Source organism: Strongylocentrotus purpuratus, unplaced genomic scaffold (genome assembly GCF_000002235.5).
Source record: "Strongylocentrotus purpuratus isolate Spur 01 unplaced genomic scaffold, Spur_5.0 spur5_scaffold_13, whole genome shotgun sequence".
NCBI lineage: Eukaryota > Metazoa > Echinodermata > Echinoidea > Camarodonta > Strongylocentrotidae > Strongylocentrotus > Strongylocentrotus purpuratus.
In genome coordinates, this window is record NW_022145598.1 from 30,408,640 (window position 1) to 30,521,242 (window position 112,603).

At 37.4% G+C, this 112,603-nt stretch overlaps 3 protein-coding genes across 4 annotated transcripts; 1 reads left to right on the forward strand and 2 right to left on the reverse strand.

Moving 5' to 3' along the window:
- Window positions 1–18,310: 18,310 nt before the first annotated feature.
- On the reverse strand, window positions 18,311–22,134 carry LOC105446879. The gene is made up of 3 exons (XM_030983323.1): window positions 21,989–22,134; window positions 20,584–20,761; window positions 18,311–19,299 (listed from the first exon to the last, which is right to left on the reverse strand). Exons 1-3 carry the CDS (start codon window positions 22,041–22,043, stop codon window positions 19,122–19,124), a joined length of 411 nt encoding a protein of 136 aa, XP_030839183.1. The 5' UTR covers window positions 22,044–22,134; the 3' UTR covers window positions 18,311–19,121.
- Window positions 22,135–25,357: 3,223 nt separating this feature from the next.
- Window positions 25,358–49,450, forward strand: LOC100889483. The gene is made up of 2 exons (XM_003724165.3): window positions 25,358–26,683; window positions 47,094–49,450. Exons 1-2 carry the CDS (start codon window positions 26,216–26,218, stop codon window positions 47,742–47,744), a joined length of 1,119 nt encoding a protein of 372 aa, XP_003724213.1. The 5' UTR covers window positions 25,358–26,215; the 3' UTR covers window positions 47,745–49,450.
- Window positions 49,451–69,336: 19,886 nt separating this feature from the next.
- LOC584760 (geminin) lies at window positions 69,337–79,595 on the reverse strand. Of its 2 annotated transcripts, none has more exons than XM_011684248.2 (7): window positions 79,447–79,585; window positions 78,073–78,200; window positions 76,222–76,323; window positions 75,379–75,516; window positions 74,291–74,413; window positions 73,522–73,611; window positions 69,337–71,739 (listed from the first exon to the last, which is right to left on the reverse strand). In XM_011684248.2, exons 2-7 carry the CDS (start codon window positions 78,166–78,168, stop codon window positions 71,497–71,499), a joined length of 792 nt encoding a protein of 263 aa, XP_011682550.1. In that variant the 5' UTR covers window positions 78,169–78,200; window positions 79,447–79,585; the 3' UTR covers window positions 69,337–71,496. The 2 variants fall into 2 exon arrangements, with proteins under 2 accessions (XP_011682550.1, XP_011682551.1); XM_011684249.2 differs by having other exon boundaries at window positions 71,497–71,739; window positions 79,465–79,595.
- Window positions 79,596–112,603: the final 33,008 nt, after the last annotated feature.

Genomic DNA, 112,603 nt, shown 5'->3' on the forward strand with positions numbered 1-112,603 from the left:
CTAGCCCGCAAGGTATGAATCGACTTTCAAAAATGGGAGCTAATTTTGATACTTCCTGGGTGTTCAGTCTACATTGTCAACTTGAATTGGTTCCTTTGAACCTTACAGGGTGACGTCCCCTGCTAAGGTTTTGTTCTGTGTGCCTGCGAGTCATTCCTGATTTAATCTGTTGACCTTCCATTTAGAATCAACTTACAAGTACTTAGCAGATTCAAGCGGTTCCTAACTGACAAAAGACTGCACGAGCTTTTTATTGGTGATATAGCACCTACATCCAAAATCAGAAATCATTTGTCGGTACAATAATTTGTTAGTCCTGCAATTTGTAAGTATTTGCAAATTGAGTACATGAGCCAGGGTTGGAGCACTCAGGGAACAAATGTTGGTTTGCGCATACCAGAGACTTTTACATTCATAAAATGTTCATGGTGGTTCCGATTCGCACAGCTTCTTCCTGCAAAAACAATTTATTTGTAATTGATACCACACTAAATTTTGTTTCGTTATTCACAAAAGTGCCTTGCCATACAAATGGTCATGCTTAATGATTCATAAAAGTCCATTGTTCTACTGTACACCTGTGACCTGTTACTGATAGAAAAAGTTGGAAGCCAAAGAAATGCTAGTGATTTTATAGAGATATAGTTTAGAATTAATATGCATTTCTATGGGATGTTGTCGAACTTAGACATTTGGACGGTTTTCAAGAAACTGGCCCCAGACTGACAATAGGCCAAACAGATAATATGTTACCCCAAAAGCCCAAGATATACTCTCATTTCAGAGATGTTTTGGGGTTTGACTATAAGAGTAGAGGGTAGTGATGGATAAATCTCTAGGCAATTATGTTACCTACATTGTAGATATTCTAACTATAAGCTCTTCTTTAAAGGTAATACAAAGTTTTGGTATGGGGTCTTTAATTTGGTTCAAATGAACATATTGGAAGCATATGCGATCCTACAATATTCACTGATCGTTGTCGTGGTCGAAATTGACTCTAAAGTTATGAAATTGTAAATAATAAACACTTTATGTTGTATAGCTCCCTCTCAAGGTCAAGATATTAATTAAGTTATAAAACAATGTTTCTTGACTAAAATCGACCGATTAGCTATTCCCGTTCGAAAATTATATACCACAACTACATATTCTGAGATTTCCATGGTCGCACTGAGCTACCATTGTACGGCCGTAGGAGCTATTTGAAATTTATCAAAATTTACCGGGAGCACCGGTAAATCTTTATATTCACTTTTTCTCGAAAGTAGAAGTGTTTTAGGGGCTAAAATTTCTAGTGCTTTTAATACATCCACAGGGGCATCCAAATATATCAAAATTGTAAAGATTCACTATCCACCCATTTTTCAAAATTTCCCAAAACTTTGTAATACCTTTAAGGCTGATTGATAATGCAAAGACATATTAGGAAGGCACATGGTGGTGATGCAGCTTTTTCCATCTATTGCTCCCAAAGTCTGAATAAGCTCGCTCGATCCTCACCTGAAGTCATCACCAACAGAAGAAAACATTCAAACAGACTTTAAAGACATTTCTACTCTGAAACCAAACTGTGTATGTATTCATTGAACTCCAACTGACATTGCTTTGTAATTTGCATACAATTTCAACTCAATTGCTGTCCAAGGGATGGCATCTCATAGCTCTTTGTATTCAGTGGAAAAGGTGCTAGCTATTAAATTGCACATATCACTAAAGGTTTCAGATCTGATAGAAAAAATATTACCAGACCCAATTCCTGCATTCCTCAATTTCTGGGACTGCTTTAGGAGCTTGATCTCACTCTGACCGGGAAAATAATAAGTACTATTAGATTCAAATTCACGCCTATGTCAGGTACAATTTGATTTCATATCACTTATAATCAGAAAAACACACACAGCCTCACAACCTCCACAAGAAAAAAAAATTGATGGGGAAATAGAAGGTGATGAAGATGAAAGGGATGGAAGAGGGAGACGGCTAACAAGCCAGGATCACACACGTTCACGTTCACACCTCTCATTCATCTTGTTTTTCCGCCTCACTCGTTCTATCATCGCCCGACAACACGCATTCTCAGTGGCATGGATCTGAGGCTTACAGCCTGAAGCCTCTCTGAATCCCGAAGCAACAAAACACCTTCTCAATTGGCTTCGGTAGTCCGTGACTGCCGTTCGCTATTAATTCTATATGGAAGGCGTGATGTTTTCAGTTTTCATGTCGGCCGTACCTGGAAATAGGCATGCGCACCAGCACATGGAGCTTTTAAGGGCCTGTTTTAAAATATCTGGGAAGAGGATGAGGATATAATGTTTCTTGTTTTACCTATTCAATCAACATATGAATTAACACTTTGATCTTTTGTAAAGCCCAAATACACAATCCTATATGCCCCCTGTGTCTGTCTGCCTTTCTGTCCATATGTCTCTTTGTCTCTCAGTTTCTTTTCTTTTTTTGATTATAAATTGGTTCAGGAAAAGGAAATAATTTAGGTTATAAATGATCAATTAAAGATGCACTGTACATGTATGTATTGGAATTTATTTTTCTCACCTGAAAGCAAAACAGGAAGATGTATAAGATTATACATTTGATATAATCACATCTGATGATACCACTATCACACAATTCAGTTTGCTTTCCCCTCTCTATGAAACTTCTTTTTTCGTTAATCACAATACTAGGTTTTAGAATGACATTTTCTCTATTTTCTACAATTTTTTTCCACCTCTTATTTACTTCTCAGAAATAAAACAAAAAACACAAGGGTTATGAATAAACCTGCATCAGTAATAACATTTGAAAAAGATTTATTTATCCCAACATAATTCATTTAGCAGTCTTGTTCTATACTGAAAAATGAGGGGAAATATACAGTAATCGGTTTGTCTGCAACTAAGATCTTGGGGGGGGGGGCGGCAGCACCTTGGCAAAAATCCTCTGACCCTCAGAAATGCCCAGTAATTTCAAGATAAAAGCTCGATGTATTTCAATCCACTTTGCTTGCAATAATCCATTTCGCTTTTATTGTACACGGCCTCTCTGGACATAAAGAGCTTGTAAGGTCTCTCCATCATCCATACTACCATGAGGACCTTTTATCTTTCCGTTCAGTTGGCGGCCAACTTGATTTATTTCTTACTCTAGAGAATATGCGATACGCAATGCATTCCACACTTATGAATATTGATTTGAATCACTAGTAAAGACCTCTGTACTATAATGCCTTGCAAGATATGTTTTGTACATGTACATGTATACACGTCTAAGCATTATATTTATGATGAAAATAAAGATGTTCCGCTAACAAACAAAATCAAGACAAATGAAACCTTACAAAGAAAAAATATATACCTAACTGAAGACAAATATGATTTTGAATTCAATCTATTTCATATTACCTGATGATAAAGACATGGCGAGGAAAAGAATGTCAAGGGCAGATAAAGTAATCATCATGATTTGGAAAATGCTTTTAGGGGCGTGTCTAAGATTAGCACATACATGTATAGGTGAGACTAGAGAATTCCATTTACAAATCGCAGAAAAATTATAATTATGCCTCAAAGGTGTATTCATCCATGGTGAAAAAAATGATTATGAAATCTGACGTTTTGTCATAATTAACATCACAAAGTGACTCACAAAATAATGTGATGTGAAGGCTTTTTTCTATTGGTGTGGTTTGATTTGAAGTTGATGGAATTAAAGAGAAGAATGAGTTCGGGGAAAAGTAGATACAATTTGTGAGCTCTTTCATTATTTTTATGTCAGAGTTATTATTTTTCCCCTTGCCCAGAACTCTCCAATTTGTGCCAAGGTTAAAGAAGGAGTTATCAAAGAGATCACTGTAACATCTTGATTAACTCCATTCAGTTTGATTCAATCTCTTGAGAGTTCAAGAGAGCATCTATTGTACCTGTGTTATTGTTACCCAATCTTGCTTTCTGGGGCAAAGGATTGGAATCGTTTGATATGGGCCAATCTCGACAATACATTGGCATCCTATATATGCAGCTCCGAGATCATATTGTCTGCTTATAGGCAAAAGGGTATTATCTCATATAGTTCATGTAGTTTCACAAAGAGTGAATGCCCTTATGGCTTTAAGGAGAATGTATTACATTACATTAATGCTCTTTTATAGCTGGAGGTGTTTTGTGCTTGCTTTTGTGGGTTAAATGAAGTTTGCTTTATGATAATATTTATTCATTATTACACGTTTTCTCTATCCTAGCCAAACCAAAGTATGGGTTTTTAGGAAGCACTTGTTACGATGTGTGTTGAGTCTGATGACCTACATTTATCGGGTTTTATTATGTGGATCTCTTCTCCTTCTTATTTTACTAAATACTTCCTCTCCTCCTTATTCACTATTCAAGTAATATATTTATTCAAAAGTATTTTCTTCATTTCTGTCATGATTAAAATACAGGTCAAAGCACAACAACATATAAATAGAGCGTTAATAAAATATTTGAATTGTACTCAAAACTGCACTGTACCCTTTGAAATAAAACATATGTCTCTATGTATCTATCTAAAAATATACGTCTCTACACTGTATGTCTTGAATTTTCTACAAATCATCTATGACATCTATCATTTTCAAATAACATTTCCTTGGAATTAAATCATAATAAATCATATCTAGTTCAAATTACAGAAGTATTCACTATTATAAGTCATGTATACACTATACAGACTGAAAAAACTTCAATCTGAAGTTCCGAACCCCCCCCCCCCCCTCCCTAAAAAAAAAGGTCAGTGTACATGTAGATCGAGCCCTGATTAATCTCAGCTTTTATACAAATATGAAAAATATTTAAAAAAGATATGTAAATGCCTGTCCATGCAATTGTGCATAACAATAAATGAATCAATGCAACAAGAAATTATTTTTTTAATTGTATGACTCTTGTGTGTTCTTCAACTTGGCCAATAAACTGGGTTACACGTTTTTCAACATCACTTCATCCCTTTTTTCTCTGCACTTCACTTGTCATCATTCAGTTGACAAAAAGCCTTCCTATAAACCACAGAGATCTAGGATGGAGAAAAACATCTCAGCACGCTCCCAGCATGAACCCAACACCAAGCTGGCTGGAGGGGTTGCCATAGCAACTCTGACCATTGACCATCACACACCTCAGTGGATGCTAGCTTCACAGCATGCTTTTACACCATCGTAGAGCTTAATTGATTGTATCTCCTTGGTATGACAAAAAGTGTGTTAAGACTACACTGTACATGAATCCATCTTTTAGCTAGTTATGATTCTTGCATCTATAAACGATAAGCACCTTTTCCTAGTCTGCATGTTGCATTTATGAAGAAACATCGTATTAATGCCTATTTGAGCATTGTTTTGAAAGAAAACTTGATCAATCCTGTGTTCAGAGTACCACAATGCTTTATAATCATAGCTACAATGTACATATAAGATAAGTAATGAATTTTCCCTATTCTGAACGTAGTATAGAGAAAGAGCGTTTTTATGAAAGGTCATATCGCGACACTCCTGTTGAGAATCATTTTCAACAGAATCTCAAGAAAGAATCAGGGTCCAGCTGTAATTTTTTCATAAAATTACTGGAAAAAACAAATCCTTTTAACATTTACCTAAAGCTATTTCAAAGTTTTACAGTTTGCCTAGAAGCAAAACCACAAAAAAACAATAACACAAATAAAAGAGAAAATGGCAGTCTAAGGTGAATATGACACTGAGTTGTTGCCTCATAAACACATGTTGCAATATCTATACAGAAAGTAGAAATCTGAGTAGTCAGGTTGTTTAATCATTAATTATATTTATGAAATTTGAAGGTTATTTGAAAGTATACACATTATCAGCTTTCACTTTTGATAGAGCTCAATCAAAGAAGATTTATCAGTTTCTATACACTTGATGAAAATAATCATCGAAACTTGTCTGTTAGGAAATAAAAGGTGCGGTTTTGCTCACATCCTTTTACATTATTGGACTTAATTCCCTTCCGTCTCTCTGCAAATGAACTGTTGATTTGATTAGGTTAAATCTGCATGAAAGACTGAACAAATAAACTCCTCCTTCTTTACAATAGCAATTATTTGAATAAGAGCTCCTTTTACATGTATTTGATGTTCTAATTAGGAAAATGACACAGACTTGAGACATAAGTTTATCTCTAACTTGATTAATGAGCTTCATCCAGAGTGTAAGGATTGAGCAAGGTTGATTACAACTTACTGAAAGCCAAGTGAGACAAATTAGATTAAAAGGCTAATATAACAAACATTTCTTCTCACTGAAAAGGAGACACACAGATTTAATTAGCATCTACTCCATCACATTCAGTAGTGGGAATTTTTCAAGTAGATCTAATTTCTGTCAGACCTTTTGTCTTGTATATTCATGGTCAAATCATAAAATGTTAAAGCTACATATGCACATTGTCTAAAGGCTCTTCTGTGATAAAATAGATAAGATTATGTAGCCAATATTATATACCAAATGGTAAACGTACTTCAGAAAATATCATGATGGTCATGAAATATGAAAATAATCAGCTACATTTTAAATGTACAGAGTATGTACAGTATTTGTGATTTCAAATACAGTGTAAAATCAAATTTCTAAATGAAAATCTGCATGTGCAGGTAAGATTTTATATTTACATGTATCTGGAGATACAGGTAAATCAAAATTTAAAGATTTGTTTTATTTAATGAGTGCACTGCAAATGTGACTGTGGTGTTCATCAAGTGACAAACAGTAAAGGAACTTGTTATTTGACAAGAAAATCTGCTATTTGATGAGAACATAAATTGCAAGTGAGTCCGCAAAAAGGCGCAAGCCGATTGGATCTACAACACCCAATGATTAGATTGCACACAGGGTGGTGAGAGCTGGGGTCGACAGAGAGGATTTCTAAAGTCAATCTAAAGCCATCATCCACACCTCTAGAATCTATACCATTGGAGTTGGCTTGTTTGCGTTAGGCCTGATCACAGTAAGATGTGAACTCTACTGGAAAAAATTGCTCTCATGAGGCCCGTCGTCATCAGCCTCAAGTTGCAATTAGCGGGATAATTGGTTGAGATAATCATCCCAAGATATCTTGGGCTAGCTTGCAAAATATCCCGCTATTTGTCCGATATATCTTCACTAGCCCGAAGACTCGCACTATGCGCGAACGCTGAGCAAAACATCTCAAGCTAATTTCTCGAGCTTGAGTTTCAGGTTTCGAGGTCAAGTCTCGAGCTGATGAAGACGTGATTTGTAACTTCATGATTATTTCCCAAATCAAAAGTAGCGGCTATTTGACAATCTCGAGCTGATGGAAACAGGCCTAAATATTACCCTCTCCGGCCAATAGAACAGCAGGACTGACTTTCTAAAGAGAAAATGGAGTACTGGCTCTGAATTTGGATTATGAACGAAACTACCAGGGAGTGATAGGGAAACGTTGGCTATGTAATTAATACAAATAATAGTGTGATATGAGGTTTTGGTTTTGGAATTATCATAAGAAGATACGGCAATTACATTGTTTGCATTAGTAAGATGTGGACTGAACTGGAACAAAATTGCTCACAAACATCCCCCTGCCCTTGAACTGCATCAGTTTAAAGGAAAAATTGAGTATTGGTTATGATGTAATTGTATGGTGAAAGAAACTAGATGCATTTACCTGAGAGTAAATAGGAAATGTTTGTTATGTAGCACACAAGACTTGTTAATGGGGAAATCATCGAAATGATCAGATCTTCCAATTGCATTTCAAAAAAGCTATACGTTCAGAGCCAGAAGGATGTTAACTTTATTAAGTGAAAAGGTGTTGAATTAATGCCATTTTAATTTAAAGAGGTAATTTGATGATATCAAGATATCAATTGTGTATCATGAGGTTTGCAATAGGACTTAACAATCATCAAAGGGGTAAGAAATTAACTCAAAGTCGCATACAGTGATAAACACTGCATAAATGAAGACAACTTGGACAGTTGGACTACACAACATATTTGTCATATAAAACATGGTGCGAATTATCAAGGGTTCCTCAGTCATATTTTTAATAAAAGGGCATTTCAAGAACATATTTGTCTTCATGAGACAATCCCATTGCACAAGATATTCTTCCACATGAGAAGAAAATATAATTAAAGACCTCACAAATTAATTTTCAGCTATTCCGAGCTCAACCTTCTCTTTAAGGTCTAATTTGGTCAGTGCGCTGAAGCAGCATGTCTCCCATTAGAGCCATTATCGAAGCTCAGTGTACTTAATGCGTTCAAAAGAATGCTTACTAATTTATGATGTATGGATGTTATATGCGTGTGATGATGAAGTATGTGTACGAGAGAAACGCAGTGATAGGCAGACTAATGGTCACTCTTGTACTGGTAATTCTATGCATATTTTTTGTTTGTTTTGTTGATTAACTTGAATTTTATTTTTTTTAAACTATAGAATGAAATAATTTATCTGAAAATTGTTTGAAGACACATTTCTGTAAAAGGAGTTTAGAATTACATAATAATAGATGCTACATGTATGTCTGTTTGTTTTTTAAATCTGTTCTTATTTGCTGTTTTTGTTGTTGCATTAGAGTGACTGAGGTTTACATACATGTAGACAGGTCATTCATACCATATATACTGAAAGATATTACCCCTTTTATTATAATTTTGATAGTATCATTCTTTAATCTGTTATTTACTTTAAATTAAAAAATTACCTGAAAAGAAAAAAAAAATATGACAGAAACAGAAACAGAAACTACAACTTGAAAAAAATATGACAAAAAAAAGAAACTTTGAAGTAATTCGAGATTTACATTGTATGTGGTAACTCAAAGGAAGTCACACCACTTGTATTCTATCACATTTCATATATCACATGTTGACATCCTGTATACTTGAAAGACAAAAATGATAATAAGTAATATAAATGGGAGGAGCAGGATACACAACACAAAGGAAATCACACGCCTTGTATTTTATTACATTTTATATATCACATTATTATGGGAGGGGCAGAATACATACCGGTAGTAAGGGTGAAATTTGTTTCACAAGTTTTTTTGTCAGAATTTTATTCAGTTTCAGGTTAAATTACTAGTGTGTAGGTTCACAGCTAATACTTCAAATAAAAGCCAGGTCACTGAAAATTGAAGTACTTCCTCGTATAATGAGAAAAAGGAGTGCTGTGTTCACTAAAAAAGGTGATTGGTTGCTCAATGGGCCATTATATAGGTTTGGGTTTTCTGCAAAAGCTTTGGAATTTCCCAAATTTCAAAGTACACTTTTGCAATTAAAATGGGTACAATGTACGTGTACTTTGTACTTTAGATGCACGTATTAAAGATATTATCATCCTGTTCCCCTTGCTTTTTTAAAAACATTTGTTTGCACTCAAATATAGTTTCCCTATCCCAATGTACACTTTATATAGTCTGTTGTTCTCATTTGCTTTTCTCTAATTTCTTCTTTGTATGAAGTATTCAAATACATAATTACAGTAGAAATAAGCACAATGTAATGTATCTCTAGAACTATATAGCAAGCGTTATGAAAGAGACTGTTTTCATCATTTTGTACACCATCATGTAACTCGAACATCGACCTACATAACACATGTATGTACAATGTATATGCAACTTGGCTTTAATATCATTGAGCTTTTAGCAAAGAAGATATTATTTGCAAGCAAACATCTTTTCTTGCCTATTCTAAGAAAAATTAGACCACAGTCTACATACTCTGCCTATTAATTGTCATGAATCAATGCATTTGATTTCATAGACAAGTCCACTCATAAGCAATCACAGATTTCGCCGCAAGGTACAAAGTAGTAAAATTCCAGATCAATGATAAATGACGTCTCTTCCCTTTATAAGCTACCGTTGGTTGGAACCACAGTCGGGTATTGTTCGCTTACATGATACCAGATTGAAAGGATCTACTGAACACTATTAAAAAAGCATAGTTGAGAATCAGTGCAAAAGTTCAAGCCTTCACACTCACAGGACCCTCTTTATTATTTGCTAAACAGATATTTATTTGAAGGAAATCTCGAGCATAACAATCTTCATGTACATGTATACTGACGCCTACATTATATCTTTCTTAGCTCTGCCAAACTTTCTGGGTCCAAATCACTCACATCACTCATCTAGTATTTCTTGTTCATTTGTTTTTCCTACTCAAAAACATGAAACTTGTGGCTTATATAATTGAGCAGGAGATAGATCTCAACCGTATGCATTTAAAATGTACCTGCAAGTCATGGTAGGTAAACTCGATTTCACTGTCCTGTGACTCCTGTCATAGACAATCTTTGATTTCAAAGTAAGGCAATTGTCTGAATGACAACCCTCTATATACAAAGCACCGTTTGTTATAACCAATATGTAGGGTATTGTCCACTGAAAGCGTTACATGATTGAATAGGATCCATACCATGGCTGAATGAATCTTGGTGAACTGTTCAAGCTACCTGTATATCTTCAAAGGCTTCAGCAACTCCCATTGAGCTTCCAAAATTTAGCATATATATACTGTACAAATGTGCAGAATGGCACTTGGAAACGGTAGCTACATGTATGCAAGACAATCCCTATCCTCATGAATTGGAAAAATATATCTGCAGGTCTTATTTTTGTAGTTAATCTATGTCATTCCCTGGCATCCAAGTGACTCACTGAGACTTTTCTGTCGTTTAAATTCATTGATTTCTTGATTTGTTGAAGAGAAAGATAATAATATCACAAAGTTCTTGTTTTTTTTCAGTATGAATGTTGTATAGAAAAAGCCCTGTTTGAGCATCAATAATTTTGAACAAAATCTCAATAAAGATTTGGGGTCCAGCTCTAGTCTACACTGTACATTGTAGATGTCATATCATCTGAAAACTGTATAACTGGGCAGGTCTCGCTGGGAGCCTAGTCAGTCTACACTGATGTTTGGAGAGCTGTCATGGCAACATGGCCCTTTCAAATATAGTTTCTTAATACAACATTTCTTCACACAATGTTGGCATCCATTCTGTATAATGATGTACACTATACAGTGTAAACACCGTTTCTTTATACAAGATTCATCAACATTTTTTGTCCAGTCTGAATGGCCCATCAGTCTGGCTTCTGTGCATGGGCCATCTGTCTGTTTGCATTTATAGATGGACTCCCGTGGAATATCATGTATTATGAATTATGATATGCACTGATGCTCTATTGTCATTCCATTCTGATTTTCTCAACCCCAAGGCTTTAATCTGTGAAGTTCTACTACAGATTGTTATGTTGATGCATAATATGTTCATTATTATTTATACAGTTTATGAATAATTCTTTTAAATGTATCACTTCTGTTTCTTGTAAATTTCTATTATTGTGAATTGTACAAAATTCAATTTACAGCATGTACTGTATGTTGTGACACATGTATGACTGTTTTGAATAAAAACCATTTTGAACTGAATAAAATAGAAAAATGAAATGTGAATGGATCTACAATTTTATTTTGCAATGTCTTAATTCAATGGGATGACAATGTAAAATGAAATATCCTACCTAAAGGGAATCAAATATATTCATTATATTAAGAATACAACTCATCCAAGTAAGTAGTAACAAAATGGTATATGGTCAACTCAATACTCATAAACCCTCAACCCACATTTTTATACCGGTAATTAAAAATGGCACCGCAATCTAAAGAGTGCTTGAGGGTGACTGAGAATCAAATTAATTTTGGCGTGGACAGCAAACTGACCTTTATCACAAAACTGTATCTTCGCATCGTCCCACCTTATTATAGAATAATTCAACCATTACACGGCCACTCAATCAAGCTTATTAATATCAGCTGAACAGTTTTACAGTCTTGATAAATTGGCTGGATATAATTGTTGAATCTGACTTTTACTATCGCTGATCTTTGGAATTTTGGAAGGAAGATATTGTAAAAGGTTCAATAGTACTCAACTCTTCTTTTATGCAGTGCTTTTGTATACAGCCACAAGAAGTTAATTTCAGGTTATATATATTTTACATACTGGTACTACTAAAAAAATATGCACATATTATAATCAGTCTGTAATTCTGGTATACAAAAATAACAAAATTAGGACTCAATATCACATATATTTCTACAAAGTAATGGTTTCTAGGTTTCTGTCAGACAAATATGAAAGAAAATATAATGGTTTAGTAGCCAAAGAATTATAATGAAAGTTGTTAATAAAAAATTTCCAAAAGACAATTTCTTGCGAAACCATAAACTGTTGGTTTTTTTAGAAGGAAATGATACACCTACAAGTATCTGTATGTCTTTAAAGGTTACGTTATTGGCACATATAGCATAATATATCTCCCCTGTTTATATTGGAAACGGATATTTCATTATTTGTGTAAGCTACCAAAATAAATCAATAAAAATGCCAAAGCCCATATTTTGATAATCGGTTCAAGGCAAAAAGCCAGAAACATTTCCTCCTTCCTCCCTGATCCATCAACAACGAGATAACATCATTCGCCCACTTCAGACCACTTTTAATTGTTGTATAGCTACCGGTATACCAAAAATATTACAGCTAGGGATATTTTTTTCTTCAAGTCTAAACATACATGTAAAAATGTTATAGCAAATGCAGATAGAAAGATGCATGCTTGACCAGCATTTCAAATCAATCCTTGATAACGAATGACGGTCTCGTTCTTGCCTGAACATCAAAGCGTTCAAAAAACGTATAACTAGGCAAGGTTTATCGTGGGCGGCCTTGATGATTTTTCAGCTAACTTTCATCTGATCTCTTGATGTTTCTTATAAACTAATGTTGCTATTCAGCGTGTACATGTATGTACATGGATAACTCCATTTGCTATACAATGACTCTTAATACGTTTCTTCATACCAGTTGTGTATAACTTTCCTCGTTTGTGTGAACAGGTTGTTAGTTACCATGGCGACCACATCACAGCGGTGAGGGGGACAACATGTCATGTGAATCACGAGACATGCACTAAAATGTCCCCCTACAAATTAGCACCACTTTCAACAGACACTGACAGTTGACTGCAAATGTCATTCGGTAAAAAATTAAGACTGGGCTGGCTAGGAAACCGCAAGTTTGCTTTGCATCAAAAATGCACTTTCTTGAATTTTAAAAAGTTGAAGCTTTTTGCATCTACATTTTATACCTTTCTAATGGGATTTGTATGTCTTTAATATTTTGATATTTCATTTCTTCTCTTTTTCTTACTGGTAGGTGATTTTCTGAACCTCTACTGTTAATTTTTTGTATCTGAGATATTTGATGACTTTTTTGTTGTTGAAAACTGTATAAAAAAGTTGTATGAGGTCCCCCCCCCCCCCAAAGACCAATATCAGACTCTCAAAATGTTCTGAGGCCACCCCCACAATGCCCAAACAACAGTCTGTTATCCTAATCTATAGGTCTAGATACTTGACAGATACCTATTTCCAGGCCGAAGTTCCACTCTATATATATTTTTTAAATATTTTTTGTAATATATTCATTTTAAATAATTGTTGAGGTATGGGCATGTACATGTACATGCACCTTCATTTCCACCAACAGTAAAACAAAATGACCCATGGATGTCCATATCTGATAGTCCCTTTAAACCAGATCACATGTCCTAGTGGTTACCCTATCTTGATCGTGATAGTCTTTTGCAGGAAGTTTGTGACTCCAACAAGACAACAAGCAACCTTCAACCGAACACTGTACTCTCACTATCCTGCTTGCGAGATGACATCATACACTGTCTCCATGGCAACAAAGTCAAACAGTTCAGGAGTCACGGCCGGTCGTCCCCTGGAAATTCTGTGAGTGCTTGGGCTGAAATATGATTTCAACCTGGAATACTCATTTTGGCAAACAATAGAATTTTCTAAAACATTGACACAGGTACACCATACATAGAACATATTGTGCATTTAACATGTATTGTATGCACATTGCTTGTACATAAATGTTGTATTACACTGTATGCATACAATGATTGATATGCATGAATGCAATAAATCGAAAGAGAGTACACAAAAGTATTACACATTTTAATAAGATTGTACACATAATGTGCCTGTATGTTTGGATTATAAAGTTGGAACACTGTAATGCATGATGTAGATATATGTCTTCAAAAATACAACTAAATGTCACCAAGGCCAGGCTAAGGAATTCCTGATCCCACAATGAGCCCAACTGAGTAGTGTATTGATATGGGCATAAAATTGTACATTTGCTATAAAACCATTTATAACTAATTCACAAATCTATACCCAGAAAAAACAGCTTCACCAGAATCTGTTTTTACTTAACCTCACCATGGACTCTAGTACCACATGAACTCACAAAAACACTTTCATTATCAAGTTCTACATTCATAGGCAATGGTTCCAAACTTTAATCTCTTCAGACATGTTTTTTCATCAAGAGCCGGTGTCTATCCTTGGTTGTATTTCATTCTTCTTTTAACTGGAAAGGAAAACCACTAATTAGTTTACAGCTTTAACCTTGAGTTGTCATATCTCTCCCACAAAAACCTCCCACAAAAACCTGACTGGTCTACACTACAGCTTAAGCCATGGCATGCCACAATACTACATTTACTATTTATTTATTTGGAATGTACATGAACATGTACTGTACTGCTGCATTTATGACATTTTCATGTGATTTGTATGTTACACATCAAATTTTGTTCATATTTCTGTTTATATCCTTGTACTCATCATTCTTTGACTATTATGTGGTAGATCAAAGTAAATAGTAATTATATCTTGCAAATGAAAATATGTTTACATTGTTATTTTATTCATTGTTCTAATGAATATTCTTTCTCCTTTTCGTTCTTTCTTTCTTTCTCCCCCCCCCCCCCACCCCCCCCTCCCTTTCCCTCTCCTCTCCCTCTCTCTTTCTCTCTTTCTCTCATATTTCTTCTCTTCAATCTCTTCAATCCCTTCCCTTTCCTTTCTCCATGTCTTCTTATACTGTTTTCACACTGGCAATATTTTGCTTAACCCCGTACTATAGGTGGGGTTAAGGGGGGGTCTTAGCCCCACCTATAGTACGGGGTTAAGCCTATTCCACTTTCTGTTCAGACTGGTTTTTACCAAAGTGGGCTCAAGTTGGCTAACCCCACCTATAGTACGGGGTTAACTAACCCTGCAAAATAGCAGGGCTAACTCCGCAATTGTGGTGCTAACTCCTGCTAACCCCGCAATTGCGGTGCTTAGCAAATGAATGAGAACAGAAACGAAAAATAGTCCGGTACTACGCAATGGAGCGTATCGCAGCTGGCCAGATGCGAAGTATGTCCAATCATAACATACACGATATCCGGGGTTAACGAAATGCAGTGAGAACAGCGGGAATTTTCTTATTCCGGAATAGGCGCTAGTACGGGACTAAAAACAGCGAGTGTGAAAAGCCAAAAAAATAGTCCGGGTTAAGGATAGTACGGGGCTAAGCAAAGTACGGGGTTAAGCAAAACCAGTGTGAAAAGAGTATAATTCACTCCCACCCTCTCTCTCTCTCTCTCTATCTCTAGACTCCTTTCCTTCCATTTCTCCTCCTGCCCTTCCTTTCTTTTTACAAATTCCTTCTTTCATCTTTTTTTCTTTCTTTCTTTCTCCACAGTTTATTTATGTTCAAGAATTCAGGAATCATGTTCTTCTCCTACATGCATGTAATCAGATTAATCCGTCACTCAGGAACTAAATTCAACAACATCAGATTTCATCTAATAAATGAAATCTAATCCTCCTTGGGAGGCCTTGGTAGATGTAAAAGGGCAAATCATAAGTATTTTAATGTTGCATGTACTTGTACATGTATGTTTAAATGCTGCAGAACATATCCCATGCCAACAATCTTTTCTTTTCAGGCTGAATATATGGGCTAATAACGTTGATACATCAGGTATAATTATTTTGTCTTTCAATTGATTTGCCAGGAGTGCTCAACAAACAGAAACCTTTAAATTTCCAGGTTAAACGTGAGTCCTGTAAAAAGCACATGCCTTCACCAAAGGAAATGCTGTATAAGCTGTTATTTCCCTTTTGTCCAATATGATTACATAACCTGTCTATGTGCATAAACATGTACCTGTACCCTCTAAGAACGCAAACAGAGATAGGTGTATAGGAAAGCGTTCAGTAGAATCTCACAAAGGCTTCCTCTTCTTCGAGTAGCGGCAGGGGCCTATTCTATTCAGAACATCATCAGTATTTTACTTAGCAATTTTATACTTGGTACTATGTTTTCAATCGTATTCACATGACATGTAAACATTTTACTTTGGCAAGCAGATTTGAATTGAAATACTTTTCATAAGCATTGCACGTGACATTGTTATTCCAAAATAATGCATAACTAACTAATAAAATGCGCTATAACAAAATTGGGCACAGCTTATGATGACTGCTTTTGAAGAAAAAAAACATAAGTCTGCCAATTGAGACCTCCAAAATAGCAGGTTAAAAGCCTGCTAGTGCCAGAGCTGTCTTAATCTTAGGGTAAAATACTTGGCCAAAAGCTTCAACTGAATACCACAGTTGGCTAAGTATTTTATCTAGAAGCCAAACCAGAATAAAAAACTAAACTTTCTGACATATTCAAGTATTGAATTGAACAACAGCCCTGGTTCACCGTTTTAAAGTGTTGTACAGTATGTAGTACATGTTTATTCATAATAGTCACTAAATTGTATCTTTGATAAGATCAATACGAGATCCACCTCTTTGACATGATGTTGCTGCTACTATTTTCTTGTTTTATCTTCTTGGTCACTCCCATATTTTCTTAGAACTCTTTCACTATTTCCACCTTTCAAACATCATTTTTCTTTCAGACCTGCTGAAAATTTATTCTCTTGGCTGAATCTAAGTTTTATCACAAAATATAAATTCACTTCACTTAAATTCAATTCATTCTCTTTTAGTTATATATTCAGTCTTATCAAATTAAGAAATACAATATAATTAATAGAACATTACTTCAGTTTTCAAATTTTCTAGGTTTTATCATATTTAGGGTTGTCATCTCATGACCCCAAATGGGTCAAAGTAATTGACAGCTAAAAAGACTTTTTAGGCCTAATTATGTTTGTGTAAGGTTTAATTCCATTATTTCTGTACTTTACAATGTTTCCATTCTTGTCACTCCTGGGCATAAGCGCAATGTAAACATAAAGCGCAATGTCGATTCCATCATAAGTTGTAATTATTTTTGTTCTCTCTCTATTCTCCTCCCTCCCCTCCTCCCCTTTCTCCTCTCTATCTCTCCCCCTCTTTCTTATCCTCCTACATCTTTCTCTCTCTCTCTCTCTCTCTCTCTCTCTCTCTCTCTCTCTCTCTCTCTATCTTTCTCTCTCTATATGTATCTCCATCTCTCTTTCTATCTCTCTCTTTCTCTCTCTCTCTATCTTTCTCTCTCTGTACGTATCTCCATCTCTTTATCTATCTCCCTCTTTTTTTCTCTCTCTCTTTCTCTATTATGTATCTCCATCTCTCCATCTATCTCCCTCTCTTTCTCCTGTCCTCTGTGCCTCCCTCTCCTTTATCTCCTCCTTACTTTTCCCCCTATCTTTCTTCTCCCCCACCTTATTCAAATAAATGCACAAAGAAATACATATGTACTATTATTCAAATATTATTTCAGTTGCAGAAGTTCAAGGTAAATATTTAAGCCCCTGTCCCAGTTTACAGTCATACAAGTACAGTACATGCACAAAGAACAGGGAATAATTTTCCTCAAATTTTTTGATTAGCAATTTCAGCCGATGGATGAATATTTAAAATGAAATTCTGTACATTTCTATGGAAGAAAACTGCTACACAAAAGATATTTTTATAGCAGTCATGCAAAAATGCATAGCAAATTGCGATGCGATACCAGGAAAATTATTCCCTGAAGAATATTAATATGGCTCATAGAAAAAAATTATAATGATATTATAAGACAGGAAGTAACTTAAAATCATGAAGAAAACACTATATGAAGTGACAGAAGTTTCCAGCATACATTTTCCTCTTCTCTTGATAAATAAATAATCACTAGAGAAAAGGAAAACCTGCATAAACTACAAAACATCAACCTGTTGGATTTCATTTTAATTTCTGTCTATAACATGCATTTCAAATGGGTTTAATATTATTAAGCTGTCTCTTGTTTAACATTTAATGTGTCAAAAATGGTACAGTGTACATTCATCATAATTGTCAATATTATCATTGTTAATTTTTCAAAAAGTTGGCTTAAAGAGTCACTGAGTGTTGAAAGAAATAAAATGAATCAGTAGCTTGAAAAAAGATAACGATGCATTTACGAGAACTGAAAAAAGAACAGATCAGATGTTGATAAAGTTGGTTTCAATCTCTGAATAATAGCGATAGAAACTGGTTGCTCTTATAATAAGTAATATTCGTAAGCCATCACAAGCGTTAACTCTTTGTTAAAGTATATACACACCTGTATGAGTAAACGCCTTTCCGGCTCCGTAAAGAAAAAGTGTTCAGTAAACTGCAAAAGCTACATGTATACTGTAGATGTATTAAAGTTAGAAAGCTCATAATCTAGCCTTTGAAAAAAAACCTTGATGCCAACATTTACCATACGATGACTTTATACTGGTGGTGATTTTGAGCCAACATGTTACTATTTCTGATCTGACATACACTTCATGGACAAGTACTCTGGGCTTTATTTCCTCAAAGATAGGGATATGGGCAGGGTTGTGATTGGGTTTTAGGTTGTTAGGGGTTAGGGATATTGTTCAGTGTAGTGTTTAATCCAGGGTCAAAATTAGGAATTTGGTTAGTGTAAGACCGTGACTGCAGAGCTATGAATAGCATAACCCCTGAATTACACAATTTTTTTTACTCTCGTAACGCCAATACTTCCAGTTATAGTTCCTAGTGGACCTTTTGGAAGAGATGAACACAAGGTACAAGGATTGCCAGCGCATGTGTCGTACAATACATTTTTCACTGTGTTTCGCCTTACAGCCTGGCACACAAGGCTAGGAGTGGGTGAATACTCTGCAGGACGTTCCAGTTCACGAAGTGATGAATATTTGTTGACCACCAGTATCTAAAGCTTTGAACTAAATATAAACCAATTTCTTCTTACCTGGTGATACTGTGAGGTTTGTGGATGACTCAAAGACGCCTTGCAATGTCACCTGACACCAGTAAACTCCACTGTCTGCTTGTGTGGTTTCATTAATAGTCAAAGAATAATTTCTTGTCATGTCAACCCTAAGATCATCGCCACGAATTGTGCTGTTAGACAAAAGAAAGTGAAGGAAATTTTGTTCATTTGATGATTTGATTTTATTTTATTTTATTTTATTGGTTTCTGCATCTTTTTTCTTTTTTTCATCATACATTTTCATGAACATAATATGGTTAGATACAATATTTTAAGTGTATATAATTTCATACAGATAATATTGAATACAATATTAACATACATTAGATGCAGGAGGGCCATTTCTTGAAACCGTTACAATTCCAACTTCTTGGACATCCATTTGAAACATGTTGTGTACATGTAATAGCATTATTAAAACAAGTTTCTATGGGATGTCAACTACATGTAGCTTTAATAGAAACTAGCCCTTATCTACATGTACATGTGTACAACATACAGTACAAGCAATTTTCCTGAATTCAGCACTCTAAAATAAAAATGTATTTATTACCATTTCTCTTTATCTGCCTTAGACTTTCATTCAAATTTGATTTATTCACAATCCACAAACATATCATTTCTTTAAACTTGTATACTTAAGCATAGAGTTTGTTTGTTTGTTTGTTTTATTTATTCACCATGTAAAATAACTGTTTACAGATAATAACGTTTGGTTACAATAAACAATAATAATACATAGTAGGAACAATGCATAAACATAAAATGTTTGAAGCGCAACATCCCTAAGATAATAGCTGGAAATTATTAGGTTTAAATAAAACATGGCTTAAAATAAGACATTCTGTAATTACAAAATAAAAACAAAATATAAAAGCATGCCCCTTAATGTACCTCGTCTTGACAAAAAAGAAAAAAAAAAAAAATTGCACTAACATATATTGTACCTCAAAAGTTAACAAGCATATTTGGAGAGATATAATTCCTTTAGTTTTTTTTTTTTTTTTTTTTTTTTTTTTTTGAGTTGACACCCTTCTGGCACTGAAAAGATGATATTAAGGGTTTGAACAAAAAACATGACATTGTTTAGTGCAACAATGCATGCATGGCAAACCAGTGACTGTGCAGAGAGACAAAGAAGGCAACCTTCATGTACACGTGTTAATTCTTTGAATCTAATGCACTCTGCCAGGGTATGTGGCTTTGTGTACAAATGTCTCAATACTAAAATAAATCCATACACAACCTAAATGGATAAAAATACATGGAAACAAAAACTTTCCAGATACTATTTTCTTCTTTTGAATACCGGTAGTAGCTTCATTGAATTTGATGTCTCCTCTGAAAATGTATGACACTTTTGTTGCGTCAGGGTTCACTTGTTAAGCCTGAAGTGATAAGAAATGATAACTTACCGTGTCTTAAATAATCTGATAAGAGAAACAGCGGTATTCACATCCTCTCCCTTCTTCCAATCCAACGCGACAAGATTTGAGGGATCAAATCGGCAATAAAAGGTAGCTATTTCACCTTCTGTGACAAAGACCGTGCCTGGAGTTGTGACTTGATCCTGGCACATAATCAACTTAAACACTGCAAGAAATATTGTAAAATGTAAATATGTAAGAAAAAAAAGAGTTAGGGAAATTAAATTAATATATTTTACTTTCTGCTGGTCAATGGAAAATGAGTTAACTTGACAATTTCATATTTTTGAAGAATAACAACGAATACAGACATAATGAAACCTTTAGGCTTTTGTCTTGTACTCGTCACAGTAAATCGCAAGAATGAACTGACATTGTAAAGCCGGAAGCGAAAAAATGTAGTTGTAAACAAAATTTAAACAAAGCGAGTGAACGCTAAAATGGGCTGCCAGAAATCACAGGAAAGTCTTAATTATAGGCCTACGCATTGACCAAGACCGAGTCTCGATCTGACCATATTAAAAAAAAGGAGAAAACAAACAAACAAAACAACACAAAAACTTTAAACAAACAAAATCACAAGAAAACATAACAACCAAATTAAATTTAAGTTTGATCCAGATTCCAAAAAGAGACAATAAATTTTGAGACATTAATTGAGCAAGATTAAAGACACAAAACTCAAAAGTCACAACAATCACTAGAATTAAGTAATTGATAACTAATGAAATACATCTTAAGGAGGCGAGTTGGCTCAGTCGGTAAAGCGTCCGTCTGTCGAACCAAAGATCCCGGGTTCGACTCCCACCCAGGCGGATGACTGAAGCCTGCGTTGTGTGTTAACGTGCCCCTTCCCTTGTTCATAGACGCAGGTTATGTCAAGTGGAAAACACTCCATCCCTCGGATAGGACGTTAAATGGAGGCCCCGTGTAGAGAAGAGTCACTACCTTTGCACGTTAAGAACCCACTGCACTATTCATATAAGAGTAGGGGGAAACCCCGGTGTAGTGGTCCACCTGCACCCCCCAGTACAAGTTAGCGACATGCGGAATACCGCCCTGCTGACTCCAAATTCAGAAGGTTCAGAAGGTATAAAATTTGCTATCTAGCCTCAATGTAGAATTGTAGATCCAATTGCCAATGTATGCATGAAAACAATGTCCACACTATCCGTCACCCGATCACTCTGGATGCCGTGCCGTCTCCGAGTCCAAGTCTAACACGGCCACGGCACGGGGATTCACCTATATATTTACCAACACAATAAGCCACATATCGGACCGAGCTCGAGATTCTCGCATCAATTCAGAGATTACAGGCATCAAAATACACATAGGATATCCACAATTGATCACTGAAAACACAATAAACACTAATGTACTTGGTTCTTACCTGAAAATAATAATGACGTGATAAATGCAACGTGTACCGTTGCAAAAAGCTCCATTATATCCAATTACAGTTGTCCAAGCAGAGAGAAAAAGTTGTTTACGTCTGCAACAAGTAAACGCGCGAGAAATAATGAAAGGTATGAAAAAGAAAATCCAGGTGCGCTGCTCGCGCGCGCGCCGCGAGTATGAGTTCGTTGATCGAATCACTGACCAGCTAGGCTCTAGCTACATCGTCTCAGCTGGCGCTGTTTTAAAGCGATGTATTGCTCTCATAAACTACTTTCTCTATGCTGTGTAGCCTTGAAGGAAAAATAAATTTCCCTTAGTAAAAATAGAAAACAACTAAGAGGTGGAGCTCCCGAGGGGTCACGAGCAGAGGGGGCCAACTCTGGGACAATATTATTATGGCCCCTGTCAACACTTTCTCAAAACGGGCGGGAGAAGTGGGATAATAATAATAATTATTATTATATTTATAGGGCGCTTTATACAGATGTTTCTAAGCGCACAGGTGGTACTGTCTAACTTATAATTATTCAACATGTTCAATACCTTTAAAGCAACAAAATATAATAAAATATTACTAATACAATACAATACAATATCAAGGCGTAGATTATTCTCACTGCAATACTTCCCAGACTAACACAAGAGTAATAGAGGATGTGTGTGTGGGGGGGGGGGGGGGGGGCATTGTTTTCAATAGTGAATGACCTTTCATTGTTATCCGTTGTAGGAGTACATGAAGGTGTTCTACATTATGATTGCATATCGGTTTTCTAAGTTTGCTCATGTTATCGCCATTTCCCCCTCCCCCTTTTCCCACATTATCTTAAAGAGTGTGGGGTGGGGGTGCCCGTGCTTTAATAGTGCGAATCTGATGAGTGCCCCTTTCACCTTTGATAAGTGCCCCCTTTTCACATCTGATAAGTGCCTTTTTTATACTTATGACAAATGCCTTTTGTCCTTTCTAAAAGATGTTCATCTCCTCTTTATAAAAATAAAAAAAACTTTTTCACCTCTAATAAGTGCCACAAACTAACTTTTCCAAAGTATGAACGTGCTCTATCTTAATGCTATCACATCTGCCTTTTTTCTTATTCTAGCTCTTTATACCAAGGAGTTCTTGAGCCGTATAGGTCCTTGATAGCACTCACTATCACTAAAGTCTGTATTTTTTCATTTCATTTCATTTATGTATTTAAACACGGTAACTCTCTCAGCCTAAACGGTTGTTTTTCAGTAAGTCCGTGTTGACTGAATAAAAAATATACAAATTATATCACAAACAAAACCCAGTAACAAAAGATCACAAAATATAAAAAAATATGCAAAATAATCAAATCAAATCAACAACAACAAAAAAACCACAAAAAAAAACATGAATCATTATGCACAATACAAATTAACAATAATGAATAAAAAGTAAATAATTAACAGAGAGGTGTATTGTAAACCGAGAGTCTGATTGACTCTCCTCCCAAGGGTCAGCCCCCCCCCCCCCCCCCCGTATAAGTTCATGTGTCTACACTAAAAGTTACGATTAAACATTTAATAATGGTCAGAATGGAAGGAATGCGTGGCTTTCATAAGATAAATTTCGGAATTATAATGATATAAAAATGTTATAACACATAATCATTATGCAGTTTACTTGGCTCTTTTACTCGCCCTATGAGTGAACTTCTCATTCTGTCAAAGCCATTATCATCATTTGTGGAAACCCACCATACTCTGCTGGGTTAACAAGAATAGAGGTGAAAATATTTTGTAAAAAGGAAAACGTGGGCTTTACTCGTTGTTCCTGATTTTGATGATGTACACAATGTCATCCCTGACCATGAGGAAACGTGTGCGGGCGTATGACTCGTCAATGAAATGCATGAATCATCACTAATCTGTATCGGACTATGCAAGGGCTTCCACTGTCAAGGAAATTTCTTTATTTTAAGTAAAAAATAAGGAATTTTGAAAGTGTCAAGAAAATTGGAAAGTTCAAGGAAAAATGAAAAGGTGTAAATTAAAGTCAAATATGGAAAAGAAAGCACAACATTGCAGAATGAATTAAGAAATAAATAAAAGTTTTTGACAAAATCAAGAGAGTTACGTTCTACATAAATTGCCCTTTTAAAGCAGTCAGTCAGTAAGTCTGATCCATAGAGTTGGGCTAAAAGCATGGCGGGTGAGTGCAAACCTGTGGGCTATGGTTTATAGCCCACATTTGTGTCATACAATTAGCTTCTGGGGCTAGCCTGATCTCATCTTATACCTCCCTTTCCCCTCCCTCCCCTTCTTTTGACACTCCTCTTCATCATCCACTTTCTCCGCACTCATTCCATCCCTTCCCCCTACCCCCTTCCCTTCCATTTTCCTTCCCCTTCACCTCCCCTGTACTATAAGTAATAATAATATTCAGATTTCATAATTATAGCGCTTAATACATCAATAAAGTGTCTAAGCGCTTTACAAAATGTAGCTACGCCCCTACACGATAACAATATCTAACAGTAATTCAAGGGCAATCTTACCCTTGTAATAATTTAATTTATAGTTTTATGAAAGCATAAAAATAAAATTAACTTTTTTTTTTAATTGGCTTTTATATAGAGCTTAATACATCAACGATGTGTCTAAGCGCTTTACAGGTGTAGCGACGCACCTACATGATAACAATATCTAACAGTAATCTAAGGGCAATCTAACCCTTTTGATAACTTTATTTATAATGTCATGAAAGCAGAAAAATAAGATTATCAGAATGGCGAAAGTTTGAAATAAATCGGACCTATTATGAATGTTTTAAATTTGAGACTATACTAAGTTTATGTGAATTTCAAATTGATATTGGTCAGGGGGTCGTGACGTAATTACGGATAACTCTCCCGTTTGTCATGTACAAAAGTATCTGTACATGTCTGTTTCATCCGTATTGCCTTCTCCCTTCGGGCACTACTCGAAAAATATCATGGATATCATATTGTCATAGGTTATTTAAATGCTCACAAAAGAATTGCATTCTTTTATACCATACCTCCACATTACCTTTAGTATTCTGGTGATGCTACATCATATCTGGCATACCAACTCCTATGTCGGTATTATGGTCTATTGTATGATACAAGTTGAATGAGATCTGGAGCTTTGTTTTAGGGTGGAGCTATTAGCAGGTCTGATAAAATTATTTAAAACAATATTTAAAGATTAATGAAATATATTTAGATGTTTGAAAAACAAAATATGAGTTGTATGGAGCCCTGCTCATCGACAGGAATCAACTTATAATTGGATCTCCGACTGGGCAAGCGAGCGCGCGCGAGAGCAGACGACACAACACACGGTCCGTAAACGATATCCCTCTTCGACGTATACTGTCGTCTGCTGCTGTTAGTTGTCGCACACACGTTCTATCAGTGACGGATGGTCGTGGTGCATTCTCGAATGAGACTGACGTAGATTCTTGCAAACAACGTTTTGACTTTCTAATCAGGTACTTGCGTGGGTGAGACAAGGATTTCAAGACGGCGAGAAAGTGTTAGTTCTCCTCCCGCGCTTTTTGGAAAAAACACTCGTCTAAGTTATTTTTGTTGGAGTCGGGTTTATTTGCAAGCACGTCATTGAAATGAAAAGGTGTTATTTAAAATCTTCCTCAAGATTGGAAACCTCTTCATTAAAAGTGGATAACACTGAGTCGCCGTGTTTAACAGATTTAATACTTGGAGAAAAGTTCAGTCTCTTTTCATGCCAATGGAAATTATAATCACTTCATCGCCTGTAGCAGAAATTCGCCGGCCATCTGAAAATGAGAAATGCTGACGATCATCGATTAAACAGACGAGTTTATAAGGCATTCGGAGAATAGGACACACGCAATCATCAGCTATTTGACTGTAGTGTTAAGTCGATTCATCAATCTTGTTAAACGAAGGACACATCGAGTTTTGCTTAAGAAAGCATGTTTTGAAAATTCGCCCTTTCTAGCCTTCAGTAATATAATTAAATTCGATATTTGTGGTTGTAATGGTTGTTGTCTTTACGGATGTGTCTTCAACTCTTCACTTCTGAAAGCTGCCATTCATAGGAGATAGTACGGATTTAAACGAACTTCCGGGAAATAGACTACTTCATTTCACGATTTTTGCCTGGATAATCTACACGCTTCTTTCCCTACACTTGAATTTGTCCTTATCAAGATTTTAAGTGGTGACTTTTGTACTTTTTTTTTCTTCAAATGGCGGCTGTAGCGTGCAATAGCCTCGGCGGGCAACTAGCCCTAAGTTACTCCCAACCTGTCCTAAAATCAACCTTCTATCACGATATCTACACCGTTAAAGAAGAAATAGATACAAACTCCAACCATATAGCAAAGAAAAATGACATTTCAAAGCAGAAAAGTGCATCGCTGCACCGCGGTACCGTCCGATTTGTGCAGCTAGCCACCGCGAATTTATCGACGACCAGCGATCTGTCGAACTCGAAAGACTCGGGAATCGGATCTAGCGACGACAACAATAGCCAAGGCGAGAATACGATCACCAGGGACGATGAGGCGCCCGGAGACGAGGCGGAGGATGATGAGGAACATGTCAAATTCACGGAGACAGCGCGAAAATACACGAATGCGAACGTTGAGAAGATGACATGGAAGGAGAGAGGGGAGAGGATGGATAACTGCTTAGGTTGGCTACGGGAAGAAATCGTAAGTAATCTTTTGTTTTCTCTTATTTATTTATTCAATTTCCCTCCTACTGTATAAATACAAAGAAGGCACTCTTCGCCTTTATTTCAATAATTAATTCATCTCACTCGTAATTCGTAATCAATTATATACACATTAAGGGACGAGAAAATAGTGAATAACAAGGATGACTCAAGTGCTCAATGTCAAATAGCTTAATACTATTGCATGGACCTCATAAGGTTTCAGTTATTATACGTCCAGGTCGCATATACCTTCTATCCAACATTTATAGACAAAAAATATTATATTTCATAATGTACATCTTAAGAAACGAAAGTTAATACACGATTTCGTTTACACTTATAAACCTCTACCGCAAGCTTTATAGAAGGCTCATTTTGTACTTTCAAAAGTTCAATTTCGTACTCGTTGCACTACAGCTTTGACAAATCCGAATATAAAGGGTGCGAAAAGTGAGTGCAATTGCCCACTTGTTATGGTGCAACATCTTACTTGAACCCTTAATAGTTCAAGTTTGAACCCTAGGGGTGCACCTATTGTATGGCTTAGCAATTATTGGGTCCAAATTGGAAACTCTGTTTCTTAACACAAGATGCGAGGAGTGTGTGGGTCAATCTCCAGTCACATCAACAAAACCGACAAATGCAGACCTGACAAAAAAGTAATCCCTGGCAGGGGAAAAAACGGCCCATTTGGGGTTGGTGTGTAGTCACTTTGGTCTCAAACATCCATATTTTGCCGACACGTTTGAAAATAAATATTAGAATCAGGAATTTAAATCTGCCGATGGGAGGAGAAACCGTTAAAGAAAAAGAATCGCTCAGTTTGGAGTCGGTGGGTGTGGAGTCACTGTGGTCTCAAAATTTAAAGTTGCTGACAAATTTGTAAAAAATGATTAAAATCATGTTGGAAGTAAGCATCATGTTCTTAGGAATGAAAATTTGCCGATAGGAATTGACTAACAAAGTGTCGAAAAAGAAGAAAATGAGCAAAAATAAGAATAGGTTCCTAATTGATAATGGAGGCCTTGCAGTAATACATTTGGAATGTGTTTCGCCCCCATCCCCTTCCTCTTAGCCACGCCCCTGCACACACCTGCCTTAACATGATTAAGAAGACTTTAATAATTAGAAGACTTTAATTCTTAACCCCAAGGTTGCTGATCAGAGAGGCCTTTCACGTCTTAAATGGATTCATTTCCACCCCGGTCTTTCCCTAAGGTTCCTTGGTCCCGTTCCAAAAGAACTCTTACTAATTCCCATTTCTCCTATGTTCTTTATTGGAAAGCTTGCCAAAGTTCAAGCAGAACATCGAATGTCGAGGGGGATATGATCATTCGAGGGTAATGAATCATACAGTGACATTGTCATCATATTAAGGGGCGTATGAGGAGAGAAAATGATTGTAAAAACATGCCTTAAATTCGTAACACTGTATTTAAAGAGAAGGCTAAGCTCTAGGGATGGTGAAACATAATTGTGAGCTTTTTCCATTATTCTATTATGAGTGTGGAAGAGTATCAGAACAAAATGTCCAATGAAAAAGATGGCCCTTCAAATGCATCAAGGTGACGGTTGTGGACCATATCTTTCATGGCAAGTGTGTGGAGTCCCCATGTCTTTGGACTGTGCATGCTTCTCGATCCTAGCAATTAAGACTGAGCCAATTTCTTATCATTTTGATGATTCCAAAACCTCTCAGTATACCACCAAAACTTGAGTGCTACATGGTTTACCTTTCCAATCGCTTCCACACGATTCCTTTCACATTGCAATTGCATTATCAGAACTCAACTTTAGGCTATTTTTAACATGAAAGAAAACGATAGGACCCTCTTTTGCTGAGTAGACCTTTGCTTGTTTTGTTTGAGAACAAAGGAAAACATTTCCCCCGTAATTAAGTTGTGACTAATGTGTCATGTGTGTTCCCAAAGGGAGAACAGACATTAAACAGTCGTTGTGGAACTTGTTGGCAACAGTATTTGCTCACGCAATGTTCATGTGCAGATACATTGCTTTTGTTCCTCACAAGGTGCGGGTTGTATGCACATTGTTTACTTTTTTAATAATCTTTTTGTAATGCCTATGTATTAATAAGGATCACAACAGTAAGATATAGATTATCTCATATACTTTCACCAGGTTCGTAGTCTTCGAGGAAACAACAACAAAGCAAAAACAATAACACGAAAACAACAACAGCAAAAACAAAAACAAATACTAAAAAAACAAAATAATTAGTTCTTGATGTGTCATAAGAAAAGATTAGAAGCCTTTGTTGGAAAAGGAAGCAGTGAAACTCCTTTTCTTCTTGATGTTCTGTACGCCAGTGTTTTTGAAGGAGGGGCAGAGGGCATTGTGCCCCTCTTGAAATATTTCCATCCAAGAAAAAAGGAAATGCAGCCTCAGAAGTAGTAGGGAGGTTAGGAATCATTGTAAGTCAGGAACGCGTGAAGCGTATAAGATATATGACGAACTAACACTTAAACAAGCTCTGCTTCTAGTTAGTTCCTCTTTTCTCGTGCTTTTTTTTCTATTATATTTGTCTTTTCATGGCATAATTTTGTGTAATATAATTATTCATTGTATTATGTTTTGCACGAGAAATAAAGTCATTTGAATCATATTCACTAATTAGTTACATTCTTCTTCAAATAAGTCACCCCCCCCCCCCCCCTCTCGTAACGCAGGTCCGTCCTTACTGAAAGTATATGGAACACAGTAACTTGAAATATTATGCCCGTCCTGAGGGCAACGTCTGGACACATCACTGCTTATCTTTGCAAGCTTTATCTCGTCTGTCCTTTTCGTTTCACTGTCTTTTCCTATTTCCTTGTTGATTTGCTTGGTGCTATATTCCTACATGTATCTTTTATATTATCGTGCATATTTAGTGCATTTTCAATGTCTTGTATTTGAATGTATTTTCAAAATCCCGTGTAAATTCAATTTGATTTAGCCTTTGGCCCGGCTATTTCGTATGTGTTCTTAATCAATACACCAGTTCAATAAATGCCAGTGCCCTCGAACCACCCCTTTGCGAGATTTAGCCTTTACCCTCCAAATTGGTTATCCATGCAGTATGCTTGGCCTCAGGATGGGCAAAACATTTCAACTCAATACGATAGCATGATCATTCTCGTAATTTGGGGATAGAATTGAACAGATGATGTCCAGATATTCATATTCTCAGTCATCAGCTGGTCATAGGTTCGCAACAAATCCCAACCCCTCCCCTCCCCTGAATCTGTCTGTCTGTCTCTCAATCGTACATCCATTATACCGTGTTTCTATCCACCTCTCTGTCTGTTTCTGTAGATCCCTCTTATTTCATGGTTGAACATTTTCCTTTCTCCCTTCTCTGCTCCCATTTCATTTTCATCAAAGAAATACATGGTAATTACGCCTTTCTAGACGCCAGGGAATAGCTCACCAACACAGTGAGACTGTGTGCCAATCAACATTGTTTACGGCCTTCCCTCAGTCTCTAATTCACTGAATATCTGATAATCCCTTTTAATCTACAAAACATCATCGCATCCTTCGAGTCAATTTCTATTTTGGTCAGCTGATCGATGTTTTCTACAATGCTGAAGGTCATTGACGAAACATCAGATGAATAAATGCAGATGACCGCCGATTTATGACATCACCATGTAATTGAATCATTTCAGCATCTTCATCACGCACCAAGTGAGCCTTCGATTGTATTTTGACGCCCAGTATCTAAACAACTTTGCAGAATCTAAAGAATTTCATGAAATAAAAGGCGAAACGATGTTCTTTTTCCAACCAGGTTAGCCCGATGTACGGAATTCGTGAATTCTGACACCGTCTTATAAAGAGTTTATATTAATCGCAACTATGTACATACGAAATGGGAAACTGCAAACTTGACTGATTGAAGGACTTGCGATTGATTTGGATCTATCGTTACTCTTTATAATACGAGGCCCAGGTGTAACACATTCTGAGTGATTGTTGTATAATAAGCAGAGATTTATAATAGTATTGGCATTTTATGCAGCATTGATTAAGAACTTTATTTCCACTTTCATTTGGGAGTTTGGGTGCGTCGTACATGTATGTATAGTACATAGGATATTCTAAATGTTCGTAGTTCAGGCACGCCCTTGTCAGTTTTGTTTTTGCTCTAACACCCGAATAGACGGTCAGACACATTAATATTGTGAGGAAAGATGACTTTAGTGTGAGAGCGGTTGATGAATCGTATAAGGGGAGCCTTCCAAAGTTGCGACTGTGCCGCGACGCGTCGGGGCGCAGAGCAGGATATGAGAACAAAGGAGGCGCCTTTATGCGCCCATTAGCGCCTTTTTGCGTCGGATAGGAGAGGACTTCAGTTGGTTGCCAGCTCATTAAAATCTGGCTATTGTTTGGAGTCTCATTGTTACGAAATTACCCCGCCGGGGCGCGCCCCGGTGAAGCACTTGACATTTGTGAATGGGAGCTTAAACTTTGAATAGCTTTCGCGCCCTTTCGCGCCCGGTCCGGCGCATTAGTTATTCATGTAGTGCCCGCTTGTGTGTCGCTCTCGTCTTGCGAGATTTGACTCTGAAAAGCATTACTTTGGCTACTGATTTGTTTTAATATTATTTTACATACATGACATTGGTTACAATGTTTGTTCTGATTGTTCATTTTCCTCTCAAAATCGGAGTTCTGTAGGCGTTAACGTTGGCATGATTGTTCATTTCTTTCATCTCCTCCTGTTCTGTTCATGATTGTGTTCAATATACTGTATCAATTTTAATACAAATTGATTTGTTCACGAAAAAAACAAATTTATTTTATACTTACCCCACTCTCTCTGACATTGTTTTCCTCGTGCATGTTTTGACACTTTAATTGTAATTTTATATTTCCTTATAGCGATGTTATCGCATGTTTCGATTTTCTTGTTTTTTTTTAAACAATTTTTGTTGCATCTTGTAAACAGTTCTGTCGTATGATCATTATAAATCATATAATTATATCATCAGTCTGTTATTTCATAGATCCTTTGAATCTTCTTAAAATTAGAGAACGTATTTTTAAATCCGTGATGTTGAAAATGATACTTAATCCAGAATGTCGTAGTTTCTCCATGAATTGGATTTAAAAAGCGTTTTATCTGTATTACGATGTTTTTTTAATGCAAATGATATCCGTATTGTCGGGAACATCATCAATATGTTTCGTTAGAAGGAAGACGCTCATTTTCAGAATGTTCTTTCTTTGCAAAACACTAATGTTACGAACAAAATTAAATACACTGTGCCCGTATCAAAGAATTTTATCGAATATTTCTTTGCGACGAAGGGGGGGGGGGGGGGGGTTACATCCGCGGCCAGTTTTAGATCTAGGTCATTGTTAAGAATAACTAAAATACGTATATATTGTGCTGAATAGGGGCCACGTGTTATCGAAAGAGCGTAGTGCGTTCTAGAACAAATACAAGCCATGGCAATTCGTTGAATTGCTTCTCGTAACAGAACTGTCTCACCGTCTAAATAAGGATCCATCCGGGGGATCCATCATGCACGTGTTGGTATCAAGTAGTAAACGGAATTAATAATGATTGCGTTGTTTTGGGACATTTTTTTCGGGGGGGGGGGGCAGGGAGCCCTTATTCTTCTTCTACTGGGTCATCAAGAAACACAAATAGTGTTGAAATTTTCCGCAATCCCTTTAGCGCCGAGGGTAGAAAAGCCTTTAGAAAAGTCAGCTGGACAATAGCAATTTAATGTTGGTCAAACAATCAGCGAGAAATACTGGGCAAACAGATATTAGCCCACGTCTTCAATATAACCAGGGAATCCCGATATAACTAAGCACATGCTCACAATATGAATATCAAATCTGGCTATTGTTTGGAGACTCATTGTTACTGTCTGGTAAAGGGGTACTTTTCACGCACCAAAGTCCGGCTCGTCTAGTACACACAAATCCGGCCCGTATTGACTTTACACACCGGACTTAGGGGACTGTTTTCAAAAGGAGGGAAAATGCATATGCGTACCCTACATAACACTCATTCGGGGGTGGGGGGGGGGGGGGTGCGCTTAAAGGCGAAGCGCTTTTTGTGAATTGTGAATTTGAAAAGCTTTCGCGCCCATTCCTACGCATTAGTTATTCATGTAATCCTCGCGTTTGTGTCCGCTCTCGTCTTGAAAGATTTGACTCTAAAATTTTCACGTTGGCTACTGATATGTTTTATTATTATTTTACATACAAGACATTGATTTAGATTGTTGTTCTGATTGTTATATTCCTCCCAAACATCGAAGTTGTGTAGGCGTTGACGTTGTTATGATTGTTCATTTCTGTTCATTAATGTGTTCAATACTTGTATTATATTAATTTCTTCACGAACAAAACAAAAACGATATGTATAATTGTATTCCTTCTGTATGTTTTGACACATTATTTGGTTCATATTACATTTATTTTGTTCTGTCATCCGATCAAAATAGGTCATATATCTATATCATCACTCTGTTCTTTCTCATGCAAGATCGATTTAAAGAATAGAAACGTAGGTTCTCTAAATCTTCGCAAAATCAGCTATTGTATTTAAATACCCGTGATTTAAAAAATGATACTTATAATCAAAGAGATTGAAAGATTCTGCTTGAAATAAGATTATAGGGCGTTTATAAATATGTCATACAAAACAAACAAACATCTGCAAATTAAAGATATTACAAAAATGATAGTCGTATTGTCGGGAGCCTGCATCATCAAAACGTTTCGGTAGATGGAACAATTCGAAATCGCCTTTCTGTTCCAAACATGAAATTCGATCGAATATTTCTTCGCGAAGAAACTTTATTGGTGGTGTCATTTGTCTTAAAGTAGATATTCATTGATTTTAAATCTAGCTTTATTTTCTTTATTGCAAAGTTGAAACTTTGATTCGACAAGGTTATCAAAATTCAATGCTTGGAAACATTCGAAGTAATGATTATTATAAATTACAAAACGCTTAAATACAGCCCCGGCATAGCACCTGAATAGCTCTCCGAAGGCTGCTGAGATGTGTGAGATCACAGCAGGGACATGATTTGCACAAGCAGACGATGTCCCATGACATCTCACACATTTTCAGTGCCTGTGTTTTCATCTTCTCTTGAGTTCTTTCTCTTACTTCACTACCGTCAGGCTAAATGTGTAATCTATTGCCTCACTCTAAACCCCGCGCATGGTTTTATTTTGATCACAAATGCAGCGATACAAAAATAAAGGAATCTGTCGCTTGTAAACAAAATAAGACGCCATTGTATATTCAGCTGCAGACACCGCGGTATGTTCGGCGTTTTAAGAGGGAACAAATGCCGCCCTTAATATCAATCCGGGGGCTTTTCAATTTGAACGTCTGGTTTCTTTGATTGTTAATTAACCCCTATCCTGTGTATTTACAAGCAAAAGATTTTAGTTATCAGAATCGGGTCATGTCCCCTTTTGATCGGTTTGACGTGCCAGTACATTTATATACACTAAACTCATTATAATTTGACAAATAATAGCTTTGCAATTATGTTCATTCTTTATGGGATGTCGTCTGCTTGGGCAGTATTGGTCCCTGTTGTGACGTCATTAAAACATCGTTATTTTTCTGGCGAATCTCTCGTATATCCCAGCTGCTATGGAGGTGGTTGTATTTTTATTTTTATAAATCACCCGATATGTAGCTGACCTCAAACTTGTACGATGGCCATCTGTTAGCTTACCAGTTTCTAGTGATACATTAGTTGACATATTTGTGATTTTCTTTGAATTTCACCTTTAACAATTTGTTATCTTCAATGTTCGTGACGTTTTGACGTTGCATATTTGTTAGCTAGCGCTAGTAAAGTCTTTTGTTTTAACGTGCACTGTATATAGTTATAAGGCCTGAACACGTCATGTTCACATTGGGTGTTATATAACATACGGATATTATAGTACATGTAACTTTTAAAAGCACTTTGTTTTTGCAACGCAATGACAAAAGACAGCTCTTTGAGCAGCTAATAGTTGTTGCGCTCATAGGCGGCTATTCCCAATTACCGGGTATTATTTGTTATTGTATCATTAGTTAAGTTTATTAATCTATTCATGTTTTCTATTTATTTATTTAGTTTTGGGGAGGGGGATGTCGTATTACGAATTCATGACCCTTATACATAATGACCATGTTCTCAAATTACGAATAGCGGTCTTCATGAATAGTTGTCCAATGAATAGCGGTCCTTATAACTAGCGAGCAACCTTAATGTGTAGCTAAACAAGAATCTATAGCAAGTCGGACAATTATAGCGATCAAACAATAGTCTTGCTCGGCCGCGTGAAATCCTGCCACGGCATTCTATGTTTTTACCTTTAGAGCGAACTTTTCTTTTGTATTCGCTCCATAGAACTCTACTTTATCTTACAGCGAGGTGAAATGAAAAGAACGTCTTCATGAGTAGATCTTTTGTTTGATGTTATCAGGGCATGTGAGTTAGTCTCACCTCCCTGATGTTATCCTTCTTCTCCCTAGTTAAGCCAAACCTTCAATTTAGGCCTATCCATAAAAGGTAGCTTCCTGTACCGTTCGCTTTTTTTTTCCCGACTGCTATATGAAGCATGTGTATGCTCTGAATTAGGCAAACAGGGGACCGGCGGGTTTAAGATCCTCTCCGAACGAAATGTAATGTTGAGTTATGCCTTACAATAGCATATCGACTTGGTTTCTAACCAGGGAGCTCCCGGTTACGAGCTGCTGTGCTCTACCACTGGGCTATAGCGCCTGCCTCCTTTTAAAAAGATCTTTTAAAATTTGCCGGTTTTTTTTTTTAGAATAAGAATCAAAACATGTTTGGTATGTTTTTTGTATCTGTGCATTAAGATTTCAAAATTTCACTTTCACCACTTAATTATACAAATCTACGAATAAATGATTCTAATGTTAGAGCAGAAATCAATGTTTGCATTTGTGTCGAATGATTAATTATCATCATGAACTGATTAATGTTTTGTATTGCATTTCCAATTGCTGCTCAACTTTATCACCATCAGGCTACGCTTTTTTGTTTACATCTTCATGACACACGTGTTTTATAATCTCGATATAGTTCCCGGACTCTTTTTTCTATTTATTGCACTTTTAAAAAGAGCTATGGAATTATTATGATTTAAAACGCCTTTTGGACGGGCAATTTTCGAAGGCAAATCTCGGGCGTGAAATCCTGCCATGGCATTTTATGTTTTTTTTCCCTGAGGCCACTTAACAAAATATACATGTTTAGCGTCCCCGCCTGCTTCCTTTTTGGGGGCCGCCTCCTATTTTTTATTTTTGGGGAAATTTGTTTTAATTTTTTTTTTTTTTTAATTTAAAAAAATTTAAAAAAAATAGAAAAAAAAAACACATGAAAAACAATACTAAAATGGATCTATTACTGATTTTTTTAAAAAGTTAAAAGATTTCGGCGGCCATCTTGAAAAATAGCCCGACTGTCAGGGAAAATGTACCGAGCGGCCATTTTGAGCGGCCATTTTGAAAGAAAAAAAAAAGAAAAGAGAGGGCCTCCTCCTTCCTAGTTTTCGAAAAAACAGGACACTAATAAATCATTTTTTTATTTGGCCTTAGAGCGAACTTTTCTTTTGTATTCGCTCCGTAAAACTCTACTTTATCAAACAGCGAGGTGAAATGAAAAGAGCGTCATCTTGAGTAAATCGTTTGTTTGATGTTATCCTTCTTATCCCTAATAAGCAAACCTTTAATTTATTAGAACCAAGTCATGGGAGGAGAAAAAAAAGGATTTGACTGACAACATATAAATTCTTCCAAGCTCAGGCTGTGGCGATGTGCAACGCGTAGCGTGAATATTAATGACGGGAGAGAAAGATAATTCCTTTGTCCATTATACGACGCTAGAATCATATCGCGATGTGGGAATTATACAAATATGTTGATAATCATTCAAATTACAAACATACACAAGCGACCCAAACAGTAATCAATTTGCCGACTATAACCGCATACATGTGGTCATTCGCATCATTCGTCTTTTATTTTTGTTGTTGGGGACAATTAAGCTCGCAATTAAACAACCATTAATCGTACATAGTCATCTTTATTTCACATTTCATACAGTCGTCACAAAAATTAAAAGGAGGCGTATTAAACCCAACAAAAATAAATCATAATGTATTCTGATCAAGATGAACGAGTGTGTTGATTGCCCCCCAAAAACAAAGACGATCCCACCAGAGAAGTTCATGCTGTGCTGTAGTAATGTACATCGCAAAGCTTCGCCACAATGATTGGAAAGGTAATACCCCGCCCGTTACGACGCAAAACGGCGCGAGAAGAATAGATCGCGACGCGAGAAGAATACATCATTTTTGTACAAACAATGGAAAGTTTATCAGAACGAAAACCGGAGGAGGGGAAGTCAGGCTTTGGCCGACAAATACTTTCTGTATATCAAGTTTAAGCTGTACCGCGCATCACGAGCGAGAACAATGACGGGAGAGATAATCTTCCATCGCCTGGTGGGGCGCAAAAGGGCGCAAGAAGAATAGAGCGGGTTTATACTAACAATAGACGGTTTCTTTTCATATGCAAGAATCAGGTGAGGGTGACTATTGCGCCCCTTCGCGCCCCTTTGCGCCTCAATGCGTCTCTTGAGACGCGACTGTTCTATTCATCGCGCCCCGACGCGTCCGGACACAGTCGCAACTTTGGAAGGCTCCCCTAAGTATACTGTATTCGTAATCATTATGATTTTAAGGCAATCGTCTTCTCCTTTATAAGTACAATATCAGGTAAAAAAAATCGTCTCAAATCTACATTTCCTAGATTTCATTATACATGCACTTTAATTAGAGTTTCAAAGGTTCGGCATAATTATGTTGACTAGTAACGTTATCGTAATGAACATTATGTATGTGATTGTTATTTTAGATAGCTATTACGAGTCTCCCAGGTATTATTATTCCCTTGACCTTATCCAAAGTGCGCTTTTGAAATAGTATCTTATCCAGTATAAAGTCTATCCCTTATCTAACTATTTACTCTCTAATTCACTGTAGTTTGTCTACTGTTTATGTAAATAATACTAGTTAATGCCATTGTCATTGGATCGTAAGCCTCTTTATGCAGCGTGCCTCTTTGTTAAAGGCACGAAAGGTGTCACCTTTTCTGGTGATAGTCGTGTGATTTAAATTTATCATTTCCTTTCTCTCTTGGCATGATCACACGTACATGCATGCTTCTCTGCGAAATTCCCCTTTTAGTAAAACCACCAACCCCACCCCTACCCCAACATTTTGATAACACTGATTCCATCGCAACTGAAGTCTATTCAAAAGGTTACGAAGATTCTGTGATCTCGGAGCTACGCAGAAGTTTGAGCATCTTTCTCCCTCTTTCCTTTCTTTTCTAACTCTCGCTTACCTTCCTCTAATTCACCTCCTTCTCTCCTTCTCTCTCCTTTTCTTTCTGTTACTCTCCTTTCTTTTCCCCCTTCTTTCTTTTCACTTTCTCTATCTCTTTCTCTATCTCTTCCTTATGTCTTCTTCCATTTATCCTTATGTTTTATGTAATTCGTATTTTATGTATACATGTTATTCATTTCATACTTTTGTACTCTGTATGCATTTGAATATTTCGGTATGATAGTACTTATATTGTAAATTTGTTATAAGTTATGTAATGTTTATGCAAATGTTTGATTATGTATATGTATCACCTGGAAGGCAAGTTTCTTCATTCTTCGGAAGAAGACAATAAAATTCTATATACTATACTATACTATCTTGTCACTAATGACTTCATAAAATGCTGATTTACGGGCGCTGATTGGCTCTCAAAAGTTTTTATTATAAACTAAGAGGGAATCATCTGTTCTTCTGATTGATATTGGCAATAGGGCGATATTTCGTTTTCATATCATGTACATATAAATTCTTAACACACACCCACATACTCGCACATACTCACCCACATAAACAAAAACGCACTCACGCCCGCGCACACACACTATACGTATTCTGGATACATGGATGATCGGAGATGCACTCTAGTTTAAAAGTCGGAGTCTAAATCATTTATGGAGAAACAGAAGAGAGACAGACAGAGACACACACACACACACACACAAACACACACACCCACACACACACGCACACAGAAAGAGGTAGAGAAAGAAAGTGCAGAGCGACTCTATATTTGATTTATGATAGATTTTCTATGTAATTACTGTTAATGTTTAACAACATAGCAGGCTATTTCTATTTTTAGCCTATTCTTAGAGTGGACGTGTACAGAGGAAGTCACCATGACTCATCAGTTAATGTTATGGCTAATTAACTGGTATATAATTAGACTTAACGATTCCGAAACGTAAATCAGTGACGAGAGAAAAGACCTAATATACAGATGTCTGGTAAACTGCCTCCTTAAGATTTCACTATCATTCGTTTTGGAGAAAAAACGTTAGTAATGTATAGTTTTGTTATAAGGATATACATTTTTTGGAAATTGTGACTATTTCTTTGTCTTTTTACTGAGGTAATAGACAGACGCTATCATTGCCCTTTTATACCTCACATTAAAATCCATTTATGGCCTCATAAAGAGATCAGACTTCAAATCCTTAAGGGAAGGAATTAATTAAATAATTGCGTACAAGGTTAATTCTAATGTGTTCTGAGTTCATTGTAGGACGTATTACTCTCACTCATCAGGACCTGTCATTTTTCCTACGCATATTTTGATAAGAAATTGACGTTAATGGATTAAATTCCCTCTCTACCTATGGCCTCTTTTTTGCAGCGTGGATTTGGCATTAAATCTTCTTTATCCTGTACGTTTTGTCAAATACTTGTTTCCTCCTTTTTTTGAAATTTAGAACCCCTTTATTTTCCTTTCTTCGTTACTTTGAATTAAAAGTCGTACTCTCTTCTTTATATTTGTTTGTTTTAGGAAGGATTTTTTTCCCTTTCTAATTCATGTATTTCTTACTACCTCACACGGCCTGTCGTTTTGGCACATCAGTTCCATTCTAACTTATCTTAGTTCCACGTTCGCTTGGTTTGTATTCTTGTAGGGAAACATTATGCTTATATATTTCTTTCTTCTTTTCTGTCTTCTATTTTGGGATCATCGTCTAAATCAAATTAGCCTTTGGGCGTTATGATAACGATCTTGACAATGTTAGCTGGCAACACCTGCTGTTAATGGAATACTCGCAACAGTCTATCGTTGTGAGCACTTTCGGTCTGATGGTTACTTCAATAATCTCAAAGAACATATTCTCCACATATTCCCTTTGGATATTCAACTTCTATTTCTGGTGGATATCTTCCAGAATAAACAAATCTTCATGTTTTTGTATGTACATTACAAAATGAGGGATGTAACCGAGCCAAAGGGTAATTTTGTGTTAACACCTTTAAGCGGGTGATAGGAAAACAGACCTTCTTTATGAAGTGAAATAAACTACCTTCATTCTCAACCTAAATATTACATCGCATAGACTTTCGCAACTCTTATCTTGGTGCAATTTGTATTATCTAATATCTATAATCATGATAATTTTACATTCTACATATGCTATCCATATGCCGAAGAAAAAAATGGAGAGCCGATATGTCAGATTCATTTAATAATAATTTAATAATATGGATGTTTTTTTATGAATAATATGGATGTTGTAAGGTGTAAAGATATATAGAGCCAGAGCTTAAAATCCCTTTAACTGACGTCATGTATGCAGTACATGTAGTTTCGCCTTGGCCTTTATCTATGAGTTGAATTGTGAGATTACCTAGAAGCCCTTCCTACAGCTAACATCATCGGCCTTGTCGTTGGGTGTCATGAAGTTCTCTTGGGAAAAACTACAGGGGTCGTTCAAGAACCCGTCTCCTCAAAAATTGATTTGTATTGACACTTCTTCGCTACACATGGTAAATTCAAATGTGCTAGAAAAATACCTAAGAATAACCAGGGACTTGGGACTTACTCATAGCTCTGACTGCTTAACAAGACATGACGTAAGACAGGGAGGGTAAAAGTGTCAAAACGTAAAAGTTGATAGACTTAGTTTTGGATCTGGAATCCTGTTCCTGGTTCTATATATCACCAGATTTCGAAAAAAAGGGCATCATTGCATACTTTCTCTTTAAACATGTAATTTCGTTTCAAATTTTACCCAAAAGTTGTATTATTATTATGTTAGTGGATTAATAATCTTGGATTTAGTGACACATATTTTCAAGGAGGCGCGATGGCTCAGTATAGTAAAGCAGTGGTTTTGTAACCGGGAGGTCCCGGGTTCGAAACCTAGTCGATGCGTTAGGGCCCTTTGGTAAGGCAGTAACCTCCATTACCTAGTCCCTCGAAGAGGACTTAAAGCAGTCGGTCTCCAGGTTGCTCACTTACATGCACACACATGCTTTCTAAGCCGGTAAACAAACAACCTACCAGCCCTTTGTATCCATATATATAGACATTAATATGTCACTTACAATACCTCGTATTATGTTTCGTGGTTGAGGTAACGAAAGGGTTACGATCAAAGAGAAAGGAAGTAAATTTGAAGAGGTACAGATATCCGGGTAGGAAGGATCCAATTATTAGTCTAAGGATTTGGTTTCCGACGGTTGGTTTATACATATTGTACAAGCAAGTCTCTATACAAATAAATATATTATAGGCATATTATAGGCCTTAAACAATCGAGAAAGTCACGGGACCTTTCTTAACTTGACTGAAAAATAGACCGACAAGCACGCAGCAAAGTTTCGAAAAGGAACCACGATTTAAAATGTTGTTTAGGTCATTATGTTTACCCAAATTAAATGGTTCACAAACAATAATAATGTATTTCTAACACCAACACCACCAACAACAACAACAACAACAAAGACAGCAGCACCTTCGCCGCCAACACCAAGAATTAATATGCAACATTATTTTGATAGTGCCCCTTTCTTTCTTTTGTGCCCCTTATTCACGATATATTTTGTCAGTTTCCACAACTCGATCCTCACTACATCAATCTCCTGTCTACATCAAAGCACATAGTTTATGCCATTGTCCTTAGAACATACAACAAATGGAAAATAGGGCAAAGACGTCATTCCGGCTCTTTTTATTGGTAAGTTTTATTGTTTCAGACATGGATTGAGCGACCTCATTCCTGCTCGGCATTAAAGCCACGTGCCAATGCAAACGTTTTGTTTCCGTTTAGATAATTTCGATTTCGAAGGTATCGACAAAATGTCCCTTAAAAAAAAAGTTATTTAAAGCATCTCTCCTCCTTCCCCCCCCCCCCCCCCCCCCATCCCACCTCTCTTTTTCCTTTCTATCTATCTCTGTGTTTACCCTTTTTGGTAATATCTTCTGTAAAGTTTTTGTATAAGAGAATATTCAAGGCTACTTTTCGTAGATTTTTTGAAGGTCTTTGTATCCGGTGGTTATTAATAAATTAATCTTTGTTTACAAAGAAACATTCAGCGTAATCAGTGAACGAATCAACATGTTTTTCTGAACAAATCTCTCGAATTTCTTTTTTTTAATGTGTAAATATCCAGATATATTTATTTGAAATTACGGACAATACGCTTGAAATAACGAAAATTGGTAACATCAAGCCCCCATCCCAAGTCAATGTATTGTACAATATTACCATAGTAAGTTTACATCAAAATAGGTTATCATACTTGTCTTTGAGTCTTCCATATTATGAAGGTCGCCTGTCTACTGTGTTCATTTTTCGTTTCGCTTGGTTGATCTTAGTCTTGACGGTAAATGTAGTTATTATTCATATAAACCAAACAACATTTACGAATAATTTTCATTTTCCATTTCTATTTGCGGCAATACCACTGAATGGCAAATGCTACCTTGCATAGGGGACGTACAAGGTGTTTGTTCAATCGTGCCCCTCCCCTCTCTTGCACCCCTTTCCGTCCACCTAGATGACGTTCCCTTTACATTCCCTGTCAAGACTGATCATCTAACGTTTATCATCGGGTCTTTGCCTGCCAGGTCTGGTCAGTTGAGATGAGATTCGATCAGATCCTTTTTATAGCTCGGCCCTTCCGTATAACTTGACAACAACTTCCTTGATGCCTTTAGTGCCTGAGACGTGACTGCCTGGTACAGCCAAGTCACACCAAGGGGTCCGACACTAGACCGACACCAGGGCCCCGTCTTACAAAGACTTGCGATTGATCCAAATCACTCGCAAGTCGTCCAATTAATCGCAAGTTTGCAGTCTCCTTTCCCCCTATGTACATTATTTGCGATTGATATCAATCGCAAATAAGTTGCGATTGATATCAAATCTTTGTAAGACGGGGCCCAGACCGAACAAAACGTTACATTATTACCCCTGATGACCAATCGAAGAATCGATCGGGTTGGACTTGGATTGGAATCGCATTGCCGATGTATCTGACGTTTAAACCAGTTCGTATAGATACAATTTGCGCATGGCCAGATAGGGGGCATTTTTACACAAATTGTAAAAACACATCGAGATTATGAGTAGATTCGTGCTCATGAAAGTTATTTAATCCTTATTCGCCGGCGGTACATTCTATGATACTCAGGTGGAAGTATTCTTCTCAAGAGGGCAGATAAATTGTATTCGTGAAGCACCTCCATCACTTAGGCAGTGATTTAGAAATAAAATAATCCACAAAGTAATACGTCGCTATATATGTGTTAAGAATCTGTGGACATTTTGGGGGTCGTTTGTGCCAAAGCTAACTAAGAACTGGTTAATTCTGCAGGCCGTATCCTAGAGCATTACTAGAAATGGCTTTAATTTATCCCCGTCACACCAACGAGACTGATTTGCAAAATGCATTATAGTAATGTGCACTGATTTCTGTGATTGATTTCTTGTCATATTTGTATATATTGATCGCTCTGTTGGAAATAATGATAAAGTTGAACTGAAACTGAGACTGACATTGATATAGACCGACAAATGACCAATCAAACGATTACTTTACCTCCATTAGCCAAGAATCGGTCGGGTGCATGTAGAGTCGGTTTCCATTCCAATGGTGACAGAGGAGATGCGAAGTAGGTCAAAGGTGTGATCCAGGCGGAGCTTATGCAAGGCATGTTGTATCATTGTGTTGCCTTTCCATACCCAGGTGTGTAATGGGGAGCCTGGTATAGGATGTGAGCGTCACCGTGATTGGATAATAATGTGCACGTCCATTAAAAAAAAATAGTGGAATACTCAATAGGGAGTGGAGATGGTGCACACTATGTCCATAAAAGCAATTGAACCAAATGACCACGTTGTTACGAAGAATAGCGCTATCAACATTATCCCAAAGACTTACGAGAAAAAAGGGCACTTTTCATAAAATGATGTTCGGTTTTTGAAATACGTCATTGTAATGTTCGTACATTTCATTGGGTGATGACGTAGATATTGATATTGCCTGTGGTTGATTTTTTACGAGAGTCTTTGACCGTTTGGTTAAGGTGAATTAGGTGACAAATATTGCATGGGCGGACAGCTTGTCCATCAGTGTAGTTGCACAGGTGCACAGCCAGTGCACTTCCCATACTTCCGTACACATGTCAGGCGCACTCTCCTTATTGGATTTATAAAAGGTGTATTTGAGATTATGTAGGCAGCATAAACCTATTACTCTGGTTTAGTTTGACACCACTTATAGGGATTAATCCAATATTTTATATAATAATAAAGACAACTTAGATGCACATTGAAACTTTATTTATATCACAAAGCTTCAAGTGGGGGGGGGGGGGCAAAGGGGGCATTTTTTCTTCTCCTACTCCCTCCCCAAGTATGAGATAACTGAGTTAGAAACAAAAAAAACGGACATTCTTTTAAAGAAGATGTCTCCGTGGAAATGGATCCTCATTGTGATAAAAACCAACACTGCACATTATCAAATTGCTGTGATGAATCACGACCATGCAGTTGATGACATTTCGAGATATTGTTACGATATATTTCTCACTAACAATGGCTTTACATTGAAAATAACGCAATGTTTGCCTTTTTAATCATCTTTATCATCATCATAAATGGATTACGTTGTTTTTGCACGTAGCCACGTACACCAGGTTCTGAGTAAACAAATATTCCAAAGGTTAATTCATCATATTCCAAAGGTTGATTTGAATTGTTATTCATATTCGATTACCGTTCGCGTGCAAGACAGCATGAGATTTAAAAGTGTTTAAGCTTTCAACTGAGTATCAAGTAATCTGTATTTAATAGAATCATCTATACAGGGAAAATGTCACACATTTAAAGGTAAAGACCAGTTATGGTCATGCGATTGCATTGTGAAAGAAACTTGTGGAATCGATCAGAAAAGGTTGATCATCTAGCATCTAGCATCTGCAAGGTTCTGGAATCATCAAAATGATAAGAAATTTGGCCCATTCTTCGTAAAGTTACAAGCACTATACACAGAAAGATGTATATGGGACTACCCTATATCTCTCACAGACCATGAGAGAAACAAATTTACCAAATATATGAATTAGTAGGAGGTTCCCCGGCAAATTTGTTATCATCATGTATTAGTCAAAACATATTCTTTTACATGATTGGTAATGAGAGCTTCCATTTCATTTTTTGAAATTGGGGCGTTTCCAATACTGGTCTTTACCTTTAAACAGTTTTATTATGTTTTACTAGGGACCAAGTAAATCTGTAACTTATAGGCGATATTGCGTCAACGACTCTCAGTCTTCCAGGCGTCGTTTTATGAGAGATATGTGGTACAACTTAAATGCAAAATGAACAATGCAAATATTACTTCAATTGACTGGCGCTGCACTAATTCTTTCTTCTTCTTCTATATACAGGCATGATGCGCTTAGGTATTAAAGGAATATAAACGATGCCTTGTGTTCAACGGGTATAGAACTGACTTTAGAAAATCGAGTCCAAGTATATTTCGTTATGGCATTGAACCCTCTGAAGTGACACACACGGAAATGTCATTCCGCGGTTAGGAAAGTAGATCTCACAATTTTTCCCCTTAAGAAAATATGACCTTTTCTTAGTAGAGAAAGCATCATTGTGTTTCCGTGTCAGTGGCAAGGGGAAACTACACTGGAGCTAAACAAACATATTCACTTCAAGGGGAAAAGAAGATTCAGGAATAAAAACATTTTTTCTGAGGTTCGGTATCCCGCATTCCACAACTAGTTTGTAATACTTTAGTTGTGAGTTTAAACGAAACAACTAACTATAGATTAACTATATTTGCCTTGGCAGGTGCGTTGATAAAATCTGAACCTTAAACCCGGAAGACATTGCTCTCTCCACTACAATGTAAAAAATAAAATATCAATTATGTCAAATAACAAGTAGGGCCAAACAATGGATCTAAATTTAAAAAGAATTATACACTGCAAGGGAAAAAGTGATTAGGAAAGGAAAATATTTTTTCTGAGGTTCGGCATCCCGCATCCCACAACGAATTTGTAATACTTTAGTTGTGGATTTACTTTAGTTGTATATTGACTATATTTGCCTTAGCGTGTGTGTAAACAAAAACGTTACATTGATCCGGAAGACATTGCTCTCTCCACCACGATGTAAAATATATAAGATATCACTTATGCCAAATAACAAGCGAGGCTAAACACTGGATCTAAATAAACATGTTCACTGCAAGGGGAAAAGAAGATTCAGAAAGGAAAACATTTTCTTTGAGGTTTGGCATCCCGCATTCCAGAGCTAATTTAAAAAAAATTTAGTTGTGAATTTTATAAACGCAACAACTAAGTTGAGATTGACTATATTTGCCTTTAGCAAGTGTGTAAATAAAATCTTAACATCAATCCGGAAGACATTGCACTCTCGACTACGATGTAATCAATATTAGATATTTGTTATGTCAAATAACAAGCAGGGCCAAAAATAAACTCTGATAGAAATCGTTATCTAGTTTCCAATGAAAAGGAAGAAATGTATTCCAACATGTTAAAAGTTATTTCGCTGACAAAATTAGTTTATTTTAGCGTTTATCATACGATAATATGGTTCAATGCTATTATAATAAAAGACGTAATTGTTAACATTATTTGTAAACTTATATTCATGATAGATTGGTATACGCAGACCCACGATTTGGGAAGAAACTGCAAAATGCACTCTTTGTCATGAAATGAAAGATTTAGAATATTGAATCTTAGATTCATCAAATATTTACGGCAAGTTGTTTCAAAATATTTTCAACAACAAAAATCTCTGGTATTGCCACAAGCAATCGGGAAACATCTCAGCTTTCCGGTCATCTTTTGCATGATTTGCATAATTGGATAGTTTTGCTGAAGCAAGGATTTTGGTTTGATAAATGATTTCTGAAATACGAGTAAAATATTTTTTATATTTATTTCTTCATCTTGTATCTTGCAGACAAAAATGAAGAAGCAGGACCAGAGTCTGATGCGTCAATTCATGGAACTGCGTTCGACCATCCATCAGCTCAAGCAATCAAGTACGCAACAGAGTTTGAGAGCAACCTATCTACGCAACCAATCATCATGCGCCAATCTCGGAGCATCCGACCTATCAGCGCGCAGCAACACGCCACACCGCCAATCACATTCGCAATCGCGGAGTAGTCTCCGCCCACTCGGCGCAACCAGCCAATCATCGACGAGCAGTAACTTGTCATCCATGCAGTTTCATTCACGCGGGAACCTCAACCACGCGCACTCAAATCTAAGCGGGAATGTCAAAATGGGGCAGAGCCTGGCGCATCTGGAGGACACAAGTTTCGACATGGACAGTTATTTCGGTGAAGTCGATTTCGAAAACGATTCTTTCTATGACGACGACGACTCCGATGCTTTTGTCGATCTGCCCGATGGTATGGGTGGTACTCCCGTCTCTGCGCTATCGGAACAGCCTTACATGCCTCAGTATCGTACCCGGACTGTTTCTTTGGTGACACCGCATTACATCGGTCGACCAACCGCGTCGGGCTACCTTGCAAGGTCGAGATACATGTCATTTTCAAACGCGAAAGGGAGAGTGGAAAGCGAAAGAGCAATTTTAGAATGAAAGTGGTATTGGTTTCCATGGTATCCATGAAACTTTATATAGACAGTCAGAGATTGATTTATTTTAGGTATTTTTTTTATATTTCAGATTTGTATATACTTGCTTTTCAAACACTGATAGTTTGTGTTTAATAAAGTGCAAAACGTATCCTTTAATAAATTAGTCATTAAAATACATAAGATAGTATTAGCTTGCATACACTTTGGGTTTATTGGGTAACAATACAAATGAAAATATGGGTATTTATATGATAATTCTAATTATAATACGTGTGAATATTACCTTAAATTGTCACACTCAGTCACCACATTAGAGCGTATTGTGGTAAATGTACTCATATACGACATGGTGCCGGACTTTATGAACAGTTCATGTTCCATTGATTTCATGAATGGAAATTTCAGAAATGTACTTTTTCTTAAACAAGCCATTCGGTTGAAAGGTCATTTCGTTCAAAATTATAAGCAATTCAAAGGTGAATAACACGTTTTTATGCTCGCAGGAAATAATTTTAAGATTACCTTCATACTATGGGGATATACGAAGCAATCACGTTTTGTTGTTAAAGGTGTGTTTCAATAGTTGCATACCTATCCTCTTGATTTTCACATTAATCCAGCGGGATACGATATAACCAACTAAATACCCAACACCAGTATGATTCAGAAGTTTAGAACTGCATGCATGGAGAGTGTACTATTCCAACATCTTCCTGATAATAATGTCGTGATGATAACAGCTGATAGTGGGGCCTCCATTAATTCCGATCTACTTTTGATAACTTAAATGTACACAAAACACACATTTCTCACGCAACATCCGCCATTTCCGTCTAATTGAGTTATTTTTAACACGATTCCGATTACATGGTATTGTCTATGCACTTCGGATACGTCTTTTGACCTAATTACCGCATAAGAAAGCGCTGAATATCAGTGGAATTCAATATGCATGAGATTGTTTTGAATAGCCGTGGGTCTAAATAATTCTGGAAGCAAATGATGATTATCTTTATGGATAAAGCTAATTGTTTCGTTTATTGGTTTTTATTACATACTGATATAAAGAAGATGTAAACACATCTTTTGAATGCACACTGCCTCATCCTTCATGTTCATGGATATAATTAAGAACTGTATGGAAATATGTTATATTATAGAGAAGGAGGAAGATTATATAATGCAGTAATATGTAGTTGTATTACAATCATCAACATTTGCCCCCATTTGCCATCGTCGTCTCACAAATTGGTAAAAAATATCAAACATGGGGGTAGCAATCCTTCCCGGAGGGAACAAACGCAGATTGACTTTGTGGTTGTCAGCGCTTTGCACCTCCGACCCGTGGAGGAACCCCCTTTTGTGTCACGTGATGCTAGGTACATGTACGCCACAGCTCGCAACGCGGCAGAATCAATAATCAATTGATAAATCGTGTGCTGAGAAGAAGTAGGGCATTCTATATACGTACGGTGCTATTAGTTATAAACGTTATCCTTGCTCTGAGCAAGGGAAATTCAACAAGGGGTTCAATATAAATATATGTGAGACGACACTGTTGTTATAAGTCGATTATATACATCGATTTGATTTATCTGATCGCTGGTGATGTTTCTTATTAACGAGATACTAGAATTTGTTATATATATTTTGACAGACGTTTGAATAAAGTATTGCTCATTTAAAAGCAGAGAAATGCCAAATATATATCAATGTGTTTGATTGTTTTTTGTGTAGGCTATATAATTATGTAGGTCAGATATAGAATGATACACTTTGCGTCAATCCTGGCAACATTGAACAACATCTGCGTTGGATAAATAATGACATTTCAAATATGAATGGGCAATGGTGTTGGGGTGGGGTTAGGGGGGGGGGGGTAATATCCCAATCACTGTTTGTATGAACTGTTCATTCGTAGACAACAATGTCAATAATTTATATACAATTCATAGAATTAGATCATCATGATTCAAATGACCTTTATTTGTGAGGAAAAGAAACGAAATCTCGTCGTTTTGAATGATGTACAATCGAATTTTTCATTTGAATGAAGAAAGCTGAATACAGATCAGGACAGGGGACCTAGTACTTGAAACATATGGATGTTTATTTGTTGGCTTGGCCTTCGTGTCTTAATATGCAAAGAAAACGGATTGCCAATTATTTGAATAGAAATTGAGAAGAAAAGATACAATACAGATGAGAGCCTGATAAAGAGATATTTCATTCACCCGGGTATTCATGCATAGGACAGACACTGGAAACACGTGATTTCCAAAACATTGTATAATACTCTGTAGTTGTTGTTGTTGGGTAATTGTTTATTGGCGTTCATTCAATGTTGAATATATACGCCATAATTATTTTTAATTTTATAAGGAAAATCAGTTATAAATAAGAAAACTGAGGATAAAGATTTGTAATGATATAATTAAAAAGTAACGCAATTTTTTAGGAGTCTCTGGATGGTTTGCAACTTCGTGTTTCTGCTTTTTTTTAAAGTTTAATCTGGTCAGCCCGGTTTCGATGGCATGGAAAACTAGCTTTGCCCGATGTGAAACAGGCTTCTCGGCTACTCGGCGTGCGTGCGCAGTGATCTTTTAATTTTATAACGCACGGTGCCTAGACCACTCAGAAACACAGAAACACTATAAATTGAGACACATCGTACAGGGGCGCTCCTGAAACCGAATTTCCAATCCATTCAAGTAAATTGATATACAAATCTTATCACATTATCACTATTTGTAAGCAAACATTTAAGTGGGCTCTTTGTTAGTATCAATGCATAAAAATAGAACAATTGAAAAATTAACGTCTTTATTTAATATTATATATGGCCTATATAGGCCTATATATTACATACCTACATACATTATATTTCTTTATTTATTCCTCCTTTTATTCTCTTTATGAGAATCTCCTAAAGAAGCGATAGGGGAAAGAAGTACTTTTGGCTTATTTTACTTTACTTGTAAGTAAACTTATTAGGTCTCTTGTTTTATTTGAAGCGACCTGTTCTATGGATATATAGTAGGATGGCTCTGTAGGCCTAGAGAAAAGTTCGGCTTAGAAGTCATTAAACGGAATCTATAGGAAATGTTAATAATAATGATGATACTCATAATACAAATACAAATAATAATAATAATAATAGTTATAATAATAATATCAATGATAATAACAATGATAATATTCTGGGTTTTGATAGCAATTAACACATCTACGTTGTCTCTAATCGCTTTATTGAATAGACGATGCATTATATTGCTATTCAACATATACATCCTTCTGTGAATATTCACTTTTTTGTTTAGGTTATTAATAAGGAATATAAATATTGATCAACCTAAACCCTAAACCCTAACCCAAATCTTCTCACGTTTAGTTGCATCAAGAGATGTACATCCAAACCATGACAAAGGAAGAAGTAAGAGTCGTATTGGTCGGTTTTCTAGAGAAACACACGGAAACAATCCTTATAGTTCCCTTTTGACAAACTTGCATGTGGTAGACATTCACTTCCTGTGTGAGCCAGTGCCCAGGGGGTGTTTCACAAAGATCCTAAGTTGGACTTAACAATTATGGAAAGCCGTTAGCATCTATGAAAATATTTTGTAAAAGTAATTTTAACAGGCATCAAAATGTTGATTTAAATCTTTCGTATTTTCTATTATCAAAGACATTTCATGTTCTTGATGTGGAATTTATAAATAGTCTAAAATACTTGAATTTTCACTTTTGAATATATTTTAGTTTAATGCTTCAAATAGCTCTCCATAGTTTTAAGTCCAACTTAGAGTTAAGTTCGACTTAGGATCTTTGTGATAAATCCCCTGGTGTTTTAGAATATGGACCTACGACCTTTCTCCTATTACCATGTGTAGAAAATCGAGGCTTCACAATTGGTTATCTTGTCCATAGTAGGACCATGAAACATGATTGATACGTTTGTATTGTATTGTTAATCGTCTTAATGACATAATGAGGCCAGTGTCACAGAGCCTTCATTCTCCACATAGTTTGGCATACAATTAACACGATCAGGGAAGGCCGGACCATCTTACTTGAGATGTAAACAGTTTATGACAAATATGTCCCGATGACAATCCAACTCTGGACTACACCGTATTTATAACCCTAAACCTAAGCTTAAACCCATGTTCAACACTAATCCTATATCTAAGTACAGGATAGTGGGGGCAAACTAGTTCTCAACAAAATGTCGTGGTGGATATTTTACCATTAGCCATATACTATACTCCTGATCCTAACGCTAAATCTAACGTTAAATTCCAATTGCAACCTTAATCCTATATATTTGACGATATAAACATGATGAAGCCCGGCAGAGTTGTCACAGGAATCACGTCAGAGCACCAAGACAAATACAGTAATCTGTCTATTCTTGTGTCAAGTGATTGATATATATTTTCATTGGGAATTCACAGAAATGGTTATAGACTAATTGATATTGCTGTTGTTGTCGAGAGATAGAGAGAAGGAGAGAGAGAGAGAGAGAGAGAGAGAGAGGGGGGGGGGGTAAATAGAAGGCGTGGAAGCTAGGGCGCGCAAGAAAGATCAATTTAGCACAGACTAATTGTCTTAACTTAAGCAGAGGAAATACTTACAAGCTTTCGTTTCCCTTCCACAACAATATCAAAACAATATCCGTAACTTGACGAGACAACCCATTAACAACTGCATCTAACTATTTATAAAACATCGAAGGATGATATCATTAATATGACGTGATGTCAACGCTAGACCTGAATTGGTCATCAGCCAACAACAGCGAGTCAACTCTGATCTATTTAAGGACAGAATTTATGCCAAACTCATTAAATTGCTCCAATGTGTATTTAATGAGGGAAAGAAGGTAGTGCGTATTTTTCTTAGAGGGAAAAGTCATTAGCGAGTTACTGGTCACGATATTAGAACGGTATAAATTGTGTAACAGTGTCACCGTTCTGTAGATCATATTTCTTTAACATGTAAATTTTACCTGATATAAATTGTCCAAAGAGATCTATTTGAACTGTCCAACTCACTCTCAATTAACTATCAGTCTAGCTTAACCCCCACTCCCCCCCCCCCAACACACAAATACGAACTGTCTATCTCTTTTGATCTCTTTTCCCACACGTATTCTCAACTAAGGAAAACTTGTAATTGATTAAAAACCCATTCAACAGGTAAACAGAGAATGATAACAGTTGCCCCTTTCTTACCCACCTCTTCCTCTCATCTCAATCTCAAAACATTCATGAACTTGAATAAACTGTACTGTGAGAAGCAACGGCCAAAGTACTGGAAACTTGCTTTTACATAAGGAAGGGTGTAGGGAGCCGGTGTCGACAGTAACTCATGGGAAAGAAAATATGCACACTCTATCTGTACACATTGAACATAACGCAACTTAATTTATATAAAAAAGTAAACTATGAAAGGGGCTTCACCCCTCCCCTCCCCCCCTCCCGACATCTCTCTGCACAAATCTGCAGAATTTTGTGATATCCTCTATTTCGTATTGATAAGCGTACAACGTAAACGAGATTATATTTCTGACACCCGAAAGGTAAATGAGATTAGCCATCGCAACTGTCTCTGTCAAGAAACGTACCTCGATTGTCATCATTTATCAACGTAACGCTGTCTTATGTATTCTCACCAGTAATACACAATAGCACGCACACGGTCACGCACATTCACACGCACACGCACATACACACGCACATATAGACAAGCACACATCACGTAAATGCATTGCATGGATTCCAAGGGAATTATGATGGCATCGTACAACCACGCATATCCGCTTTCTTAAACTTAATATTTGATTCCCAATCAAGTATAGTATTCGAGCAGACACTCTGATGGACAAATATTTTGATAGATAATCCATTGCTGGCATATTTTGTTAAAGTGCCTGACGAAGGTTTGAAATGAATGAAGGTGAAATAAAAATGTAAGCAAACATTAAACTGACTATACTCATTATACCACCGAAGAGTCATTAAAGCTACTTGCCTACCACGGTAAATCGAAAAAGGGGGCCTTCTTAGATATAGCAGGGCGATTTCCACCGGATAATATGTTGTACAACTGTCAAATTAGTCTAGGCTTTATTGTTTTATACATTGGTCTTTATGTAAGTCGGCAAAATTATGATAAGGAAAAATATTAAGGTAAGGTCTATTAGCATTATTAGAAGCAGGAGAAAATATGTGAAAATCATAGCAGATGTATAGTTCTATTTAGAACTTGTGGTCGGAATTCTGAATTCATGTCAGGAAAACGAAACAAGATATAAATATATATGTTTATGTATATATGCATACAATTTATGTATAGTTGTATTTAGATGTTGTTGTCGGAATCCTGAAAACATGTCAGGAAAACGAAACAAGACTTAACTATTGCACTTTCATTTTCAACATGTTCTTGAAGTTTTAAAAATATTGATAAGCTGAATGATAATTAAATAAATAATTCATACACATTTCCCCTATACACTTTCACAATCAAACAAGACACTTGAACGAAATCACAACGGCAACCCCTCGAGATTGATATTTATTTCGAAAGGAAAAAGTGTCTAAAAATAAATTACTAGGCCTATATTTATGCCTTTTGTTTGGCTCATAGTATCGTTTATAAAAAGATTTTGTTATCAGTTAGGAATATAGGCCGAAGAAAAGCTCTCTCTCTCTCTCTCTCTCTCTCTCTCTCCCCCCCCCCTCTCTCTCTCTCTCTCTCCCTCTCTCTCCCTCTCTCCTTCTCTCTCCCCTCTTTTTCTCATGCTAGTAAATACGTTGAGGAACTTTTGCTAATCTTACACTATTTGGTTGGCTCATAATAGCACTGAAAAAGAATAATATGGCAAAAGAGTTGCGGGAAAGGAATGTAGGCCCACTTATAAGTAGGGGCGGATCCAGGATTCTTTAAAAATGGCGTCAATATTTCTCTAAACTGCTCACCAGGAATAACACTAACAGCAGCAACCACATCAACAATGATAAGAACGACAACAAAAAGCAAGACAAAAAAAAAGTAAACAAAACAAAAAAACGATAGGGCTCGCAATTTTTCACGATTATTTACGACCGAGAGAAAAGGAATGAAACATTGCATGCTAGTCTGACTGGTGGCTTCATTCCTAAATCTCTAATCCTTTATAATAGAATTACTATGATAAAGAGCAATGACTCACCAATGCCATATGGGGTCATGATATATATATATATATTTTTTTTTTTTTAAAGAAGGCCTCAATCATTTAAAAACAATTTTGAAAATCATTTTAACCTTTGAAAAATAATTGTGAATGTCATATCCCTGAATCGACTACGACTCGGTGATATTGAACCCGAGAATTTAATAAACCGGGTATTGAAAATGGTATTATACGAAAAGAAGTCATGTTGTCTGAGGTTTAACGTTATCTTTTTCTGATATACCTCGCCATCTACTTGAAACCCGTTGCAGGGTGCAATTTACCATAACCAGTAGGCTAATTAGTGGGGCACTGCCTTTGGATGGTGTCCCTAAACGAAACAAAAACAAAGCAAAGTACACTCAATGAAGACGATAAGAACAGATTATAGTCTGATAATTATTTATATGAAATGTTTGTAACCCGAATGGAATTTAATCTTCTTTGGATGAGATTGAAGTGTTTACTCTCGTGGATGAAATGGAATGTCGAGTGTTTCAACATCCGCGGCATCAACAAGAGAATAATTTTATGAATTTCCCATCATAATTTCGATACGGTTTTTCCTCGAAATGTTCCTCAGCTAAAGAATAATAATCCGCGAAGAGAAAAAATATCTTGTATTGTGCAAGGAGAAACAATTAGAAAGAGTAACAAATTTGAAATCATGCAAAGAGGTTCAGCCTTGATTTTATCTTTCAGTTTTCTTATTGACAAGATTCCTCCGCTTTTGGTGATTGAAAATTGGGACTTTTTGTTTGAAAGTGCCAATTTACCAAATGATTAGATCATCATTAGGTCATAGTTGGAAAAGAAAATTTCGTACAAAATATGCCAAGGATTTCATTTTTATTTTCCTATTGATATCACATACACATGTAGGCCTATAATGTATTTTCTTTTAAAGCTTATCTGCCGTAGTTTACAGGAGGGATTAAACCGCTCTACAAGGTCACTGGACAGGTGGTTATCTCATCAACTCAGCTCTCAGTTAACATAAGAAAAAGAGGATCATGGGGGACCAATGGTCACCGATTAGGCATTGTTTGTTATATAGAGGGCGCAATTAGCTACCAGTAGTGCAGTGGGCCTTTATACGATCGCAACTTTCGGTCGGATTACGTAATACTTCTAGTCGTGTTCGCACAATCCCATAGGTAACGCACAAGGCTGTTGATTTTTTTTTTTTGGGGGGGGGGGGGGGGGGGGGAGGGGGAGAATTTTCGAAAGCAGTTGCGATCATGGTCAACTTTTTTTCCAAGGTCATTATAATATCAATATCAAATAATTATATAAACAGAGAGGAGATTAAGAGAGAAGGCATTAAGGACGAAAGTATACATTTGTCACATGCTTGAATGAGTGCTTACACATTGAGAATTCATGGGTACCCCTCACGAAATTGTGTATTTTACTTAAAAACGTAAACTCGCAGATTGTTAGAATCAGCAAACGCCAATTAAAGTCAAAACATGTTAAAGGAAATAAGTGATACTCGAGTCTATTTTTGTTGATAATTAACTAGGTTTCCTCGAGAGTTATGAGTGTTATGAGTGTTCCAATTACAGATACTTGTTTCTTTTACAAGTTCGTGTAAGCTTTCGCATGCATTTTATGAAATCGTGCATAAGGAGTTGTGTTTTGTCATTTTTGAAAACAAGGCATCTATTTTAAGATGTCTGAAAACAAGGCATTTTAATGAGCTTTCATCATGTTGTTCTGAGTTTGTTATTTTTTTTCTTCAGCTATATGTCATTGTTACTAAAAATTAATGAGGACAAATACTCGTGTATACTTGTAAATTCTAGGTACCATTACAATCCCAGTTCTAACAATACATCCAACAGATAGAAAGGTCGATAAACATGTAGAAAGAAACATGCCCTCGCGGAAAGAAACGACGAAGAGTGTGTTGAGGTTACAAGGGGGTGGGTAGATAGAAAAACATCTGAGTATGGTTATGATGTATTATGATTACATGTATACGCTTGCATTATGTAGAGGTTGTAGATCGAGACGATAGAAGAGATGGCTAATTGTTTTTTGCAACACTTCAGGTATGCTTTATTCGTACGTTAGAATCACCCGAGTTTGTGTGAGAATCATGTACGTGATGCCTTTAATAGATTATTTAAACCCCTGACAAACTTGAATATTATATTAAGAAGTATCCATCCAAAATATATATTCCATCGCCATACTGTTGAAATATTTCACGTCTTTTAAAATTGACTACTCTCATTGAGTTGACCATATAAGTGGCTCTTAGGCCTTAATGAAACTGAAATCATTTGATGCGATCTCTACGGGGTATTAACTGGAATCCTATATACAAACTAATGGCAAAGGTTTAGGCCATTATCACCGTTATATGACACATCCTTTGTCGGACGAATCACTTTCACTAGACTCATCCTTTCATCTTTCGACGCGCCACAAATTATCGGAAATTGTTTTTGATTGGCCGAACTGATCTAGCTCGTTAAATCATTCAATAAATAATTATCCGGGTGTGCTGAAAATTGGCTTGGATGAGTAATTTTTAAAGGAAAACAAAGAGTATTCTAGTAATCATGATCAGTCTAGGCATTTAGGGGTTATTATATTTTAAGTGATTAAATTAACTATAGCTTTTCCGAAGAAATGTTTAACCATATCTGGCTGAAAGGTTTAGCACAACCGACTGGCATAGATTTTATGTAAATATTCGATTTAGAACAAACAAAACATGGATTAGATGTATTGTTTTACCTTTAGATCGAAAAGCAGTCATGCATGTATATAGCGAAAGAGAAAGAGAGAGGTTTGCACACGTAGCATAGTGTTAACCATCGTGTTATGATGGTGATGGTGATATTTGATATATAAAGTAAGTTCGCTGCAGTTTACTTTCGAAAGTGGCAGAGTACATATAAATTGATCAAAAAACAACAACACCAGAGTTAAGTCAGACATTTAAAGAATTGTATCGTCCATTACCTCAAACTTACATTGATAAAGAATACGTTGGAAATATTGAAAAATAACACGCAAGTGTCATTCAATTTTGTTTTCCCCACACCTAGATAATTATAAACATGGCTCAATTTTTAATCCGCAAACGGATCAAAAGGCTTAATGTTGACTTTCCTTCGTTTCCGCCTTGCGCATGGTGATGAGAACATGAGAGCAATGTACTTTTATTAGTTGAAAACAGAATCATTACAGAATCACGTTTCTCTCAATAAAGGGATTAATGGGTAAGCAAATATGTTTGTTTAACTCAGTTACCATAGTAGTGGGATTAAGGAAAGTAAACAAAACCATTTCCTGGAAAAATAGAAATATTTAAATAAGAGTAATTTATGAAAGTAAATGAATTGGTATTCACGTAACTATTATGGCCATAGATCATAAATATTATGTACCTCATTTGCACAATATTTTTCTACCTTCAATGTGGAATAACTTAAGTGTGTAATTATATCCTTCAACCTTCTATAATGTCAACTGCAAAGCAAATGAAAATGCTATACACCTTAATGAACCCAAATATAAATTCTTTACATAGGTTGACACCTGAAAGTTTTGATAGACGTTCAAATTGTTGAACTACTTTTGATCTTGCTGTAAATAATGATTGCATGTTAAGGACGATTCTTTATAAAGTTCAGTGCCTATTATTTCATGTTATTCGAAACATTAAAGGTATACGGATAATTTGAATCGCACCATTCCTTTCTTTGTTTGATTGTTTTATTTTTGCATTTTTCAACCTAATAAAAAATTGTAAAATAAACTAGGCACATAATTATATAGGCCTATCATCATTTTTTTTAAAGTCAGTATACATATATAATTGTGTCATAGTACAGTTGACAAGTCATTTCAAAATTGAAGAAAAAAAAACAGGAGACCGCCATTTTAAACTAGAGCTTGAACGCGATACCGTCCTCAATGTTTTATTATGGGCGACAGAAAAAAATGCTTCTAGATTTTGTTCTCTGAACTTTCTGATACAAAAAATGTTGCAAATCAATGATGAACATGGATTAAAGAGAAGGTTGAGTTCTGGGAAGAGGTGAAAAATAATTTGTGAGCGTTATCATTATTATTATGCAAGTATGGAAGAACATCAGATAAGACATGTTCCCTGAAAAGCATGGCTCTTCAATTAATGTCTTCATATTCTAAATATGCATGTAAAATCGTAAAAATCGGGGGGCCGGCTTTTACGCCACGTGTTCGTGTAGTCCCATATACATCTTACTGTGTATAGTGTTTGTAACTTGTCCAAATTTCTTATCATTTTGATGATTCCAGAACCTTGCAATACACACAAATTCTTATATGCTAGATGATCAACCTTTTCTGGTCGGTTCCACACCGTTTCTTTCACAATGCAATCGCATGACCAGAACTCAACTTCATCTTAATGCCCAACTCGTACTTATAGATATTTTTAATTGTTGTATGAATGTATGAACACATGATGTGGAGACTTAACAAAATAATCAACACTTTCGTAAACATATATGCACAATTAATCAAGATCTATACTGTTCCAATTTATTGAATTCGATTGGCATCGGAAAAAACAGAGACATAAAAGACCTGTGTCTGCTAATGACTTTTTATGGGCGCCCATGTCTACTCATACATGTAGCTCTATGGTGCAATAGTTTATTTTACTCGGGGCGTTCAAAGCAATATGTTGAATCATGAATAGCATAGGGTGTCGCCTTTAATACATACAGGCCGGATATGAATGGACAGAATGAATTTAGACAACTGGGAGACAGTCACAGACAGGGTGGGATGCTAAACTATACAAGGAATCAGAGATGATAGAGGTTTTACACTGATGAATGGTATAGGAGCTAGATTTTTTTTGGTTAAAGGATAGAAAAGGCAAATGAGAGATACTGGAGACAAAATAGAAAGAAAATATGAGTGATTGAGTGAGTGAGTTAGAGTAAGAGAGAGAGAGAGAGAGAGAGAGAAAGAGAGAGAGCGAGAGAGAGAGAGAGAGAGAGAGGGAGAGAGAGGGAGAGAGAGGGAGAGAGAGAGATACCCTCACTGCTGTCCTGTTCGGTCCATTCTCCGAAAGAGAAATGACTCACACGCAGAGCAGATGTAGAATAGACTGAAGTGAATGCGTTTATTCACTTAATATGCGCATATACCTACCGAAACTGAAAAGTAGGGATATTATAACATCATTGAGCATCAGTTTTGATTTTCGAGATGAATTGTCCAAACTATGGATAATTTAATGCAAGATAGATTGATGAATACTGAGAAAAAGTACATGGATACATAATGTGCAGTACCATTGATTAGGAGAGTTTGGCCAACCTGGTTTGAGTTGGTCACAATGTGGAGACTGCTGCTTTGTTGGGCAAGCACAAAACAAAAGAATATACGCCATGTTGTGACCCAGTGAAACCAAGTTGGCCAAACTCTGTGTATAGTTGGCTCTGATAATGTGCAGTTCATGACGCCCTCCACAAAGAATATCGGAACGCAGAAATGCATTAAAGTAGATGGAATAGATATGCAAATAATATAATGTAACACGAATTGATTACATTATATTTTTTGGTAACCATGATTGTATTGTACAGAAGATATAAATTGACAAATGAAAAAAAGTTGTATAGACTAGAAAGACTGTAAGAGAGATGCAAAGGAGTTCAAAATGAATGTAGAAGAAATATGCATAAAGATACAATGTTCCGCTAAATTGAGATAAAGAAGTGGTTCTAGAGGAAGGCTTGAAGGGCGGGGGGGGGGGGGGGGCAAGCCACCCCCGTTTTTAAAGCACCCCACCCCGGCCACATACAAAAACCCGTTTTAGCACAAAGTCATGTAGAAAATGAACGGAAGAACTCCTCAGAGTCTTTCATTAGCGCTCCTTAGAAAAACATGAATTTTACATTTAAATTGTTTAAATAAAAGAGGACGGAGAGAGAGGGTAGAAAAGGTTTTTTAGATTGGTATAGCAAAGAAATAAATGGTAGATTATAAGAGACGTACCCTAAACCACTGACATAATATCCATTGGGGTATTACGTGTCAGACAGTGAGTGACGTTGTCTTGGCAGCATATCAAAATAAAATCTAATACAGAATAACAAAAGCACAGTCGATGGATGTGATGAGGCAACTCCAGAATGTTTCGACAATGAGACATACAGCATCAACTAACGACTTTATATCAGTTCAGGAGAGTGTTTCACAAATACTAAGATCGACTTTAAGTTGGACTTAACTATGGCAAGTCGTTCCTGCCACTAGTTCCTCTAACCATACCTGGCATTGGTTTCTCAAGTGACATATCCATTGTGGTCACAAATCTATACAGAATTTACATCTTTTTAATAGTTGATTAGTGAAGGGGATAAAGTATCTAAAAATCATAATTGAAAGACCAATAGTGAGAACAACCGGTGGCATGAACGGCCTGCCATAGATAAGTCCAACTAAAAGTCAATCTTAATCTTTGTGAAACACTCCCCTGGGGAGAAAAAAAAGTGGTTTTACACACCATTGATATTGGTTGCTGGACGTTACCAACTTGCTACTTCAGTAAGTAACAGCATATACCCCCATATACCCTGCTTATTACTTTCTATAAGGTTCTTCATTGACTTAAATTAGGGCGGCAGTCGCTCGCTGTGCATCAGACAAATTTTAAAGAATAATTTCCGGACATGTTTCTATTTAGATACACAGGGACCACATACAGCGTGCATGGATATCAGATTATTAAGTATTATAAGCACCGAAACTAGCATGGGGTTATATTTCACAGTGGATTTAATAAATAGAATAAGTCGACGTAACAGTAATTTTTGTCTTATTGTGATAAATTGTTAACTAAACTTAAACAAAATCACCGTTTTCTTTTATTGCCGTAATGATTCGTTTATAAACAATGAATGCTCAGAATATACTTATTTTTAAATAACAAAAAGAGAGTTTCTATTTGATGTCAAACTATATTTAAAGCATAATCTACATTTGGAGGAATTTATAGTAAGAGGTCAAGGAGAATACTGGAATGCCCCTCTTAAACAATGACACTTTTCTAATGTCTTATGATTTTCAAATTTCTTATTTGTCATATCCTCAAATTTTAGATACTTATTCTTATCCAAGTTTGTATGGATTTGCAGGTGTTCATTTTTGACAATAAATCCTGCTTCCTGGTATTGTGTTTCTTTGGCATTACCTTCTATTTTAAGATAACTCAGCCCTCCTTATTAATAGAAGAATGTCGTTTCCCCCTTCTGGCATTTCTTCACATAAAACCGATTTGGCATTAAGATGGCATTGTTTTATTATGAGCACATAATATAAGCTTCGTGTAACTATGAACGGCCACGACATGCACATGCACATGTTGCTGCTGGTGTTGTTGTTGCTGTTTTGTTGTTGGTTTAAAAAGAAACTTCATACTTATATCAACAAATTAATTATAATTTTTTGTTTAATATAGTCAACATCTTTTTCTAGAGGTCTTACTTTTCAACATTTGCCCTCCATAATATTTCCTTTAAATAAATGTCGAATAGGCTATGTTTGTAAAATTACATTTTCTTTTTGCGTTTATAAAACATAAGAAGCTAAAACGATTAATAGATTTGGAAAAACTACATATTTTGAATTTATATAATTACATTGCTTGCCTACAATTATATCACTGTCAATTTTTTCATTATCGAACAATACTTCTGTTTTTCTGAGAAAAATTAAGACCTTGTTCCAAAATATATTTGAGTAGGCCTATTCAAAGTCATAAAATAAATGATAATAATTTTCTGTACATTTGCACTTCAAAAAAAAATAATTGTTGTTGTTGTTATTATCACCACCACCCCACCATCATCATCATCATCATCATCATCATCATCATCATCATTTATATTATCAATATCACCATTATAATTTTTTTTAGGAGGCAATCATCTTTAATTATTATCGTTGAAGGGGCACGTGAATCTCGCATGCACCTCAGACAGACACCCTCCCTCTAATAATTTTCCGACTGTACACACATTATCGACTAATTTCTTAACATGGCAGTATCGCTTTTAATCAATGTAATGTATATTCCCTGCGCTATACGTAGAATGGCGGACAAAATACACGAGATTCTCGGAAACCAAATTTATGACGTTCTTTTTCCATTAATGAGAAGCGGGTGCTCGTGAATGTGTTCGCCACATTATCTCGGTCTTCAGAATTAGTGATGATAATTACGCAATAATGAGAACATGTCTGTAATTCCTAGGAATGTGAATTGCGATATATTTAATGACAGATGCGGGTCGAGATGACGTAAAGTAGGTCTACCTTTACAACCGAGACATCGGCAGGTAATTGGAATTCATTATCTAAATTGTATATATATTAATCAGCTGAAAGAACTCGTATTCTTTTAATTAATACTATATTAGCAGGTTCTGAGAATTGATTGAGGCTCGTAGATGGGGGGGGGGGGGGGGGGGGGGGGCAGAGGGAGTAGGTGCTCCCATATGCTCCCGGGTAGTATGGATACTCCGTATGCCCAGTTTTTTGCCCACCAACACCACCGCCACAAAATAGTGTGCAAAAATAAGTATTTGTGTAAGTCTAAATATAAGTTAAATTTGGATATATACTGTAGGTAAATTTGTATAAGCATGAGGATTATATCAATATATATATATATATATATATATATATATATATGTGTGTGTGTGTGTGTGTGTGTGTGTAAGTATATAATCATATTAGTATAAGTATACATTTAATAATGAGGTTATTAAATATGAGCATGAATATGAGCATAAATACAAGTATAAGTATAGGTATAAGTACAGGTAAAAGTATAGTTCTGTTTACGTACAAGTATAAGAGTAAGGATAGGAGGATTGATTAACCTGACCCCCAGCAATCAATCTCATTGTAAAATGTAAATGCAATGGGTAGTATTTATCTATCTTTGTTTGTTTTGAATGCGTACGTCAAAATGATGACGTAAAAAGCAATGGTTAACGAAAAAATGTAAAAAGAAAGTAAATTCTTTGATTTTTTTTTTTGTTGATTTTTTTTTTTTTTTTACTATCTAAGACTAATATTTGCACAATGGCCATAAAATACAGTACAGTCTGTAAGTCTATCGAATTCTCTGGAATATGACCTTTAATAGGAAGTGTTAAGCCTGGAAAGACAAACTTGTAAATCTCTGATATTATGCTGGTAGGGTACAATGTCATTATTAATATCAGGTTAATTCTTGCGTCGCCAGAAGCAAAACCTGATATTCGTTATTCCTCTCACGAAATTTTGAAGGACACGTTTATGGCAGCAAACTTTGCTTTATGATAAATCCGACCCAGTTTTTTTTTTTTTTTTTATCTTGACACATCAACTGATATGCCATACCATGTTTCTCCTCTGTCCCTATTTACTGCATACTATGTAATAATATTCTAAATTGTCTTGCTCTTACAGAAGCATGTTTCTATTTACTTGTTCATGTCGTTCAAACAAGTTCAGCTTAGGTGGCATTATTTCGCGGGCTCCACCTTTGAAAGGATCATAAAGTTATTATGAAGTAAATTTCGTCAAAATCAAATAAATGTTAATTTAATTCAATTCTAAAATTGATATAGATTCAATTTCTAAACTGAGCAACGAATTGCTAACAAACAAAGAAGGGAATGCGAGACTTAGAATTTGCCTTTTCCGACAAAGGTAGGAAATGATCATCAGACTTTTTAGTTTAATTAGAAAGTCATTTATATTCGTCAGTATGACGTCAATTACAAATTTATCGGCAGCTGTTTTAATAGGGGCATCCCCTGCTGCTTGAGATTGATCAAGAGACATAGGACAGTGGAAAGTTCTCAGAAGTAGCTCAATCATTCTCGGTAGACCGCAGAATAATATTGGCAGCAATTATCAACTCGTTAATTAAGGAGAAAGAAAAACAAAGTAATGAGCTCGCTTGAACGTCATGGTTTGACAGAGACGCAACAGGTTTGATGTCTGCTGGCACTCTTACGCAATGATGATTTGTATTGGTATCTGATATCACGATTGAGAGCTAGGATGTACTAATAATGTCCAGCTTCCTAAAATAAAATACTCTAACTAGAGAGAGGAAGTTAACCTAACATAAGGGACTTTAAGATTTGCACGTCGACATAGAGGACTGCTACGTGTGACGTCCTTGAATTGGCAGTGACAGTGACGTGTACATCTAAAAGTCCCTATTATTGAGCATGGGAGTGGTATGAAATGGACGGCCCGGGGAAGAACACACATTTTATGGATCATCTTTTTCGTACACTATAAGAATGGTGAACATGAGCAAAATGTGACAACAAATATTCCGCCTGGTTCACAAACATGCGATCCATCAACATACTCGTCTGTCATCACTCATTTAAAGAGCCTGATCACCTAATAAAATATGATACGAACAAAAAATAATGCGATTTGTGACTACCAACCGGGCTTAAGTTAACCAAGGTCATAGAGTTATGTCACTAATCGAATTTCCTATCTTTACAGTTGGTGGAGTGTTGTGGGGCAGAGGGGGCGAGCGAGAAGGGGGCGGCCTGAATGCACTTCTTAGGGCAAGTCAGGTAATTAACAAGTTCTTCACACGTCATTCTCAAAACACGTTTGAATTTAACAAAGAAAATTGGACATGACAGGGCGTTATGAAAGAAATGCAAGGAAGGCAGTAGAGATTCTGCTTGACCGGAATACTCTACAGTTTTTTTTTTTTTTTTTTTTTTTTTTGGGGGGGGGGGGGGGGGGGGCTCGGAGGGGCTCAACCCCCTAACAAAATAAATAATCGAGAGGCACATGGAGGAAATGAATGCAAAAAACCCCAACTCCCCCCCCCCCCCCCAAAAAAAAAAGACATTCCTCTAGAGTCGCTCCTGACCCTCTCTATGTTGCCGGAGTCAGGATTCGGGACGGGGGAGGGGCGCAAATCCATAAAGTCATTGGCAAGACACAGCCACTCGTTTGAAATTGCTGGGGACTCAAAATTGATTAGGGGCACATGTTTTAGATGTAAGGTTTACTTAAATAATGCAACAATTTCAAAGATTTGGGAAGGTGTTTTCCAAAACTTCCGTATGTTCTAGCGACGCCCCAACATGAAACCAATCTTTACTTTGTAACGTACGTCGACAAGGAAATGTCGATGAATTGGAGATGAAAACCTCCACGGGAATGAGTGGAGCTCCGTTTCTTCGCTTGACTTGTAAAATTAAAGTGCAGTTGTTCAGTCTACATTATCCTTCCATGAAGTCTGCGTCATCTAAACATTATGGTTTCTTTGTCTCTTTTACTTCTTGTTGCCAAGGGAAGGGCAGAAGTAGACAGACAGACATAGTGAGAGAAGGGTGGGGTCAAGAGGAAAGAGGAGGGAAAGAATTACAGGTCGTCACATCAGATGTGTTGGGATAGGGGTGCAGAGTGCATGGAGGGGGGGGGGGGGGTTGGAGATTGACTGAACAATAGAGTGAGAAAGAGGCAGGGCGTGAATTGTAAAGGAAGCGAAAATTCACAGAAAGGTAGAATTGAATTGCACATAATTTATGGAATGATCAACCTACTGTCGATAAATAATATATGGTTTCGAAAGCAGGGGCGGAAATCAGGATTCTATAAAAAGATGGTCAGAGACGCAATCTATTTTAATAAACCAAATTAATGAGAAAAGTACGAGATACAGAGCAACAATAATTACACTATTTTGTAGGTGGATAATAACAAAGTTTACTAGAAAAGCAATAAAAAGGGTTATTACGAATAACAGGTGCGTTTTGTGGTATAAAATATAAAAAGGCGAGACAAAAGTGGGAGGGTGGAAAGGAGGGTGGATGGGCACCATGCCTTACCACCCTGGATACACCATTCATTGGCAGTATACCTATGGCTAACCATGTACAGGTAACAACTGATTTACTCATACATACCCCTTGTAAATTTGACGTTTTGTGTTTTTCGTAACTCATGAATGAAAGGTGGAGTGGTTAAATTAGGGCCTTTGTTGAATGCTTTTAGATGTAAGCTTTAATGTCACATTCGCAAGAAAAATAAATTGGGAGAAATCCATTTTTCATATATTTAAAAAATAACAAAAAAGTTCTAAGGGTTTGAATAATTTAGTTGTTAACTGTATATACTTGGGACCTTTAATTCCCAACATCCACAGCCCACTCCTGAACCCAATCGCACGATGGTTGGACCGGGAGGATAAAAATCATATTTTTCTTCTTTCGGACTAGAGCCTTGGAGAGGAAACCCTCAATTTCAAGGGTAGCATGAGTCATGGTCTACCCCTTCCTCTTCACATCTTCCTTGTATCCATGTAAGTATGGTTTGAGTTTCTTCTTTGTATTTTTCGATTGGAGTATTATTTGCACAGATGTACAAGGAAAGCTACAAGAGACAGTGGTGCATAGCTACGGAGGGGCAGGGGTATGAACGTGCCGCCCCAACTATTGAACGACGAGAAGGAGACATACTTAGAAGGGGAGAAAGGAATTGAGAGGAGAGGAGGAAGATGACGAGAATAAAATTGAGGCCCCTCCCATAGTCCCAGTGTTAAAGGCGAATGTTTACCCCCTATCCCGTCTTATGACAGCCCCCCCCCCCCCCTCAATGGCTGTACCACCGTACAGAGATTTTTTCACTTCCTTCTTCTGAGCATCAAATCAGGTTCTATTGACATAGACGGACATAGAAAGGAGACGGTGGCGTATCTCCTGGGAGATAAAAGGGGGCATCGTGCCCCATCAGATTATAAAAAAGGAGAAGTAAAAACAAAACTTACAGAGAGGAAGCAAGGAGAGAGGGAAAGCAACTTTGAAAATTAAGATGATAGAACCCTACGACACTCTAGTCATATACAGTAGCTTTGTACATCCCATCAATCGTAGAAGATATCCCCCGCCCCCTCTCTCCTCCATGATGCTAGCGCCCCTTCAATGGCGGGACCTATGCTATGCCCCTGCACATATTGACGGTTTGGACATTCTTCTTCTGTGCATTGAGTATTTAAGGGCACACTGCTACTGCCCCCCCCCCCCGGTCTCCCCCATCTCAATTATGTATTAAGATAAAATATAAGAGAGAGAGAGAGAGAGAGAGAGAGAGAGAGAGAGAGAGGGAGAAAGAGAGAGAGAGAGAGAGAGAAAGGGGGAGGGGCAGAAAAAGGAGGGGCAAATGGGAGGGAACATCGGAAAACAATCCGTTGGGATCCCTCCCAACCCCCCCCCCCCCCCAATAGTCGGTGGCCTAGTTGATTTGTATCCCACTGGCATCCAACTAGTCCCCCCCCCCCCCCCCCCCTCGACAAAGCTCGCTTAATGGCTGAACCCAGGATATGCCATTTATGTTATTGTTATTTTACATGTTACTTCTCTAATCATAAAGCTGATTTCTAGGTACAGAGATGGATAAGGAAGAAGATAGTCTCATACATGTAGCTATGAATGAATAGAATGGCCAAAAAAGGAGGAAATTAATTATTTATAACAAAAGGAAGTGAAAGAAAGAAATGGAAATAGGATATGGCCCCTCCCACGCACTCCACCAATCGGGAGCTTTGTTGATGTGCATGTTATCTACCAGGGACGATCAATAAGTACCCCCCCCCCCCCAACCGATGCCATGTAGAGGATTCGAGGTATTTGTTTTCTTCTACTAAACAAGCAGAGTTCTAGTTTCATTGAGGAAGACGGGGCATCCTAATGTGATGTGCAACATGATCTTAGGCTTCATTTGTGTTATGGGTGGGTAGAATTTCAGACTTGTTCATGAAAGCACAGGTATATTATATTGTTCTCTATTCTCCTATCAATATTAAGAATTGTCCAGAGAAAGCGTACATGACTATAAAAAAATGATGAGAAATGGAAAGAGAGCGGTAGAGAGAGAGAGAGAGAGAAAGAGAGAGAGGTAGATATATGTATATATATAGAGAGAGAGAAAGAGAGAGAGAGAGGGAGAGAGAGAGAGAGACGGAGAGAGAAGGGGGGATGGGGAGATTTAATGAATTAGGTGATTTAATTTCTTTTATCTATCTTCTTTAGCATACCGATTGCAAGCCCAAATACATTATTTACGTGAATGAATACAGTGCGGTGTTATTCCACATCACACTGAATGTATTTTTAAATAATGTATTTGCAGTTGGTAGCCCGAAGATAGATAAAAGAAATGAAAGAGAAAGAGAAAAGGAAAAAGGAAACTTACACTGTATACATGTAAATGTATTTAGGTCTAGAGGAAACAACACTACAGCCACCGCCATTTCCTCATCTTTTCTAAATCATAAATGACAACAAAACTAAATACTCTTGTACATTTTTCCTAGAATAAACACATACTTTTAATGTTAATTGATAATTGACAAGTATCATTTTCAAAGAACATAAAACTATACTTGTACACAATTTAGGATTCAGTCAATTTATTAAAAATTATTTCATCTGAAATCATTAATAAAATAGCTAACAAAAATGAGAGCACATTAAATTAAACGGAACAGTCAGATGCACAATATTTACTGCTGTTTATTAACATTATGAAGTGGAAGAAATAAAAACAGAGAAAAATTGGAAGAATAGGTTTAACAGGCAGCTTGAAACTGGAAAAAGTTAATACAGGAAACTGAAAAGTATTCTGATTTCATATGTCAGTTTAAAAAAAAAATGCATTATGAAGACTCAGTGTCTTTTCTTTTTCCATTACAATTTGTTTTTAGACAACAATGTAATTTGGTACTTGTTTTAATTTCTCATGCCCCACTGAAAATTATATTGGAGCATCTTAAAGTTATCATTACAACATGTACAGTGTACAATGTAGTATGATTTAATCTGATTAAAGTAAAAAAAAAAAAAAAAAAACCCAGAAATTTCTCACTTCTCATTGTAACATTTTGAGTTGAAATCAGGCACAAACATGGATTCAGTAAGAAGAAAAAATGTGAACATTACATAAAAGCCATGGACCCATTGCAATTAAGAAATCATAGTACATACATTGTAATATCCATTAGATTAATTCAAATAATACCATGGTATGGAAATGTTATATCACATGAATACAGCACACTGAACAAGGAAATTAGGGATGAGTGGAAGTACCCCCTCTATGGTAAAATTGGATAGAACTCACAACTACAATGTAATTGTTGTAAGCCTAAATCAACATTTAAAAAAAAAGGATTTAATGAACTCAAAAGTCAAGGTAAATTACACAATTTGTTTCCTCTTTTTTTCTTTCAATCTTGAACATGAGAAAACATGCATTCATTTTGTCAACAAAAGTTTGAATATTAACAGAAAAAGTGCAGTTTGTCCTATTTCAACACTTTTTCAAGTTCCTGAGAAGCTTCGCAAAAGTTTTGTGGTTGTTGTCTGGAAACTAAATAATGTATTCTTATCTGCACGAGAAACCTGCATAACACTTAAAAAGTCCTTTTCTCTTCTTCTTCAATGACCAAATTAATTTTTTTAAAGAAAAGATTCTTACCATACTTTTCACAGAAACAGAGAGATATAAATAATGGGAGGACAGTACGAATTGACATGTACATGTACAGTATGCTTAACCATCAAAATGTATATTTTTAATTTTTCCTCCTCTTCCATGTCAGTGTGATAACTGTCTTCTAAAACAATTACCAACTTAATAACCATTTCTTCCTGTTTATCAAATACAATGTATCCCCATCTATATTTAAAAAAATGTCCCTGTAAATTATACCACTAAGCTGTGAACATTACAAACACACACAAAAAAGTAGAATTACTGTTTAAAAAGACGAGTACCCGAGGAACTTAGGAAGTTATCCTTACTGAATCTGCCTGCAGACCACACATCCTTAACGTCAATAATTGCATGAAATGAAAATAAAGTGTTAAAGTTAGTAACAAATATTTACAAGACACAACTTGTTAAAATAAGTTAAAATTAGCAATTCTTGTTCACTCTGCTGCTACATCTGCCCGCAGATGGGGTAAATATTTCAAAGGTCTCTCGGTTCTCAGGACCACCAGGTTTCTGTAAGCAAAGGTTTAAAATGTCCTGTTTGTTTTGAATCCCTTGAAGCTTTACTTCATCTTCCTTCCCTGCTTTGATTGTTGTTGAAGTCATTTGTACCATCTACACTGGGAGTCCCTGATATTCTCAAATTAGCACACAAGTCATGAAAAGTTAAGACTGTTTTCTCTCCCTGAAGCTACAAATGTATAGCAGATCCTTGTTCTTAGATAGTTGTCAGCTTTTGCATCATCCGTTTGTCCGTTCCTAATGTTCCTGGATGGGGTGCACAAACACAAAATTTTCTGAAACGTTGTCAGTTTCTATTTAATCCCTCAAAGCTATAATTGTTCTTCATGTCCTATCATAGTTGTTAACCCTTTCAAAGCACCTTACATCATCTCCGCTGTCAGTTTCTAATATTGCAAGATGGGAAACAAGTCAGAAGTTCCAGATGCTCTCAGTTTGTTTGAATTGCCTCACGCTATACTTCATCTTCCTCTCCTTCAGTGGCTATCGACTCTCCAACTTCTTTTGCATCATCCTCGATGTCCTCTTTGTGAACAAACACCTCGTCCTCATCCTCCTCATCAATGTCCTTTTCCTCTTCATCGTCGCTACCCTGATCATGATCAGTCTCTGTGTTGTCATCATACCCGGATGTACCAACATTGTCTCTGCTTTCGAGCGTCTTCTGAGGAGATGACTCCATCTTATTCATCAGGGTCTAAATGGACATAGATCAAAAGGAAAAATATAAATATAAACCAACTACGAGGCCTATTGATAATATTTGTATTATTTGTATTATCATTCATATTTTTTGCTGATGACTCAAGTGTATTTTTTTCTCATAGATGTCCACAAACATTGTTGAAAACTGTTAATGAAGAGTTTCGAAAAGTAATGAAGTGGATTAATGCTAATAAGTTATCCTTGAATCTTCAGAAAACTAATTATATACTGTTCAGTAATTCAGTTAATATTTTGCCAGGCGAAGTGGCATTCAATAATAACCCAATTGAGAGAGTAACTTCAACGAAATTTCTTGGAATATACATAGACGAGAAACTGAATTGGAAAACTCATGTGGACAAATTAAGTAAAGTGGTGTCAAAAAATACTGGTGTTATTTATAAGTTGAGATCATGTATACCTCAAGAGGTATTGTTCATTTTGTACTCTACTCTTATTTTATCATATATTAATTATGGTATGTTGGTATGGGGCAAATCATCCAAAACTCAAATCCACAGGCTTTTTGTTGTGCAGAAGCGGGTTATTAGAATAATTTGTAAAGCAATTATCGTGCACATACAAATCTACTTTATTATGAAAACAGTATTCTAAAACTAGAAGATCTCTATTCAATGCAACTTGGAATGCTCATGTTTAGCATTCACTCTGGAGACCTCCCTCCTGCCCTTGCTCAAATCTTTAGAAGAATAACCAAATTCACAGCTATAATACTAGACAGGCTTCTGCTCTCCATTTACCATATGCAAGGACAACCTTCACTTTGAATACACTAATGTCCACTGGCCCCAGGTTCTGGAATTCACTTGATACTACCATAACAAATGCTTCAAGTATCTCAGTTTTTAAACGTAGACTAAAGTCATATTTTCTTGACAAGTATGTCGATGACACATGAATGTGTTATCAAGCTTTATTGTTAGTGTACTGTAGCATATTTAACTCTACTCTAGATCTTTTTTTCGTTAATTCTTGACTTTGACATATAACCCCCTTTATCCCTTTTCTTTTTTCTTCTTCTTTCTCATCTGTACATACTAAATATACCATATATTCCTACTTGACCTCTGCACTCAGAGAGCAATAACTCATTGATGTCTCGACTTGGTGTCGGCTTGGGTTTGTCCATATTAGATCATATTAGATGCAACGTTGGGTAGTTGTTCACTGAGAGTATTTTGTAAATAGTTTTTATATATTCCATATTTGTTGTTGTATTCATAAATAAGTTATCTTTGTCACATCATATGAGGGGGCCTTAACTTAACAAGCTGTGCTTCAACCAAGGTCTCCTCGTCTTCCTTTGTTCTACATTGTACTGTTATGATTATACTCTATTATATTTTGTCACATGTGTTTTCTGGAAGACAAATAAACTTGATACTTGATACTTGATTTGTCATTGAAGAGAATCGGATGTCACTCGACTCACTGCCTTCGCCATTCCCTGACAATCAGTTCATTTAGAGATCTGTCATAACATCGTACTGAATGGGTGCATAGACTTCCTTGACTGTTCTTTGAGACATGATATGCCTGGTGACAATGCTCTTCAGTTATATCTTAAATGCACACTTGTATATCAGTACTGTAATCAAGTCCCTTTTTTAAAGCCAGGCTATGAGCCACTTTCAGAAAATCTGGTGACCTCTATCTTTGACAAAATAAAGCAAAATAATGTCACCTATTACACAATGATTGTCTCACAAAGATGGATTTTTCTTTTCTTCAAAGTGCCTTTGCAATAACTCACCTCTACAACATCAGCAAGGTATTCTGCCTGGTCGGCCATGACCTTGAGTTTGTCATTCTCCTCCTTCAGCTCACTGTTCTCAATGAAGAGCTAGTGGGAGATAAAAAAATATATACAAGGAGATGAATGAGAGACAACAAAGAGGGAGTCATTTTCAAAGCAGATCAGGGGGTGTTTCACAAAGACCAAGATCGACTTTACTTTGGACTTAACTATGACAGGCCATTCATGCCACTATTAGCTCTCACCAATATAATCTTTAGATCTTTTTCTTCAATAATGAACTACATGTATCAAAACATGTAAATTCTGTAGATTTGTGACCACGATTTATATGTCTCTTCAGAGACCATTGTCAGTTAATGGTGAGAGCAAACAGTGGCATGAATGGCCTGCCATAGTTAAGTGCTACATAAAGTCGATCTTAGTCTTTGTGAAACACTCCCCTGGTCTGTAAGCATAGCCAGCCCTATCATGTCCATCTATCTGTACAAAGCTAACGTGTCCCATTGAGGGCAGTATACAAACCATTTTTTGGATGGTGATACAGCACCATATGGGTTTAAAAGTGAGCTTCTCTTAAGGTGATTGCTCCCAAGAACCTCTGAGATTAAAAGTACTTAACACTGTAATTTACTTCCCAACCAAATACCCCCCCTCCCAATTGCGGGTCACCCTTCTCTTCTTGTAGGAACTTCTCCTTAGTATTTTCCTGCAAGTCAGCTAACTTCTACATATATTCATCCAACCTGAGTATTTAGACACTAACCTTCTCATTCTCCTTGAGTGTTTCCTCCAGTGCAACTCTCCTCTCTTCAGCCAGTTCTTCCCAGTATTTGCCTGTGGGCTCAGGCCCGGTCATCATGTCTAGCACCTCCTGCTCAGCTGAGGGCTACAGTTGAAATGGGATAGAAAAGTGAGGGGAGGGTGATTAACCCACTGGAACAGAGTTGTTTTTTAATCAAATATGAGAATTAAAGTGACTCTGTAACAACATTGCCTCAGATTCTGAAAAAAAATCCTGGATTTAGCTCATGCTGCAATCATAATTATAAACCTTTAGGTAAGTCAGGAATCCCATGACTTTTACAAGCCGACCACCTGTCTTATTATCAAGATATTTATGATTGATTTTTTAAAAAGTTATTAAAGATAAAGACCAGTTATGGTCATGCGATTGCATTGTGAAAGAAACGTCGTGAAATCGATCAGAAAAGGTTGATCATCTAGCATAGATGTACTGCAAGGTTCTGGAACCATCATAATGCTAAGAAATTTGGCCCAGTCTTCATAAAGTTACAATTAAGCACTGTACACAGAAAGATGTACATGTATATGGGACTACGCACACGTGCGCGATGCGTGCATTTTTATCTCTCACAGTCCAATAGATAAACTAATTTACCAAATATATCAAATAGTAGGAGGTTTCCCGGCAAAATTTTTATCATCATGTATTATTCAAAACATATTCTTTCACATGATCGGTAATAAGAGCTTCCATTTCATTTTTTGAAATTGGGGCGTTTCCAATACTGGTCTTTACCTTTAATGGTTTTTATAACACTGCAGTCTATTTGGAAAAATGAGTATGGTAAAACCGCTCACTCAAAGATTTTTTACTCTTTTGAAGCACTTCATGATCATTTCGAAGTGCAATTTATTTTAGGGCTTCAATATTACACCATATCACAGACACTGATAACACGTACACATGTAGGGCCATGCATCACAGATTTAACATTGTTAAATGATGCCTTTTAGTATTAATGCCTTAACGTGTTAATTAAGATTTAGAGTTGAGACCTATTGTTGCCTGAGAATGTGTACATTATTTAACTTTACTATAATACACACTGTTGGTGAGGATGATGATGATGATGAGTTGGATGTATCCTCAAAGATGGTAAAGTTCTTCCCTCCATCGGAACGGAAAACTTTCTTGGGTTGACTCTTTCCATCGCTTGCTAACTTCCTTTTGGGGGTCTTACTCGTCTGTAATATAATATTAGATGCACATGTACATTTTGCGATTATATAATATACATATTGAAGAGTCAAATATGACTTAAAGAGAATAATAATAATAGATCTGGATTTATATAGCATACTGCTACGGCTGACCTGAAATGGCGCTAGAGGGGATTTGGCGGGAGTCTTACAATATGGCTTTATGAGCAGTAATCAATGAACTGATGCACTTGGTTTTAAACCAACACTGTTCAATTTGTGACTTTAGGTCATAAAGCACGCTCTGGATTTGAAATGAAACAAGTCATGTTCTACCACCAACTTTGCTTCTTGTTGTTCACGCTAAAGTTTTTTTCTGGATTTGAATTGAATTGACTTGAATTTTCTTATTATTTTTTTGTTTGTATGCGAGATGGATACTTCAATCTTACGAACCATTTCAAGTTCTTTTACGGTCTTTCAGAGCTACAAGTACGTGCAAATGCTCTGTACTCATACAGTACAATGAATCCGGGCTATCTCGGCTCAAAGACAACTCGGCCCAGCTGTTAAAACGGTCAGTTTTTGTTATTTTACCCTAACCTTAACTTTAACCCTAAACCTGCAAAAACTGAATGTTTTTGCAGCTGGGCCGAGTTGTCTTTGAGCTGAGTTGGCCCGACTCCAGTTCAATGTATGTATCTTACAGCCTATTCAGAATTACATTTTTTTTCATTGTTTGTTACGCACCTGCTTGGTGAGTCTTATAACCCCATCTGACCCCACTAGCTGTGACTGGGCACCGGCTACTGGCTGGAGTAGCTGCAATGACTTTCTCCTTGAGGGAGAACTCTGTAATAAAGATTTTAAAAAGTGAACAAGAAAAAAAAAGTATTACAAGATCACAATAAAGAGAGAGATTTTGTTTGAGAAATGAACTGAAACCTTTTGATGATTTGATCTAACTTCGGCTGCGATGTGACTCGATCAGACCTGTTTGATGTAATTGGCAATAATTGGGTTGTACACACCTAGACGTTTGATACGAGCTGTATCTTACTACATGTACCGGTATGCGCTGTACATGTACATAAAACATGAACATAGGTCTACTATTTATTGTGAATTTATCATCAATTGGGGAGATACAACCAATTGCTAATGTTTACTGCTGCATGTATAAAGAGTCATCTTTAAAACAAGTGATAGTGAATGGCTCCAAATCCTCTTCCTGTCTGGTCACAAGTGGTATTCCGCAAGGAAGCGTCCTCGGTCCAGTATTATTTACGATCTTCATAAACGACATTCCAGATTCATTATCTACGTCCGTATCCTCTACAGTCAAACTCTTTGCAGACGACACTAAGCTGTACTCTCCTGTGAACTCACTAGAAGATAGTGCTGCATTACAACATGATCTAGATCTCCTTGCAAACTGGACGGACAAGTGGCAACTCCCCGTAAATGAGTCAAAGACAAAGGTGATGCATCTTGGGAAGTCTAACCCTAATGTGAACTATAACCTCAACTCGTCAATTTTTACATCTGTGGTTCTAGAGGCTGATCTGGGAGTATCCTTCGACAACAACTTGAAGTTTTCAGCGCATGTAGACAGAGTTGCATCCTCCGCGAACAGGAAGCTTGGCCTGATTCGCCGCACCTTTTCATTCGTGGATGAATCGGGCCTTGTACACCTCTACAAGTCTTTAATAAGGCCATCCTTAGAATACTGCTCCAGTGTGTGGCACCCTGTTCTCAAGAGAGTCCATCTAAAGCTGGAGAGAGTGCAACGCAGGATGTCAAAAATTCTTCTATCGATTCGTGACCTGGAATATTCTGACCGGCTTAGACATTTGAAACTGCCCACACTTGTATACCATCGTCACAGAGCGGATATGATACAAACATATAGACTTTTCCATGGGATTGACCGCAGTGACCCCAACCAATTCTTTCTAAGACCCTCGAATGACAGAACACGTGGCCACAACTTCAAAGTATCGAAAGTTAGAGCCTTCACTTCTTTCCGAATGGGATCGTTTTCACAACGAGTCGTCAATTTATGGAATGCGCTTCCAGCTTATGTAATTGATAGCCCATCTGTGAACTCATTCAAATCCAACCTGGAAAAAGCATGGAGAGCTAAATATGACATGTACAACCCTAAAGAAATGTTTCCTTGCTATTGCATTGTCCAAAGCTCTGACGTAGGCGCAATCCCCAGTACATACAGATATTAATCCTGCTGCAGAGGGGCATATAAGTAATTATACTTGAAGCCCAACATCAAGGTAAATCAAGGTAAATCAAGGTAAAACAAAATGGGAAATTTTACACGTCTACCCATCATACATTTAGTAAATGGACGCTCTATATTGGCCAGGATTTGTCTATTTGTCAATGATCCACACACGCTCACTATAACCTCAGGAGAGGCATGTACATGTAACATCATTCAAGCAAACAAACATGTAAGAGAAAAATGTTGTACAAAGGACAATGCAGAACAGGAAAGCATACTAGATCTACATGTACCTTAAATTGCCATTTTAATAAACAAGCGCTTGAATTGTGAGCACCGACAGTGTTGGAAAGTCTTACCGAACTGTCTGAGAACTTCTTTGCCTTCCGCACTGCTTTCCTGCCATTGGAGGATGCCAATGGGGTCATTGTGGATGCGCTCTTTTCTGTGTTCATGATTTCTTGGGAAATATGCTGTTACTTGAGATCTGAAAGAAAAAATCAATACAAAACTCTGAACTAGGGTCTAGGAACATTTCACAACCAATGGTAAAAAAAGAGCCTCAATACAAAAATATATTTTATATTTCTCCTTACAACTGTTCTTCAATTTTGCTTTTAAAGCTTATCTGCCGTAGTTTATAGGAGGGATTAGACTGCCCTGCAAGGTCACTGGACAGGTGGTTATCTCATCAACTCAGCTCTCAGTTAACATAAGAAAAAGAGGATCATGGGGGAGCAATGGTCACCGATTAAGCATTGTTTGTTATATAGAGGGCGCAAGTAGCTGCAAGTAGTGCAGTGGGCCTTTAATGTCCAAAATTTCATCCTTCTATCACTTATCAATAGTCTAGAGTCTAGACTCTAGGCTAGTCTATATCTTCTCTTTTTGTTCTTGTCCTTCAACGGCGGTATATGCTGCAAGGGTCTGGTTGGATCACTCCTTTTAATTTTTTCTTTCCTTATGTTTTTTTTGTAGATCTAGACTCTATTCTTTAATAATTTCTTTCTCTCCTACAGACATTCACTAGTTTTTTTCTTTGTTTTTGTAATTCTCTTGCTACACATGTCTAGTCTGTCTATCTGTCCGATACAGGCGATAGATCTAGTCTAACATAACAGATAGATCCAGATCTAACTGTTAGAGTCTAGATCTAACTTAGAGTCTAGAGTAACTTAGACTCGAGATCTTTTTTTTTTTTCTTCATCCCGTCATTTTCTCATCTCATCTTTCTTCATTCTCAAGTTTTACTTTCACTTCACACTTCATTTCAGTTTGACTTTGTTCCATTTTTTTATTATTTTATAATCTACAAAATAACTTCAGTCCAGACCAGAGGCTCAGAGTCAGCTCAGACTCAGACTCAGAGTCAGAGCAATTGGTCGACGTCGTCGGTGACATCAAATCATATTCATAGTTGATTCCTGCTGATGTGCAGGGCTGCATACAACTCATATTTTGTTATTCAAACATCTAAATACATTTCATAGATTTTTAAATATTAAAAAAAAAAAAAATTCTCAGACCTGCAAAGCCCCACCCTAACAAATGCTCCAGATCTCATTGATCTTACACCCGGCCCCTAGCCCCGTCGGAGCTGGCTGCGCTGCGGAGCACCGGTTCCGTCATTGGAACTCGTCATTTTAACAACAAAAATTGTAGTGTATTAGACTATGAGAGTTAGATACTAAATTGAACTTTTCCAACAAGCAAACAACAATTACCGGAGTTACCTTCTAAATCTCCCTTACTTCTCTGTTCCAAATGTGACGTGGTGCTACCTTGAGAGAGTGAGTTGAGAATAAAGCCGCGTCGTCAAATTAGTTTCATGTGAAATTAAATTTCAAGAATCGCGGGCTATATGCAAATTAGTTTAGGCCGGTGTGACCGCGTAAAATGTAACCCGCACCGATCGTCCGACTATTAGAGATCGATCGAGAGCGGACGATCGGTGCGGATTTTATCCGCGCAGAATGTCCGTGTCGGACATTCCGTGCACGCCTCAAATGTCTGACGGACAATCTGTGCTGAGGAGGTCTCGCACCAATAGTCCGCCTGCCGCACCGAATGTCCGTACTCTAGTCCACACGTACCGTACCCTGCCCAGTTACCGCCCCCCTGTTACCAGTGGCTTATTAGACACAACGGCCGTCTTCCATCGCCCGAGTTTCTACGGTGCGCAATGAAGGCGTGCGACTTACTTGCCTATAGCAGCATACACGTTGTAAGGAACATGTGCACGAAATATGGTACACTGTCGATCGCCCATTTAACGGAGATACGCGAATGACGTCACTGTGCAGCAGTCAGCTATGCGCTTATTTAGGTGTGAATCAACCTTTTTAAAAAACATCAAGTTCCTATTCAAAACGATCAGAAAAAAAATATGGTGGAAATTTTACTTTTGTTTAAAGAGATATGGAAGTTTAAATTCCTGATGTTTTACCTGAGCAAATTTCTTGCGAAAATTATTATTTATAAAAAGTTATCGAGGCTTGAACTCGGCCATGTCGCCCTGTGATGCCCCTGCCCTATTTCCGCCCACTCAAACACACGCGCTAGTTCAGTGTATGTACCGTGCGTTGTTTATGCTCTAACATAGTCTATTTGTGTGTGTTTTTAGGTCTGCGGTTGGTTTTTTGAAAGTGCACACTTCATTGTCTTTTTTCCATGATAAAACACTCGGCTTACTCCATAAAATCGCAACTCGAGAGTATGAAGAAGGTGAAGAATACACAAATACTATAAAACTACATTCGACCTATAAACAGTTTGTAAATTGGGAATTCACCCCCCCCCCCCCCCCCCCGTATATGTTGACCTACATTTTGCAAATAAAAGAAAGATCATAAATGAGATAACATGGTCACCAGGCATAAAACTCTTTACTGGGATTACAGCCATGCAGTTGTCAAAATCTGCTAGACGGAATGTTGTTTCACTTTTTGATGAGCAATCATAACCGTGCTACTAAACTTAACATTTTGCAGGCTCACTTGCATGGTCTACAAAATAATCATTTAGAGGTGGCCATTCATTTTTTGTTGAGTTTACAACCAGAAAATAAAATTCAGTGTAAATTGAGTAGCTGTTTATTTATTGCCCTTTGAAGGTTCTAGGTCAATTACCCCTTGGGCATGTCACCCCCGGCCAATTAGCGGTACAATAATTACCCCAAGGACGATTACCCCCCCCCCCCCCCCCCCGAGGACAACCACCCCGAGGAAGTTACTCCCCCCCGAAAAATTACCCTCTAGGACAATTATTACCCCCCCCCCCCCCGTGGACAATTAAACCCCCAGAGGACAATTACCACCCCCTGAAATTAATGATCTCCCCCTAAAAATTACCCAACTAATTATCGAGGTTGACTTCCCCCTGTTCATACTGAACAGGGGGTAGTCCTCGGGGCGGTTGTCCTTGGTTGTCACAGGGGGGCATTGTCCTATATAGGGGTTAAGTTTCAGGGGGTGGGGGGGGGGGGGACTCTTTTCCGGGGGTAGCTCGTCGAGGCACGGTAATTGTCCTTAGGGGTAATTATCTTTGGGGGTAGTTTTCCGGGGGGTAATGGTAGGCGAATAAGGTGGGAGGCTGAGATTGAACCCCCCCCCCCCCCGAAGAATGTTGCAATGATGTTTGGCCGTTCGTTCGATCGAGCAACCGACAATTTCTGGTAACGATGTGGTAATGTGATAATCATGCAGTTAAATTTTGTGACAAAATTATATATGATTGATTAATGTTGCAAAAAATGCTGGAAGTTCGGTTCTCCAAAAGTGATCCCGATGACAACTAAGTCCGGCTTTTAAAAAGTTGCCAGGTTTGGTAGATTTGCAAAAAGTTTGTATTTATGTTCTATGTCGCTGAAGCTTGTGTCGCCTTTCAATCCAGCGTCGTGGCTTTGTAGCGAAAAGAGTGCTTGTTTCTGATACGATACAGGATGCAGGCAGAGGATTGATGTATTAGTTTTTGTTTTAATTAATTTAGTTTAATATTTATTCCCTCAATTTTCTTCGATTACACCCCTCCTTTCCCCGATTTTTCTTTTAGTCTCCCTCTTCACTTTTACATCCTTTTTCTTAGTGCTTCTATACATTAGGCTATAATATCTTTTTTCAAATGTTTGTGTGTTATATATTTTTGCCAACACGGACCATGACATTTTCGCTGCTATCAAATTTCCGTCAGCTGACTGTGAATAAAATAAATGTTGTTTTATGTGAAATAAACCTATATGAATGGCTATCGAAAGAGTAGTATAAAACTATAAATGATACATTTCACAGGGGCCTATACGCCTGTCAGCCTTTCAAATGGCTAGGGTAATTCTTATATACGTTGTTAGTTTGCTAAAGTTTTATGGCGAATAAAAGGTGAACATTTTTTTATCTCTATCCATCACATTAATATCTCTCGGCAATAAAATGAATGAATATTGAATGAATAAATAAATAAATAGATGAATTATGTAGAAGATGTGGGGGAGGGGGTATAGTGCCAAATTTAGAGAAGGGCAATACATTGCAGGACATGATTTGAGTTGTTCTCGGTAATGTCAACAAAATACTTATACAATAGCTTTCAACCCTCTTTGGATGTTGAAGTGGCAAAAACGTGACTGGTGACCCCCCCCCCCCCCCTACCACCACTCCTTTTGCATTAATTATTATACTACATTATTTTGCAAAAAAAAAACACTGACTTTCTATGGAAGTGAATCGACAACTTCGTTTTTAAGATCATTTCGGAAAGTTTTGTCTTTCAAGTTGGCTATAATTATTATTGAATGCATTATCAAAATATAATACTGCATAATTTAGAACAAGTGGAAAACAAAAAACACAACAACTTGAAGTCTTAAACAAATAATCAAAAAGGAAACCACATTTGCGTTATAGACCTATATACCCTAAAATTGTAATGATGATGATTTAGACGATGTCGGCGATGATGATAATTCTAATGACAATATTGCTAGATGCTTTTTCCAACCAATTATTATGCCTAAAAATATACGCTAATTTATTTTTGAATCAAGATTTGAGAGATGTCGAGAATAGTTTGCATTTAAAAATAATTAAAAATGAAGCACCATTACTTTATTTTACAATATGTTCACTTTGATAGTGGTTAAAGTTTTTTTTTAAATTAAATTCTTTCACCCTAGTGGTTAATTTAAAAATGATTAGCGATATGTTAAGTGACTTTAGTCAGATTTGTCTGATTACCATTATTAAAACATTAAAGACAAGTCACAGGATTTTCCCGGAAAGGCAGTTACAGAATTTTCCCAGATCAGAAAGTGGTGAATAACAGTGAACAGACATTATTAGTAGGCCTACAGAGGCAAAAGAAGAAATAAAGAAAGAAATATCAATTATCAAAATATCATGTAGATCAAATTCTACTGGGAAGCAATTTTATTTGGCCTAACGTTTACCCGAGATGTCTCCCTTTTCTATACTTTTGATGCGCGTCCACCATCGGGACGAATTAGGGCAGGTCTAGGCGGAAATAGGCAAGGAAAATGCCTCACGCAGACGGCGCACTACGGACAATTGCTTACGATTTCAGGCATAAGAATGGCATGGTTGGATTCGCTAGAATTTCGGCTACAATTGATATACATTAGCGCCTGTATAATTCATTTTCAGAAAAATTATCTAAGAAAAACTGCCTATCGGGCGGATACCGGGCAGGGTACGGTACTGTAGCTGCTGCTGCTCCTATAGTATTAAATACAACCCACTGATCTCTACGGAAAAATCATGTTGTTGTTGTTGTTGTTTTAGTTTTAAGGGCGTGTGTCATTCAATTATGAATATTTACGAATCTTCTGATTCTTGTCCTAAAATCATATATAATTGATGGTTTTTAAAACGGTATCATTTGAATTTCCATTTCCAAGCATTATTTTGAACTGTCCCGAAATTGTTTTCCTTTCTTGAAATCAGACTACAGCCCCAGCCTATTCTTTTCTTATGATGTGGATATTGAAAGGCCTTGTCCTCCCAGACAAGGATAAATAGCTTATTCAGTATGCTACCTTTAGAGACAATACTTTAAAATAATGCTGTCATTGTTGCAATGTCAGGAATGCTATTATTACCTCTTTGGTAATCCACGTATTTGCCAAAAGTATTCGCTCAATGAAGAGAGGGTCAGATTTGTTTTCTTCAATTCATTAATTGATGCCATATCTGAAAGAGCTGAGTAGTTTGTTACGTAACTATTCAAAAATTGCAGGTGCAAGCTATTGAAAAGCCAAGCTTCCTTTATTCATTGGTGCCTTTTTATAGAATTCGTAGCATATACTAAATTAATAGACCCGTGTTCTATTCATCATGCTATGTCAGGGCAGTAACCTATTGTCATATCACTTTAAGTTAAAGTCAGTAGTTTGCAGAATAAATGAAAATAACATAAAACATCCCTAATATATCAGTAACTGAAAGAAAAAATTAGGGGCAATCTTGACAACATCGGACTACAAAAATAATAATAAATATGCCTCCCGAAAGCGTGAAATCAGTAAATCGGCATATTTTGTAAAGTCATTAACATGCAGAAAGTGTTAACAACAAACGAACCAGAGAATGGCACTGAGGCAAAGTGGTCTTGTGGATAAGACTGATCGCATCACAATGTAATGTATCCGGTTCGACTCCCAGCTTCTCCTTTATTTTTTTTTATTATTATTTTTCTTCACCCCATGATACTGACTTTCCATCTCTTTTTTAAAGGGGTCACCCCCCACCTTCTAAACAAAGGAGTAAATAACATGTGATACTCTTTTCTTTTTTTTTAAGGGCGACTTTTTGAATTACTTAGTCGTTAGAATACATCTTTTGCTACATCTACAACAATAAGTATCAATATGAAAAAATACATAGAGATTGGCAGTGTGACACATTTAATTTAGTCTAGTGGATAGGCAATTGCCTGGTAACTGGAAGGTATCGGGTTCGACACCCAGCTGTTGCTTTTTTTTTAATCTTTGAAAAAGAAAAACTGATGTCAAACCCATTTTGATCTCACTCAAAGTCCATATTTATTGCTATTCTCTTAATTGATCTATACAATGAGCTTGCAATTAACTTGTAAGCAAGGTAAAGTATTATATTTACGAAGTACAAGAAGGACAGGAATCCTGTTTTATCTATTTATCAAACATTATTACATTCAATACTTTTTCAGTCCCAATGAGAGAGAGAGAGAGAGAGAGAAAGAGAAAGAGAGCCAGAAAGAGACAAGTGAAGAGAACCCAATACACCTCATCAGTGTAATAAAGTCTGATGATCTTGATCTACATACTTACTTCAAATATTTTGCCGGGCAGATATTATTATTTATAAAACAAACCAATTTTGGAGTTTTATAATAAATATTATTGTTGTTGTTGTTGTTGATGTAAAACAATGAGAAAATAGGGACCTTTTGCGGGGGGGGGGGGAGCAATGTAGAAAAAAACTACAGGGGAGCCTTGGGATTTTTATTTGGGGGGGGGGGTGGGTATCGGCGCGGATTCAGGATTTCCTAGGGGGGCCCAAACTTGAAATCAATTTGAAATTTAATGTGCTGAAATAAAAAAAATCGTGCCGGCCGATATTTCACTCAGTGGTAGAGGGGGAAGGGGGAGGGGGGGGGGGGTAGAGAGCACTATTTTTTTGTTTGGCCCTCGAAAATTTGAAAAATCACCCCCCCCCCCCCCCCCCCACATTAATCGCCAGGGGGGGTCCCATCTCGACAGCTAGCTGGCAATCGACAGCTAGCTGGCAATCGACAGCTAGCTGGTTGGCGGCGGTAGCGGGTAGCCCCAAAGCCATGTCCATTTAAAAACTGCATTCAAGAGCCTCTTATTGCTAGGTTTACAACGTTGTTTTACATTTGCAATTATAATTTCCTAGTTTTATTCACTCTCTACAGTCCCGTACTATCTCTTTTTCAGTCTGTAAACAACTTTGCAACACGAAAACAATGATGAACAGGGTTTTACTTCTCGTATAAATTTATTAGAAGTGCCCTATGTCATTTTGCACGAAGTGATACAAAGGGCCTTTCAAATTTAAGTCTATTGAAAGCATTCCCCCACCTAGCCTGTATGACCGAGCAGAATCATTTAGTGCTCAACAATAAAAATCCACAGTCTTCGCTAAAGAGGTCCATTATTTGTTTTTTTATTTAGTTATTTTATTTAATTGACATTGTACAGTACTATTAAATATCAGGTATATTGGATGCTCTGTTTTAAATACAGTCAAGATTGCCGAGCAATGAATTACATCCTGCTTCTTGTCCTCAAACCATATCTTTCTGGTTTTTAAAACGGTATCATTTGAATTTCCATTTCCAAGCATTATTTTGAACTGTCCCGAAATTGTTTTCCTTTCTTGAAATCAGACTACAGCCCCAGTCTAAAGTGCTTGTCCTCCCAGACAAGGACAAAGAGCCTCTTCGGTAGGTTTAGGGACAATGCATCAAAATAACGCGGTCATTGTTGCAATGTCAGGAATGCTATTATTACCTCCTCTTTGGTAATCCTCGCATTTGACCAAACAAAAGTCACTCAATGAAGGGAGGGTCAGGTTTGTTTTCAATTCACTAATATTATTGATGCCATGTCAGAAAGAGCTGAGTAGTTTGTTACGTAACTATTCAAAAATTGCAGGTGCAAGCTATTGAAAACAGAATCGAATAGCCAAGCTTCCCTATTCATTGGTGCCCTGTTATAGAATTCGTAGCATATACTGAATTGAATAGACCCGTGTTCTATTCATTATACTATGTGAGGGCAGTGGCCTCTTGTCATATCACTTTAAGTTTAAGTCAGCAGTTTGCAAATTAAATGAAATAAACATAAAACCTCACTATTATATCAGTAATATCAGTAACTGAAAGAAAAAAAATACGGGCAATCTTGACAACATCGGACTACAAAAATGATGATAATAATGCATCCCGAAAGCGTCAAATCAGTAAATCGGCACATTTTGTAAAGTCATTAGCATGCAGAAAGTGTTAACAACAAAAAGCGAACCAGTTATCACGGTGAGGCAAAATGGTCTTGTGGATAAAAGTGATCACTTCACAATGCAATGTACTCGGTTCGAGTCTCAGTTTCTCCTTTATATAAACCCATGTTATTTTTTTTTCTTCACTCCATAATATTGACTTGTCATCTCTTTTTTAAAGGGGACACCCCCCCCCCCTCAACAAAGAAAAAATAGCATGTAATACTCTTTCTTTAACAAGCGACTCTCTGAATTAGTCAGAAAACATCTTTTGCTACATCTACAACAATTAGTGTAAGTATGAAGAATACATGAAGATTAGCAATGTGACACTTTAGTCTAGTGGGTAGGCAATCGTCTGATAACTGGAAGGTATCGGGTTCGACCCCCAGCTGTTGCGTTTTTTTCTTTTGCTACATCTACAACAATAAGTATAAGTATGAAAAAAAAACATGGAGATTAGCAATGTGACACTTTAGTCTAGTGGGTAGGCAATCGCCTGGTAACTGGAAGGTATCGGGTTCGACCCCCAGCTGTTGCGTTTTTTTCTTTTGCTACATCTACAACAATAAGTATAAGTATGAAAAAAAAAACATGGAGATTAGCAATGTGACACTTTAGTCTAGTGGGTAGGCAATCGCCTGGTAACTGGAAGGTATCGGGTTCGACACCCAGCTGTTGCTTTTTTTTTAATCTTTGAAAAAGAAAAACTGATGTCAAACCCATTTTGATCTCACTCAAAGTCCATATTTATTGCTATTCTCTTAATTGATCTATACAATGAGCTTGCAATTAACTTGTAAGCAAGGTAAAGTATTATATTTACGAAGTACAAGAAGGACAGGAATCCTGTTTTATCTATTTATCAAACATTATTACATTCAATACTTTTTCAGTCCCAATGAGAGAGAGAGAGAGAGAGAAGAGAAAGAGAGCCAGAAAGAGACAAGTGAAGAGAACCCAATACACCTCATCAGTGTAATAAAGTCTGATGATCTTGATCTACATACTTACTTCAAATATTTTGCCGGGCAGATATTATTATTTATAAAAACAAACCAATTTTGGAGTTTTATAATAAATATTATTGTTGTTGTTGTTGTTGATGTAAAACAATGAGAAAATAGGGACCTTTTGCGGGGGGGGGGGGGAGCAATGTAGAAAAAACTACAGGGGAGCCTTGGGATTTTTATTTGGGGGGGGGGGGTGGGTATCGGCGCGGATTCAGGATTTCTTAGGGGGGCCCAAACTTGAAATCAATTTGAAATTTAATGTGCTGAAATAAAAAAAAATCGTGCCGGCCGATATTTCACTCAGTGGTAGAGGGGGAAGGGGGGGGGGGGGGGGGGGGTAGAGAGCACTATTTTTTGTTTGGCCCTCGAAAATTTGAAAAATCACCCCCCCCCCCCCCCACATTAATCGCCAGGGGGGTCCCATCTCGACAGCTAGCTGGCAATCGACAGCTAGCTGGCAATCGACAGCTAGCTGGCAATCGACGCTAGCTGGCAATCGACAGCGTAGCCCCAAAGCCATGTCCATTTAAAAACTGCATTCAAGAGCCTCTTATTGCTAGGTTTACAACGTTGTTTTACATTTGCAATTATAATTTCCTAGTTTTATTCACTCTCTACAGTCCCGTACTATCCTTTTTCAGTCTGTAAACAACTTTGCAACACGAAAACAATGATGAACAGGGTTTTACTTCTCGTATAAATTTATTAGAAGTGCCCTATGTCATTTTGCACGAAGTGATACAAAGGGCCTTTCAAATTTAAGTCTATTGAAAGCATTCCCCACCTAGCCTGTATGACCGAGCAGAATCATTTAGTGCTCAACAATAAAAATCCACAGTCTTCGCTAAAGAGGTCCATTATTTGTTTGTTTATTTAGTTATTTTATTTAATTGACATTGTACAGTACTATTAAATATCAGGTATATTGGATGCTCTGTTTTAAATACAGTCAAGATTGCCGAGCAATGAATTACATCCTGCTTCTTGTCCTCAAACCATATCTTTCTGGTTTTTAAAACGGTATCATTTGAATTTCCATTTCCAAGCATTATTTTGAACTGTCCCGAAATTGTTTTCCTTTCTTGAAATCAGACTACAGCCCCAGTCTAAAGTGCTTGTCCTCCCAGACAAGGACAAAGAGCCTCTTCGGTAGGTTTAGGGACAATGCATCAAAATAACGCGGTCATTGTTGCAATGTCAGGAATGCTATTATTACCTCCTCTTTGGTAATCCTCGCATTTGACCAAACAAAAGTCACTCAATGAAGGGAGGGTCAGGTTTGTTTTCAATTCACTAATAATTTGATGCCATGTCAGAAAGAGCTGAGTAGTTTGTTACGTAACTATTCAAAAATTGCAGGTGCAAGCTATTGAAAACAGAATCGAATAGCCAAGCTTCCCTATTCATTGGTGCCCTGTTATAGAATTCGTAGCATATACTGAATTGAATAGACCCGTGTTCTATTCATTATACTATGTGAGGGCAGTGGCCTCTTGTCATATCACTTTAAGTTTAAGTCAGCAGTTTGCAAATTAAATGAAATAAACATAAAACCTCACTATTATATCAGTAATATCAGTAACTGAAAGAAAAAAAATACGGGCAATCTTGACAACATCGGACTACAAAAATGATGATAATAATGCATCCCGAAAGCGTCAAATCAGTAAATCGGCACATTTTGTAAAGTCATTAGCATGCAGAAAGTGTTAACAACAAAAAGCGAACCAGTTATCACGGTGAGGCAAAATGGTCTTGTGGATAAAAGTGATCACTTCACAATGCAATGTACTCGGTTCGAGTCTCAGTTTCTCCTTTATATAAACCCATGTTATTTTTTTTTTCTTCACTCCATAATATTGACTTGTCATCTCTTTTTTAAAGGGGACACCCCCCCCCCCTCAACAAAGAAAAAATAGCATGTAATACTCTTTCTTTAACAAGCGACTCTCTGAATTAGTCAGAAAACATCTTTTGCTACATCTACAACAATTAGTGTAAGTATGAAGAATACATGAAGATTAGCAATGTGACACTTTAGTCTAGTGGGTAGGCAATCGTCTGATAACTGGAAGGTATCGGGTTCGACCCCCAGCTGTTGCGTTTTTTTCTTTTGCTACATCTACAACAATAAGTATAAGTATGGAAAAAAAAACATGGAGATTAGCAATGTGACACTTTAGTCTAGTGGGTAGGCAATCGCCTGGTAACTGGAAGGTATCGGGTTCGACCCCAGCTGTTGCGTTTTTTTTCTTTTGCTACATCTACAACAATAAGTATAATAGGCCAAGAGCATTAGTTTTAAACATGGACATTTCCATAACAAGCTGATTTTTTCAGGATAGGTCCAGGAATATGTCTAGAATAACATACTAAAAGTCCTCATGAATCCTCCTTGAGCGTTTTTCCGCAATCCAAGATGGCGTCCCAAATGGCCGCCATTTCCTGAATTTCTTATAGCTTTGCAACTAGATAACCCAAATACAAAATTTAAATGTCTAAATATATGTTTTTTAGATAAGGAACTCATTAAAATACATGTTGATACATTTTGAAACACCAAGTAGCTATAACCACTTTAGCCCCCTCTCAAAATCCAAATGGCGCCCAAATTCCCGCCATTTCCCGTATTTCTTATAACTGTGCAACTAGATAACCCAAATACCAAATTTAATTGTCTAAATATATGTTATTAGGCATGAGGAACTCAACCAAATATTTATTAACACATTTTAAAACACACAAGTAGCATAAAAACCACTTGAAGCCCTTCCCGAAATCCAAAATGGCACCCAAAATGGCCATTATTTCCAATTTTAACTCATTGTACTAAAGTATATACGTTATGAATACAATCAAGTGTCTATACTAAAAAAAGCACCATTGAAATACATATCAGTACAACAAACTTTTCATTAAAAAATACTTCTTATGCATAAAGTACACACATACACACCCACCCACCCACATACACATATGGCTGCTTCCATCATCCTCAACGATATCAGACTGACAGTGTGCAACCGTAAAGAGTACTCAACCTTAGATGGAACTGAAAATGGAGACACATTAATTAGTACCAAGGTCGCTAAAGCGTTTTATACATAATGACTGTAGAAAGGTGCGGTATGGATGTTGCTTTGCTGCAGCACTAGTTAGAGGTAGACTTTCTAACTGAAAGGATGAACTCAGAGAACTGCGACCAATTGCCCGTTTGTATGCAGTGTGACGGTATAGTCATCAAGATATTCAAAACTGCTGGCCCCATAAAGGCTTCCCCTGCTCTTTTTTTTTTTTACCTCGTCATGGGTGCTTCTACTGCGAATGTATCAAGCAAGTCATAGTCAAGTTTCTTGTGGACCATATTGAAAGTTTTACGATTGCCCTGACGGTAGATTGCCCAGACCGTATTACAACCCTGTCACAGCATAAAGAAACATCAGGCGATTTCTAGTGTCCCCCTATGGCATGCTGAATTTCATGATGTTGAAAACCGTGACAGGATTTACTGCGGCAATAGCATGCGCATATCTGTGGAAGTGGTTGCCCGAGCAACTAGCATGACCAGTAAGTCTATGCCCGTACCAATGACAACAACTGGCACCTGTTCTGACTCTTCTACTGCTTGTGCTGTGGAGACAATCAGGGTAGTGGCATCCGCTTCTGCCTGCTTGATACCTATTTTGTCACGTAGAGTTTGTATAAGTCTCATCTTATTGTTGATGTTGGCTAGGAAAGGCTGTATTGGGGTTGTGCGTGTTGCATATCATCATCAAAATAAAGAGGTACACTTCTGGCTATTCGTCTCTGCTCAGCTATCCTTTGTCGTAGTTGCACTTCCATATCCATCAAACACTACTGTCAAATGAGCTCCATAATGCTTAAGGTGTACGAAATATATGACTGAACAAATTCAGCATAGGGTTGACAGTTGTGGCCAAACAACTGATTGCAGCAAGCGACCACCATCTTAAACAAAGAGACCATTTCTGGCAGGTTGGATTGCTAGGTGAATGAATCAGAAGGAGACCCAGAGATCTCTTTGTTGGCTTTCGCATCACCCCACATTTGAAAGGAACGTGCCTGGGTGCAAAGAACAATTCCATCTCAGTGTTGTTATTCAGGACACATGTGATTCTGTTGAACAGTAGCGTTGGGTTGACTTATGTGCTTTGTCCCCTGATTTTCATTCTCTTACTCTTAGCACCAATGGTCTTCACCTTGTTCTTAACGATGGTACGTAGCTTGATGTAAACTTCCTACCATGCATTCGTTCGGATGCCGCTACTAGGCCGATTTGTACAGGTTAATCACAATTAGCAGATAAGCCAGAGACGATGCCAGTTGACAAGGAGACCAGGCAGTTAGTTTCAAATCCAGTAAATGGTGATGTGCCTGCAACCATCAAACAAAGATACATCTATCTTTATTGTCTCTTGACCTGGAACTTTGCTGTATGTCTTTATTTATGCTGCTCTGATGTGCCAGTGTGTACTCCGTGAACTGTTCCAGTTCATCACAGGTAGGAACACAGTGAGGAAGTGCATGAACCCACTTAGCAATGTACTGTCTGTGATTCCACGTCCACGAGTCATTTCTCTAGATGTTTTCAGCTGCTGCATCAGGAACTTTTCAATGGTCTGATCAGAGAAGTTTCCACCACAGAATGAGTCCATATGGCGGATGGTGAATTATCCCTTTTCTGAGACTTGTGTATATTCATTTCCTGGCATGGTTTGCTCTAGAGTTTCCATCTGTTGTAAATACAACCTGGCAGATTTGACATAGGGAAGATGTCCTGCAGCATGGAAATTTTGTATCATTTCCCTCACACAGCTGAGATGGTTCCCTGTCCTTTCAGCTGGAATGAAACATTGCAGAAGAGACACATAATTGTCGGATATACTGCAACCAAAGTTTCCCTATCCTACTTTGTCCTGCTACCCGGTCAATGAGTTGTGAATGATCTGACTTTAACTGTTTGACACACTCCTTCTCAGGTACATCAGTCACCTTCGTGTCCTGGTTGAGGAGTGCACCATACAGATCTGCTAAGTAGTCCTTATCTGTACTGTCTAAGATGCCAGGTTTACCCATCAACACGCCAATGAGGGCAGCTGAAGTAAGAATGTGAACACGAAGAGAAGGGTAAAATGCATGACCAGATTGCATATGTATGACAGACCCATTGGCGTACACTGTCTCCCATAGCTCTGCAAGCACACTTCCGCCCATGACGTGGCCTATATGCTGCCGAGATATGACATGAGGAGGTGAAATCCACCAAGACGGACGATTACTTTTTCTAGGTCTTGAGAAGAAGCTACAATCTCTGCTGCCTTGATGTACGAGGGCTGGTCAAATGTTACTGCACATATTCTTAAGTAATGTTTTTCACATTGTGAATGTGCAAAGTATAGTGCCGTGTAGATGGTACTCAGATAGGAGGGGTCTACATTTATGAAGGGCAGAGTTTCAATTCTAGTACAAGTCACTCTGCATGGTCACTTTCATGAAAACCACTCCATGAAGGACAAAGCTCATGTTGCTCAAGAATCTATCTGTTCACGTGAGCCACACTTCCGGTGTTTATACACAGCTATTCCAACAATATTGGCGACAGAAATGACCTAGTCTACTAGCAGAGATGATATGGCATGTGCTATTGAGGTGCATTTCCTGTTTGAAACCGTGTGACTTTTGTCTTTGCGACATTGGTACTAATGTGTCTCCATTTTTAGTTCCATCTAACCCGGGCATCTGACGTTGAGTACTCTTCACGGTTGCACATTGTCAGTCTGATGTCGTTGAGGATGATGGAATCAGCCATATGTGTGCATGTGTGTGTATGTGGGTGGGTGTTTATACTTTATGTATAAAAGTATTTAGTTATTTAATGAAAGGTTTTATTTGCACTGATATGTATTTCAATGGTGCCTTTCTAGTATAGACATGTGATTGCATTCATAACTTATCTACTTTAATACAATGAGATAAAATTGGAAATGGTAGCCATTTGGGGTGCCATTTTAGAGTTTGGGAAGGGCTCAAGTGGTTTTTACTGCTACTTGTGTGTTTTAAAATGTGTTAATAAGTATTTGGTTGAGTTCCTTATGCTGAAAAACATATTTAGACATTTAAATTTGTATTTGGGTTATCTAGTTGCACAGTTATAAGAAATACAGGAAATGGCGGCAATTTTGGGCGCCATTTTGGATTTGGGATGGGATAAAGTGGTTTAAAGCTACTTGTGTGTTTCAAACTTTTATCAACATGTATTTTAATGATTTCCTTATGCTAAAAAACATATATTTTAGACATTTAATTTTTTATTTGGGTTATCTAGTTGCAAAGCTATAAGAAATTCGGAAATGGCGGCCATTTTGGACGCCTCTTGGATTGCGGAAAACGCTCAAGGAGGATTCATGAGGACTTTTAGTATGTTATTCTAGACATATTCCCGAGCTATCCCTGAAAAAATCAGCTTGTTATGAAAATGTCCAGGTTTAAGCCTATTTTGACCTAATGCTCTTGGCCTATAAGTATGAAAAAAAAAACATGGAGATTAGCAATGTGACACTTTAGTCTAGTGGGTAGGCAATCGCCTGGTAACTGGAAGGTATCGGGTTCGACACCCAGCTGTTGCTTTTTTTTTAATCTTTGAAAAAGAAAAACTGATGTCAAACCCATTTTGATCTCACTCAAAGTCCATATTTATTGCTATTCTCTTAATTGATCTATACAATGAGCTTGCAATTAACTTGTAAGCAAGGTAAAGTATTATATTTACGAAGTACAAGAAGGACAGGAATCCTGTTTTATCTATTTATCAACATTATTACATTCAATACTTTTTCAGTCCCAATGAGAGAGAGAGAGAGAGAAAGAGAAAGAGAGCCAGAAAGAGACAAGTGAAGAGAACCCAATACACCTCATCAGTGTAATAAAGTCTGATGATCTTGATCTACATACTTACTTCAATATTTTGCCGGCAGATATTATTATTTATAAAAACAAACCATTTTGGAGTTTTATAATAAATATTATTGTTGTTGTTGTTGTTGTTATGAAAATAAAATGCGAAAATAGGGACCTTTTTGCGGGGGGGGGAGCAATGTAGAAAAAAACTACAGGGAGCCTTGGATTTTTATTTGGGGGGGGGGTGGGTATCGGCGCGGATTCAGGATTTCTTAGGGGGGCCCAAACTTGAAATCAATTTGAAATTTAATGTGCTGAAATAAAAAAAAATCGTGCCGGCCGATATTTCACTCAGTGGTAGGGGGAAGGGGAGGGGGGGGGGGGGGGGGGGGGTGGGGGGGTAGAGAGCACTATTTTTTGTTTGGGTGGCCTCGAAAATTTGAAAAATCACCCCCCCCCCCCCCACATTAATCGCCAGGGGGGTCCCCATCTCGACAGCTAGCTGGCAATCGACAGCTAGCTGGCAATCGACAGCTAGCTGGCAATCGACAGCTAGCTGGCAATCGACAGCTAGCTGGCAATCGACAGCTAGCTGGCAATCGACAGCTAGCTGGCAATCGACAGCTAGCTGGCAATCGACAGCTAGCTGGCAATCGACAGCTAGCTGGCAATCGACAGCTAGCTGGCAATCGACAGCTAGCTGGCAATCGACAGCTAGCTGGCAATCGACAGCTAGCTGGCAATCGACAGCTAGCTGGCAATCGACAGCTAGCTGGCAATCGACAGCTAGCTGGCAATCGACAGCTAGCTGGCAATCGACAGCTAGCTGGCAATCGACAGCGTAGCCTGGCGGCGGTAGCGGTAGCCCCAAAGCCATGTCCATTTAAAAACTGCATTCAAGAGCCTCTTATTGCTAGGTTTACAACGTTGTTTTACATTTGCAATTATAATTTCCTAGTTTTATTCACTCTCTACAGTCCCGTACTATCTCTTTTTCAGTCTGTAAACAACTTTGCAACACGAAAACAATGATGAACAGGGTTTTACTTCTCGTATAAATTTATTAGAAGTGCCCTATGTCATTTTGCACGAAGTGATACAAAGGGCCTTTCAAATTTAAGTCTATTGAAAGCATTCCCCCACCTAGCCTGTATGACCGAGCAGAATCATTTAGTGCTCAACAATAAAAATCCACAGTCTTCGCTAAAGAGGTCCATTATTTGTTTGTTTATTTAGTTATTTTATTTAATTGACATTGTACAGTACTATTAAATATCAGGTATATTGGATGCTCTGTTTTAAATACAGTCAAGATTGCCGAGCAATGAATTACATCCTGCTTCTTGTCCTCAAACCATATCTTTCTGGTTTTTTAAAACGGTATCATTTGAATTTCCATTTCCAAGCATTATTTTGAACTGTCCCGAAATTGTTTTCCTTTCTTGAAATCAGACTACAGCCCCAGTCTAAAGTGCTTGTCCTCCCAGACAAGGACAAAGAGCCTCTTCGGTAGGTTTAGGGACAATGCATCAAAATAACGCGGTCATTGTTGCAATGTCAGGAATGCTATTATTACCTCCTCTTTGGTAATCCTCGCATTTGACCAAACAAAAGTCACTCAATGAAGGGAGGGTCAGGTTTGTTTTCAATTCACTAATATTATTGATGCCATGTCAGAAAGAGCTGAGTAGTTTGTTACGTAACTATTCAAAAATTGCAGGTGCAAGCTATTGAAAACAGAATCGAATAGCCAAGCTTCCCTATTCATTGGTGCCCTGTTATAGAATTCGTAGCATATACTGAATTGAATAGACCCGTGTTCTATTCATTATACTATGTGAGGGCAGTGGCCTCTTGTCATATCACTTTAAGTTTAAGTCAGCAGTTTGCAAATTAAATGAAATAAACATAAAACCTCACTATTATATCAGTAATATCAGTAACTGAAAGAAAAAAAATACGGGCAATCTTGACAACATCGGACTACAAAAATGATGATAATAATGCATCCCGAAAGCGTCAAATCAGTAAATCGGCACATTTTGTAAAGTCATTAGCATGCAGAAAGTGTTAACAACAAAAAGCGAACCAGTTATCACGGTGAGGCAAAATGGTCTTGTGGATAAAAGTGATCACTTCACAATGCAATGTACTCGGTTCGAGTCTCAGTTTCTCCTTTATATAAACCCATGTTATTTTTTTTTCTTCACTCCATAATATTGACTTGTCATCTCTTTTTTAAAGGGGACACCCCCCCCCCCTCAACAAAGAAAAAATAGCATGTAATACTCTTTCTTTAACAAGCGACTCTCTGAATTAGTCAGAAAACATCTTTTGCTACATCTACAACAATTAGTGTAAGTATGAAGAATACATGAAGATTAGCAATGTGACACTTTAGTCTAGTGGGTAGGCAATCGTCTGATAACTGGAAGGTATCGGGTTCGACCCCCAGCTGTTGCGTTTTTTTCTTTTGCTACATCTACAACAATAAGTATAAGTATGAAAAAAAAACATGGAGATTAGCAATGTGACACTTTAGTCTAGTGGGTAGGCAATCGCCTGGTAACTGGAAGGTATCGGGTTCGACCCCCAGCTGTTGCGTTTTTTTCTTTTGCTACATCTACAACAATAAGTATAAGTATGAAGAAAAAAAACATGGAGATTAGCAATGTGACACTTTAGTCTAGTGGGTAGGCAATCGCCTGGTAACTGGAAGGTATCGGGTTCGACACCCAGCTGTTGCTTTTTTTTAATCTTTGAAAAAGAAAAACTGATGTCAAACCCATTTTGATCTCACTCAAAGTCCATATTTATTGCTATTCTCTTAATTGATCTATACAATGAGCTTGCAATTAACTTGTAAGCAAGGTAAAGTATTATATTTACGAAGTACAAGAAGGACAGGAATCCTGTTTTATCTATTTATCAAACATTATTACATTCAATACTTTTTCAGTCCCAATGAGAGAGAGAGAGAGAGAAAGAGAGAAAGAGAGCCAGAAAGAGACAAGTGAAGAGAACCCAATACACCTCATCAGTGTAATAAAGTCTGATGATCTTAATCTACATACTTACTTCAAATATTTTGCCGGGCAGATATTATTATTTATAAAAACAAACCAATTTTGGAGTTTTATAATAAATATTATTGTTGTTGTTGTTGTTGATGTAAAACAATGAGAAAATAGGGACCTTTTGCGGGGGGGGGGGGGAGCAATGTAGAAAAAAAACTACAGGGGAGCCTTGGGATTTTTATTTATTGGGGGGGGGGGGTGGGTATCGGCGCGGATTCAGGATTTCTTAGGGGGGCCCAAACTTGAAATCAATTTGAAATTTAATGTGCTGAAATAAAAAAAAATCGTGCCGGCCGATATTTCACTCAGTGGTAGAGGGGGAAGGGGGAGGGGGGGGGGGGGGGGGGGGGTAGAGAGCACTATTTTTTTGTTTGGCCCTCGAAAATTTGAAAAATCACCCCCCCCCCCCCCACATTAATCGCCAGGGGGGTCCCATCTCGACAGCTAGCTGGCAATCGACAGCTAGCTGGCAATCGACAGCTAGCTGGCAATCGACAGCTAGCTGGCAATCGACAGCTAGCTGGCAATCGAGCAGCTAGCTGGCAATCGACAGCTAGCTGGCAATCGACAGCTAGCTGGCAATCGACAGCTAGCTGGCAATCGACAGCTAGCTGGCAATCGACAGCTAGCTGGCAATCGACAGCTAGCTGGCAATCGACAGCTAGCTGGCAATCGACAGCTAGCTGGCAATCGACAGCTAGCTGGCAATCGACAGCTAGCTGGCAATCGACAGCTAGCTGGCAATCGACAGCTAGCTGGCAATCGACAGCTAGCTGGCAATCGACAGCTAGCTGGCAATCGACAGCTAGCTGGCAATCGACAGCTAGCTGGCAATCGACAGCTAGCTGGCAATCGACAGCGTAGCCTGGCGGCGGTAGCGGGTAGCCCCAAAGCCATGTCCATTTAAAAACTGCATTCAAGAGCCTCTTATTGCTAGGTTTACAACGTTGTTTTACATTTGCAATTATAATTTCCTAGTTTTATTCACTCTCTACAGTCCCGTACTATCCCTTTTTCAGTCTGTAAACAACTTTGCAACACGAAAACAATGATGAACAGGGTTTTACTTCTCGTATAAATTTATTAGAAGTGCCCTATGTCATTTTGCACGAAGTGATACAAAGGGCCTTTCAAATTTAAGTCTATTGAAAGCATTCCCCCACCTAGCCTGTATGACCGAGCAGAATCATTTAGTGCTCAACAATAAAAATCCACAGTCTTGGCTAAAGAGGTCCATTATTTGTTTGTTTATTTAGTTATTTTATTTAATTGACATTGTACAGTACTATTAAATATCAGGTATATTGGATGCTCTGTTTTAAATACAGTCAAGATTGCCGAGCAATGAATTACATCCTGCTTCTTGTCCTCAAACCATATCTTTCTGGTTTTTAAAACGGTATCATTTGAATTTCCATTTCCAAGCATTATTTTGAACTGTCCCGAAATTGTTTTCCTTTCTTGAAATCAGACTACAGCCCCAGTCTAAAGTGCTTGTCCTCCCAGACAAGGACAAAGAGCCTCTTCGGTAGGTTTAGGGACAATGCATCAAAATAACGCGGTCATTGTTGCAATGTCAGGAATGCTATTATTACCTCCTCTTTGGTAATCCTCGCATTTGACCAAACAAAAGTCACTCAATGAAGGGAGGGTCAGGTTTGTTTTCAATTCACTAATATTATTGATGCCATGTCAGAAAGAGCTGAGTAGTTTGTTACGTAACTATTCAAAAATTGCAGGTGCAAGCTATTGAAAACAGAATCGAATAGCCAAGCTTCCCTATTCATTGGTGCCCTGTTATAGAATTCGTAGCATATACTGAATTGAATAGACCCGTGTTCTATTCATTATACTATGTGAGGGCAGTGGCCTCTTGTCATATCACTTTAAGTTTAAGTCAGCAGTTTGCAAATTAAATGAAATAAACATAAAACCTCACTATTATATCAGTAATATCAGTAACTGAAAGAAAAAAAATACGGGCAATCTTGACAACATCGGACTACAAAAATGATGATAATAATGCATCCCGAAAGCGTCAAATCAGTAAATCGGCACATTTTGTAAAGTCATTAGCATGCAGAAAGTGTTAACAACAAAAAGCGAACCAGTTATCACGGTGAGGCAAAATGGTCTTGTGGATAAAAGTGATCACTTCACAATGCAATGTACTCGGTTCGAGTCTCAGTTTCTCCTTTATATAAACCCATGTTATTTTTTTTTCTTCACTCCATAATATTGACTTGTCATCTCTTTTTTAAGGGGACACCCCCCCCCCCTCAACAAAGAAAAAATAGCATGTAATACTCTTTCTTTAACAAGCGACTCTCTGAATTAGTCAGAAAACATCTTTTGCTACATCTACAACAATTAGTGTAAGTATGAAGAATACATGAAGATTAGCAATGTGACACTTTAGTCTAGTGGGTAGGCAATCGTCTGATAACTGGAAGGTATCGGGTTCGACCCCCAGCTGTTGCGTTTTTTTCTTTTGCTACATCTACAACAATAAGTATAAGTATGAAAAAAAAACATGGAGATTAGCAATGTGACACTTTAGTCTAGTGGGTAGGCAATCGCCTGGTAACTGGAAGGTATCGGGTTCGACCCCCAGCTGTTGCGTTTTTTTCTTTTGCTACATCTACAACAATAAGTATAAGTATGAAGAAAAAAAACATGGAGATTAGCAATGTGACACTTTAGTCTAGTGGGTAGGCAATCGCCTGGTAACTGGAAGGTATCGGGTTCGACACCCAGCTGTTGCTTTTTTTTTAATCTTTGAAAAAGAAAAACTGATGTCAAACCCATTTTGATCTCACTCAAAGTCCATATTTATTGCTATTCTCTTAATTGATCTATACAATGAGCTTGCAATTAACTTGTAAGCAAGGTAAAGTATTATATTTACGAAGTACAAGAAGGACAGGAATCCTGTTTTATCTATTTATCAAACATTATTACATTCAATACTTTTTCAGTCCCAATGAGAGAGAGAGAGAGAGAGAGAAAGAGAAAGAGAGCCAGAAAGAGACAAGTGAAGAGAACCCAATACACCTCATCAGTGTAATAAAGTCTGATGATCTTGATCTACATACTTACTTCAAATATTTTGCCGGGCAGATATTATTATTTATAAAAACAAACCAATTTTGGAGTTTTATAATAAATATTATTGTTGTTGTTGTTGTTGATGTAAAACAATGAGAAAATAGGGACCTTTTGCGGGGGGGGGGAGCAATGTAGAAAAAAACTACAGGGGAGCCTTGGGATTTTTATTTGGGGGGGGGGGGTGGGTATCGGCGCGGATTCAGGATTTCTTAGGGGGGCCCAAACTTGAAATCAATTTGAAATTTAATGTGCTGAAATAAAAAAAAAATCGTGCCGGCCGATATTTCACTCAGTGGTAGAGGGGGAAGGGGGAGGGGGGGGGGGGGTAGAGAGCACTATTTTTTGTTTGGCCCTCGAAAATTTGAAAAATCACCCCCCCCCCCCCCCCCACATTAATCGCCAGGGGGGTCCCATCTCGACAGCTAGCTGGCAATCGACAGCTAGCTGGCAATCGACAGCTAGCTGGCAATCGACAGCTAGCTGGCAATCGACAGCTAGCTGGCAATCGACAGCTAGCTGGCAATCGACAGCTAGCTGGCAATCGACAGCTAGCTGGCAATCGACAGCTAGCTGGCAATCGACAGCTAGCTGGCAATCGACAGCTAGCTGGCAATCGACAGCTAGCTGGCAATCGACAGCTAGCTGGCAATCGACAGCTAGCTGGCAATCGACAGCTAGCTGGCAATCGACAGCTAGCTGGCAATCGACAGCTAGCTGGCAATCGACAGCGTAGCCTGGCGGCGGTAGCGGGTAGCCCCAAAGCCATGTCCATTTAAAAACTGCATTCAAGAGCCTCTTATTGCTAGGTTTACAACGTTGTTTTACATTTGCAATTATAATTTCCTAGTTTTATTCACTCTCTACAGTCCCGTACTATCCCTTTTCAGTCTGTAAACAACTTTGCAACACGAAAACAATGATGAACAGGGTTTTACTTCTCGTATAAATTTATTAGAAGTGCCCTATGTCATTTTGCACGAAGTGATACAAAGGGCCTTTCAAATTTAAGTCTATTGAAAGCATTCCCCCACCTAGCCTGTATGACCGAGCAGAATCATTTAGTGCTCAACAATAAAAATCCACAGTCTTGGCTAAAGAGGTCCATTATTTGTTTGTTTATTTAGTTATTTTATTTAATTGACATTGTACAGTACTATTAAATATCAGGTATATTGGATGCTCTGTTTTAAATACAGTCAAGATTGCCGAGCAATGAATTACATCCTGCTTCTTGTCCTCAAACCATATCTTTCTGGTTTTTAAAACGGTATCATTTGAATTTCCATTTCCAAGCATTATTTTGAACTGTCCCGAAATTGTTTTCCTTTCTTGAAATCAGACTACAGCCCCAGTCTAAAGTGCTTGTCCTCCCAGACAAGGACAAAGAGCCTCTTCGGTAGGTTTAGGGACAATGCATCAAAATAACGCGGTCATTGTTGCAATGTCAGGAATGCTATTATTACCTCCTCTTTGGTAATCCTCGCATTTGACCAAACAAAAGTCACTCAATGAAGGGAGGGTCAGGTTTGTTTTCAATTCACTAATATTATTGATGCCATGTCAGAAAGAGCTGAGTAGTTTGTTACGTAACTATTCAAAAATTGCAGGTGCAAGCTATTGAAAACAGAATCGAATAGCCAAGCTTCCCTATTCATTGGTGCCCTGTTATAGAATTCGTAGCATATACTGAATTGAATAGACCCGTGTTCTATTCATTATACTATGTGAGGGCAGTGGCCTCTTGTCATATCACTTTAAGTTTAAGTCAGCAGTTTGCAAATTAAATGAAATAAACATAAAACCTCACTATTATATCAGTAATATCAGTAACTGAAAGAAAAAAATACGGGCAATCTTGACAACATCGGACTACAAAAATGATGATAATAATGCATCCCGAAAGCGTCAAATCAGTAAATCGGCACATTTTGTAAAGTCATTAGCATGCAGAAAGTGTTAACAACAAAAAGCGAACCAGTTATCACGGTGAGGCAAAATGGTCTTGTGGATAAAAGTGATCACTTCACAATGCAATGTACTCGGTTCGAGTCTCAGTTTCTCCTTTATATAAACCCATGTTATTTTTTTTTCTTCACTCCATAATATTGACTTGTCATCTCTTTTTTAAAGGGGACACCCCCCCCCCCCTCAACAAAGAAAAAATAGCATGTAATACTCTTTCTTTAACAAGCGACTCTCTGAATTAGTCAGAAAACATCTTTTGCTACATCTACAACAATTAGTGTAAGTATGAAGAATACATGAAGATTAGCAATGTGACACTTTAGTCTAGTGGGTAGGCAATCGTCTGATAACTGGAAGGTATCGGGTTCGACCCCCAGCTGTTGCGTTTTTTTCTTTTGCTACATCTACAACAATAAGTATAAGTATGAAAAAAAAAACATGGAGATTAGCAATGTGACACTTTAGTCTAGTGGGTAGGCAATCGCCTGGTAACTGGAAGGTATCGGGTTCGACCCCCAGCTGTTGCGTTTTTTTCTTTTGCTACATCTACAACAATAAGTATAAGTATGAAAAAAAAAACATGGAGATTAGCAATGTGACACTTTAGTCTAGTGGGTAGGCAATCGCCTGGTAACTGGAAGGTATCGGGTTCGACACCCAGCTGTTGCTTTTTTTTTAATCTTTGAAAAAGAAAAACTGATGTCAAACCCATTTTGATCTCACTCAAAGTCCATATTTATTGCTATTCTCTTAATTGATCTATACAATGAGCTTGCAATTAACTTGTAAGCAAGGTAAAGTATTATATTTACGAAGTACAAGAAGGACAGGAATCCTGTTTTATCTATTTATCAAACATTATTACATTCAATACTTTTTCAGTCCCAATGAGAGAGAGAGAGAGAGAGAAAGAGAAAGAGAGCCAGAAAGAGACAAGTGAAGAGAACCCAATACACCTCATCAGTGTAATAAAGTCTGATGATCTTAATCTACATACTTACTTCAAATATTTTGCCGGGCAGATATTATTATTTATAAAACAAACCAATTTTGGAGTTTTATAATAAATATTATTGTTGTTGTTGTTGTTGATGTAAAACAATGAGAAAATAGGGACCTTTTGCGGGGGGGGGGGGAGCAATGTAGAAAAAAACTACAGGGGAGCCTTGGGATTTTTATTTGGGGGGGGGGGTGGGTATCGGCGCGGATTCAGGATTTCTTAGGGGGCCCAAACTTGAAATCAATTTGAAATTTAATGTGCTGAAATAAAAAAAAATCGTGCCGGCCGATATTTCACTCAGTGGTAGAGGGGAGGGGGAGGGGGGGGGGGGGGGTAGAGAGCACTATTTTTTTGTTTGGCCCTCGAAAATTTGAAAAATCACCCCCCCCCCCCCCCCACATTAATCGCCAGGGGGGTCCCATCTCGACAGCTAGCTGGCAATCGACAGCTAGCTGCAATCGACAGCTAGCTGGCAATCGACAGCTAGCTGGCAATCGACAGCTAGCTGGCAATCGACAGCTAGCTGGCAATCGACAGCTAGCTGGCAATCGACAGCTAGCTGGCAATCGACAGCTAGCTGGCAATCGACAGCTAGCTGGCAATCGACAGCTAGCTGGCAATCGACAGCTAGCTGGCAATCGACAGCTAGCTGGCAATCGACAGCGTAGCCTGCGGCGGTAGCGGGTAGCCCCAAAGCCATGTCCATTTAAAAACTGCATTCAAGAGCCTCTTATTGCTAGGTTTACAACGTTGTTTTACATTTGCAATTATAATTTCCTAGTTTTATTCACTCTCTACAGTCCCGTACTATCCCTTTTTCAGTCTGTAAACAACTTTGCAACACGAAAACAATGATGAACAGGGTTTTACTTCTCGTATAAATTTATTAGAAGTGCCCTATGTCATTTTGCACGAAGTGATACAAAGGGCCTTTCAAATTTAAGTCTATTGAAAGCATTCCCCCACCTAGCCTGTATGACCGAGCAGAATCATTTAGTGCTCAACAATAAAAATCCACAGTCTTGGCTAAAGAGGTCCATTATTTGTTTGTTTATTTAGTTATTTTATTTAATTGACATTGTACAGTACTATTAAATATCAGGTATATTGGATGCTCTGTTTTAAATACAGTCAAGATTGCCGAGCAATGAATTACATCCTGCTTCTTGTCCTCAAACCATATCTTTCTGTTTTTTAAAACGGTATCATTTGAATTTCCATTTCCAAGCATTATTTTGAACTGTCCCGAAATTGTTTTCCTTTCTTGAAATCAGACTACAGCCCCAGTCTAAAGTGCTTGTCCTCCCAGACAAGGACAAAGAGCCTCTTCGGTAGGTTTAGGGACAATGCATCAAAATAACGCGGTCATTGTTGCAATGTCAGGAATGCTATTATTACCTCCTCTTTGGTAATCCTCGCATTTGACCAAACAAAAGTCACTCAATGAAGGGAGGGTCAGGTTTGTTTTCAATTCACTAATATTATTGATGCCATGTCAGAAAGAGCTGAGTAGTTTGTTACGTAACTATTCAAAAATTGCAGGTGCAAGCTATTGAAAACAGAATCGAATAGCCAAGCTTCCCTATTCATTGGTGCCCTGTTATAGAATTCGTAGCATATACTGAATTGAATAGACCCGTGTTCTATTCATTATACTATGTGAGGGCAGTGGCCTCTTGTCATATCACTTTAAGTTTAAGTCAGCAGTTTGCAAATTAAATGAAATAAACATAAAACCTCACTATTATATCAGTAATATCAGTAACTGAAAGAAAAAAAATACGGGCAATCTTGACAACATCGGACTACAAAAATGATGATAATAATGCATCCCGAAAGCGTCAAATCAGTAAATCGGCACATTTTGTAAAGTCATTAGCATGCAGAAAGTGTTAACAACAAAAAGCGAACCAGTTATCACGGTGAGGCAAAATGGTCTTGTGGATAAAAGTGATCACTTCACAATGCAATGTACTCGGTTCGAGTCTCAGTTTCTCCTTTATATAAACCCATGTTATTTTTTTTTCTTCACTCCATAATATTGACTTGTCATCTCTTTTTTAAAGGGGACACCCCCCCCCCCCTCAACAAAGAAAATAGCATGTAATACTCTTTCTTTAACAAGCGACTCTCTGAATTAGTCAGAAAACATCTTTTGCTACATCTACAACAATTAGTGTAAGTATGAAGAATACATGAAGATTAGCAATGTGACACTTTAGTCTAGTGGGTAGGCAATCGTCTGATAACTGGAAGGTATCGGGTTCGACCCCCAGCTGTTGCGTTTTTTTTCTTTTGCTACATCTACAACAATAAGTATAAGTATGAAAAAAAAACATGGAGATTAGCAATGTGACACTTTAGTCTAGTGGGTAGGCAATCGCCTGGTAACTGGAAGGTATCGGGTTCGACCCCCAGCTGTTGCGTTTTTTTCTTTTGCTACATCTACAACAATAAGTATAAGTATGAAGAAAAAACATGGAGATTAGCAATGTGACACTTTAGTCTAGTGGGTAGGCAATCGCCTGGTAACTGGAAGGTATCGGGTTCGACACCCAGCTGTTGCTTTTTTTTTAATCTTTGAAAAAGAAAAACTGATGTCAAACCCATTTTGATCTCACTCAAAGTCCATATTTATTGCTATTCTCTTAATTGATCTATACAATGAGCTTGCAATTAACTTGTAAGCAAGGTAAAGTATATATATTTACGAAGTACAAGAAGGACAGGAATCCTGTTTTATCTATTTATCAAACATTATTACATTCAATACTTTTTCAGTCCCAATGAGAGAGAGAGAGAGAGAAAGAGAAAGAGAGCCAGAAAGAGACAAGTGAAGAGAACCCAATACACCTCATCAGTGTAATAAAGTCTGATGATCTTAATCTACATACTTACTTCAAATATTTTGCCGGGCAGATATTATTATTTATAAAAACAAACCAATTTTGGAGTTTTATAATAAATATTATTGTTGTTGTTGTTGTTGATGTAAAACAATGAGAAAATAGGGACCTTTTGCGGGGGGGGGGGAGCAATGTAAAAAAACTACAGGGGAGCCTTGGGATTTTATTTTGGGGGGGGGGGGTGGGTATCGGCGCGGATTCAGGATTTCTTAGGGGGCCCAAACTTGAAATCAATTTGAAATTTAATGTGCTGAAATAAAAAAAAATCGTGCCGCCGATATTTCACTCAGTGGTAGAGGGGGAAAAGGGGAGGGGGGGGGGGGGGGGGGGGGTAGAGAGCACTATTTTTTTGTTTTGGCCCTCGAAAATTTGAAAAATCACACCCCCCCCCCCCCCCCAAGCATTACTCGCCAGGGGGGCTCCCATCTCGACAGCTAGCTGGCAATCGACAGCTAGCTGGCAATCGACAAGCGTAATCGACCTGGCGGCGGTAGCGGGTAGCCCCAAAGCCATGTCCATTTAAAAACTGCATTCAAGAGCCTCTTATTGCTAGGTTTACAACGTTGTTTTACATTTGCAATTATAATTTCCTAGTTTTATTCACTCTCTACAGTCCCGTACTATCCCTTTTTTCAGTCTGTAAACAACTTTGCAACACGAAAACAATGATGAACAGGGTTTTACTTCTCGTATAAATTTATTAGAAGTGCCCTATGTCATTTTGCACGAAGTGATACAAAGGGCCTTTCAAATTTAAGTCTATTGAAAGCATTCCCCCACCTAGCCTGTATGACCGAGCAGAATCATTTAGTGCTCAACAATAAAAATCCACAGTCTTGGCTAAAGAGGTCCATTATTTGTTTGTTTATTTAGTTATTTTATTTAATTGACATTGTACAGTACTATTAAATATCAGGTATATTGGATGCTCTGTTTTAAATACAGTCAAGATTGCCGAGCAATGATTACATCCTGCTTCTTGTCCTCAAACCATATCTTTCTGTTTTTAAAACGGTATCATTTGAATTTCCATTTCCAAGCATTATTTTGAACTGTCCCGAAATTGTTTTCCTTTCTTGAAATCAGACTACAGCCCCAGTCTAAAGTGCTTGTCCTCCCAGACAAGGACAAAGAGCCTCTTCGGTAGGTTTAGGGACAATGCATCAAAATAACGCGGTCATTGTTGCAATGTCAGGAATGCTATTATTACCTCCTCTTTGGTAATCCTCGCATTTGACCAAACAAAGTCACTCAATGAAGGGAGGGTCAGGTTTGTTTTCAATTCACTAATATTATTGATGCCATGTCAGAAAGAGCTGAGTAGTTTGTTACGTAACTATTCAAAATTGCAGGTGCAAGCTATTGAAAACAGAATCGAATAGCCAAGCTTCCCTATTCATTGGTGCCCTGTTATAGAATTCGTAGCATATACTGAATTGAATAGACCCGTGTTCTATTCATTATACTATGTGAGGGCAGTGGCCTCTTGTCATATCACTTTAAGTTTAAGTCAGCAGTTTGCAAATTAAATGAAATAAACATAAAACCTCACTATTATATCAGTAATATCAGTAACTGAAAGAAAAAAAAACGGGCAATCTTGACAACATCGACTACAAAAATGATGATAATAATGCATCCCGAAAGCGTCAAATCAGTAAATCGGCACATTTTGTAAAGTCATTAGCATGCAGAAAGTGTTAACAACAAAAAGCGAACCAGTTATCACGGTGAGGCAAAATGGTCTTGTGGATAAAAGTGATCACTTCACAATGCAATGTACTCGGTTCGAGTCTCAGTTTTCTCCTTTATATAAACCCATGTTATTTTTTTTTTCTTCACTCCATAATATTGACTTGTCATCTCTTTTTTAAAGGGGACACCCCCCCCCCCCTCAACAAAGAAAAAATAGCATGTAATACTCTTTCTTTAACAAGCGACTCTCTGAATTAGTCAGAAAACATCTTTTGCTACATCTACAACAATTAGTGTAAGTATGAAGAATACATGAAGATTAGCAATGTGACACTTTAGTCTAGTGGGTAGGCAATCGTCTGATAACTGGAAGGTATCGGGTTCGACCCCCAGCTGTTGCGTTTTTTTCTTTTGCTACATCTACAACAATAAGTATAAGTATGAAAAAAAAACATGGAGATTAGCAATGTGACACTTTAGTCTAGTGGGTAGGCAATCGCCTGGTAACTGGAAGGTATCGGGTTCGACCCCCAGCTGTTGCGTTTTTTTCTTTTGCTACATCTACAACAATAAGTATAAGTATGAAGAAAAAAAACATGGAGATTAGCAATGTGACACTTTAGTCTAGTGGGTAGGCAATCGCCTGGTAACTGGAAGGTATCGGGTTCGACACCCAGCTGTTGCTTTTTTTTTAAATCTTTGAAAAAGAAAAACTGATGTCAAACCCATTTTGATCTCACTCAAAGTCCATATTTATTGCTATTCTCTTAATTGATCTATACAATGAGCTTGCAATTAACTTGTAAGCAAGGTAAAGTATTATATTTACGAAGTACAAGAAGGACAGGAATCCTGTTTTATCTATTTATCAAACATTATTACATTCAATACTTTTTCAGTCCCAATGAGAGAGAGAGAGAGAGAGAAAGAGAAAGAGAGCCAGAAAGAGACAAGTGAAGAGAACCCAATACACCTCATCAGTGTAATAAAGTCTGATGATCTTAATCTACATACTTACTTCAAATATTTTGCCGGGCAGATATTATTATTTATAAAAACAAACCAATTTTGGAGTTTTATAATAAATATTATTGTTGTTGTTGTTGTTGATGTAAAACAATGAGAAAATAGGGACCTTTTGCGGGGGGGGGGGGAGCAATGTAGAAAAAACTACAGGGGAGCCTTGGGATTTTTATTTGGGGGGGGGTGGGTATCGGCGCGGATTCAGGATTTCTTAGGGGGGCCCAAACTTGAAATCAATTTGAAATTTAATGTGCTGAAATAAAAAAAAATCGTGCCGGCCGATATTTCACTCAGTGGTAGAGGGGGAAGGGGGAGGGGGGGGGGGGGGGGGTAGAGAGCACTATTTTTTTGTTTGGCCCTCGAAAATTTTGAAAAATCACCCCCCCCCCCCCCCCCCCCCTTAATCGCCAGGGGGTCCCTCTCGACAGCTAGCTGGCAATCGACAGCTAGCTGGCAATCGACAGCTAGCTGGCAATCGACAGCTAGCTGGCAATCGACAGCTAGCTGGCAATCGACAGCTAGCTGGCAATCGACAGCTAGCTGCAATCGACAGCTAGCTGGCAATCGACAGCTAGCTGGCAATCGACAGCTAGCTGGCAATCGACAGCTAGCTGGCAATCGACAGCTAGCTGGCAATCGACAGCGTAGCCTGGCGGCGGTAGCGGGTAGCCCAAAGCCATGTCCATTTAAAAACTGCATTCAAGAGCCTCTTATTGCTAGTTTACAACGTTGTTTTACATTTGCAATTATAATTTCCTAGTTTTATTCACTCTCTACAGTCCCGTACTATCCCTTTTTCAGTCTGTAAACAACTTTGCAACACGAAAACAATGATGAACAGGGTTTTTACTTCTCGTATAAATTTATTAGAAGTGCCCTATGTCATTTTGCACGAAGTGATACAAAGGGCCTTTCAAATTTAAGTCTATTGAAAGCATTCCCCCACCTAGCCTGTATGACCGAGCAGAATCATTTAGTGCTCAACAATAAAAATCCACAGTCTTGGCTAAAGAGGTCCATTATTTGTTTGTTTATTTAGTTATTTTATTTAATTGACATTGTACAGTACTATTAAATATCAGGTATATTGGATGCTCTGTTTTAAATACAGTCAAGATTGCCGAGCAATGAATTACATCCTGCTTCTTGTCCTCAAACCATATCTTTCTGGTTTTTAAAACGGTATCATTTGAATTTCCATTTCCAAGCATTATTTTGAACTGTCCCGAAATTGTTTTCCTTTCTTGAAATCAGACTACAGCCCCAGTCTAAAGTGCTTGTCCTCCCAGACAAGGACAAAGAGCCTCTTCGGTAGGTTTAGGGACAATGCATCAAAATAACGCGGTCATTGTTGCAATGTCAGGAATGCTATTATTACCTCCTCTTTGGTAATCCTCGCATTTGACCAAACAAAAGTCACTCAATGAAGGGAGGGTCAGGTTTGTTTTCAATTCACTAATATTATTGATGCCATGTCAGAAAGAGCTGAGTAGTTTGTTACGTAACTATTCAAAAATTGCAGGTGCAAGCTATTGAAAACAGAATCGAATAGCCAAGCTTCCCTATTCATTGGTGCCCTGTTATAGAATTCGTAGCATATACTGAATTGAATAGACCCGTGTTCTATTCATTATACTATGTGAGGGCAGTGGCCTCTTGTCATATCACTTTAAGTTTAAGTCAGCAGTTTGCAAATTAAATGAAATAAACATAAACATAAACTACAAGCAAATCAATATATCAGTAATATCAAACTAAAGAAAAAATACGGCAATCTTGACAACATCGGACTACAAAATGATGATAATAATGCATCCCGAAAGCGTCAAATCAGTAAATCGGCACATTTGTAAAAGTCATTAGCATGCAGAAAGTGTTACAACAAAAAGCGAACCAGTTATCACGGTGAGGCAAAATGGTCTTGTGGATAAAAGTGATCACTTCACAATGCAATTGTACTCGTTTCGAGTCTCAGTTTCTCCTTTATATAAACCCATGTTATTTTTTTTCTTCACTCCATAATATTGACTTGTCATCTCTTTTTTAAAGGGGACACCCCCCCCCCCCCCTCAACAAAGAAAAAATAGCATGTAATACTCTTTCTTTAACAAGCGACTCTCTGAATTAGTCAGAAAACATCTTTGCTACATCTACAACAATTAGTGTAAGTATGAAGATACATGAAGATTAGCAATGTGACACTTTAGTCTAGTGGGTAGGCATCGTCTGATAACTGGAAGGTATCGGGTTCGACCCCCAGCTGTTGCGTTTTTTTCTTTTGCTACATCTACAACAATAAGTATAAGTTGAAAAAAAACATGGAGATTAGCAATGTGACACTTTAGTCTAGTGGGTAGGCAATCGCCTGGTAACTGGAAGGTATCGGGTTCGACCCCCAGCTGTTGCGTTTTTTTCTTTTGCTACATCTACAACAATAAGTATAAGTATGAGAAAAAAAACATGGAGATTAGCAATGTGACACTTTAGTCTAGTGGGTAGGCAATCGCCTGGTAACTGGAAGGTATCGGGTTCGACACCCAGCTGTTGCTTTTTTTTTAATCTTTGAAAAAGAAAAACTGATGTCAAACCCATTTTGATCTCACTCAAAGTCCATATTTATTGCTATTCTCTTAATTGATCTATACAATGAGCTTGCAATTAACTTGTAAGCAAGGTAAAGTATTATATTTACGAAGTACAAGAAGGACAGGAATCCTGTTTTATCTATTTATCAAACATTATTACATTCAATACTTTTTCAGTCCCAATGAGAGAGAGAGAGAGAGAAAGAGAAAGAGAGCCAGAAAGAGACAAGTGAAGAGAACCCAATACACCTCATCAGTGTAATAAAGTCTGATGATCTTAATCTACATACTTACTTCAAATATTTTGCCGGGCAGATATTATTATTTATAAAAACAAACCATTTTGGAGTTTTATAATAAATATTGTTGTTGTTGTTGTTGATTGTGTAAACAATGAGAAAATAGGGACCTTTTGCGGGGGGGGGGGGAGCAATGTAGAAAAAAACTACAGGGGAGCCTTGGGATTTTTATTTGGGGGGGGGGGGTGGTTATCGGCGCGGATTCAGGATTTCTTAGGGGGGCCCAAACTTGAAATCAATTTGAAATTTAATGTGCTGAAATAAAAAAAAATCGTGCCGGCCGATATTTC

What these genes read in the sequence shown, in the direction of transcription:
- LOC100889483 (XM_003724165.3), top strand. Translation starts at nt 26,216, where the DNA reads ATGGCGGCTGTAGCGTGCAATAGCCTCGGCGGGCAACTAGCCCTAAGT. An exon ending in GTTGGCTACGGGAAGAAATC is followed by an intron (nt 26,684 to 47,093) that starts GTAAGTAATCTT and finishes TGTATCTTGCAG; the next exon opens with ACAAAAATGAAGAAGCAGGA.
- LOC105446879 (XM_030983323.1), bottom strand. Translation starts at nt 22,043, where the DNA reads ATGGAGCTTTTTGCAACGGTACACGTTGCATTTATCACGTCATTATTA. An exon ending in CACGTCATTATTATTTTCAG is followed by an intron (nt 20,762 to 21,988) that starts GTAAGAACCAAG and finishes TATTTCTTGCAG; the next exon opens with TGTTTAAGTTGATTATGTGC. An exon ending in ATCAGATTATTTAAGACACG is followed by an intron (nt 19,300 to 20,583) that starts GTAAGTTATCAT and finishes TTTGTCTAACAG; the next exon opens with CACAATTCGTGGCGATGATC.
- LOC584760 (XM_011684248.2), bottom strand. Translation starts at nt 78,168, where the DNA reads ATGAACACAGAAAAGAGCGCATCCACAATGACCCCATTGGCATCCTCC. An exon ending in AGAAGTTCTCAGACAGTTCG is followed by an intron (nt 76,324 to 78,072) that starts GTAAGACTTTCC and finishes TCTTTATTACAG; the next exon opens with AGTTCTCCCTCAAGGAGAAA. An exon ending in ACCTTGCTGATGTTGTAGAG is followed by an intron (nt 71,740 to 73,521) that starts GTGAGTTATTGC and finishes ATGTCCATTTAG; the next exon opens with ACCCTGATGAATAAGATGGA.